At 38.2% G+C, this 141,762-nt stretch overlaps 1 protein-coding gene across 5 annotated transcripts; it reads left to right on the top strand.

Annotated features, from left to right (window-relative positions):
* Positions 1–13,069: 13,069 nt before the first annotated feature.
* On the top strand, positions 13,070–112,395 carry PIP5K1B (phosphatidylinositol-4-phosphate 5-kinase type 1 beta; the record flags this gene model as incomplete). Of its 5 annotated transcripts, none has more annotated exons than XM_079331212.1 (17): positions 13,070–13,291; positions 16,893–17,079; positions 18,846–18,929; positions 50,264–50,345; positions 51,047–51,115; positions 61,818–61,948; positions 71,945–72,062; positions 75,562–75,714; positions 77,412–77,711; positions 86,016–86,227; positions 87,865–87,948; positions 88,057–88,105; positions 88,610–88,694; positions 92,825–92,980; positions 93,709–93,853; positions 100,133–100,250; positions 111,626–112,395. In XM_079331212.1, exons 5-17 carry the CDS (start codon positions 51,047–51,049, stop codon positions 111,626–111,628), a joined length of 1,623 nt encoding a protein of 540 aa, XP_079187338.1. In that variant the 5' UTR covers positions 13,070–13,291; positions 16,893–17,079; positions 18,846–18,929; positions 50,264–50,345. The 5 variants fall into 5 exon arrangements, with proteins under 5 accessions (XP_079187338.1, XP_079187339.1, XP_079187340.1 ...); XM_079331213.1 differs by having other exon boundaries at positions 13,081–13,291; positions 18,846–18,919; XM_079331211.1 differs by lacking the exon at positions 13,070–13,291 and having other exon boundaries at positions 16,881–17,079; positions 18,846–18,950.
* Positions 112,396–141,762: the final 29,367 nt, after the last annotated feature.

Genomic DNA, 141,762 nt, shown 5'->3' on the forward strand with positions numbered 1-141,762 from the left:
CTAAAGATTCTAGCACTGTTTGCATACATTCTCAGGGTTTTCTCAATGCTAAATCCATATGTGCAAACTGTTTCATGTTCATGTATGTGGTGTTTCTTTAACATGATTATAAAAAGAGACTCTCCTCAAGATACACACATCCTTTCCATGTGGAATTCTCCTGACCTCTTCCCTCTTAACACTAATGATCAGAAATCCTGGGAATGGTACCTCATGGGTTTAGCAATGAGCATTAATTTCTTTCTGACTCAGTAGCTCAAAAGCATCCCTAAATAAATAACAGCTTTAGATTACTATGTGAATGGATGCTAGCTGTACTTGTTCTGATTCTTTCTGTTACGATGCTGAGTGACAAACTCCCAATCCTTTGTTAAGTTTAAATGATCAGTTCACTACCCAGAAGAAATAAATCCTTCAGGTTGATACCTCTGTGGCAAGGGTATATAGGTACACAGTACTCTGACTATTTAGCATGTTATTTTTACCTAACCAAACAAATAATTCTACTTCTGGCTGTGTAAAATCAGCAGGTACATTTAATTCTAGACATCAAATAATAACAATTTAGATTCACCTTTTTTTCTGAAATTGTATCAGATGAAAACTTGCTGAGAGATTAAACAACAATCTTGTAAGTTTAACTGTCAGATTTATTTGATGACTACTGTCACTCACAGAAGAGAATTGGGGATGGAAGAAAATTAATGTATAGATTACAGTAATCAATGTCCTTATTTCTGCATTGAAGACTTTCAGCTGTGAGAAATTGTAATAAGGATATATGTTGGATTTTACATTTGAGTGTCTGGTTTGCCTTACAAGGACAAAAAAAAAAAACCTTTGGACAAGACACTCAGCTACAAAAAAAAATCTAGATCAAAATGATCATAACTTATGTTTGCTATATTTATATTATAGATTTGCTATTTTCACAGAACTCCATTTTTTTTTGGGTTTGATCCACCAAAAATAATTGAGGATTTTGCTATCACTTGTAACAACAGAACTATGTCCAAATCCTTAGTGGCCTAAAAAATTGTCAAGGAGAAAAAAACTTTTCAATCCCTCCAAATCTTTATTTTTAAAGTTATTTCTGTCTTGCAGTAAATGCTGTTGCACATAAGATTGCTCCAGCCATAAACCCTTAGAAATTTGCTGAAAATCTTGAAACACACTGTTTTTTTTGAGCCAGACTCTCAATGAATTTGTAAGTATTCCAAATGGGAGCTATTAGCGAAAGCATTCTACCCACCAAACTGCTGACTCAAAAGTGTCAGATTGCACTATGGATATGACAAAGTAATGTTTTTATTTAGCATGGTGATGCAATTCAAACACAGTTTCCAGAAGGCAGTTTTACAACTTATTGCAGTAATTTCACAATCATTATGAAAATAAGATCACGTAAAGGGTAAGGCTGGAATGGACCACAGTGAGTCACCTGGTCCAGCCTCCCTGCTCAGAGTCATCCCAGAGCACATGGCACTGGATCATGTCCAGATGGTTCTTGAATGTCTTCAGTGAGGGAGACTCCACAGCCTCTCCAGGCAACCTGTTCCAGTGCTTGGTCACTGCACAGTAAAAAACTTCTCCCCCATGTTCAGGTGGAGCTTCCTGTGTGTCAGTTTGTGCTCTTTGCTTTTTATGCTGCTGCCTGGTGCTGCTGAGCAGAGCCTAGATCCATGCACTGACACTCTCCCCTCTGATACTCACAGCCTTTGATGAGGTCCCCTCTCAGCCATCTCTGCTCAGGGCTGAGCAGACCCAGCTCCCTCAGCCCTTCCTCCCAAGAGAGATGCTCCTGTGCTCTCGACACCTTTGTCCCCCTGTGCTGGACCCTCTCCAGCAGCTCTGTGTCTCTCGTGTGCTGAGGAGTCCAGGACTGGACACAGCACTCCAGAGGTGCCTCACAGGCTGAGAGGGGCAGAATCACCTCCTGGAACCTGCTGGCAATGCTTCCCCAGTCACCCCAGGACACTATTGGCCTTCTTGGCCACCAGGGCACACTGCTGGCTCATGGACAGCTTGCTGTCCACCAGTAACTAATAACTAATAACTAATAATGAGGTTAACAAAACAATCCAAAGCACTTAAGATATTGCTTACTTCAGCAATTACTTTTGAAACACAAAATGATCCTAAACCAAAAAGGTTATGCCAACATTCTGATCCTGTGTGGTTTTTAATCTTCAGTTGAGTGTTCACAGACTGTTTATTTCCTGTGCTAATGGACTATCCTTTAATTTACTAACACCAAGGAATGACTAGACTTCATCAAATTACATGATAACAAATACATTTTATATAGCTTATTTTTGATCTTTTTGTTTAATAGGAATGAATATCAAATTGTTGACTGCCAAATATGAAACCATCATAGCAACATGGGCATTGCTACCTTAAGAAACATAAACTGAAATAACAAATAATTTGACATAATCTGAAAATATCTCCTAAGAAAGTGATGATCTTAAATACACTATGGCAAATTTGTAGATGACAAGTAAGACTAGATTCCTGTTGTCTTTGGCACTACAAAACTGAGAGGAAAATGTGCCATCCCATCTCTGAAAAAAAACAAACAAACCAGACCTAGAATTTAAATGGTTAGAAATTTAAGAGGAAGAAAATTTGGAATTTCAATTTATGGAAACACTGATTTGAAAGAAGTGAGCTAACTTACAACTACAGAATCCCCCCTTACCTCCCAATTCCCCATCCTGCTTTTCACTGCCTGGAAAGTATCTTTCAGCTGACACACTGATAATCACTTAGAAACTTAAAGATTAAATTTAAAGTAATCAGTTTTCCTATGGATTTCACCTGGGACAGTTGGATATGCAAATTATTTATTACAACATCATGATAGGAAAACATCTGTTGGTATGTTAACTGCTACTGCTCTATCTAATGTTTTACATTATTAGAAGGTTAAGCAGCTCTAAAGTTCTCTACAGATCTGGGGACATGATCAACAACACTGAAGAATCTAACCTAAGGTTAAAAACTTCTAATGATCAGTTTGGATTAATTGTTCTGTCTGCATGAATGCCAAATCAGAGGAATATGTTGATCTATAACCCAAGCAAACAAACAACTGTGACATCTTATCACAATTGAGTATTATATATATGTATACATATATAATATACACGTATTTTTATATATATATGTATATATGTATATGTTATATATTACATATTATACATTATATGTTATGTGTTATATGTTATATATGTTATATGTTATGTGTTACTGTACATATTTTTATATATTTTATATCTATATCTATATATGTATATATATATGTATATATATATATATAATACTACAAAATCAGCAATCCTATGTATGGAAACCTGTGCAATGTTGAGCATTAGGTTATAATATTTCACTGCTGGGTCTCCTTGCACCTGGGGAAAACAGGCATGCTCCATCGTTGCTACTTGACTTCACAGTTGTTCTGGCAAGGAAATCCTCTTTTTACATTAATTCAGATTTTACATAGTGCCAGGCATTAGCAGCAGAAATTTTATGATAAATTTTATAAGTCTTTTTTTAAGTGGAAGCTGATAAACCCTTTTCAATAGTGAAAGTAAGAAGCATTTGGGCTTCTGGTTATTTTTATCACTTTGAGAGAGAAAGTGAAATACTAACAGGTTCTGTTTCCAAGTACAAAGTTCAAAGAAGGGAGTCACCATGAAAAAGTCCTTGGATATTTCCCATTTAGTCATTTTCACTGCTCCACCCACATAGCCAACATGGTTTATGAAGCTTAAGTGAAATAAATAAACTTCCACACCCTTAACCTAACAGAGAATGGAATATTTAAGGGAAGAAAAGTGTAGCACGTTGACCAGAGAGGCTGTAGAGTCTCCTGCACTGGAGATATTCCAAAAGTGCCTGGACACAATCCTGTGCTATGTGCTCTGGGATGCCCGTGCTTGAGTAGGGAAGTCAGACCAGAGGTCTCCCTGTGGTCTCTTGCAACATGACCCATTCTGTGGCTCTGTGAAAAGGCAGAAGGTACATAAATCCATAACACTTTACTTTGAGAGACTGTATTTCTACGAGTCAAAATGAAATCTGAAATACCTGGTAAATGTTTATGGTTAAAAACAGCATTCAAGGGAAAACTTTGGAGAACACAGGAATCTGCAGAAAAAAAATAATGAGCATTAAGGATAGAAAAAGAATCAGAACTTAAGTGATTGCAAAACCTGAAATAGTGATGATAAGAAAAAAAAACCCATTGATAAAAGTTTTTCAAAGATATTTTGAAGTATTTCTACAGATAATTAATTCTTCAGTGCTCTGTATGTGGGAGTGGTAGTGCAGTTTAGTTTTTAAAGACTTTTTTTCTGTTTGAAATTATTACAAAGATTAATCCATTTTCTATTTCATAAAAGCAGTTACAGCTTAAGAGAGAAAGCTCAAGAGTCTACAGGCATATATGATGAAAAGTCCAATATTATCTCAGACTCACTAAACACAGGTAACATATTCAAGATTTTGGTGATCTATCCAAACAAGTGATACAGCCATGAGACTTGTAGTTGAATATAACCTAGAATTCAAATGTCCTTCTCTCCATGCCTGTGCACTAAGTAATCTGACTTCACCCCAACAAAAAGGTATTTTTGGAACTAGACATGTTCAAAAGCTCTTTTATTAATTCAGAATTTAGCAAAGTGGTAGCAGCTCAGGAACAAATCTTGGATTGATCTTGATAGGCAGGATTATTACAGTTAATAATACTGGCTTTTTTTATCATAATGGCAATCATATTCATCCTAAATGATCATATGTATTGTGTGATGAATTCCTGCAGTCCCATGCCAGGGGTTAGTGCTTATTTCTGTGAGAAGTCCACAGCAAGTTAGTGGGGATGTATAAACAAATGGGAAATCAACTGCTTAGATGACTGAAAGTCATCATACGTTAGTATGAAGCAGAAAATGGACTTCTCTCTGCTAACAAACTCAGTGACAGTCACTTTATAAGAAAACAGTTTCCGTAAAAATAACCTTGCTCTGAGGTATGCATGGATATCTGAATTCTCTTTTGGCTGAGATTCTACACATACTTACAGAATGTACTGATTTGAAAGGTGAAAATCTGAGCAAAAAGACATTACTTACTACAACCAAGCCAGAAGCAAGTAAGAACACTGTTATTTTATTTCTGTCTAGCTAAAGAAAGTCTAACACCTTCAACATACCTATCGGCAAAAGAAACAGGGTTTTTGTTCCTTACAGATTTTTAAAACATCTTTTGTCTCTTACTGTCTTGGTTGCTCTTTTCTCCAGATGGTATAACTCACACCAAATGAAGACAGGTTTTCTTTTAGTGTATGAAGAACTCAAATAAAGTTTGAAAGCAAGAGCATTACCAAGGATGTGAGCATAGCATTATTTTTCAACAAATGGAGCAGATTTCTTAATAGCCAAGTCAGTTTAGAATGAAGAACATAAAATCTTTAGACATGCAGACCTCTTCACCATTAATTCTTCCTGGCTGCTTCTTCAAATTCATCTTTAATTTTGGACTACAGACAGATGAATTGTAGTCATGAGTGTAAAAGAAACAAAATTTGAATTTTTCTCTGCATTTCAATGTTTCTTTTCTCTAAAAGTTGTTCATAAATAGGATTTGAATACCAATAACATAGAAAAGCTCAGCAGAAATGTTCAGTCAAAAATGATGCCATTATCTACAGAAAAACTAACGGGTCACAGAGAAAAATTTCTTCTGACATAATCTAAACACAATCTAACATTCTAACATAATCATATTCCAGTGTTTTCAGGAGATATCCCATTCAGAAGTATGGTAAAAGCTAGCAATTACATCACATGTGCAACTCAGGAACACAGTCAAAATTTTATCCATAGTTCTTTTATGACTTTTGCATAGAGACATATTCAAGCACAGACATCACTGAATAATAGAAAAGTAGCAAAAATTTTTGAAACACCATGATAGTTGTCTCAATAAAAGGTTTTCCAGATGCTCAGTTTCAGTAGATGGAAGTCAAAAGAAGATTAAGACACCCTGAAACAAATTCTCCTGGATATGCTGGATTTTAGTCAGAAGAGGGGAAGGAATTTTACATTCTTACAAACTTATTCCATGTCCCTCTGGTTTTGTCTGTTCTTGCTATGCTTATTTTTATTCTTTTTTATTCTTTCTTTTGCAACTGGAAACAATTGCTAACACATTTTTGGGCATTTTCCACAGACTTAGAAGCAGTAGATTGCTAACTACAGAACATTAGCTTGATTGCCTACAAAGCCTAATGCAGCATCTCATGCAGTGTTAGTGAGTACAGTGTGCCTAATTATCATGACTTAGAGGTAATGCAGACAGACATTGCATTTGGAGCCCTACCTGTGTAGGATTGCCCTTTGCCTGGGCTGACTGAGCTGCCTGTGCAACTCTGCTGTACCTGGTACCAGAGTTCCCTTCAGTGTATTTGCACAGCACCAATGGTGCTGGGCACAGAGACAGGAGATAGCCTTAGCACAGAAATACAATGCACCAACATTTGCTCTCTAATATGATGATGTGATACAGAAATAGAAATATACTGCAACCCTGTTTCTGTACAGCCATAAAGGAATATGTCTGGACAAAAAAATCCATGTGGGCTTGGTGTCTGCCTCTATTCAGCAGAGGAGATGTCTGACGATTTAGAACTTCTGTTTAGCTAGGGAATAAAGCAATATTTTCTAGTCCTGGTACTGACTGATAAAGACCCACACTTTGAACATATTTCTGAAATAAGTACAATAGAACTTGTATGTAACTGCAAAAGCAATTTCATGTTTTAAAGTAGTAAGATATCATACTGGTATCTGGGCAATCCACTTCTGACTACTCTTAGAAATTGAATTTTCTTGCCCTCTGCCACATGTGTGAGCACGGCTTTACACACATGTACAGTTCAAGAGCAGGGTTTTATCAGTAAAATGGTGCCAACACCCACTGAAAATACACTGCATCTCATTGTTAAGTTCTCTGACATGAGTCCTGAGTGCATTTTTTCTCTAAAGATTAGATACTTTTAAAATAGAAATACAGAAAACAGCACTGAGAGGCTCAAAACGAATGATTCACTCTCAGAGGGGGCAGAATTCCAAGCATGGGATAAAAGTATCTCTCTACATGGAAGATGTTGCAGTGGCATTAATGAAAAACAGTCTTGCTCTGCCAAATAGCAAACTGGGAGTTTAATATTTTGTTTTTAGAGAAATACTGAGACCACCATACTTCAATTCAGTGTCTTTAAGAGAAAACACAGCTTTGAGAAGGAGAAAGCCACAAAAACCAGGCAAAGTCTGCAGGGTGCATGCTACAGGCTAATAAGTGCTTTTGGGTGCTTGGTTGTTCGGTTTGTGCCATAATATGTGTTTTAGAATTTAAAGATGCAAACATATATTCTAAATTTAATTTTCCATATTATTTCAGATATGAAGCAGAATCTTTAAACTCCAAATAATGCAACTTATTGTGAATTAATCACTATTAATAGTATAATATTGAACATATAAAGTCTTAATAAATTCAATCTCACATTAAATCTGTTAGTTTCCTAAAATGAGTTCAAATCATCCTTCTATCTAAACCAATATTTCTACAGTCATTACACTGTTATTTTAAAGAACATGAAACTAGAAGACTAGTCAATAAAACATTCAGACAACATTTACTCTAACATTTTACTTATTTCTTTCCCTTCTCTGAGCCAATTTGCATCTATATATGCTAAGCAATAAAACTAGCAGGAAATGAAAGACTGAGGAATTTAGAATTTCTCCATTGCTGCTATTCTGTGGGAAATTGTAGTGATTAGATCACTTCAGATGCATGCCCTGAGCTGGGAAGCAGAATTGATGTCATCTAGTTTTTGACAGCTAGGAGAGCTCAACACTTCTCAGTTTTCAAGTGAGCATGTGGCAAAACATAACGAATTAACTGCCAGAACTCTGTATGGTCTCTGTTTGGCAGTGCTGGAATTTCAACTTCTGTGGATACTTCTCTCTCTTTCACCTTCCAAAAGGTTTTTACGGCCTCTCTGGTCTTACATACAATTTCCTCTGCAGACCTGTCTTAGATTATGCAATTTTCTTCAAGAAAACAGGAAATAGTGCAGCTCTCAGAGTGGAAGTCCTGTCTGCAAGTTGTCAGCAGCTCTGCAGCCTCACAGTTACAAGAAAAATAAAAAAAATATATAGCTTATTGCAGAACAGCTCATTAAGTAGCACAAGCGCAGGGATATACAGGTAGCTAAGAGGACTGAGTCTTGGGTGACGAATCCAGAAATACTGAATCTATTTGGAATCTGAGTTGTACTGGAAGCTGAAGGAAGTGATTCAAGGAGGGTGGGAATTTTTCAGAAAAGCACACGTGTTCTGTTTAGAATAATAGTGCCAATGGTACAAGGATGATAGTTTTGTTCAATGGAAGAGATCACGATGATAGATTTGTCAACTTATAGACTAAACTTGTCTGAATGACTGTGGCTCATATGAGTAGCTGTATGAAAAGCTCCCTGATTTCTACAGCAGAACTGAGTGCCTAGTTCTGCTCAGTTATCTACATTGTTTGTGGAGTGAAAAAAAAAAAAGTCAATGTAAAAGAAAACTGGGGGAGGGTAGGATGACACAAGCTATCAGTTCTTAGATACCAAAAATTCATTATCATCTGAAAGCAGTCATCAGAAGTCTAGGTAATCCCTGTTAAATAAGGTGTGTTTTCTTAAAATTGTTCAGGACCATTTTAAAAGGCCTTTTGTCCTGCTTTGTTTTCAGGGGAAAAAAAAAATTTGGGGTTAGTGTTGACATTCTGATATGACATAACTCACCTCACCTTGATAGTATGTAAGAATATAAATCTGTAATTACTAGACAGAAATTCAGACAAATAGAAGAAATTAATAAATTTTAATCCCGTGTAAAATATATCCTTAATGAGCATGCTCAACATTATTTTAACATATATCTTTTATATTATATTCATAAACTGATCAAGTCAGTAGAAGTGGAAAACTGTGTGGTTCTGGTTTTTAATATAATCTTGCTTGTTTACAGTGAGTGAGGAACATAGTAAAGAAAACTGCTTATTTTAATTAAGAGAAGAAATAGAAGTCTTTGTAGTTCTATACATTTATAGGGGAAAAAAATCTCACCAAATTAACATATCACAGGACTGTCTGTCTTGAAACAGCAGGCTAAGTTTTAACTCCTGCATAAGTCATATTCTGAGAGAGACTTTTGATGCAAAAGGTTCCATTACCCACTATTACTCAGAAAACTCTAAGCAGCAGCTCTTAAAGCATTTACAGATTTCTAGAAACCTTTTCTGATTTTTTTTTTAAGGCTGAAGGAAGTAGATCTTCCTATATGTAACTTTCCTCCAAAAAAATCATCCGTGCTAACTGGATACATAAAACCAAAGGAAAGCAAAAATGAAATTACTGATGTGGGCCTAAAATATTACCTGTGCGTATGCTGGACTCTGTGCTCTGAACTTCCACAGTTAGTAGCTCAGATCAACAACATGGATTTCAAGGTAAAAAAGTTGCTTGGATTATCTGATCTCACCCCTCTGGTAGAGACAACTAGAGCTTTAGTATCCTGCAGTGACTGAGCACTCTGCACTGCCATCCTCATGCAAAAGTTTTGACAAAGTGAAGATACAAGAAAAATGTTAAATATTCTGCATTGTCAAAATGATTGAGCTGCAATTACTGATGGTTTCATCAAAATTCATCCCAGAGCTGTGCATCACTAGGTCTCCTGGTAGCATAAACTTGTTCTGGCTTGGACATGACATACAGTTAGGCTACTCCCCACACCATCAAGAATGTAAGTTGTGCACGTAAAAAAGGTAAAAAATTCATCAGCATAAAGCTAATTCCTATAAATTGTCTGAAAGAGTCTTAACCAGAAAAACGTGTTTATACCAGATCATCACTCTGCCACAGTGTGTTTGATCTGGAACTATGAGTCTTAAAACTGACTTCAGTATATTGTTAATATATGCCTTCCGACACACACACATAAAAGTAAATAATAGTACTTTTCCCATCTCAGATATTTTGTGGAATAAAAACATTGCTATGGGATGTCATAAATGTCCTCTATATAAACATCATCATCAAACCCATCAAAATGTGATTATATAAAGAAGAAAAATGTCTTTGACTACTCCCAAAGCTTCAATTTTTCTGCAATTACCTCACTAGCTCCTATGTTATAAGCAGCATAACATGGAATTCAGTATGGAATTTTGGCTGGAGGAGGGTTAATGCTCTTTAAAGTAGTTAGATTTGTGCTGGAAACAAGTCGGGGATGTTTTTGTTACTGCTGAGCAGCACTTAGACAGCATCAAGGCCTCTGCTGCTCCGCACAGGACCCCATCAACAAGATGCAGAAGCTGGGAGGGGAAACAGTTGGGACTACTGAGCCATGGGATTCGATATACCATGGTGTCACACTTGGTCTGTAAAGCTGTGGGAAGAAGGGGGAAGGACCTGGGATGTGAGTGTGATGGTGTTTGTCTTCCCAAGTTAATGCTACACCGGTTGGAGCCCTGTTTTTCTGGGATGGTTTAACACTCACCTGCCCATGGGAAATGAGTGCATTTCTTGTCTTGCTTTGCTTGCATGCATAGCTTTTGTTTTATGTATTAAACTGACCTTATCTCAGCTCGTGAGTTTTCTTACTTTTACTTTTCTGGTTCCATCCTCCCTCCCACTCCAAGGGGCAGTGAGTGAGTGGTGCTTGGTTGCCAGCTGGAGATAAACCATGACAAGAGCAATCTACTAAAATGATAATTGCAGAAAATTAGATTGCAGCAAGCCATCTACTATCATAACCAGTGGCAACTCCTGTCCTCTCTGTGCAGTTTTCATACATTGGCACATAGCTGGCAGATCCCAGAGTGAGGAGACCCTGGGAGTGTGAGGAGAAAAACATGCTCATTGAGATTCATGATTGGTCATTTACTGAGAGTTTACTCATACCACTGTTTACTTATAGCACTGTTACAGACTATATGCAAGAGTGGAAGAAAAATGTTTGGGTACCCCTTTGGTTCAGCACAAAGAAGAAAGAAGAAACTTTCTCTTAATTTAGGATGCTTTTTCGAAAGTAGAGTAGTTAGGAGTTCTGCCCATTCTTGGAAGAGGGCCTGGGACTTGGTACTGCTTGTTCATCATATATAACCAGTGTCACCACTATCTGCAGTTCTTAGAAGTTCTTTTGCAAGAGTTCTGTAAAACAGTTTAGTCTTGCCCATTGAGGTGAAAGCAGTTCACTTTAAAAATCTGAAAGGGGATTTTGAGACGCCTGATAGTATTAGATCATTCTCATCTTCCATTTTTCTATCTCAAAAATACTCATATAACTAGAAGCTAGCTAAAGCTGCAGATTCTGAATACATTAAAAAAATGCCATCCACTCTAAAGATTCAGACATGAGCCAGATGGCACATCTGACTGCAGTGTATATGAGCCACTGTACTCCTACTGCTGTGAAAAGCAGAAACTGAAGCATCAGAGGATGAAGCTAGTTTACCAGGAATCTCTCTTGTGGCTCTGACCTAGCGCAGCCACTGTCTCTAAGTGATGTGACTAGAGCACGTGTGTTTGAGTAAACTGGTGATTAAGTTATCTTATAAATACCATGGGAGATAAAAATCCAGAGTGAAGTGAGGACCTTGAACAAAACAGAAGAAAAAATGTAAGCATAACATTGAAATGCTGTGTTATTTCTTCTCTTTAACACACATGGGTACACAATAGCTCCTACTGCACTTGGAATTCAATGTGCATGAGTCAGCCTGTCTGATATCAGCAATTACAGCTATAAATGCAGAGCTATTATGCGCTCATGTTGTGTAGCTTGGGAGTAGTCTATTCTACCAGGAACAAAAAGGTCTTGATCAGCTTAGGGTTCTTAACTATTCTCAAGCAGTGAGCAGGCAGTCAACTGTGCAGCCTTGCTTCACACAGCAGGAATTCAGCCCCAGCACTCTGCTCTCTGAGAAGAGCCCAGGAGACTCATTCTCTTGAACACAGCAGTGTTGCACATGAAGTCCCAGTAACCTCCCATTTTCATCAGCAGGAAATCTTTGCACATTTTTTTTCTCACAGCTTCCTTTCCAGAGTCACTCATTTACACTGATTTATAGCCTTCTTCACTGTCCTCCTCCTCAGTTCTTCCCCCTCAATTTTTTCCTGAGGCCTGAAAAACTTAAACATGGAAATTTAATGCTGGTGGAATTTACAATCTGGATTTTTTTGCCCTCTCAGCATGGATGGGAATGACCAGGTGGATGCTACCAGTGGCTATTCTTTTGTGGTCCTGCTCAAGGTGCATGTCTGCTGGTGGCTGGCCCAAAAGCACTTTTATGGAAAAAAACAGAATTTGGAGTTTATATGTGAACAAATGAGAAGCAAAATGAGAGGCAAGTAAGGTGACTCTCTGGTCCAGGCTGAGCAGAGGTTGAGAACAGGAGCTAAGACTGGCTGAGAAAGCTAGAGCTGTTCAGGCTGCAGCAGAGAAGGTTGCATGGAGATCTCGTAGCAACCTTCCAGTATCTGAAGGGGGCCTACAGAGAAGCCGGAGAGGAACCCTTGGTCAGGAAGAGAGATAAGACGAAGAGTACTGGGCACGAATTGAAGGAGAGGAAATGTAGTTAGGAAGACGTTTGTCAGTGTGAACAGTGAAGCCAGAGCCCCTCTGTCACAGCAGGTGCCGTACCAGCATGCGTGCAGCACCACGGCACGCAGCCCCGCACAGCCCCTCGCACCGGGTCTCCTGCGGACCCGGGAGCACCGAGCCCCGCTGCCCGCCCGGCCCGTGCCCAAACGAGCTCCCGGAGCGCCCCCATCCGAGGGCGAGGGGAGCGGCCGGGGCCAGCGGGGAGCGCCCGCCCGACGCCCACCGAGAGCGGCGCCGCGCCTCGCCTCGCCCCCGGGACGGGCGGGACGGAGGGAGGAGCGGCGGGCGGGAGGAGCGGTGCCGGCACCGCCTCCGCCGTCATCTGCCGCTGGAGGCGGAGGAGCTCGGCAGTGCCGGCCGGGTGGCGGGTCCCCGCCGCTCTCCGTCCTCTGTGTGCGGCGCCGGCGGCGAGGGCACGCCCGCAAGAGCGCTCCCGCTGCCGGTCCGGCCGCAGGCAGCGCGGAGCTTGCCTTGCCCTGCCCTGCCCTGCCCTGCCCTGCCCGCCGGTGTCGCCTGCTGCTGGCGCGGCGAGCCCAGGGACTGCGGCGGGGATTCTCCGGGTTTGTGCGATTATATTCTTACGTGTTCAGCTCGGCTCCGGAGATAAGGGCTGGGGGAAGGCGGGCGGCGCGGGGCGGAGGCCGGCGGGGCCCCGGGCTGGGCTGTGGCGGGTGCCTGTCCCCGCCGGAGCCCCGCCGGCACTGGGGACTGAAGGACCGGCGGAAAACGTGTCTCGTTCCTGTGCTTTGTGTGTCTGTCGGTCTGTCTGTCTTCGCTTTGGGAGCGGGGAGATTTTTCTGTGAACTTCCACGGACTTTTAAGTCGCTTAGTTGTGGGGTTGCAACACTTTAAGATAAAAGAGGACCCAGCAGCATTAGGGGAGCGGTGCGAGGTAGGTTCCTGCATGCCTGAGGCGCTGGCCGTTCGGGATTGATCTGTGCTGCAGCTGAACGGGCTCTTCCAGGTGTCCGCAGCCCATCCCTGTAGAGGTCCGGCTGGGCGCTGCAGGGAGAGTGAGGCTGGACTGAAGCGTTTCTGCCCAAAACGCTGATTTTGCTGAATAGAGCCCGATAGCGGGAAAATCTTTAAATAGTAAACTTACCTGTTAATACATAAAGTGACTTCTGTAAACTAGCAATCTCTCCAATACCTTGCTTAGGTGATCAGAGGTTTTTGGGTTATCCTCTGCCCCCCTCTTTTCTCTTTAAAGCTGTTGCCTCTTAAAAGCTAAGCTATGGTACGTGGTGTTGCTTTAGGAAAACTTATCTCTCCCTAAGGGAATGTAAATATTCTTGTTTCATGTTGTTTTGGAAAGGATATTGCTTAAGGTGAAGAAACAGAGGGTTTTGTTCCATCTATTCTGTTAGAGAGTCGTGTTTATGTAGATGATTTGACTCTAACATTTGTTAGATAATGTAAGGTGAAGAGAACTTACTTAGATCAATGTTAAAACCACAGAAATTCTTCTTAAAATGCACCTAACATAAGTAACATTGGCAGTTCTGAAATTTATGAATATATATTGTTGCACCCACTGGGCTTTTTAATGTAGCAATGTAAATTTACAGGATCTTTATCTCATGGTTTATTATGCTGGAGATGGTTTGTAATGAAGTTCATTAAATTCTCCTCCTCCTAAAAAGTCCATTGAAGCAGAGAATACACATTCTAATGAATGCCTAATGCAGTTGTGACTTGGACTCTTCCAAGACATAAATAATACCTAATTTGTCACGTCTTTCTCCAATCAAATAGTTTCCTTCCCATAACCTATTGGGATTTTTCCTTATAGCTATTTCAAAACTGATTCAGAAAAACCAAAATTGAACACAATTATTCAAACTTCTTTTGCTCTTAAGGATCAGTGTCTAACAATTTATTGGGGGAAAATAAAACAGTAAAAATGTTCCTCTTAATTATTCTTATTTTACTGTATTTTATCTCTTCCCTTGATTCTTCTCTTCCTGCAAATAGATAAAACCGGGAGGTGAAAATCATATTCTAAGTTAAGGAATTGATCCTTAAACCATTAAAAGCAGCAGGAGGTTTCTTTTCCCAAGTTCATTGGATGCTAGGTAAAGGCTGTCTTTAGTCGTGTTTGAATGTTCTTGATATTGTAAGAATTTAAACATGTGCCTAAGAATAAGCATTTGCTCACGTTTTAGGATGGATTTGTGGAATTTGTTGATTTCTCCCTTACTTATCTAGCCTGTAGGATCCTAAAGGGATTCTCTTTTTACTTTTTACACCAGTAGAATGGGCTAGAAACTATAAAAACTACTTTTTCATGTGGTCATGTTGAGAATGTGCTTACCAATTCTTCCAGTCCTGAACGTACTGTACCTAATCAGTATGTTTATATTCCATGTAACCAAGGCACATTAGGTGTGTTGGCATTCTTGGCTACTTTAGAGTAGAGACTGGCAACAACCTTTCCTCAGGCAGCTGGTTACAGGGCACTGCCTCCAGCTCAAGTTTGGTTTAAGGGTAGATAAGAGCTGGCACAGCTTCCATGCTCTTTTCAGCACCCTGTACAATACAGTGCTGTGCTAGCAATTGCTGAGAGCCTGCCTAAAGATTTGTCTCACACAGTGATTGAAGAGTCTATACTTGTTGGTGTTGCAGTGTGACTGCTTTGGTTATATGATCACCTCCTGTGAGAAGGTGACCTGGAAAAGGCTGTGGATGTAGCTGCCTGGACTTCACTGAAAGCTTTGATACTGTCTCACATAGCATTCTCCTGAAGAAGCTGGCTGCCCATGGCTTGTCCAGCTGCTCTCTCTGCTGGTTAAAACAGCTGTATCAATGGCCAGGCTCATACAGTGGTGGTAAATGGAATTACATCCAGCTGGTGACTGGTCACAAGAGACGTTTCCCAGGGCTAAGTAAATCTTTAAGATTTTTATTAATGATCTGGATGAGAGGATTGAGTATACCCTCAGTATGTTTGCAGGCAACACCAAGCTGGCAGGAGTGTTGATCTGCTTGAGGCTCTGCAGAAGGCTCTGGACAGGCTGGATTGATGGTCAAGGACAGGGGTATGAGGTTTAACATGCTGTACCAGGTCCTGCACTTCAATAGCTCCATCGAGTGCCACAGGCTCGTTCAGAGTGGCTGGAAAGGGGTCCAACAGAGAAGGGCCTGGGGTTGCTGGTTAACAGCAGCTGAACATGAGCCAGCAGTACCCAGGTGGCCAAGGCCAATGGCATCCTGGCCTGTTCCAGCAATAGTGTGGCCAGCAGGGCCAGGGCACAGCACTGGGGAGGCCACCCCTCCAATCCTCTCCTCAGTTCTGGGCCCTCACTGCAGGACAGACACTGAGTTGCTGGGGCATGTCCAGAGAGGGGGAACAGAGGTGGTGAAGGGTCTGGGGCACACATCCTGTGAGGAGTGGCTGAGGGAGCTGGAGTTATTTAACCTGGAGAAAAGGAGGCTCAGGGCAGTGCAAAGGAGGCTGAAATGAGGGTGTAGCCAAATGGGGGTCATTCTGTTCTCCCAGGTAACAAGAAATTGGGCAAGAGGAAAAGGCCTTAAGCTGCACTAAGGGAGGTTTAGATAACGTATTAGGAAAAATTTCTATTCTGGAAGGGTGGCCAGACGTTGGAGAAGAACACCCAGGGGAGTAGTTGAGTCATCATGCCTGGATGCATTCAAAAGACATGGATCAGTGGTGGACCTGGCACAGTCAGGTTAACAGCTGGACTTGGTGACCTTAAGTGTCTTTTCCTGAATGATTCTGTGATTCTGCTGCTTGTAGATACCATATTTAAAATTTATATATTGTAGAAGCCAAAAGGCAAACTGATCAGGCAAAATAAAGTGCTCATTTAGGAGCCTATCAATGAGTATGCTTTACTGATTAAAACCCCATTTTGCTTAATAGCAAGATCTATATAAGTTGACTGCAGTGGGATGCTCTTTAAGTTAAGTCTTTGCTGGCAGTAGCAAGGAGGAATTGGGAACCTGATCTTCATGTCTTCTCTGCTGGACGTTCTGCCATTCAGTGCTAGGTACAGTTTGGATCATTCCTTCTCTAAGTATAATTTGTATTTGAATCAGTTTTGTATTGTCACTACTTGTTATGGGCTCACTGATTCAGAGTACTGATACTCTGAATTTTATTTTCTCGATGTAGATCACGTGTCTGATTTGTCATTGCAGATTCCTGCTGCTGTTATGTGGTGGTGCATGTTGTCTTAATTCTTCACGATTGTAAAGTCCAGAAAAAGCCTTTTTCCTTGTAAGTACGCAAGAACTTAAGTCCTTCAGTAAGCTGGAAATTCCACTTTTTTACGTTCCCTCTTCATTCTCCAGTTGTGACTAGAAAATTGTATCAACCTGTTGCAAGGTACAGTTTACTATTTTATTGTTATTTCCTCCTTGCAGTAAAGCTGGACTCTTTTATTTGTCATCAGTGAAATAGGAGGAAGTTGCAAGTGTTGCAAGTACCTTGTTTATTTTCACTATTCTCTAGATGTGTATGTGTCACGGTGTGACTTGGGTTTGCCAATTTTAATATATTTAATTTCTTTTAGAGACAGGACCCAGGAGTAGCGACAAGGCAGGCTTAAAACTTAAAAAGGTACAAGAAGAAATTAATTAATAACACAAAAAAAGAATTCAGAATAAGATTTCTAGATTATTCTCTCCTCCCTTCATTCCACATTTCTTACCAACAACATACAGAGAACACTTCAGTCAGTTATCCACCCAAATAATCAGTTCATTTAAGAGAGAAAAGTTCCTTTTTTAGTTATGGCTTGGGGGGTGTCTTCACCTTCACAGTTTGTATCTGCCCGGGACCTACAGAACCATGAATTTTCCTCTCATTCCCACAGTCCTTCCAGAGCCATGGGTTACGATGCACACATGGGGTGCTACTTTTAAAGGCAGGCTGCTGAAAAACAAAATTCTCTTCATCTCCTTCTCTATCAAATGTCTTTGTTCATATTCCAGTCCCAAAACAGAAAGCTCAATTTCCTCGAAGCAAAAAGTCATCTTCTCAAGCACACTAAACCTCCCCAAGTATATTTCACAGTTTAAAGGAATTTTAGTGAAGTCATAATCCCCTCATAGCCCCACAAAAAAGGTTTTCAGCTACTTATCAGTTGCATCTTTTCAATTTCTTCGCATAAGGAACTTTATCTTCATTCCACTGACTTCTGTGGACTCCATGCTTTATTCTTTTTCATTCAGGGGAGCTCAGGAGATCAAGAATCTTATCCAGGCATTAAAAGAGTTAAAGTTGTATCCAGATCTCGAAGAAGCCACATGGAAAGCCGAGCTGGCAGGGCTGGGGCCATGTGGCCGGTGCTGAAGCCATGTGGTCGGGAGGGTCCGGGGGCCGGGAGTATGCGGCGGGCCGGGTCCCCCGCAGAGCCGGGGTCGGGATCCTGAGACAAGCTCTCCCACGCAGGGCCAGGGCCGGGGCCGGGGCCGGGATGGTGGGCCGAGCTCCCCCGCCGAGCCCGGGGCCGGTGCCCCGGCCAGAGCCACCTCACCTCCCCGGCAGCCGGAAGCCGAAAAAGAGCAGTTAATTTGATCCACTGTGATTTGTGAAAGCGAAATAACTTTTTATTGGTTTCCCGAGCTGTCCATCACCAAGCCAGCTCTCTGATTGGTGCCAGCAGCTCACGGGGGAGGCTCCCAAAGATGGGAGCGTCTCTCCCACTCCCCAGCCTCATGGAGTCCTCTCTGAGGGGAATCCACCCCTCCCCCCGAGCATGTGAAACCAGCACAGAGTGTGTTTTGTATTTTGAAATATGAAATTTTTAGAAACTAAAAGAGCAAGCTCGCAGTAGTTTTCTTCAGTGTGTCACAGCTATGATCTGCATCACAATCAAAAACTAAGTTACTTGAAAATTTTTTTGTAGTGCTGTGCATTTGCACAGTCATAGGATGCTTCTGTCTAGTAAAGCAGGTGCTGGATGATGGCCTTGTTATAACTGTGCTCATTTTTCTTTGCTCTTTTAGCTCAAGATTCATGTGTTTTGTGGTTGTGTGTCACCTGGCCAGCCTCCTGTTTGGTACCCTTTGGTTTTTTATGTGATCCATGTTACTGCAGTACTTTAAGTTCTGTGGATAGTGATGTACCTTTTTAAATGTCTCTTTAAGGCCGGAGAATACATGTTACACACCCTGGAGCTGAGGAGCAGAAGCTGAAAGATTCGTTCAGTGCTGTATAAGAAGTGTCTGAGTGTAGATCAAGACCCAGTGTTGGTAAGATGATTTTTATTCTCTTCTAAAGGAGACCAGTTCACTGTGAATCGTAAACTCATCCTATGAAAAAAAGTATCAGACTTCTGGGATCAGGTTCCACTTGGCTCCCTTTATCTTTGTGCAAACTTGGGAATTAGCAGTATTTTGTCAAGCAAAAATATAAATTGAAAAGTCTGTCTTGATGTCCTTTTGTGGAGCTTTTAGTTTATGATCACAATTGTATTATACATTATGAACACAAATACAAGGATCCTTTGATTGCACAAATACTTAAAATTAATACCCTGCAACAGTAGAAGTCTCTGTGTAATTTGCAGCAGTTGACAGTTATCAAGCCTTTAATAACTCCAGAAACTTAACTATGCCATTTGAACTGGAGAAAACTGCTGCCGTGTAAGATTGCAGCTTGGTGAGCACTGCAGTTAAATGAGATATTGCTTCAGCACCAAACAAAGCTGACTAAAACTGCTACAAGTGTTACGGCAGTTTGCCACTTTTTTGGCTGTGGTTGCAGAACTGTTGGTAAGGCTTTGTGATAATATCAGATCACTGAACGGATCTGAATTAAAAATAACTTTGTAACAACAAGAGAAAACAATGTGAAGGGCAGCTGTCTTTCAACTGGCTCTTTAGCTGGGACAATTTGCAAGTTCAGCCTAGATTTTGTGGGGCTGTGTTGTGCTGGAGGGGGTGTAAATAGCAGGGAACAGGTATAAGAGAAGTTGAATTTCTAGGCTGAGACCTGATAGTTTCTTTTCCTCTTGAGAAGCTGATTATGTGAGATTGCTGTCAGTGTTCATTTAATCTAGAAGAAAGTTGTGGCTTGGTTTTAACAGCTTGGTGTTGCCTTGTCCCCAGCCCGAGTCCCACTTTCTGTGCCCATCAGGGTATTTTCTTTTTGTTGCTGCTACTTTTTAGCAAAATCAGCTACTTTGACAACTCTATGGCAGAGCTCCTCATCAGATCAGCGCCTGCCAAGGGTGTGAATGGACTGGATTCTCTGCACACTGTACACAGAGATTTTTATACCCTTCACTATCTGGGAAAGTAATTTGCTTTTTTTTCTCCTGGTGAGCTTCTTGGCATGAGTACCAGTGTGAATCAACTAAATGCCAGAGGATACATCCATGCAACTAGATGATAGTGTAACTACAGGGGAGCTACAGGCCAATCAGTCTCACCTCGGTGACCAGCAAAATCAGGGCATGGATCCTCTTGGGCATGTGCTCGGGTGCATGGAAAATAAGGATGTGCTTGGTGCCAGCCAACATGGGTTCATTAAGGGCAAACTGTGTCTGAAAAATTTGATTGTCTTTTCTGTAACAGGGTTATAGAAATGATAGTTAAGAGACTACCTGACACCACCTACCTGGACTTACACAAAACACTGCCACTGTTCCTTGTCTCTGGAGAAATGTGGATTTGGCAGGTGGACCTCTTGCTGGATAAGGACTTGGCTGGATGGTCACACTCAAAGTGTTGTGGTCAGTGGGTCAATGTCCAAGTGGAGAGCAGTGGTGAGTGGTGTCCCCAGGGGCTGGTATTGGGACCAGAGCTGTTTAACAGCTTTGTTGGTGACAGGAACAGTGGGATGGAGTGCAGCCTCAGCAGCTGTGCTGACAACACCAGGCTGTGTGGTGTCAACATGCTGGAGGGCAGGGATAGCACCCAGTGGGACTGGGATAGGCCTGAGAACATCATGTGACTCTTATGAAGGTCAACAAGCCCAAGCTCAAGGTCCTGCATGGGGATTGTGGCAATTCCAAGCACAAACACAGGCTGGGAGGAGAAGGGATTGAGAGCAGCCCTGGGGAGAAGGACTTGGAGCTGCTGGTTAATGAGAGGCTGGACATTACTGGGCAATGTGTGTTTGCAGCTGGAGACCCAACCACATCCTGGGCTGCGTCCAAAGCAGCTTGGACAACAGGGGAGGGAGGGGATTTCTGCCCCTCTGCTTTGCTCAGTGAGACCCCACCTGCAGTGCTGCATCCAGCTCTGGGGTCCCTGCACAGGGAGGGACAAGGGCCTGTTGGAGAGAGTCAGGAGGAAGGCCATGAACATAATGTGGGAGCTGGGACAACTGTCTTATGAAGACAAGCTGAGCAAGCTGAGGATGTTCAGCCTGAAAGAGAGAAAGTTCAGGGGAGACCTTAGAACAGCCTTCCAGTGCCTAAAGGGGGCCTGAAAGAGTTGGTGAGGGACTCTTGATGAGGTCATTTAGTGATATGACAGTGGGGAATGGCTTTAAACTGAAAGAGGGTAGGTTTAGATTAGATATTACAAATAAATTCTTTACTCTGAGAGTGGTAAGGCACTGGAGCAGGTTTTTCAGAGAAATAAAGGATGCTCTGTCCCTGAAAGTATTCAAGGCCAGGTTGGATGGGGCATTGAGTAACGTGGTCTGTCTGTGGCTAGTGGAGTTGGAACTAGATAATGTTTAAGAATGCTTTCAATGCAAACCATTCTATGATTCTGTGGTTAACTGTAGGAGGGATGTGCCTGTCACTCTACAGGTCTCAGTGTAATTATTCCCAACAGTAGGAGCGGGGGAGCAGGGAGATACCAGCAGCAGTAACCTGATGGTAGTTCCAGGTCTGTACTGAGGCTGGCAGCCTGTTCTGGCCTCTGATCTGTGTCTGTCTGCAGCTCTTGCTGGCTGGCATGTGTAGAAAAGTTTCCCAGTGCTGGAATGGCATTGCCATTTAGTTATGAAAAATCTTGTGAAGTCTCTTGCCATTAGCCACTGGTCCGTGAGAGCCAGCAAATGCTCTTGTATTCATTACAAGCTCTTGTTTCTTCCCCAAATCTAAGGCTGATTTTTTTTTTCTTTTTTTTAAAATTTATTTATTTTTTTTTAATACTTGAAAGAGGCATAACTGAGTGAAATAACTCATCTCCAACTGTGGTTTGCTCATTACGAATGACAGTAATAGGCTCACAGGCTGTATGCCAAATGGCCTTTTTTTTTGGTTTTCTGAAGATTTCTGCTGATCTCTGATTGTTTTGGAGGGAAGTTTGTAACCTGCTGGCTTACACAATTTGGGAAATGTTGGGAACACTCATGAGCCAGAAAATTTGGAAGGAGCCAGGTTTTTATTTGGGTAGTGTAAAAATCCATTGCAGCTACCACTTCTGTCTAGTTCCAATTAGAAGATTAATAAAAATATTTATTTTGGGTCAAAAGAACAGTCTTCTTGGCTATGTACCTTCCCTAACCGAAGCTGTAAGGTTAAATTTTTAAAAGGGAGATGAGAAATTTTTGTGGCTCCTATTAGAGCTATATTGAAAATCTTCAAAAGATGATTGAGCTAAATGATAAGATTCTGGGCTTTCCTGGTTACTACTAAGATAACTTTCTGGTGTCTGCAGATGTTCTCCCCTTTTATACTAATGAAAGTCTTGGTCTTAATGTGTTGTGAGTCAGAGCTTTTTGTCAAGAGCAACATAGAACTCTGTCAAGGGATGAGTCAGCTGTGTCATGATCCTTTGTCTTTAGCGTCTGTTTCTCTTCCTCTAGGGTTTTACAAATTTAAGAAGATTTGCTAATGTTTTGTCTGAATATGCAAATATTTTTGATTGCCTAACAAAACATTGCTAAGAAAATATGTAGTCCTATTCAGCCTTTTCTCTCCAGTATGTTTGCTGACCATATTAAAAGAGATTTATCTGAGGATGGTGGGGTGAAAATTGGCTTCTAGGTTGTTAGAGGGGTTGCCATGCAGTATAGATCACTATACATTTACTCTCTTCCCTGTGCAATGCATAATCAGCAGATCCACACCTGCAGGTGCTGATTGAGACCTCTGTATTTCTTTGTGATGTGTTTTATGTGAGATTCTTCATTGAGCAGGGGGGATGGTGTGGAGATTGCCTCTTACTCAGGTAACCCAGCTCCTGGTCACTGGGCTGTAGACATTCCGTGGTGCTTCTGTGATTAAACAAGTAGCCTGTGAAGAAGTAGGCTCATGTGTCTTACCTTGCATGAGGGAACACACCCTTATGACAAAATTGACTTCCCAGCTTCTGCCAAAACTTGTGTCTTTGCTTGATTTTGAGTGATGAGGAAGTCAGTGTGGTTAACTGTACAAGGTATGTGACAGTACATGAAGGCTGGCACACAGAGAAGCCTTTAAGGGACTGGTACTTGTGCTCTTTACACCCCACTCAACTTAGAGGAAAAGAAACTTTCACATTCTGAATGGTAATAGAAGCTCTTGGAAGACAAGAGAGATATCCACTAAGTTTAGTCACTTTGTTCAACATGAAAACAAAGGAAGTATTGTGAGGAGCTTTCTGGCTAGAAAACAGTAAATCTTCTCATGGGAGTCCACAGTTTCTGGTTTTGTTTTTAGTACAAACATGATGATGTAACAAAGTAATCTTGTTAAATAATGATACTTGTATGTTTAATGTTATCAGGTTTTGTTTATACTATAAACTTTTTTTGCCAGCTATTCATAGATTGCTGTAGTAGGGCTCTTAAGTCGTACTTAATGGAAAGAGCATTATTTATTTCTTAGGGGTAGTAGAAATCTAGATTGGAAACTTACCTTTTTTAGAGGCTTTGCTGGCTTTCCACTAGAAGTAGTTTTGAGCTACTGGGAATGTGAATGAGTAAGGGTGGTAGTCTTTCTGATCAGTTTTTCTGTGATTGTTAGACTTCTGCTGAAATTTGTGGTGCTGCTTGCATGCAGAGATACGGTACAATCTTCAGGCCTGTCAGTGTAATGATTCTTAGTGTATGCAGAAAGCAGAGATGGCATTCTTAAAGCTGTGTCTGTTTTCTAGGCAGAAGAACACACATGGGGTGTTACTACATGGAGTGCAAATAAAGGAATCTAAGTATAAGATATTAAAAGTACCTAAAATTGAAGCAAAAATACCTGCATAATTTTAAGAGATATTCTAATATTCTGATATAACTAGACAAAATAATGCAAATTTTTGTGTTGATAATGAGCAGTTTGAGGCCTCTTCAATAAAACAATTCATCCAATCAGATGAAGGTCTTAATTGACAATGTGAATGGCAAATTGCTTTGGTATCATTTGTATAGGAATACCTGCTAAATTTTTTTTTTTATATAGAAATATATTTTCAGAGCCAGGTCTAAGGAATCAGTACTTTATAACGGTAAATATTTAGGTTAAGGTGGTTCCCATACTGCTTCTCATCTGAAAATGCATTTCTTATATGAAGTCTTATGCTTAAGTTTTTGGGGGGGAAAAAAAAGGAAATTCCAGCAGTAAGAGGAGTGTCCTACTTGTTGGCCTGCAAAGCTTTAATTAAGTCTTGGAGTATTGTAAACTGTCATCTCTGCTCAGTCCCAAGCTCTCAGTCGGGAATTATGTAGAACATGAGCAACTAATTTTGACCTGTCGATGCAGAAATATTTTAATTGTCTGCACATGAAAGAGCAGATTCAGTGCACTGTGGTGTTCTCATGCAAAATAGCCAAGAAACATACACAGGACTGAGTGTTTTGTATGGCTGCCCCAGGCCTTTGTTTAGTGCTTACAAGGTTGCTTTCCTTTCTCTAGGTTTCCCTACCCTGCCAGAGAACATACCAGGTTTTCTTGTGTGTTGGTGTCTATCTAGGTGTGACTTCAGTTGGTTTTTTGTACACTTAAGTTGGAGTCTGAAGTGCTACTGCTTACAGAAAGACTCCGTCTGGGACAGTCTGTGTTATTTTACTGCCTCTCTTTAGCAGAGTAGCAAAACTGGAAGCTTTGAGCAGAAAATGAATACTTTGAGTCACATACAGCCTGCAATGAGGGCAGTGTTTCCTTCATTTTTTCCTTCTTACCTCAGCAGACCAGGTTGTTATTATTGTTATAATTATGTGAGCACAGACCTTCCTGTTATGCTGTTATTAACAAAAGTGAGCCCACAAAGCTTCAGCATAGAAGAAGAAAAACATATATGAAACTACTCTTCAGAGTTACTGCTTCCCAGCTTGAGATCATTGCATTCTGCTAGCAGCTGAACTGATCAATTCACTTTCTCTTTGCAGCAGCAACCCAGTAAGTCACGAAATTATTGCTTTGCTGATTAGTATTCTGACTTTTCTTTATAGGCTTGTTTCTAAAGGGGAATCTGTGGCATGCACTTGTCTCACTCCTAACTTTAAAAGATACTCTGCTTGCAGTGGGAAAGCTAATAGGGCAAATGTACAATGTAGCTCCAGATAAGGAGATTGCTATCTCTGTGTTTCAGCAATGGACATTTGCAGTACTATATAAATAATTTTAAATGTTGTTTAAAACAGAAACAAGAGCCATCATATGCTCTGTCTCTGGGAGCTCCAGTATCTAGATTTAGCAATATTTCTTTGGGATCTGAAGTCCGTTGTAAAGCCCAAACAGAACATGTTTTGCACTTCACTGACTTCTGAGTTTATAAGTAATTTCCTGCTTTTGATAAGTGTTTGAACTTACCCAGTTTCTGTTTTGTGTGCTTTGTCACAGAAGTAACAGAAGGAGCTCTACATGGTGAAAGATTGACATATCAAACTGATCATCTGAGAGCAGTACTCTGTTTACCATTAGTTTTTCCAGCGGAAATGTTTTGTAAGGATTCTTATAGTAATTGTGTTCTGTGGAACACTTCTTTGAACTTGCTCAAGGAAGACTGCTGTAGTTTAAGTGCATTTGTGATCAAACTCAAACCATGACTTTGGTGCAGCCCCAAAGCAGTTGTGCATCATAGGGATATCCTACCTCCTATTTTTTAAATTTGTTTACCTGTGATGTAATAATGACCATTTTTTAACAGCTGTTTGACCATATGTGGAGGTCAATTATTAACCAGTAAGCAGCCGTGAACATATGCATGAGCTATTACTTAGAGCAGTTACCTTTGTAACTCATCTGGACTCCTTACACTTTGTGCATATACACTGCACAAACTATCTGTAATTCAAAATTGCCCTTTGCATCTTACCACTGATGCCAGAAAGATTTTTGCTTTTTATACTTTTTCCATATATTTGTAGCTCTGTAGACTATTACAGGGTTATATAGCTCCTTAACTAACTGTAGTACTGTCCTACCCCTTCATTTAGATTTTAGAACAACAAGCTAACCTTCCTGGAATCTTATTTAGTCTTGCTCCTGTAGTGAACTAAGGACATCTCATTTTGTGTTATAGACATAATAAATGTGATTAGGAGCTAGGGATGTGGAGGGGGCTTAAGTAGGGGCAGAACCAAAAGTGAGGGGATTACTTAATTAACTATTCCTCTAATTGGATGATTTCTGTTAAGTATGCTAATTTTTTAAAAAACTTATAGAATTGTCAAGGTCCTGTATTACATGTGTATTTCACCCTACTTGCACTGTAAAGGACCTTCATTGAATGTAACCACTTTTTGTCATCTTAAAATTGTTTGGCTTGTGATTTTATGATTTTAGGCATCACTACTTGGATCACAGTTCCAAGTTTGGTATGAAGTGACAATCTGTGGCGACAGAAATTTGAAACCTGTTGATGACCATTTTGTGTGATCCTGCTGTTGGTGTTCCCTTTGTTAGTTTGCTGTACAGGCTCATTCTCATCTGCACTCTGACCCTCTGGGATGTGTAGGACTGAAGTGGTGAGATCTAAATCCTGATGTTCTTTGGACAATCAAGGAGAACCCTACTGGGTGCAGGTGTGTGCCCTGATACAAAGGTTGAAATGGGTCTTCTACCTGGCCATGGCTTTTCCATACTTGTCTGTACTTCTGCTGTGTGGGCAAGGACCCATCACCAGAAGTTTTCCCAATGGCAGTCTTGCCAGTGCCCTAAATCAGCCTTGTGCACAGTGGTGTGGGCAGATGTGCCCCAGGCACAGCTGGCAGAGGCAGGCATCATTGCAGTATTGGTGGAGGTGGCTGATGGTGAGGCGCTTGTGTCTGGGGGACATGTTGTATGGTGCCATAGAGAACTGACGCACATCCATAGTCTATGCCTGGTTTGGGTCTATGTTAAATTAAAAAAAGAGCAGTGGAAGTCATCTGTGATTCAAGGACTGTCTGATCTCTTGGGTTGTGATGTGACACTATAAAAAGGAGTGTAGCTTTGTATGTTTTGTTCTTCTCACATCAGGTACTTAGAAGCGTAATTAGAAGTTCCTCTTTGAACAAAAAGGTTACTAGGAAGCAAATATCTTTTTTATTAAATTAAAGCAGTGTGAATTGTAGGACAAAAAACCCCATCTGTACTAATTGGTATTGGTAGCTAATTTGTTTCACTTGATTTTTAAAAAATAATAGCATATATTGCCAAGTCATAATCCAATTTAGATTGTACATTTGCCTTTTAAAAGCAAGACGCTTATGTTTTGTTTGGTTTTATGTTGGTTTTTTCCGTCACCCTGAGACAGGCTACGAGGAACAATGGAGTGATTGATTGCAGAAATATAAGCCATCATAATTGAGATAAGACCTCTTTTAATTTTTTTCCATGCATGACATTATTGCAGCTCTTACTGGAGCTTCAGTAATTTTACCTGTTTATGACTACATCCCTGTGCCAGGCTGATTTTGTGGTCAGAAAGACGCCAGCAGTCACGGGGACACAGCAATGTCAAGCTGTATAGTTTTTTCCAAAACTCAGGGGGACTTTCCTGTGGTTGGTGAGGGTTCAAGGAAGAGCTTAAATTTAAAATAACCATATTCAGTTCATTTTCTTCTGAAATTATCAGGTCTATTCATATGTTATTATAGAACTTTGAGTTGAATTTCTGTAGTTTACAAATAAAATCTGAAATTCCCTTAGTCTTGATGTTCAGTATATTTCTGACTTAATGTGGAGTATCAGGATACCATCATTACCTATAGTAAGTATGAAATCACACAAGTACATCCTCTGTTTAGTGTGGTTAAATTGGAGGTTAAATGCCAGTAACAATTTTAGCTGAAGTTAGATGTATAATATCAGAAGGAAGTAAGGTAGGAAGTAAGTTATAAGATTTTTTGCTTGGCTTCAAGTTGTTTTTTTTGGGATTTTGGGAGTTTTTTGGCTGTGAGGTGTTCTGTTTTGTTTGGGGTTTTTTTTGTTTTTTACTTTTTGTTTGTTTGGGGGCTTTCTGGTGGGGTTTTTTTGGGTGTTTTTTGTTTGGTGGATTGGTTTGTTTTGGTTTTTTTTTGTCACAGTATTACGTTAGCAGAAGAATGTAGTGAATAAATGGTAAAATTTATGATGAGAAGTCATGGTTTATGAATGTTGAATTAATAACAAAAGATGCTTTTGGATATTTTTGTTGGCTGCTATTGAACAATTTATTGATTCTTACATAGATCTTCAAAGCAGAAAGAGTTTAACTTCAAACTTGCGGTGTAATTACAGGGACATAAATTTCTTTCAGAGCTTTAACTTGTTTGTTGAAATGTAAACGTTTTTGTCAGTGGTAGCAATATTGTGCTAAAGTATCACAAATTATATGAAATCTGCTAGAAATATGTGTTTTTATGACATACTTTGACAGAGTAAGTAACTAGGTTTAGTAAAAATGAGACTTAATTTTTACATTTGCAGTAATTTCTAGGGATCCTAATGACAAATGTCTGGCTGGAATTTAAACTTGCTTGGGTTTAAACTTTTAGTAGCAACCACATGAAATACTTGGGTGTTTGCTTGCAGTTCTTGTAGTATATTTATCTTCTTATGCAGAGTGCATGTGACAGAGGGGATTATTGCATTTAAGAGCAGCAAAAGTTCAGCTGTAAAGGTCAGAAGCAAACAGAGTTTGACTTAGGTGTTGTGGCTAATTGAAATGAGCAGCAGCATGGATACAGGGAGATGGATGACAGGGAAATGGATGTTCAGAGTCTTTCTGCGGGACCTCAGAAATACTCAGTATAAACATTGTTCCTGTGAATTTGTTACTTCCACCTGTCAGCTGTGAGTGATATTTAGAATGGGTTTTGCAAACTCTGAGAAATACTATGTAGTATGAATCTACAAAGTGAGAATGATAGTATGTCTTTAATATACCGAAGGTTGGGATTTGCAGGAACATCCCCAAACTTGGAAGGATGAGGAATAAAATAAAATCAGTGGTTTTCTTAAAGCTTTTATGAGTTTTGTTGGACACAGTGTTTTTAGCATTAAAATTAAATGTAAATTTTCAAACACAATTTTTACAGGCAGCAACTTGCATTTTGTTGAAGAATTGAAGCTGGTCATTGTACTCTCAGGTGTGGTTGTGTAACTTTGTTGTATAAGGCATTGGAGGGTAAAAACATTTCATGTAGTACCAGTATATAAGGCCTGGGCTATACAAGTTTTTGCTTTTTATTAAAAACTTGCACTTAGATTGTTTATCCGCTGCAACAAGCTGTCCCTTAAACCTTGGATATGAGGAGAAAATCGGAGCTAACTTCATAAGACCCATTGAGCTGCTGCAGCTCCTTCTGGCAGAAGTGAGGGTACCAAAAGTCCAGCCTTTCATGTGAGAAACTCGTAAGGGCTAAATAAACAAGTTGTAGGAGCTAACAGAAGAACAGAAACACAGTGTAGTAAGTGCAGGGAGGGGTAAGATCCCATGATAAGGCCTATGTCCATCTGTGTATTTCCTGTGGTTTGTCACTGTGTTGCAAGAGAGCAGAGCCTGTTGCCTGTCTCTGTGAGGATAAGCAAATACAGGCTGTGAACCTGCTTATGCTGTAGGGTTTGTCAGAGACTACAGCTGCACACAGTTGATTTCACTTGTAAAATATCTGTGTTATATACTGGGCTTTGTGTTTCCTGCCATATATTCTATTAGGTGACTTTTTATTTCTACCTATGAAATGTAGGAATATATTCTGTTCTGCCACTCATGTTCTCTTGACACACAACACTCTGTAAGTGAGAATCAGACCTGGTATTCAGGGAATAATTGGCAAAGCCAGCAGTGATGCTGGGAAGTTACAAGGTTGTTCGTGATATTTCCATCCGTTCATTTTCCTTGTCTTTGAGAGAATAAGGCTCTCTGCAGGGAAAGCAAATACTTTAGTGAACTTAATGCTCAGACAGTGAACTTTCATTTTAGGTGTATGCAGTGAGTATTAAATGTAGAGTGAGAAAAAGAATATAATTTGTTCCAGTTTAGCAAAGGTCAATGACAACAGTAGCAAAAGCAACTTCCAAGGAATAATACTCATAGGTATCCTGAGAATTGTATGTATGAGATAAAGTAATCACAATTGTGTTGTGTTCTGCTGAATTAACACCAAAAAGCATCACGTGGTCGTCTTTAAAAATGCAATGTCAAACTGTATCCCTACATACCTGTCTTTCACTGGGAAGAGAAATTCTCATTCCTGCTTGGCCAGAATTGGATTGGTTTGGATGTGGCTCATGAAACATGGCTGGAACTGCAGCTCCTGTACCTCCTATTTTAAAGATTTTTTTTCTTTTTGTGTAGCAATACATCTTAAGAATGCCAGTAATTGTCAGCAATTTTGGCTAATCAAGGTCTTAAAAAAATGCAATGAAAAGGAGTTTGTCTGTTTAGTTGATATGATATAGAGACTTGAAAGTCAGGAGGTCTAATACTCTTGCAGTGCTGCACAATAAAATTTAAATTTATTTGTATACAATATTAGACTTAAGTTAAAATCAATTTCTCTTAATGAAAATTCAGCAGTTTCCAACATCAACTAAACATTGGAGAGGCTGCCTGTTACTCACTGATTCATATTTCATATTATGCCATGATTTAAAGAAATGCAGTATTAGATTTGCTTTGATATGTTTTGTATTTCACATACTGTAAGAACATATATGTAAGAATATATCTTTATTATGCTGTTATTTTATAGTGTCCTATTGCTTTTGATGCTGCTCTTTAATAAAAATGTCTTTTTTATTCTAAGAGTTACATGGGAGCAAATTACTTGTCCATTTCACAGTTCTGATATTATGTTCAGTTGAGAATTCTTTTCAGTTTACCCCTGCATGTTAGCAACATATTATATTTTTTAACCTTTATCTCTGTGTGTGTATATATGTACAGTATACATATGTGTGTCATCAGTCCAGTGAAAGGTGTTCCTGACCTTGACAGGGAATTAGAAACTGCTGAACTTCAAGGTCCCTTCCAACCCAAACCATTCTATAATCATCATAATGGTGTAGTATGTAACATATAATATAGACAGAATATGTAATATACATGTGTAGAAATTGTATATGCATGTATAAAAGCATTCTTCAGCGTGCCTACGAAGGGCTTTTCTGAACTCAAATTTACATTTTATTGTATTTTCTTTCATCCCAGTATGCCTGCCTAATGGCTTAAAAATGGGCTTTTACAGGGATGAAGATCATATGGTGTTTTAAAAAGTCTGCTCTAAACGGTAGTGTTTTTAAATCCTTGGTTTTTTCTATTAAAATTTAAGATTGACCACAATTTAAAACTACTTACCACATAGGTTTTTTTCTGTCTTGAGTTACGTTATTGGGGGAAAATGACTGGTGAGGAGGTAGTTTTTTTGGAAAATGTGTGAATTAGGGTGACTTTCCTCCCACACCAGTTTTATTTCAATCCTATAATAACTCAAACACATCTTGCATGGTTCTGTGGTATCGAATGTATAAACTTTACAGGTTGCTTGGCCTATAAAAGTCTGTGCTTCAACTATAGCAATGATTCTATCTCTTGATAGTTGTCCCACTGTTGCAAGCAAATCTAGATGTTTTTGGTAAGGTGCTTAGTGCCTCCTTAACATTATAGCTCAAGAAAGCTTCTTGTGAACATGTAAGAATTCCTAACGTACTTTTTGAGCAACTCGGACACCAAAATTGAAAAATACTCTTTCCAGTTGCACTGTTGAGGCATTGATAGAGCTTTGCTGTGTAGTCATGAAACCAATAAACCCTCCCTTTTCAGATTTCCTTAGTTATCCAGAAAGGTGGGCAAAGCTATACTCCAGATCTTTGCAAGAGCTGATGATTAAGCCTGAACAACCAGACTAAGGAAAATAAAGATTCCTATCTGTCATGGTGCTTCAAGAAGCATGCTCTGATCCTGAAGCAATTGTAAAAAGTGCCATTAAAACTTCAAAACATACTGTTTTCATATGGGATTGTAAGAAACTGAGCTGCTTTTGTGACATATTTGTAAAATCTGTCTCCTCTGTGCTTATTACTGGCCTCTCATAAAATGGGGTACAGGTACTCCTGTCTGGAGTTTCAGCATATCGCAGATGCAGCCTCTGGGGCCTTCTCCTTTTTCAAATCCACGATTTCTTAAATTCAGGACTTTTTTTTGAGTCTATGCTAAATGCAGTTTCTGAAACTACTATTTCAAGACAAAAATAGTTTTTAAAAAGTTTCATGTGATATTGCTCTAGCTTTCTTTCTCAAGGAGTTTCCTTAAATGCCAATCAGAGATGAAGTGCTTGTTGTAGAGTTGTGCTCTACTGGTAACTCATACATGTAATTTGACAATTAAAAGTTTTGACAGTGTAAAATCTTAGAGAAAAGAGAGAGTATCAGTTTGAGGATGGTGGATGAAAAACCTTCCATTTTCTAGTCTGTTGCAGAACCACACATCTCTTTTTTCGCCTGGCTCTTCTGCACTGCATAAAGATGAAGCAATAACTCACTTGCCTGTACTTTGTCTAGCAAGGTCATTTTCTGGAATGATGAACCCACCTCTCCTACTTCTTGATTTTGTCTTTGTGTTTTCCTTATTCCCTTGAGATTTGGATAATATACTTCTTTGGGGTGACATTTTCAGAGATATGTGTGAGATGTGAAATATTTTTTGCTTTCGTTATGCTTTAATAGGAGAGGCTTCGTGTATATGAGAATAAATACTGCTTTTATTTAAGTATATATAAACATATAATAAAAGTATTTTACAAATAATAATGAGGGCTGAATTTTGTAAGGCTAGAAGACTCTGGATTTGTACTTATGTTATTGTGTTCCTAATAAGTAACGCAATAAAACTAAGATGTTCATTTAATAACAAAGTGGTATGCTATTGTTTCCTCAGGGTTAGTTTTTTGCTATTCCTATTCCATGAGATTACTTCTGAAGCTACTGCAGTAGAGGTGGGAGTTTTGTCCAATTTGTGACACAAGTACTTCCACCTTTCTTTTTAATTAATAAAAACCAAAACAAACAGGACCAGGTTCTGCAAGCAGCGAAGCATCAAAATAATCTTACTAAGGTTGTAGTAATGAAGAAAGTAAGGGAAACACATTTCTTCAGAAACCCCTTGCTTCTTTTATTTTTGAGCCATTTCTTGTGATACAGAAAGTTGTTCCTAATTATTTTATAAATGTTGTCCAGAAACACACCTCAGGGGTGTAGATGTTGACCTTAGTAATTCCTGGCATTATCTTTGCATTTTTGAAAATATTACAGGCCACTGGAAATACTGGTGCATGGTGCCAAGTGATAGCAGGAAGCTATATTGGGAGAAGTGCACAGCAACAAGTGCAAGAATGTAGTGGTGAAGCCTTCTCATATAGGAGCACACATACTGCAGCATATTGTCAAAATAGCATTGATTTTATGGGCTGCAAAGGCAGCCCTTCGACTTGTATCTCAAATTTTGCACTGATAAAATGGTGTGTTCTGCAAAAAGCCTACTTGGAATGTATTTATGGAATGTCTTCATGTTCAAAAATATTAATAAATTTCTTTTGACACAGCGTGTTGGCGTGGGGGGAAAGCATGCTGTATTTTTTCCCTTTTTAATAAATATGTATATTCCTGGTAAGAATTATATAACAACAAGCTGCAAAATGGGAAAAACAAATGTGTTTCAAGTCATCCTGAGAGCATTAGTGGTGAAATTTGAGATTAAGCTAGAATATGTCTAACAGAACTGTAGATCATTTGAAATCACAAAGATAATCCAGATGTTAAAAAATAATTTTTTACCAATTCCACTGAGGTTACAAAGGAGCAGACCTGATGAATGGCATATTTGCAGAGTTCTGGAGCACCTCTCCTGTAAAGACAGGCTGACAGAGTTTGGATTTTTCAGCCTGGAGAAGGCTCCAGGGAGACCTTATTGCATCTTCCAGTACCTAAAGGGGGCCTAGAAGAAGGCTGGCAAGGGACTTTTGACAAGGGCAAAGGCTAATGGCTTTAAACTGGGAGAAGATAGATTAGATGTTAGGAAGAAATTCTTTACTATGTGGGTGATGGAACTGGTTGCCCAGAGAATTTGTGAATGTTACATTCCTGTCAGTGTTCAAGGTCAGGTTGGGTGGGGCTCTGAGCAACTTGGCCTACTGGAAGCTGCCATGCTAGTGAAGTTGGAACAACATGATCTTTGAGGTCTCTTCCAACCCATGCTCCTATAAATGGCTGTACTAAAATTCACACATGAATATTCTTTGCTGAAATTGTGGCCATGAGATGTAAATCACAGTAGTGATAGCCTCTGTTTATATCTCAGGGCCTTTAGTTAAGCTTGTATTTGAGTTGAAAGAAAAACCTATGCATACAGCATTTACATTTTCTGATTTCTTTAATCTATGATCTCTTTTGTGTGATATAGTTGACAGAGGAAAAGAAAGGATGCATGAGCAGTAAGTGCCCATGGTAAAGACTCTGTTGTAAGCATAAAAAATGATATTGCAGACGTAACTTCACACTCAAACCTTTTCTGCTTTATTATGATTGGGCTTCTCATCTCCTTGAGGTAAATTTTGGACCCAGATAACAGAGGTTGGAAAGAAATTCAAACTTATGCCTTGGTTCAATTTGCAAGAATAGTGTAACATAGAACTTTTGCCAAGTGGAGCTTCACGTCTTGCTCCTTTGACTTCTTCCCTTAGTTCAGAGGTTCCTTTTGTAACCATGACATTATCCAAACAGAGAATATGCAAATGTAACTTTTTGCTATAGATCAGTAAGAACATAGACTTCTAGCTGTGTCTCTTTTTCTTGGAAAAACACCATTTGGAGGTTCATCACAAATGTGAACAGTAATTCAATCTTAATTCCCTGACTGGTCAGACTTCTGAGCTTTCTATTCTGAGTTTTGCTCACACAGCTTCTGAGAGTTTTCTACCTTTTCTATTTCCCATAACCATCATCTCTACTGAAGATCAATGCATTTGAAATAACCATTCAGGAGGAAGTTTCCCAATATTGACAGCACGTACTGTAGTAGATGCATTGTTTAATATCTTACTGAGTTTTTCAATGTGTACTGTTGCCTTTTTTTTAGTCAAAGATAAGCATAAATAGTTCAGCTTGATCCATCTGCAAATATTGCTGTATTTGATATATGCCTCAAGAGAAATATTAAAATATAAGATATTTAAATATGCCTGGGGGGTTTTACTTTTTTTTTTCCTTAATTAAAGAGAGGGGAAAAGTTTGTTTTCTTTGCTTTCTTTCTTATGATATGACTATCAGCTCTTTATTGACTTTAAAATGTATTTTTCTCTTCTCCTCAGTATCCTTTTGACCATTCAAATTTAATAGCACTGAGGGCCTGTTTTTAGCAGACCAAAGCAGAAATCATTTCCTATGCGCATGTTTCCTGTTAACATGCATTTTCCTTCTACTTTGTTCCCTTGCTCTTTCTTCATCCACTACTGCTTCCCATTCCTCCTTTCTTCCCATTCAAATTTGCACAATCTCGTGTCTCTCCCTTCCCTTCTTGCATTTTTTGCTCTTTATTTTTACTTTGTTTCTCATCCCAAATTGCTCCCTGTGTTCACTCACACCCTTCCTGGCTATTTTATGCATGAAAGTCTTCAAAGTGAAGGAAAGCATGCTTTTTAGCTAGATTTAGTTTTCTTGTTGCTGTGAGAACATAAACAGTGCAAAGAAAATGAACAAAGTGAGAGACAGAGAGAGACTTTCAGGAGCCTTGGCTAATTTCTGAGCAAAGAAAGGTACACACCCTCACAGAGATGCATGCCATGCAGGCATGAAATGCCCCATGAGATTCCTTTTCTGTCCTCCCAGCCTGATACATGTCAGTTCTTGGGAGCTGTAGTTGTTATGCAGAGTACCTGTGCTAACTCAGTGGTATGCAAGGAGATCCTCCAAACCCATTTAAGCTTGTGATCTTGGGCCCACCCATTGATGCAAGAGGTTTTTCAGAGACAGGTGCATGAAAACAGTTGCCTACTTTAAATTTCTACCAACATTTTTTGGTAGACCAAGATACCAAGGATTAGTTATAAAATAATTTTTCTAATAAGTTAATTAGAAAACTTCATCATCTTTGCTATGATTTGGAGAAGCTCCCAAGAGAAGCATCTACTAAAAAAACATTGCTTGACTACTGCCTTACCTGTATGAGGGGAGATGGATTTGCCATCTGCTGCTGTGTTCAGTCCGTGCATCTTCTTTCTCTCATAGCCTCACTTCATCATCACCTAGCAACTCCTTCATTCTCTTGAAAAAAACTGCAAGCTCAGACCTGTATCTCCAAACCAATGCTCTGGAAACCTTTTGCTTTGAAGGGAGATATGGATAACATCCTGTTCTTTCAGCTTTATGCCAGACCAGTGTTAGTCACTGCTTGTTAACAGCAGCTTTTTAAAATGTGCTTACACCTCTTCAGACTGGCCTTGTGAGGTTTCTTAGTGTCTAGCCTTCCTCTCTGTCACTCTTGCGTGTGCACATACTAACTCACACACAGACACACAAACACACCAGCCAGAGCTGGTGAACCTCAGTAAAGGGTTTTTTTAGCTGGTTTTTAGCAAGGTTTTCTTAAGCTAACAGCTGCCGTTTACAAGCATTTGAGTAATACTGTGCTCTGCAATAAATTTGCTCAGGCCACCATCACTGTTTCTGTGATGACCTGCTGCACCTGTTCCTGCAGTGAAGGGACCATCTGTCTGTTCTCTGGCCATCCTTGTTAGTAGAATGAGAATGAGGGATAAGCAGGCAGGATTGTCTGGCTGGCTCTTGTCTCAAAGTATTCTTGCCCTTTATTTGGCAGCCCTTAGTTACTAATGCTGGGCTACAGCTCAGTGCTCTTATAATGCTGTGATCTTGCAAGCAAAACTGAAGATTGGTTTATTTCTATAGCATAGCCAGCTAGAATGAAATTTTAATGAATATTACTTTCTCTTACATAGCTAATCATCAGACTCCCTATTCCCAGGAACAAGATAGAAAACGTAGAGGTTCAAGGGCTACACACTGTTAATAACAACTCTTGAAAGGCAATTTTCTGTAAATACATTTAAAATATGTGCTATTGAGCACACTGATCTTTTTTCATCTGAGACTAAAAGCCCCCAATTCAGTAACCGGTGAAATCATAGGCTGAAAAAGCATATTTAATTTATTTAATCGGATGTTCCAGCAGATTAATGCCAGGTAAGGAATATAATCATATAGGCTATTTCATTGTACACCTTAAATTGTGAGAACACTCTGTTCCTGGGGAGAACATGTTGACTGAATTGCTGGGGTGTTTTCACTTCAGTCTATGGAATCTTTGTGATATTCATAGCAATGTTCCATCTTGACAGAATTTTGTTGTTTTTCTAGTTAGCAATTCATGAAACAGTGTACATTGAAGAAAAACTGTGATTAGTTGTGTGGGTTTTTTTTCTTTCTAAATGCTGAAAGCTGTATTTTTACCTTTTGAAAACTATGATGTGGGCTGTTAACTGACTTACAGATAATACTGGAGGCCTTTTCTAACCTACTTATAATAATGCAGTTATAATGATGCAGTGAGAGGTAGAAATATTGTTTCAAAGGGCTTTTGTGTAAAGGAAGGAGGTTCTTATTTAAATCTCTCAAGAATTCAGAGACCTTCTAATTTGTGGAAAAACTTATACTTGTTTTCTTGGAAGAGCTCACAGGTTCTGGTGTGAGGTTGTGTATGGCTCTTCTACAAAGTTATCACCCACTGCTTACTCTTGTTGCTGGTGGTAAACTTGTGGACTCTGCTGAAGGCCTAGGCACATTTTAGCCAGGCCTTTTTTATGCCAGGAAATTTTCTCAACCTCAGCTAGGATTTTTCCCAAGCTAGAGACTCCTCCTTTACTGTAAAAACAAGGAATTAAACAGGAGATAAACACCTGCTGGATCCCTGAGAAAGCCAGGGAGAAGAGGTGTCTCCTTCTCTGACCAATGATTTGTCTGTATTTTGTTTTGCATGAACTGCTTTATTTAAGGCAATGGCTTCCTTCAATAAATTGCTCTTTCTTGCTCTTTCCTGCACCAAGCAAGAGAGTGTCATGTTGCTGTTTTTTACGCCACTCCGTAACCCTTTCACAGCAACATAAATTGTCTTCTTTTTGTTTTAAGTCCTGTTCATGTGTACATGGACACTTCTAAATTGAAAAGGCTAATTTTATGTGAAGATGTGTTCTTGACTTACAGTGATAGCTTAAGATTTTGAATTTTCTTGTAATATTTCTAGCTAGGTTATATAAAGAAATTCAACTAGTTCTTTGTGAAGAAGTTCCTGGAGAGAGACTGTGGTGATGCTTCTATATTGTTTGTTAACTTGCATTTTTTTAATACAAAAATGTTCAAAGTGGTGCAACTATATGTGGAGTATCAACAATCTCTGAATAATAATAGAGTGTTTCAGAATTGGCAAAAACATCTAGTAATGACTTCATTTTGCTCTCTTGCTGCCAAAACTGTTCAGGGACAGGTTTTTCAATTTAGTTTGGCAAGTGAAAAACTGTTGGAAAACAATTTGTTTATGTAATTTGGCTGGAAATAATTACTTTTAAAGGTTTATTTGAAAGCATTTATATTGCCTTTTAAAAATTCTGTGGCTCGGTGTCCCTACCTTAAAATGACTGTACATGTTTCTTACCACGTTGCTTGAAGTCAGTAGGGTAGTTGATGTGGTTTGGATCTGTATATTGCAGTGCAGATATGCTCATAATTCACCTGAGTGCCAAAGCATACTGTTGGGAAAAAAAAGTTGTCACTTGTCCATTCTGATCGGTTCATTCAAGACAGGGCTTGGAGAACAGTGATGCCTTATCCTGATCTTAAAAAACTGAGAGCCAGACATAGTTAAGGGATAAGGGGTTTTTACTTCAGTGTTTTAATAAGGATCCTTACTGGTGCATCACTTTAATAAGGTGGAATGCACACGATAGACTTTGTATACAATTTGTAGACCTTCAAAATTGGCATATCTAACAAGGATGCCCCAATGGGAGGCCTGGAACAATAGTGTGATAACCTCCCATCCCAGGGAATTCCCTCCTGGATGAGCCAAATCTCTAGTTTATAGGATATGTTCTAGAGAGGACCTTGATTTCTCAAGGCAGTGTAGGGTTTTCTGGCCTCCTTCTACAAGGCTTTTAGGATGTTTGGTCTCCTGGTCTAACAAAATGTTAGGACTATGCTAAATTATCAGACTTAAGGAATTACAAGTATGTATGCTAAGAAATACTGAGGATACGTAAAAGTTGTATAAAATGTATACAAAAGAAAAGGCAAAAGATCATCTTGGCATCAACAGAAATATATGGCAGTATAAGGGCAGTAGTAAACTTTACTTTTAAGCAGCCACATTCCAGTCAGTGAATTGAATAACTATAAAAATTCTTACAATTCTTTTGGCTCCCATGTTGCAGTTCTACTCTAGTGGCTGTAAAATATGTCATCTTTTGATGACGGGAGCTATGTCAAATAGCACTATTTCCTTACACACTGAGCACTTCTTTACTGAATTAATTTCAGAAATCCTTGTTAGTGTATTAATAATGTCTTTTTGAGTTTTTTGTCCTATGCAGCTTCTGAAATTGTTTTTTTTTTTCTCCCTTGAGGCTTTGTCTGTGGTTTAAAATGTTATAGAGCTCCTTTAAACCAAGAAGACTACAGCTTTGTGTTTTATAGGGCATTTAATAAAATGGGATAATAGTTTCCTTTTCTATATTTTTGTGAGGGATTTTGAAAATGTGTCTGAGGAACTTCTTCTCTGTAGGAAACTGAGAGCTTTTAATTTAATCAAAGGAATTATGGTGATGTGGGATTTGTTCTCTGCTGAGGCAGGTACAAGACATTATTTTCAAATTCTTTTCAAGAGTTAAGTGAGCTTTCTATTAAATGCTAACCAAAATTAAGTTGTAGGGGGCCAAGGAAAACTTCTACTAATTGTGGTTTTAGCTTTCCTAAAGGAAAATAGTATGTGGGGGGTTAATTGGTGGTAATAGATTTTGTTACTCAATAGAGTAAATTACAGTATCTCTCATCTTGAATTTATACACAACTTTTGAATTTGGTGCTTACATCCTTCTTCTATACCCATTCTTGAGTGACTTTATTTTTCATACCAGCTAGGCACCTGGAAACCAAATTGCAGTATGAATATACATTTGGGAATCTAATCTCAGCTGTGCATTTCTATTTCCTTCAAGCTAGTGTTGAACTCAGTTCAGGTCCTGTTGCCTAGCCTGTCAGGCGCTGCTAACTCTTCTTTCTCTCTCAGTCTTGTTTCCTGATATCATCACCAGTGGACTGGGGACTCTGAGGTTTTGTGAAAGTATGCAAGTGATTGAAACAACTGAGACAATTGGTGTCCCCTCCATCATGGATCAAGCATCTAACAGGTTTCAGTACCTTCCTCGTTCCCTCACAGGTTTCTTTTTCATTTTAGGGGGACCATAAAGCTGTTGTAAGGAGCTCCATTACAGTTAATATTCTTTGGTAGGTTACTTTTTGTTAGTTTAATTGTCTAGATGAGTTCTCTTGGGACAGGAGTATGGCAGTTGCGTAATAACAATGCTATCAAATGCTTGGAAGGCAGGACTGCAGTGGCACCAGCATGGACCAGCTGAAATTGTTGCAGATATCCAGTCTGAGTGATACATAGTGATTCAATGGAAACCAGGAGTCATGCAATAACTAGATATTTTCCTTCCTTCAAGGTAGAATCAACTACTTTTTAAACAGTCTAATCAATCAAAATTACCTGTCACATCTTCCAGGGTAATGTCTTCTACTCTTCAACTATCTGTTTGCAGCTGTATGGAATGGCCTTCAATTTGAGACAAAAATGGGATTTTGAAATACTTGAATTTCTTAGATAGCCTGACTGAGGAACAGCTTTACTGAACCAGCATTCATTAAAAGTTATATGTACAAAAGTTATACTCACATATATACTGGGGAAGAAAGCAAGAGAACTTAAAGATCATAACAATCCACTCATGCATTCATTGAGTTCAGTGTTTCCATGACATATCCTTCTGCAACATTTGTTGTGATTAGTTGCATGCTAATATGGAAATGGCCTAAAAATTTCCAATAGTGTATCATTTATGAGTTACCTGTGCAGAAGTGATGCACAAATTATGCCATCTGTTTTAGTGCATACAATTTATTTTAACCACTGCTTTTTTGTTGTCCACCCAAAAGTCTCAATGTTCTTTAAAGCAAATAATTCCTATTACCACTTTTTATTTCCACCTCTGTTGTAAAGTTATGTTTGCCTAGCAGTTTGAGTGTGGTTGACCTCCTTTTAAGATTTCAAACTACAGCCATGCAACTATTGTGAAGTTCTTATTATTGCAAACATAACAAATATTTCTCATCAAAGTAACTTGTCCCATGCTTTTCTGCTTTTTATCTTCCATGTTCAGTCTATTCTTTTTATACTTAATCTTCTCCAAGTGCATTTGATGTAGTTTTCTTGTCTCTAATGACTATTTCTAGAGCTTTAGATTACTAAAGTTTTTGGATTGGCCAAATTCTTCTTTTATATCTATTCCCCACCCAGGGATTATTTTCATCTGTTTATATCATTCCTTTAGAAATCAACACTTTTACTGATCTCCTTTTTGAGATTTCATGAGATTTCTTTCCCCATGGATCTTACCTGCTGCTTATATGAGTGAAGCAGCTTGCCATGCTTTCCTTTTAAAAAATCATGACCTCAGTATTATGTGATCCCTGTCACTCTATTTTGCATGTACCACCAAAGACAAATGTAGCAGAATTTTTCCTTTCCTTGTGCCTTTTGCTTTCCTTGTCAATCATTTGTCTTAGCATGCTGCAATATTTTATTGGACAGCATCCATTATGTGGGTGGTTTTATCTCAAAAGTGCAGTGTCTGGTATGTGTTAGTAACAATAGTCCATTACTATATTAAAGTTGCCAAAGTAAAGGAGCAGAACTCTGATTCTGGACTCTGCCAAGTCTTCTACCTGCGCCCTTCACTGTGGTACTACCCTAACTTATATGGCATACTGTTGTATATATCATGCAGATGTTTCCTTCTTTCAGTTATTTCAAAGAAAACCCCATCTTGCCAATTTTAATTAATTTTTAAGTCCAGATGGCTTTAGAGAAAGCTTGCTAGTCTTCTGAAAATGCTCTTATTGGCACAGGAAATCAGAATTGTGAAAACATAAGTAGCAATTGAAAAGTCTCCTTTGGCTACATACAAATACGCCTTTTTGCTTAGTATGCTTTCAGACTGTTACAAAATAATGAGAAGTTAATGAGGCCATTTCACTTTGTAAAAGGAGGGCCTGTTAACAGTTTCTGCAAGATACACAGTGTGACGTCAGTTATGTCATAGATCAAATGTTTGCTCTTTCTGATTGCTGATCTGAGCTCACTGGTTTGGAAAAGTCCCTTAGTTATTAAGACATCAACACTGTCTAGTACACAGTAGAGAGTTTACTCTCCTTTTACAAATGCTGTTTAGCAAGACGTAAGAGATCCTTAGGTGCTTCTGGGGAGAGGAGAAGACGCAATATTTGACAGTAAATGTTAAGTAGGCTAAAGGAAGTAGAGCAGTGAGATAGATTTAAGACCCTTGGAATGAAGCCATGAATTTTGAAATTTATGGAGGAGGAACAAAGGCTAACCCACCTCTTCCTTGCAAGTGATCTGTCACATGCAGAATTCACAAAATACAGAAGTTATAAATGAAAATCGGTGTACTTCGTTGAAGGAGCGCAGTATGCTGTGTTTCCAAGGACTTCAGTTCCTTCAATCAATTTTCTGCTTCATTTGGATAGTTGTAAAAAAGTTTCCATCTGAAAGAATCCCAGCAGATTATTTTTAAACAAAGGATATGATTTGTAGCTATAGTTGTGATGTTGTAGCTGTGTTCCTGTCATATTACAATGGTAGTCTGTGATCCTGGGTATTACGATGATAATGTGTTTCACCTTGAAGAACAGGTTAGTGCACCACTTTAAATGGAAGAGGAAGAGACTCTTGTAGGTTGTCAAATCTTCTGGGTAATCAGATATATTCTGAGTATTTGTAAACTTTGATGGAGGCATTATTTTCTGATGTTCTACATTTTAATTTTTTCTATTCTGAAAGCTAAAGGAGGAAGATAGATGATCTGACCTTTACAGTAAATCAAAGCATTACAATATGAACATATGTTTTTTATAGTATGAACAGTATGATAAGTTACTTCTCAAATCCAGCCACCAAATTAAGAAAAAAATCCTACTCCTATTATGACATTTTTAAAATACTGTGCTATATTCCTGAAACTGGGGGAAGGAAGGAAGGAGAGGAGGGCAACTGTAGAAATCAAACAGTATCAGAATCTTAGTGTTGTGCTCAGATTAGTTGCTGAGAGACTAGGAGATCTGTCAGGGCATTGAAAGTAATGTGTGTTATTAAAGCTAGGTAAATAAAGGTGATGTGAACAGCTGACACGACTTAGAGCAGATGAACAGTCTAAATGTCAGTTTTGTGTTGGTTTTTGCTTGCTGCTTTCACTGTAGCATTTGTGCTGGCCTGATGGTATTACAAAGACCATGAGAAGAAATTTTTTCCCCTTTTACTTTATTTGTGAATTCCATCAGTTTTCTACTTCTGATTTTCATCTTATTATTTTTGGGCAAAATAAAAAAGAAATCAGGTAGATTAATCAGGGCTTTCTTTGTTTTGATTTTTTGTTGTTTGGTTGTTTTTTCTTGTCAAGCACTGCAGGCTACACAATTTCTAATCTGCTTTTTTTAGCTGTTCACTCTGAAATTGTTCATCCTAGCACCAATTAGCAGGAACAGCATTTTCCAGTTTTTGCAAGTGTAACAATAGTACTACCACAGATTTTACACAGAAGATTTTTCTTTGTCACCCTTAAAACCTTCATAGTCAATTGTGAATTGGAAGCTCTTGACAAGGTTTCAGACATAATTGTTTGGGGTTTTTTTCTATTTTCCCTCCTTCTTTAAATTCATATGATACTTTTTTTCCCCCTGCCAGATAATTTTTTAATCACTTTTTAATAATTGTTGAGTCCATTTGAACATGTAAATATTTGCTTCATTCTCAGGATACGTGAGTTTCAAAATATATAATATCTTTTGTTCCTCAGATATTTCAGATATGAGAGCATACAGGTTTAATCTTAGATGTGTATCTGTGTGGTACAAAGTGAATCTATTCCACAAACTAGTGTTTGAAGTATTATTTTATAAAAAAAATAGAGAACTGAGTTGTATATATATTTTTTCTCCTAACTGAGTGGCTACATACATTACCTCAATTTTTATTTGAAGGCTATACAAATGCCCAAGCACTCATGTAGAAAAAAATGTTCTCTGACATTAAAAGACAAGGTTTTTGGAGAGGGGGTTAACTTGTGATGACTCTTGAGAAAGCTGTTGTATATCTTTGATGTATTGTTACTTTCACCACTCTGTGCATTAAATTACACTTCTTTCACTTCTTTAGATCTGTGTTTTGGCAGTCTGCCTAGCAATGCTTGCAGGTTCCTAAACACCACTCTTCATTGTCTGGTAAACTCAGAAGGAAGGCAATTAAACCATGAAAATTATAGTCAGCATTGTTTTAAAGCATGGAGAAAAGCTCCTTTAAGAAGCTAAAATGTGATGAAACCAATGTAAGTCCCTCTATTCATCTGAAGCTAACACATTTTCCTCTTAAGCCTTCTGAAAACAGTGCTGATAGTATACTGATATCTTTGGTTGGATTTTGTGTGGGAACAAGATTTATGTAGCCAATTTTTATGTGTGTCGGAGGATTTTTTTTTTGTCCCAAACAGCTTCATTTACAAATAATCTGATAAATAATCCTACTGTTCAAATTTTACTGGAGGGGGTAGGAAAAAAAATTATTGACAGTTTTGATTGACCTAAGTTTGTGAACTGAATTTCACAGTGGTCCAGAGGACCAGCAAGTTTTATGGAATAATAAACAAGATGAGATTTAATTTAGAAATCCAGTGCGGTTATGCAAATTGTATTAGTTGGCAGAGAATCTAGACAGGAGGGAGACTTTATAAATGCATCATCTGCAAAAGAAGTTTGTTCAGTGCCTAAGAACTCAAGTCTTTATAATTTCAAAGAAGTAGGTGAGTTAGCTTTAATAGTGCCTTTTGATCATGGAGCTGCCTTCAGGTAGCTCCAAGAATACCATTAATGATTTTTGGGTATTTGAGCTTGGAGTGGGGGAAACAAGAGAACAAGTATGGAAAGAGTAGCTTTTTTATTAATGAATATATATTCATGGATTTCTTACATTGTAGAGCATTTTTGTCTTAGAAGATTTACCCCTTCTGGAAAATTTTTTTGTAACAAAGGTCTCCAGCTTCACACTAGAGCTGAAATCTGGCAGTGTATGGCTGTCCGTAATGTGGTTGGTTTGGTGAAAGAATGCTGCCTTTTAAAACTGCAAGTCCTTTTAGTGAATTGAAGATCTGATTTTAAAACCTACTCTCACAGCTTTCATAAGGCAAATATGTCTGGACAAATATCACCAGTAAAAGTGAGTTTTGCAGTAATTAAATGACCGGGGTTTTCATAGTTGTGTTAGAAGATGCTGTGTCAAAATAGTAAGAGAGGGGAGACAGGAGCTATGACAGAATTTGACCTGATTCCTCTTTTTAATGGAATTCACTATAAATGCTGTTTGTAGGACTAGAAATTTTTGTCATCATCCTTACAAGTTGTGCTGACAAATTGATGCAATCAAGAAAGAGTGCAGTCTTGGTGTGTAAATTCCCACTTACCTATGACAGATGAAATTACTATTCTGATAATCTTTTTTTTTTTTGTCTGGTTCTGAGTTAGTATAATTGGTATAAATTTAATATAAGATTCTTTGTGCTTTTCTGAGAAGTCACCTGTCACATACTGAGGATTTTGTGTCCTCCTAGCAAAAGAGAACTGTTCAAGGATTAAGGAACAGCTAAATAAATAGGTAATCTGAACTATGAGAATGAAGTTTCTAGATCAAGTCCAAAATTGTGTGTTCCATCCCAATGCATCCACTTGCAAAAAAAAAAAAAAACAAATAAAAACCCCAAAGTGTTTCTTGAAAATGCATTTGTGTGTTTCAGACTGAAAAATCTTCACTATACCATCTATTTTATTTGTATATTATTAATCTTAAACATGCATAATTGTTTCTTGTATTCTTTAATTTCTAGTGTTCTCCCTCTGCCCACTGGAAAATTTAAAGCTTCATTTAATCTTGTTTTTTCTTGTGTTTTTACTCTTCATACTTAAAATTAAAGATTACACCTGTTAGAAGTTATAAATATGTTTTGTTTTATGAGGTTTCTAACTCATTGCAGAAGTCTGACAGCAGTATACCCAAGGATTTGAAAAGCTAGGAAGAATATTTCGATTTTAACTATCAATCACAACAAGGCCATACATATAGTGGAAAGTCACATTGCTTTTACTTGGAGCGTGATTCCTCAACAGCATGTTTTATTAGTGCTTTTTAAAAAGGATTTGTTTAAGAAAGTTATCTAAATTTGCTAAGAAAAGCATTCTCAAAAAAAAAAAAAAGCTTTCATGATAATGGAAAGAAAGCAGAACTGATTCTTGGTTGAATAAATTAATGCACGAGCCTGTAGGAATCTAGCAATAGCATTTTTCTTGGAAGTTGGTTTTCACTGAAGATATAGGGAATTCTATATTAACTTGAAATTAAGCTGAGAGGCCGTTCAAGTGTAAATACCAATACCTGTTCATGTGAGCTGGGCCTCAGCAACTGAGGTTGTGTAAAAACAGATAGTTATTTATAATCTGGAAAAATGAATACCTTATGCTGTTAGTAAAAGATACATTTCAGCTATATAAGGAACATGGAATTAAAAATTCAAGAACAAGGAATCAAAGTTGGGTAGGAAGCTCACATTTGCTGTCTGTCATTTCAGTTCTTAAAATGCCAGCTATGTGGTGGGCAGGGTGGTGTTTACATTGTGGGCTTCTGGCTGATCAGAAAAATTTAAAAGGTGTCCCTGTAGTTCTAGAGTGGAAATTGCAATTTTTGTTAGTTAAGAAGCATGTGGTTCTGTGATTCCAGTGCGAGAAACTAAACTGTGAAACACTTCTTTTTTTCTTTTTTTTCCCTGAAGTGTACCATGAATACATATGGTATTTTTAAAGCCTGCATTTAAGATTAAGAGGTGTTGGGAGCAGAAGGGTGGAACTGAAGGCTGCAAACTTGTGTTTCAAAAACTGTACACATCACAGAGGTTTTTGCTGGACCTAAGATTTATGACCAAAAGGTTGACTCTTCAAGAGTATTTGGGAAAAAATTCTTTAACTCCTACTGTACTTTAATACTTCTCTTTGTCATCAGGTAGGATAGCATCTAGGAAGCCAGAGAGGAGATCTTTACTGCCATCTTTCTCTCATGGATTAAGCCCAGCCAGCCACTGAGCCACACATATTGGCTCGCTCACTACCCCTGATGGAATGGGGGAGAGACTCAATAGGGTAAAAGTGAGAAAACTCAGGGGTTGAGACAAAGACTGTTTGTTTAATAGGTGAATCAATCTAAATGTAACCCCACATTAGCTACTGTGAAAAAAATAACATTTACCCAGCCAAAGTCTGCACACTACAGTATTTTTGAAATGAAATGTTTTCCTCCTCTACCTGCCATGTCTTTATTGTGAGCTTTTTCTTTGCCAGGTACATTCAGAGATTCAGTGCTTTAGTTGCAGTAGTTTCCTGCCATGGTAACAAAAAACCAAATATTTGTAGCTTAGCCTGGACTAAGACTGTAAGTTGTGACCTGTCTTTGAACTGTTAAACTTCATCAGAACTGAGAGAGTAGCTGTTGCTCTGCACATTATAAAGCATTTGAGAAGGCACCATGTACCACTTCAGCAGCTCTAGGGCAAGAAGAAAGTACACAAAATAATACTTGCTTTGCAAAAAGAATCATTAAATGAAACAAGAGATGGTTGTCACAGCACAAATTTTGAAAGTTGTTTAACACAACCACAGTTAAGATAGAGCTGTGTGTTCTGTTTCTCAAAACATTAGAACAAAAATAATTCTGTTTGAGATGCCTTTAGGAAATTAACTGACACATACAGGAAAAAAATACCTACTTTATGGTGTATGAGTTTTTATACTTGGTAGTTACTGAACTTGGTCTCTCATTATCTATTTTCTTATCATGGTCAGCATTACAGGGGTATATTTTCACTTGAGTGAAGTATTCTTGAATAATTTGTCTGTCTGCGCTGGGAAAAAAAATCAGGCTTTTCTCCCATGCCTAGAATGAGTGCTTTCTTCAGGTAATTTACTGAAAGAAAGGTTCTGTGGGAGTCCAGGGTTTTTCCCTGGCTCCTCTGGGGATGCAAAAACCCCCCTGGCAGACCCCTCAGAGACCCCCGAGTGCTGCCCAGGAGCTGCAGGGGCTGGATTTGGCTCCTTGGGAGAATCTGCCCACATTGAGAGAAGAGACACAGAAAATAATAATGAGTAGAGTGTAAATTAGAATATTAGAATGTAGTATAAGTAGATTTCTAGATTGTTTATATTAAGGGCCATGTGGCCAAGGCGGAGGATCCTGGGTGTGATGGACTTCTTCCTCCTTCTTCTTCATGTCATCCATTCTGAAGTTGCACCCTGGGAATCACAGATTGGACGGGGAAAGAACTGGACATTGTAAAGAGGTTGCATGGCATTGGGGAGAATTTGTAAATATTGTATACGTAGTTTAGGGTATAAAGGCCTTGGCACAGCCCTCCCAGGGGACCTTTCTGCGATGGTTGACCTGCAGAGCGGACCTGTGCCGGGCTGCCAGAAACATTTTTAAGATAAGATAAATAAACAGCCCCAAAACAACACAAGGTCATCTCAAGCTGCTTTCCTGCCGGCGCCTCCGAGAGAACCAGACTTTTTACCACCTTCATGCCCTCTCTGGGGAGGTCTCACGCCTGAAGAGACCCTCAGAGACGGGACAAGGTTCCGTGTTGCATTTGTTTGGGTTTTGCTGAGTATGTGGGTTCCTAATTTAAGAAGTCTAGTGTGCAATGGAACATCATATTGTTTCAATAGTCTTAGGAGGTATGTGAAGGGTGGGGAAGGGACATGTTTTAACCCAGTTTAGGTGGGAATAGGTATTTTAATGTAGTTATCAGTTATTTAAAATGTCTTCTACTAGTAATCAAAATTACATTTATTTTTCTACAAAAGTTGCTTTAGCAAGTTCTTAATGCCTTTGTATGTGTCCTGATAGAATTTCAAGCATGGGTGAATACTAATATTGAATATGTGAATATAGGTGAGTCAGACATAAAATTTTACAAATTATAAAAACTAAGTTGTTGCCTTTAAGTAGGAGTTCAATGGATAGGAGAGTGCTGATGCACATCCAAATGAAGGAATTACTGATTAAGGCATATTACTTAAGAGGCTACAATGAAGAATGTAGTTAGCTGCAAAAGAAAATATTGATGCGTAATGTAAGAAGTGGTTTTTTTTCTAAGGAGGCACTGTTTTCTCCTCAGAAACTCCAAATTTCTGTTTATTGTCTCCCTTCACATTTTTTTGTTAAGCATACTCTTGAGACTAGTGAAAAATTGGAATCACTGAATGAGGCCTGAGAATATTTTTAAAAAACCAACTTTTAGTTATGTACAAGATGCTATTTGTAGTGCTTAAAGATAGAATGAGATTTTCTTCTCATTTGAGGTATCCTGAGATTTTTATTTGTTACCTGTGACTTTTCAATGTGCTGTCTTCCAAACCACCACAGCTATTTCTTATAAATGATTGGAGATTATAAAGCAATAAGATTAATAACACATATAATTACATAATAATCCAGAGCATGTATGTGTACTGCTTTATATGAATGTTTTATTGCAGAATTGCATGTGCCACAGCTCTAGATGAAATATCTAGGGCAAAAAGGAATTACTCTGCACTGATTTCCTCCTCCATAATACTGCTAGTTTCTAAGTATATTAACCAAGTTATAATATGTTCTAAGTATAGTAAGTTCTAAGTATAGTAACACTGTTATTTGAGATGATTCTTGGAAAGCATCACTTGTAGCTGAATGCTTGCTTGGGCTGAAGAATAGTAGCAAAACGAAATCTACAGCTGTTATTCAAGATGGAAATATGTTAAAGGCATAGTGATGACAGATTTTTCTAATAATAGGTTGTGGAAAACATTAACACCACCAATGAATGGCTTGATCTTCACTCTCAGCTCCAGATGACCTGTCCTGTTGTTCGTAAGGGTAAGTATAATTCTGTTGTGAAAGCGTTGGTAAAACCTAGAATGAACACTGTCATTGTGCCTTTTTGTTTTCTTTACTTTGGCAGACAGAGTGTCTGACCAAGGTGATCTCTGTCATAGTGGTTTATTCTTGGTCTAGAATGGGTTTACAGCTGTGATATGATGCAATGTCAAATAGTTAGAGCATGATGCTGATAATGCTGAGGCTGTGGCTTCGATCCTGTATGGGCCATTCACCTAAGAATTGGACTCAGTGATCTTTGTGAGTCCCTTCAACTCAGAATATTCTGTAATTCTGTGTGAATCTGTGATCTCCTTTAAGGAGATATAGCATATTCATGTAGCTAAGGGCCTTACTCTGCTGAGACATGCCACTGAGTATCTGGCTCACAAGCTTCATAGTTTTCCACTTTCAAGAACATCTCATGCAGTAGGCTGAGGAGCAAGATTTCATTCCATACTGGCGTGGGGAAAAGAAGCAGAGTCATATGTCATATGCAGGACATATTCCTGGCTCAGTGCTGTCCTTTTAGTCTGAATGGAAAATACAAGAATATCCTAGGTATGTCACTGATCTTGGTAGTGTGCTGTCCTCTGAAGAGTTTGAGTTTAGCAAAAGTTTAAAATATATTATATTATTTTTCTGAACAATTACTTTTGTAAAGCAAATGCCTTCTTTATAACTTAAGCTTCTGTTGTTAGATGTCATCTGTTACTGAAAATGGAGATGTTACTGCTGGAAAGCCAAATGAAGAGAAAACTTATAAAAAGGTAAACAAAACCTTCAACCTTTTTATTTCTTGTGTTTGCCTTCATGTTGGTAATTCAAATCTGCTGTATGTGAATATAATTCAGAACTGACTAAAACCAAGAAAAAAAAAACATGCTCTACAGGGTTTTTGAAATTACTTTATCCTGTCTGTGAAATCATAAGTTATTTCTATCCACTGCAGAGCTGACTATTTAAAATTTGTTCAGTCCGGCTTTAAAGTATACTATCTTGCTAGATTGATAGAAATTCTTTGCTCTTAGCAGCAGATACATCTCTGGGCTGAAACACCACTTTAAGAAATTTACTGAGCTTCGAAATGATTTGAATGTTTATATGATGTGTTTAGACTACAAACCTGAAAAGCAAAGCAGCTTTCTAGCACTTTGCCAAACAGACCACTATTTGTTTGCCAAGTGGTTTTGTTTTTTTTTAAAGAGATGTTCAAGAGAGGACATATTTAATATAGGAGCATGCATCAATGGTTCATTTAGATATTACTGATAGTGGTTGGAGGTTTGTTTTTATGATACTGATTGTCTGTCACCAGAATTATTTAGTTCCATTAGCAATTTTGATAACTAAGCTGAGCTCTAAATGCAAATTTTACTTTATATATTTACATGACCAAATTGTTAGCTACTGAATTTGATCATTATTTTGACAATAATTGCTGTATCTTATGCCAATTTATTTCCTTTCCATATGATTACACCTTCAGTTGTTCTATGTTCAAGATCTGTGCTGCATATGTCCCAAATAGTTTAGCATTATTACCAATTATTATCATCATGCTCCTTCTTTTTGTGATAAGTTTGATAAAACATAAATAAATTTTGATCTCAAAATTTATCCATGCAGAGCTAACTGGTAGCATGTATTTGCCTGATGCCTCACTTTTAGCAATGTCTCTCTTTAGCCAAATTCCTTTGAAACTTTGCACATTCTGTTAAATCTTGAAGACTCTACTTGAGCAGGGATCTTGGTCTAGATGACCCCACTGGTGGTCTCTTCTAACCTAAACCACTCTATGATTGAATGATCCTCACCTCTTTCAGATATTCCATATATTGTTTCTTTTTTTTTTTTAAATGTATGTTCAGAGTCATGTATCAATAGTATATGTCTGGAGTATAGGGCAAGCCAGGTAGGACTTGTGTTCATGAAGCATATAATTTATCATTTAATTCCATGGTTTTAGGTAAATTACAGAGAGATCTTGCTCTGTAGAAGGGTTGTTTGCAGTCAGAAGCTACCTGTCTTAAATTGTCCACAAGTGCTGCATTTACAGTTTTCCAGTCAGGTATTGTTACACTTGCTTGATTGAAAAAGGACTTCCTTTGCCACTTTCTTCAGAGATCTGGGCTGGGGAAGGGCTTGTTTCCTCATCTGGTGCTTTTCAGCTTTTGGGCAGTTTCTGCTCCAACCTACTTCACCACAGTGGAAGCACTTGGGCAAGACACTGATTCAATGCTGAAGTCAGATTGTACTTGCAAACCTCATTGCTTAGAGGCTACCACTTCTTTTTTTTTAACATAATAGAAGTGTAGAAGCTTGTGTCTCTCAACTTACAAAAGCAGAGATCAGTACCTTGGCTTATGCAGTGGCCTGTAGTTCTTTAGCATATTTGGCCTTGGCAGAGCTTCCAAACAGATTACGTCTCTCTGCATTGTGGCGAAAAAACATGAATTTTGTTTATAGTGGAAAATTTTTTTTCTGAGCTCTAGAATTTTTGCAGTGCAATATATTCCATATGTTCCTCAATCTGTTCAGTTAGTTATAACTACTATCCATATATTACAAATTCTGTAGTAATGACTGTTTCTCACTGCTTTAAGTTAATCTGAGTTAGGTGAAAACAAACTATCTCCAGGAGAGCGCGTCTGACTTCATCCATTCTAAAACTTCCCAGAAATAGAAGTAGTCTGTAAGGCTATCAGGTTTTTTTCTGGAATTTTCAATTATTGAAATTTTTAAAAATTATTTTTATCATCTCAGCTAAAATAATGGTAGGTAACATCTTTATCTGAATTAATTAAACCTCCAGCTCATCAATTTCCTACAATAGTCAGCTGACCTGCCATCTGCATGAATGTAAACATGTTGAAGTTCCAAGAAATTTCTTTCATTTCTACAGCCTTGTGAAAGCGCTTGCATGAGCATTGCTACCCTATCCTTTCAGACTCTGAAATGCATAGCTGGTCCAAGACAGAGCATGATTTCTATTATGAATCATGCTGCTTCTTTCCACTGTTTTCTTTTTAGCTTTCAGTTTTTCTGATGCTGCAGTCTGACATAAGTGTCTTCTGGCTTTTAATTCTCTGTTATTACCTCGTCAAAGTCATGAGAGAAGAGGGAACACAACTTGCTGTTTATTGGTTTTGGGGTTTTTAAATTTTTGTTGTTTCTGTTGTTGTTTTTTTCCTCCCTTCTGAAAAGCAGGGTGTTTCTCTTTTAAATGATGTTATTAAAGGTGGGGCTGCTAAGCTGTTCAGCTGCATGCATTTGTTACAAACATTATAATCTGAAACTACTTATGAGTTTTCTGTCTATTTGTAAATGTAGAGAAGTTGTTAAATCTATAGTGTGAATATGAGCAATAAAGTGTTTCAGGCACCCAGATCAAAGAACTTAGTTAATGAAAGAGACACTTCACAGATATATGTTCCATGCAGCTTTTGAGGCAGAGAATTAAAATAACTCTGAGATCAAAGAAATTGCAAATAGTGCAGACTGTGGTCAGTTCTTTCGAGGGGAAGTTTATTTGATTATTAGCTTGCGTTAGTCTTGTGTTTCCTTTGGTTTTGGTTTTTGTTTGGTTGGGTTTGTGGGTTTTTTTTGTTGTGAGATTTTTTGTCAAAGAGAAACAGAGTAAGAGAGACTGGTATTTGTTCCATTGCATGCTTTCAAAAATCAGGTCACTAGACTGTTCTTTCTTTCTCTGGGATATTCATATCCAATCATAGACATATGGAGTATGCAGTTTTTTATTTTCTCCCTCTGTCCTGGTTTAGGGCAAATTTGGGAGGAAAACTTCAAATGAGGGCCCTCAAATAGTTCAGGGAAAAAATATTCCCTCAGAATGAAGTGAGAATAAAGCTGTTTATTTAACTGACAAAGCACTTTGCAGCACAAAAATGAACAACACCAAACAGCAAAACCTCTTGCTACTCCAAAGGAGTTAAGAAACTCAGAGGAGTCCCCTCTGTGGGTCCCAGCCCAGCTCACTCAGGCTGTTCTCAGTCCCCTCTGTGGGTCCCAGCCCAGCTCACTCAGGCTGTTCTCAGTCCCCTCTGTGGGTCCCAGCCCAGCTCACTCAAGCTGTTCTCAGTCCCCTCTGTGGGTCCCAGCCCAGCTCACTCAAGCTGTTCTCAGTCCCTCCAGTGCTGGGAAATGCTGCAGCCCAAGCGAGGCCTGATGGGCCACTGTGAGGTCTCAGTGCTCTTCTGGGTTTTCAGTCCAGAGCAGGTTCAAACAATTCCAAGAAAAAAGGAAATGAACAGTCCAGGGGACTCCTTTGCCTCAGCTAGCCAGAAAACTAACTAAAGGCAAAAAGAAGTGCTTTCCTGCGGTCCACTGCAGACAACACGGTCTGTGTGAAGAATGCAGGGGAGCAAGTGCAGTCTCTGATAACAGCTTTGCACCTATTTTTCTCCCCTCTCACTCGTGGAACCAGTCTTAAAACTGCAGAATTCAGTATTGGACACCAACAGATGATTTGGGGATACATGCATCATAAAGTCACCCCAAGACACCCTCTTTTGCAGACTTTGTTGTGAGAAGTTGCTGACATACATGCAGTTTTTGCATTGCAATGTCATCAATCATGCAAGCCCTGAGTCCACTCCCTGTCAAATCAGATTTCAGTAGTATCCTGGTTCTTAGTAATGGGATGGTGGCAAGAATGAGGCACAGACAGGTCTGTCAAGGCACATTAGAGATCTAGAAGAAAAATCACACCAGAAAATAAAATAGATGTAAATGTGTACTTGTGAAAATCTGTTAATGGATTCCCACAATCTCTTTGTTTATTCTGAATGCTGCCATGCAAGTGTATAATTAGAGTTTGTTTCTTTTCATTACATACCTTGCAGCTCTTTTGTTAAGTGTGTTACCAGCACTTTATGTAACCTGTTCAAAACTGTGTATCATGAGTCACTTTGCCTGGAGCAAGAGAAATTTGCCTGGATAAAGGAAAGCAACTACCTATTGCTAGAGTTTGCAAATGTGTGCAAGCAGCATTGCTCCATCACTTTTAGCATTGACTTATACCCTGCATCTAATGCCTGCAGATAGGGTAGTTTTTCTTGTAGACATGACAATTTCACTACTGGAGGTTTTGTTGCACTGGGACCTCAATGATAGATTGCACACATCTACAAAGATACTAAAATTACTGTTTTTAGTGACTTTTCCTGGGGCTATGGTTACATCCAAACTCAGAGGTCTCAAATTCTTTTTCTCAAGGATAGAACAACCAGAGTAATTGAGTTCATGGCTACTACTGAAGCTTAAGCATAAATGTTTGAACTCAAGGAAAATTATTTGAAAGCCATGGAGTCACCTGAATCCAGTTTTGGAAAATGAAGGGAGATGGGATTCAGCTTGGATAAGAAAATCATTCAGATTGCAGTTGAACTGACCTGTAACATTCTCACAGATACACACTTGATGGGCAGGAGTCCACCTTCATGAAGTGTGACCTGCAGAAGACGGGCAATCATTTGCTAGAGAGAAGTGTGTGCTGAACAAAGATTGGAGGGCTACTGTGGCCATAGTTGACCCATGGTTACAAGTAGTGGAGAAATAGTAAGATTAGTTATTTTAATGGATTTTCTTAAAATCTGTAACTCTCTTTTTATGTCCCTATTTGTGATTTATTATGTGTCATCAGCAGAAAGCATGCTGAGATTGGGGCAGCCACCTCCATCCAGAAGTTTCAGTGGAAGCAGTGTCAAAAAGTGTTGTTTCAATGAGACTGTAAGCACAGCAGGTACTTAAAGACAAGACAGATCTAGTGCAGGAGCAATGGACTAGGCAATAATGACATGTATGTCTTGAATCTAATTGAACTTTCCTGATATTCTGAGTGAGCTCTTTTCAAATGTTGCTTGAAGAAGATGTATTGTTTTTCAACAGGCATTGTTCTTAGATGGTTTGGCTTAAGAGTTTACACAATTTGTGGCACATTATATCTTCTCAGAAGTCTGGAAAAGATAAACTATGTTTGCATGTGATAGTGCAGGTGGATTCCTGGTACTTACTGTAACTAGTAAAACTGAAGAACAAATCCCTACTTGTAGCAGAAAATTCAGATCTGGCATAAGCCATGTGGCTTCAACAATTTTGATAAAATGAGATCTATGAATATTTTTCTTCCTTTAAAAAAAAAAAAATTATTTATTTCACTGAGACTTTTCCTGCAGGGTAGTAGCTGTTCTATGCCAATTCACTTCATTGTCCCACAGGGGTGAAGGGTGGGATAGTGAGGGAGATGAAAACAGATTTCTCCATATATAGTAGCTGAGGGAAATGAACACGTGGCACATACTTTGTGGGATGCAGGGTTGCAAAGCAGTGTTACCCAGTGAAGGCTTCTGTTCAGATGGCTGTTTCTCCCCATCTCTTACAAAGAACTGTGGTAGCTAGGTATCTGTTCCATTTCATTTGGCGGATTTTAAAACCTGTTTGAATGACAGTAGTAGAGGAAGTGAAAGAAAGCAACCATCTTTTAGTCTTTCACAGTGATAATGAGGTAGAATTTCCAAGGCAGAGTTAATTTCTCTTCAACAGTTTATGGCACCTGCAATAAACCAGCTGTCTTCTGGAAAAAAATCACCATCTTGCTATAGAAAGTTCATAGGTCAAACTTCAGCTGCAATAAAATGTTATAAAAGGGGAGAACACAAAAACAAGGACAAAGTTCACATTTATTAAGCCCTAAAGAGTTTCCCTAGGATGTCTACTTTTGAAGAAGCCTAGAATGTTAGAGTTACATTTCATGAGCATGTTGTGGGAAATGCATATAGATTTAGCAAAGAGCAATTGAGACCTGAAAAGTGAGTGGAAAAATAACTGTGAATGGCACTAGAGAGGAACTTCTGTTAAATTCGATGAAGCTTATGTCCTCTTGCTCAGCTCCAATCTGCTCATGGTTTGTTAAATGATTTATGCCATTACTACTCCTGTACAATTACTAGTAAATTATAAGGAAACTTGTTTAAAAGAATAAATACATTTATCATACTTAAAATCTTTGTGTACAATGTAGTCTGTAAATTTACTGACACTTTAGTAGTTTTTCTGGACTGCCAGTAATTAACCTTCACACTCTAACAGAAACAATTATTGGCCAATTTATCATAAAATTTCTGGAACTAAAGTGTCCATATTTTTTCCATTCTTTAATTTTTTTTCATTTACTTTAGGGGACAGTCTTCTTCAATCCTTTCAATAGCCTTGTTCAGTTGTTAGACAGTTTCAGTTAGATTTTTTTTTCTTGTTATCTGGATGCGTGCTGCCTTTAAACTCATTATTGTGTCTGATTAACACCTTTATTTTATGAAAATGGCAAATTTAAGTTTTAGAAAGCCACCTGAAAGTGAGTATTTGCATGAAAAACAATGTCTAAATCCTGCTTAGTATATTTGTGGGATCATGTGTAAACTTAAGACCTGATTTGAGGGGATTTAAGTTCTCATTCATTTTGCTGCTCTGGAAAAGGATTTCAGCTTAGAGTAATGTAGAGAAAGTGGAAGATCAATCTGCAGAGAAAGTAATTTAAGAGAACAGTGCATTGAGTGATAGAATATTTATCAGTGATGCAAATATTCTGTATACCTGTGTTTTATCTTATATATTGCTGTTATACTTTGAGTCTGCATATAATTTTTCATATCTATGAGCTGTTTTAGGAAAGCCATATGACAAATACAGAAAAAATTATATAGTTACATTTCACAAAATGAGGCAAAGTATGTTTCATCATAATGAGGACAGTTTCAGTTTATTATTCAGGGATAAACTCATCAAAACACTTATGCAGTAGACAGTAATATCCTAAACAGCAAAAGGAGAATGAGTGAAGTTTTACTTTGTGCCTCTTTATGTAACAAAGATGGCTATCACAGTATACACCATTTGCTACATATTCAATCACTTTCATAAGCTGAAATGTATTGCCATGTTTCTCCTAATGGTTATTCTCATCCCGTAATATTTCTTTAGCTTCAGAAGGTTGATAACAGGTTAAATTATCTGAGAGTTACTGTACTGTCACTGTGCACTGTAAGCTTTGTGGTTACAGCTAATAAGAGATCTCAGGGCCATTTTATATACCTCTTCATGAGGCTAATACAAACAAAAATTTATTTCAATCTCTAAGAGACTGAAAAAACCCATAGCACAGAAGGTTGATGAATTTTATTGTTTGCCTTGCAGCAGGAGAGTATTCAAGACAAATTGAAATAAATAAGGAGTTTAGTTTTTAAACTAGATTTTGCTGCCTTCATGGACATTAAAAGAGGGGCCCAAATAAGGAAAAATTCTCAAGACTTTAATTTTTCCAGTTGCATTTGCAGTTTCCAATATATATATATATATATATGTATATATATATATATTTTTTTTTTTTTTTGTATCAATAAAATGGATGTTTCAAGGACATTTCCCCTAAGGCTTAAGAAGCAACTTCTTTATCTTTTCCTTGGATTTGATCATTATAATAACATTAATAATAATAATAATATAAAAATATGACAAGTAATATTTTACAAACTAATTCCAAGGCTTGTTTTGTTTTTATTTTATGGATTGTGAAAACAAGTACTTGTCTGTTACTAAGGGCATACTGGATTACCAGCCTTTGGTGTTAGTTGTGATTGACAAAGAGTGGACTTTGGGCCAGCAGTTGCCTTCAGCATTCTGTAGCGGCTCTCAATTTGTTTGAAAGCACTTGTTAAATCTTTCTGAATGATTTTATACCATTACTTTTCTGCTAAACCAACTTCTGTGGTTGCTGCAGAAATGATGGGTGGTTACTAATGACACTCTTGAATACAAGTGGAAATTAACAAGAAAGTAACCTCTTGGGAAAGATCTGTGTCATTGTAGTAGAAAACCTTACATTCTGCCTTTTGGAGACTGCAAGTCTGTAGGTTTTTTAATTAAATAAAAAAATACTGCAGATATTTTTATGAGCTGAGGAAAGATGATTGAAAGATGATCCAGAGATTTCCTTTTGAAATCACATTTCCAGGTTACTTATCTTGGGTGTTTCTGAAGTTTGGTGGGTTTTGTCAGGGTTTATTTGGAATAGCATGCCCTCTGTTGTACTGCACTATGTGCTGTTCTTTCAGAAATACTCGCTGTAGTAGTGAACAAGATGGGCATCCGGCAATGAAGCAGAAACTATTTGTATGTGTATTGGTTTGATCAAAGTTATGTAATTACAGCTTTTGTTGAGCATTAATCATTCATGAATAGAAACCTTTCAAGTAAAGAAAAATGTGACTCTTCTTATGACACAACGCCAAATCTTTTTACATTTTCAGAATGGAGTGTTGTTTGTTCCCACCAAATCGCTGGTTCTAAACTCTTATGCAAGTATAAGTTCTACTTGGTGTGCAGCCTTAATTATTTAAGAGCTACACATCTCTGTCTTTTCTAAAATTAAGGAGCCACTCTAGTATATGCTGTTCCAAGAACTCTAACAAGAGTAGCTTTGTGTAGTTGAACCACTTCTTATGTAATTTTCATTCCTGAAATGGTTCTGTTCAAGTGCTGAAGTGGTTCTGATCATGAAACCTCTGATGATCTTTGTTTCTTCTGTTAGTCTCTTGCTTGTTTGGTAGATAGGAAGTAAAACCTGAAAAAAGGGTCCAAACATGTTGTCTTCAAACTGGTGATCATGCATCTGCTACTGACCTCCAAACCAAGATGAAAAGGGCAAAGAAACACTTAATCAGGGTTGCTTAAGGAACCTTTGGATAAGATTCTGTGACTTAACTATCCAGACATTCTTGGTAGAGCAATACACCAGGTCACAACATTCACCAAGTTCCTGGAATGCATACAGGATTCCTTCCTCATTTAAATGTTAGATGTGCTAACCAGGAAAGAGGCACAGCTCGACATGCTGCTCACTAACCAAGGGAGCCAGCTTTGTAATATCTCTCTTAGTGATGACTTTGGCTGCAGTGGTCACAGTATTGTGGAGTTTGGGTCCAGTTGTGTACTCTGAAGGTTAATACTAAGGCAAAGGAAAATGTTATGGAAAGGATTCTCCTAGGAGCCATCACAAGCCAGATGAACCAGGTGACTGGGAAATGCCAGCACGGGTTCACCCAGGACAAATTGTGCTTGACAAAGCCTCTACAGCAAAGTAACCTGCTTGGCTGATGTGAGACAAGCCATGGACAATGTCTGCCTGTGTTTCTCCAAGGGTTTCTCTATGGTCTCCCACAGCCTCCTGATGAAGCTGGTGTGGAGCAGTCTGGGCAAGCTGCCCATGCAGAGGGTGGGGAACTGACCACAGGCAGCCCCCAGAGTGGGGTAAATGGCTGCTTTTCCAACTGGCAACCTGCCACAAGTGGGGTCCTCCAGGGTTTGGTGTCAGTCCCAAGGCTGTTTCATGTCTTCATAAGTGGTCATCCAGGGCACTCATAGTCACTCAGGGATCAAGTGAACACTTTGGAAGGGAGAGCCATGCTGCAGGAAAACCTGTGCAGGCTGGAAGAGTGGCCAAAGAAGAACCTTATGAAGTCCAGCAAGGACAAGTGTAAGGTCTTATACCTGAGAAAACAAATCCAGGAGCGCAGCACAGGCAGGGAAGGGACCAGGGAGTCCCAGTGAGCAACGAGCTCAATATGAGTGAGCAGTGTGCTGCTGGAGCAAAGGAGCCCAGGGAGATCTTGGGCTGCATCAGCAGGGGCATCAGCAGCAGAGATTATCCCATTCTTGTTGGTGTTTGTCAGGCCACATGGAATACTGCTGGTAGTGTTGGTCTCTGCTATCCAAAAAAGATATGGACAGGCTGGAGAGGGTAGAAAGAAGGGCTGCAGAGATGATCAAAGGGCTAGGAAGCCCTGTATGAGGGAAGGCTGAGAGAGTTGGGTTTGTTCAACCTTGGGAAATGAAGGTTGAGGGGAAACTTATCACCATGTTACAGTATTTGAAAGGTGGTTACAAAGAAGATAGAGACTATTTTCACAAGGAGTCACATGGAAAATATGAGGGATAATGGGTTAAAGTTACTCCTGGGGGTATTCCTCTTGAAAACGAGTGGAAATATTTCACAGTGAAAACAGTCAACCAGTGGAATAATCTTCCTAAACTGGTGGATTCCCCAACATGGGGCATTTTTGAGGCTTGGCTTGGATGCTTGGCTGTTTTGTCTAGATCATACTTTTGTCAAGAAAGGTTGAACCTCTTAAGGTCCCTTCCAACCAGCTATTCAGTGATTCTGTGCTGAGTTAAAACTCCATGTCTTAATTATCTGGGCAACTTGAAAAGTTTCATTTTGTGTATAGTGATTCTTTTAAATATTTTAATTTAAATTCAGTTATTTCACTGAGGCCTGAGATGTAAAGATGACAGGTTGTTGCTATTATAAAAATGAGCAAAGCATTTAGCAATAACATTACTGATGAAGAACAGAAATCTGGTTTTAGCAAACTGATATTTGAATTCTTACTTTCTACACAGACTGCATCCTCGGCTATTAAAGGTGCTATCCAGTTGGGAATAGGATACACGGTAGGAAGTCTTACTTCAAAACCAGACAGAGATGTTCTTATGCAAGACTTCTATGTAGTGGAAAGTGTCTTTCTACCAAGGTAAGAGCAAGCATATTGGATTTTTCTTCAATAACATTTCATAACTAAACTCTTAACTAGGTATTTTGAGCCAGGTTTGTTTTCCAGTTAAAAAAAATTTGTGTTAACATATGATGTATGAAACTTGAAGTTATCTGATCTTCATGTTGTCATTGAAAATGAAGATAGGGAGAGAATTGGAAAGATCACAGTTCATCTGAAGATTTGAGACTTACCATTTATAGAGAGGCAAAGTAATATTGACACTTTCAATTAAAGGAGCTGTCAATTTTATTTTGAAGTGATTTGTGGAACTGACATTCACATTTGATTAGTTGTATATTAGTTTCTGAAAATAATACTTGATATTTTGTCGAAGATTTTAAAAATTGGTGAAAATTCAAGTCCTGCCATTTTAAATATAATATAAAAATTTATACTACAGCATTGCCTTATATTTACACTATAGAATTCTATCGAGGGCTCTAGTCTGTGGCAACACTCAGCTTCTACAAGCTATGCTGATTGAAAGTTGTGCACCTTTACTGCTTTTCCACCTCAGCTTGTTTCACTGACAAGTTGATGGTGTAGAAATTGTAACAGTACAGTTATGCTGATAAGGGAAGTCAAGGTCTTACTGATTTTTGATGTTCAGAAGATGAAGTACAGTGCCATGCACCCTTTCCAAGTTACATTTGCTAACAAGAGAAGAAGGTGGCTTAGGAGACATGTACTTCAAAATCAGGATGACTTACTCTGTTCAGTGTTTTCTGGGTTTTCAACAGTGCTAAATACAGTCATTTCAATAAGGACACACTATCTGTGTAATGTTTCCTGGATTTGGGATTGATTTCTATTAGATTTTCAAAGTTTTGTTCATGTGCAGTTGGAATGCTACTTCATAAACTGTTTAGAATAATTTATAATCCTTAGTATTTACTGGTGTCACTAAACAGAGTTAAATTAACAGTCCACAGAAGTGCATATGCTTGAAATTTTAGTATTTTCTCATGTTAATTTCCTTGATTTTCATTGAAGTGATATATCCTTAAGGAAAAAGTAATCTTATGTGCAATAAAACCTTTACATCAGTTCCTAGTAGTTGAGGTTATTCATATACATTTTTTGGTTTTAATGAAAGGGTTTGTGCACAGGTTAGTAATCTTTCTCTTGTAAATTAGGTAGATATAGAGAAGCTAACCATATGCATGTGTTTTCATACACTATAATCACAAAATGTTGTTTAAAACATCCGACTTATAGGTGAGAAATTTACATATTATGTAACAAAGCTTTTATTGGTGAGAAAAATCTCTGCCTATGACAGTGATAGAGGTTTCTGTGGTATATCAGCATTGCTCATGGAAACTAAATGGAAAAACCTGCATACTAAAACCATTTTATTACATTGGTTACATGTAAAATAATAAATAAATAAATAAATAATTATAAATAAATATGTAAATAAATTACATTTATTTACACGGTTTGAGAAAGAAAACTACTTTTTTTTTTTTTTTTTTTTTTTTTTTTTTTTTTTTTTTAATAAATGAATAAGTAAAATAAAATGGCTTGTAGTCCATAGCATTGCATGTGCCTTCTTTACTGTGGGACTTACATGCATATACACACAGGAATGAGATTTCCTTGTTTTTTATTGGCATTAAGAAAGAGCTAGTAGACATTCCTTCTGGCTAAAATCAAAAGACAGAAGGATGAGACTGATTTCACTAATATAAAATTTAGTAGAAAAGCTTCAGTAGTACCTTTCCAGACAGTTTTCTGTAAAAATAATTATTTTGAGGAAAATTAGACAAATTAAAGTAATGACCAAAGCAGTGTAGTTTTGGGTTTGGGTTTTTTTCTTTTGTATAGCTAGGTAGTAAGCAATATATAGCATAGTGAGACATCTTGACTCTAACAACGAGGCGCTCCATAAAGAGCACTTGTTGACAACATTGTCTATGGAACTAAAAGTTGGCTGTCTGCTGCAATCTCTTCTAACAACACTTGATTTCTTATGCTGATGCACAGAAATGTTGAATTTCAAATCATTGCTGTGTCTCAGTGTAACCTTTTATTTATCTAAAAAAATTCAACCAGAAATGTATTACTCTCCATAAATTTTAATACTTTGGGATTGCACAAAATTAATATGGAATTCTTTCTTGCTGGTTCAGAGTAGTGGGATGTTGCTTCATGATGGTATTATGTGGATTGGTCCTGAGTCATGTCAATAGGTAACTTCATTACCCGTGTTTGAAGTAAAAAGCAAAAGTTGCACAATCTTTACAGCTGGGGCTGCACTCCCAAAGTGCACCTCAGGTACTCTTCACTTTTTCCTAGAGGGGTATCTACCTGTGATGGTAGCATTGTTAAAAGTAATTACTGTAATGACTTTTTTTTTTGTCCCCTTTGGATTGTTCTGGTTGAAGCAATTAGTGGAAATTAGTTACACCAGCAGGTGAAGTGGGTTGACCTCTACCTGGAAGTACCCTGGAGCAAGCTGAGGTTGAGTAAACTTTTTGCAGAAGTTTGCAGCTGAAGGAGAACCTAACAGTGCAGCAAGAGTAGTGCTGAAATGTGCTTACCCAGCAAGGCACAGTACTTTTCCACTTGCTTTAGATACAAATAACTCATCTGCAACTTCAAACAGGCTGTCAGCTGAACTTCCCCTTCATTTTGGTAACTTCACAGCAATCTGCCTCTTTGCATGGTGCCTGCTCCACCTTCCTCCTGTGTTTTCCCTGCCTTACCTGTGTCTAGCAACGAGGTGAGAAGACTGCTTTTCAGTCATAGGTACACCTGCTTCTTTGACAGCAACAGGGACACTGCTAGGGTAGCAGGGGTAAGATAGACCTGAGCTAGTAGAAATGCAATGCAGCCTGTGCACCAGTGAGCAGAAGAGTGTTGTATCTGCTCTTCTATATTTAGGGAAAATACTTAACAATTGTTTATGAATTTTATTCATTGAAGAGAATAGTCTCTGCATATCTCTCAGATCCTGAAATAACCCTCAACTTGTATCTCTGCTTCAGTAGTCATACTGAAGCATTCAGGATTCATTAAGAAGGGAGAAAAATGCCAGGTAAAAAAGTGATTAGGTCAGATCTGAACATAACTTCTCTGCATATTGTGGGAACTACTGATCTAAATCAGAAGTAATTCACTGGATTGCAGGTTATTCCTGGTCCAGAGTTACTCTGTAACTGTGTTAAATTGGTCAGAGTTTAGCCCAGATTAATTAATGTGTTTATTTCTGGAAGTGACTTTGAGTGAAGTACAGGTGTCTCTGTACGGTGGGTGGATTTGAATTGCAAAGGTGCTTGCCTTCATCTGCACATTGTAATGGTGGAGGGCCTTTCACCCCTTTTTATTCAAGCTCCCCAAGAGTTTGTATAACGTGCTGTTTTTGGAAAATGAGGTACTACTGGAAACTGTTATAATGGTGCTCATTGAGAACCATCATCCAAATAAATTTAAAATGTTACTATGCAAATTTGCTTCTAGGATGGAGAAACAAAATGCACCCTACACTGACCTACTTGATTCTGAAGATAGGTCTGAAGTCTGCACCCTACACACTGAACAGAGTGAAACCACAAGGGAAACCATTCCAAGTAACCTCTTTTCTGGCTTTTCAACTCTGCTTTGGAAATCCAGCAACAGAGATGCTTAGCTGGTGCTGGTACTGCTGCAACAGTGGCTGGAGGGTTCAGTGGAAAGATTGTTCATCCTGCACATGCTCTCTGTGCTGGGACTAGCTGTGTGGGATGTGTTTGTCTGTCTTCCTTGGCTGGAAGCAGTTCCTGGTGGCACAATTTGCTTCCAGTTAGTTGTTTGTACAACATGGCTTCAGCAATACTTTTTCAGCCCTTTGACGTGGCTGTGGTACTGACTCCCAGTGAGATGGCCTTGGTTAGAACAGCTTGTTGCTCATCTCCAAGCTTAGCTCTGGCAGGCAGTGGTGGCTCCAACTGGTCACTGGGCCATGGGGCTGTGCAGCTGCTTGTTAGTTGGCAGTGAAGGCAGCTTATTAAGCTCTTCTAACAGACAGAGAAGGAGGTGCATTTTTCAGGTGACTGAGAAGCCAGACAGAAGCTGCTCCATCATATCAGCTAATTTTGGCTATGAAGCTTCAGAAATACAGAATGCTTCAAACAAGATGGTAGTTTCAGCCTGCATTCTTTTGTTTTTGTTAGATGGAGGCTGCTTCTAAGTACAGCTGTTGAGTTGGACCTTTTTTGCAGCAAGTTGTTAGTCAGTCTTATGCACTTCCTTTGCTAATACACTTTATGCAGGTCTAGACCCTGCATATTGAGAACAGTTGCTATGGTTTCTAATTGATCTGGGAAGTGTGTTGGATGCTGATGACATGCATGCACTCTGCAGCTACAGTCAATATACTGAACTAGCTAATTTACAAATTTCCTTCTTATGATGCTAATGAAAGTTTATTCATTAATAATCTTTCTGCTTTTTAATGTCAGAAGCTTACCATTGTATTGGGACAGCGTTTGGATAACAGCCCAAATAAGTAGTCAAAAGTACTAAGAAAGTAAAAACTTTTCTTGGCCAATCTGGATTCTACCCTACGTCTCAAATTGAAGTGTACTGCTTTCTAGTATGTTTTTAAGGACTGATTGAGAAAACTGATACTTACCCTTGGAAATAACTTTGTACCAAACCTGTATCATAGGTTAGCTGGTGAGCTAAGTACAGTATTTGTAGTATAGAATGCTCTACAGGTTCAGTGTGACTAGTATTTGAATGTTCACACTAACAATGATTTGTTGGGTAACTTACACCATGATATGTGTTTCTAGTGGGCAGTTTCACAAGGAAGGTAAAGGGACCTGAATACTTTGATAAAGTGCAGCTGCTCTTCCTTGGTGCTTTAGTGGAAAAGATGCACAGAATTAGTCAAGTTCTGACAGGGTTTTTATGGTTTGTGAGCTGAGTGATAACACAGAGAGGAGGATGCAAAACAAATATTAGCAATGGGGATACTTCAGCGATAAGAGCAAAATGTGGTATGAACTACTGGACTCAGCTACTTCTGTTACCAACAGATTATTTGTAAACCTCTGATAACCCAGATAGCTGCATTGTTCTGTAGACTGCTTACATACTTTTCAAGTACTCTGAGATCCTGTATTTTAATAGAATTTCCAGTTGGTTATGAAATAGTCATATCTTCATAATTGTAAGTAAATGCTTCTATGTTCAGTTGTTACGTAGATATGATTGACTTGACTTTAAGTTACGTACTATTCCTAGCTGTATTTAAAAGCTGACTTGAAGGGAACCACTTAGGACAGCATTTGGTAACTGAAAGTTTAGGAGAATGTGAGAAAAAAACAGTATTATCACTGGACTTTAACACACAGTATAAAAAAAACCATAGTCACACCTGTTTTTTCAGATAAACATGATACCTGCTTAATTCATGTGGGAAATGAAGGAATGCTTTTCTGAAATTACATATGGGAAAGGAGCATACCAAAGCACTACCTGACCTGCAGCATGTATTTGTTTGATACATTTTTTAGAGCTTAAACACATTTTGATGAATTTTTTAAAAGCAGCATTCAAGAGCAATGAAACTGCAATTAGATAATCTTAGATTTTAATGTTTGGAGCATTTAGCTTTTCACATTTTATTTTGATTTAACAATCTGAAAAAGAATTGCTTTTACTGAGAGAGCTGAGGTGTTCCTCTTCTTCAGGTTTTTTTACAATACACACAAAAAAGTTATACATGGGGTCACAACTACAGACTAATTCTTTTGTTAACAGCTCCATCACAGCCTTTGAACAATCCTCAGTGAAAAAGGCTTGCTACCAAGATATGCAGCTGGCTTTCTCTGCCCTTTCAGATAGATATGGTATCTCCTGAGCACATCCTACCAGGGTGAGGCCATAGCAATGAAAAGCTGCCAAGAAATGTATCTGGGTGTCTTGTTAAGCAAATTTTTACAGCTATGGGCTTAGCCATTAAAAATGTAATTAGTTTTACTTCACTTTTAGTTTGATATTGCACCATCTATGCTTTTTAATACCCTCTTAGCATTTACAAAGAGACAGGATAAGATGCACTTACTGTCATTTTTAGGTGTGCTTGATTTAAAAAAGCCTACACAGTTTAAGTGTTAAACTAAACTGCATTTTAAGATTAGTCTCTCTTCTTTAATCTGCCTACAAATCTTTTTTTTTTTTTTTTTTGTGTGGTATAACAGCTAAGGTTATTCAAATATCTCATAAGTTACAATTGCTTCCTTGTTTTTCCAAAGCCTGTATTTTGTTGTCATATGGAAAGACTTGAATTCCTCAAGATTACCAGAATCAGAGCTAATTTTACAAGTCTTTTTCTTCATTTTTCTGGTAGACCTGTGCTTAAACTAGCTGAAAGGGAAATTACATGGTTACCCCCTTTCTTATTATGTCCAAAGCACCCTTTTGAAGATTTGACTTTTTGTCAATAGTTATTGGGCATTTTTCTTATACAATTTCAAAGACATAATCACCCCCTTGAAACTCCCTAGACTGCTTTAAAATCATTATATGTAGTGCTTTGCACATACACTTTAATCTCATGAGAGTGAAACTGTAAAATGCATCAAGAAAATCTGGAGAGAAACCACAGAATACATTCTTTCAATAACTAATAGAGTGGAATGTGAACAATTCTAAATAGGGTAGGGATGTACTTACATCAAGCATTCTGTACAGTGGAATTTGTCCTTTTCCAGCAAGAGCAAGGCCATACTCAATTCATACTTGTCATATGAGCTTTAAATTGACAAGAAATTTGAAAGGTTTCCATTACTGGAAGAACTTACTGGAAGTGGGAGTGCTTTTTCTGTTAAAAGTACCATTTAGAAAATATTAAAAACTATTTTCCAGAGTACTAACAAGAAAGCTTACATTCGTGTCAGGCTTGCTTCATGAATTACCAAAGAGCATACTGTTGGTATCAGTAAACTATTCTGCTAGGAAGTGAAGCTGAAACTAAATAATATAATTAACAGAAACAGTAAAATACTCTGTAGACCTTAAACAGAAGGTGTTTTTTAAAGAAGATTTCATAAAGAATAAGAAAAATTGTCTGCATAGAGAAATTGACTCATATCTGTAATAAAATATCTGATGTGCTCTAATTGCATGGAATTACCCTCTGTGTAGAAGCTGTTCTAAAATATTTGCTCTGTTTTCTAATAAATCTCCACTTGTTATGCATTGCTGTGCACCTGCTGACCCAGTGTTGGTCATTTTACATATGGAATTATGAAATGGCTCAGAACTGTCCTGTTGTCATAGCAGATTTATAAAAGTATTTAGTACTGAAATGTAGAATTTCATTAAAAAGTTTGGATGCTTCCTATTTCCTGACAATTACATAATGCTTCAGTAGAGAACACTGTTCTATTAGGTTCTACATCTTATGATAATTAAATGCATTTGCAAGTATGACTCCAGGTTTCCAGGGAAAACTGTATGGATTTCTATGTGGCCACTGGAGCATCCTCATATTGGACAAAATTTCAGTGAATCACAACCAGCTATTTAGAACTTGGTGTCTGACAAATCTGGCAGTGTTCTGAGCAACTGAAATGCCTTGTAAAAGACCCTTTTTCTATCTTAACTGTAAAGAAACACTACCATCTTTAGCTTGTATCCTACTGATTTTCATTTTTAGCTCTATAATGGAACAATGAAACAGATTTGGATTTGATTTTGATTTTTTGGAATCATACTGCAGTAAATACAAAGTGAACAGAGGAGTTCATTAGGACCAGGCAGCCTTCACTGTTACCTGTAGGGTTTAGCACTCCAAGGAGCAGCAATATTCTATAGCCTTTGCATGTATCATTGATCATCCACAAACGTCTTTTTATGTGTGAATTCCAGACAGAAATCTTTGGTTTTTTTCCCCCTCACATCTCCTGTTCAAGAGTCTGAACTGTTATTCATTTCTGGAGCCTGCTGTCACTGAAACAGTTCGTTTAGGTGGGGGTTTGGCAGCACTCATTCAGGGGCATCCAGGTAGGATGAGTAGGCTTGTGTCCTCAAACTGTTGTTAATGAAAGGTGGCAAGTTCATATGACAAGTACTAATTGTACAGGATGAAAGCTCTTAAATTCTTTCATTGTATTTAATTTTTATTCTCTTTTCCAGGAATGTTGCTTAATGTTTATTGCTTTTCATATCTGTGTGAATTTGTTGCCTTTTAAAATTTTTGGTGTCCTTTGGATATTCTTTTTGCCCAACATAATGGTACATTCTGCATTACTGAATAATTTGGTTATGATAAATGAGTAAAGAAGTGCTGCAAAAGCTGATTTCAGCAACTGTGTCAAGTCCTGGATTTTGTATTTCTCTGAATATCAAACCATTCAGACACTGGCCAAACTGATAAGAACAGTAAAACAGAACAGTATTTTACTCTTATCAAGGAGTAAACCACAACAGCCCAACCTTGGATAAATAGATAAAGGATGTAATCTAGGCAAACAGAAGTCATGCAAAATACAAGCAGGATGCCAGCTCAGCTGTGTAAGGCTGGCAAAGCAGAAGTTGTGCAAAACAATGATACTGTGCTTACTCTAAAGCAGAGGTCAAGGAAAGCCACAGGAGACTGGACATTGAAGAGAGACCTGAAGAATCATATAAGGACTTCTGATAAGGGATATGATTATGTCAAATGAAGTCAAGTAAGCAGGGATAGCTAATGAATATATAGTCTGTGAGTATGATAAAAACTCTGTTCACAAGGCTCTTGAGGCCCTTGATTAGAGGAAAGATCCCCAGAGTGACCAACATTCTGTAATAAAGGTCTGACTTCTAATACTCAAAATGTGTTAGAAAGTTTCTATCGGGCCCATTTCAGTACCAAAACTTTGTTTAAAAGTATTCCTGTTTGTTTTGAAATCACAGCATAAAATTTACACCTGCTTAAAAGACCTGTTTCCATCATAAATGAATCCATGAGCATAAAAATATCGGGTTGTTTATTTTTTTAAGTCTAACGGTGTTGTGCTGCTGATCTTTACCTTATATCTAGCATTCATCTCAAGACTTTTGTAACTCAGGCTAAAAATACAGCGAGATGATAAATGTAAAACAAGGAGAAGAGTTAAGGAGTACAGGTTACCAACAGAAGCCATAGAGTAGCAGGAAAGCCATGACATAGTCACCCCTGCAGGAGCATGGTGGTATGGCTGGAGTGCTGCACTGAAGGCTACAAGCTCTTCAGAAGGAGCAAGCAAGGAAAGAGAGGTGGCTCTGTACATTAGGAAGTGTTTGGACTTTACAGAGCTCAAGGATAGTGATGAGAAGGCTCAGTGCCTATGGGTGACAATCAGGGAGAAGGCTGAAAAGGCAGGTATCCTGGTGGGAGTCTGTTATAGACCACCCAACCAGGATGAGGAGGTGGCTGAACTATTCTACAATCAGAGGGCTGATGTTTCATGATTGTCATGAAATCCTGGCAAATTTTAACCAGTCAGATGTCTTCTGGAAATTTAACACAGCAGAGAGAAGGCAGTCTAGGAAATTCCTGGAGTGTCTGAAGATCTTTCCAACACAGCTGGGAAGTGAGTCCACCAAGGGAGCTGCCCTGCTGGAACTGCTGCTTACAGAGAAGGGCTGGTGGGAGATGCTGTGGTTGGAGCAATCTTGAGCACAGCGACCGTGACACTAGAGTTTCAATACTCAGTGGAGTCAGTCTCTACCTCGGACTTCTGGAGTGCAGATTTTGTCCTGTTCGTGTTTAAATGTGATCTTTATGCAAATGCATACAGGTGGTGAAAACAGTAATTTCCTGTCAGGTGAGAAAAAGGAATTTGCTGGCAATGTCTCTTGCAGACATTTCTATTAATGGTTAATGTGATAGAGAGGTTTATCTAAATTTATGCTCTTTCCTGAGGAGGCAAACAGTCAAGTTAGGCAGCTTTATGGTGAAACTAGCTGCTAATAATTGCTCAGTGATTTGGTTTGTTTTGTTTTTGTTTTCAGTGAAGGGAGCAATCTTACCCCTGCTCATCATTACCCTGACTTCAGATTTAAGACATATGCACCTCTTGCCTTCCGCTATTTCAGAGAACTTTTTGGTATCAAGCCTGATGACTATTTGGTAAGAGCCTGCAGTTTTCCTTTGAGTTGCAAATTGTTATAAAGCTTGCTAGTTTTGTTGTGGCAGAAAAGGATTCTTAAAGGGTGCCCTTTAATCAGTAAGAAATTTTGTGTGTGGAGGGGTATATAACTAGTGACTATTTCTAATGTTTACAAAAATTTTAATTCTTTATCTTGGAGACCATTTGTATAAAAAAACTGCTTTGTTAATTGACAAGAGTAACATCCATGTAATTCAGATAATTTTTCTAGAGAAGTTATCAGTAGTTGTGTGACTTTTCAGTTCAGTTCTTGTTAGGTACTTTCATGTGATTTGTGTTACACAGTTCATTACAAAGTGAGATCTGCAAATGTTCCTGTCTAACTTTGAGGAACATGGATGGCACACTAAAAATGAAGCATTTTAGAATGCCTGCTTTGTTATATTTCATAAATTGAAGACTTATTCTTTCACAGTGTTCAGTTTACATGAGGAAAAAAAGTTGCAAATTTGCAGACATTGTAAAAGCAAGCTTTACTTGGTGGTACCACTTGGTACACTGGTAGGGAAAATATCCACAATTTTCTTTTTCCTGTAGTTCTGCTTTTGGAAGGATAGAGTAAGTGCTGAGCAGGATTCTCTTTTAGATGTTTGCCCAATGTTCAGTTTGTTTCATGGTGGGCCACCCAAGAAACCAGAGTCCTGAAACAAATTAGCAACTTTATATGTCAGAGTCTGTTGTGTACTTTTTGGGATGAGTTTTAAAATCCTTTTGTTTCATTATTCATCCCATTCATTATTGATAACAGCTTATTTAAAACAAAAAGAATTTTAAAGGGCTTGGGTGAATAAGAAAATAATTGATTAAATGGTTCCGAAATATTAACATACTACTATGTTACTAAATTTTTTCTCTTGTATTCAAGTGTGCTATAATGGGGTTTTCTTCCTATCTGGACAATAAGCCTGAAAGCAAAACTTAGCTGGTTTTGCTTTTATTAAGTTGAATGTTGGTGTCTTAATGTAGGTGTCTTATTTTAATTCTTTAGTGCTATGTATGGATTTTGTGTTAGTAGTCCTCATGACCACAGTTATATATTAAAAAATATAATTAATTTGAATTATAAATGGTAGTAGCAAGGAAATAAAATTGTTTGGGAATTTTATAAATCATAGTAATAGAATATTTTAGATTTGAAGGGGCATAAAGATGATTTATCCCAGCTTTAAGGCAGGGACATCTTCCCCTAGATCAGGTTGCTCAAAGCAACCAGCCTGGTTTTGAACACTTCTAGAGATGGGGCATCTACTACTTCTCTAGACCGCATACTTCCAGCACCACTCCATCCTTGGAGTGAAGAATTTCTTTCTCCCATTGACCACAACTCTTGGAATGTGACCAGTTCTTTATCCACTGAGTGACCCATCCATCAAATCTATGCCTCTCCAGCTTAGAGACAAGGTCATAATGGGTGACAGTAGTGTCATTATGTAATGTGTTATTTATCTGTCTCTTTTTACGGACTTGGAAAAGCTGAAGTATGTGGGCTGTGTTGCCAGCTGCTAAAAAGACTGTGCTTCCTAGAGTAAAGTTATCACCTGCAACTCTTTTCCATCTAAGGAAACCTTCACAGTAGCAGAAATTAACATTTATACAAAGACTGTATGCTGTAAATAAGATTTGTGACAATCTGTTTAACTACAAAAAGGCTATTCCCTGAGGGAAGTTCCCAACAAAGACAACTTGTCGCAGATTCTTTTTTTCCTCTTGGCACAGGAAAACACACAAGTGGTATGTGGTAAGTAGTAAATGATTGTCCAGCTGTAGCTGAAGGGCATGTGAAGTAAAATAAGACTAGAAATTACAGCAAGCATATGTGAGTTTACACTGTTAATTTGAGGTGGCAAAGCTCAAGATTTAAAGCATCACCTTTTCCAAGGAGGATGAGCAGTAACACGCTGTAGGAGTCAGGCAAGATAACAAGCATAAATGCATTTGAACAGCTGGCAGAATTAAATTGTCACTGGAAACCTCATGGAGTACTGTCATTTTGCAGGGAAACTTCTTGATCATAAATACTCAGTTGTCAGGCTCTTGGGGATTTTCTTACATCTTGGTTTTGATTTGCCTTTCAGAGATGTCCAGTCAAAACTAGCTGGGCCCTTTGTATAGCAGCATTTGGTGGGTGGACTTTTTTACAGAAGTGCATACCACTGGAAAATGACCAACACAGAGTGTAGGTCAATGTCTTGTGCTTATGTTCTATTTAGCTTTAATGTTTAGGATAATTGCATTCAAATGTTTATTACAGTGACAGTTACTCATGAAGATTTAAATATTTTGTGAAGAAAAATGCAGTTGCTGCACTACAGCTGCTGATTTGGTCCAGAGGTTTGTAGTGTTATAGGCTGGCATGGCCATTCTGTCTGTAGAAGATTACAGCTATAGGATTAACAAGAAAGGTATTTTGGATTAATTGAAATTGAGTAGAAGCAGGGAGAGGAAATATTTATATATCATGCAAAATTCTCTTTAAAATTTGTAAGCCTTAGCTGGAGCTAGGATAAGAAGATGCATTAAGGCAATGGCATGAGTCCATAGGAAACATGCTTCTTTAGTTCAAGGCCTCATAAAAGAACACATTTATTAGATATTCAGCTATCCTGTTTTGAAGTTCAATATAAACAGATTTTTCTATGGTTTTTGAGCTTAATATCTACTCTCCGTGTAATTTGAATGAGGTTTGGAATAGTGGACACCTAATAAATGTACATTAGTCTCTATATGAGTATGGTTCTACTAAGTAAGGTGTAGTCTTTGGTGTCTCTTTCCTCCTAAATGTGATTGTAATTCTTAATGCGTCCCATGGAAGAGGAAGCCTGTCTAAATATGCAATATAGTGGTCCTTCAAATTGCAGTTTTTCTTGCTTACTGGTATTGAAGTTTTTTTTCTGTTTCAAGTGGTTTTCAATCATAAAACTAGTAAAAGATTTTTAAAACTAGTAACTATATTAAAATTAGTAGCTATAGCTATACCAAGTTTATCAATCCAATAGTTTCAATTCCAGCTTCACAGAATAGGATTTGCCTATTTATCTATAGTGAGAAACCTCTCCTCCCAGTTTATTTTCTACTGTCTTGTATCTGTTTCTTTTAAAAAATGAATGTGAAAAGAAAACAGTTCAAGTGAAAATATCTTCTCAACGTTTTTGACTCAGAATTTGCTATGCTGACAGCATGGAGATTGGCTCCTTCAAACTCAACCCCTGGGTTCACTCCAAAGTAACATTCACCTGTTGTTTTGGGACATGAAGAGGGACCACATGCATGGCTGCCAGCTGCTCTTCCATATTTGTGCAGCATGGCCTGGGCAGAATGACCTTCCAAACCTCAGCCAGCAGCAGTAGTGTTGCTACCTTGTTCTCTTGTGCCTACTTGAACCTGCAATTCTTCATATTAAACTTGTGTTTGGGAAATGCATGCATTTGCAGTGAAAAAAAAAAATTTTGTCTCTTCCAGTACTCAATCTGCAGTGAACCTTTAATTGAATTATCCAACCCAGGTGCCAGTGGGTCCTTATTTTTTGTAACTAGTGGTGATGAATTCATCATCAAAACAGTTCAACACAAAGAGGCTGAGTTTCTTCAGAAGCTTCTGCCAGGTTATTATATGGTAAGTAATTGAAGGATGTATTTTACCTCTATTTCTCCTGTTTTGTGTCACACTTCTGAAGATTCAGTATCATTTGTCTTGAAATATTTCACTGGGTTTATCTGTACTTTTTATAATATTTTTTGCATTTTTACCTGCCTTTCTACTTAATGCCCTACACACCCAACAGAAAGAATAGATATAAACCAATAATACATTTAAGATAAGAATTGGTACTTTTTTAGCATTCACACTGAATGTCATAATCTAATTTGATACCAAACTTTGTTTCTAATAAGCTAGTAACAAAATAAAGTTCCTAAATTTCTAATTCAGTTTTTTTTCTCCATTTTGTGTTTGTCTACCCTCTGCATTTCACTCAGAGTGGACAAAGAAACTAGACCGGTCAGTTTCACTTTTGTTTCCAACTACTTCTAATTTCCATTTCTCATGTATTAAAACAATGATGTAAAAGATATTTTAATCCATGTAATTTGCTCAATACTTAATTTTTAAATTGAGCTTTTTGAGGGCTAATTCTAAGTCCATTGTGTTGGGTTTTGTGTGTCATCTAAAGGGAAAAACATTGATTAAACAGAAGAATTTAATTTTTTTGAATAATAGCCACTCATACATACAAACAGACATTCTTCTGGGTGGTATATGGGACTTTCTGTTATTAGACCTGTGACTGACTTTCTTTTCTTGCTTTTGTCTTCTGAAGTAAATACTTGAAAAATTACCCTCTCACTTATAGTAAAAATGAGGAATGTTGTCATTATTGCACTAAAGTAACATGGATTCACTGTGTGTAAAAGAAAAAAAAAAAAAGAAAAAAATTAAAAAAGAAAAACAATGGTAGCAGGTACTTTTTTGTTGTTCCAAATCATGATAATCCACTCAGCATAAGTTTGAATTATTGGAAGTACATATAAGGCCAGTATGTATTGTTTCTGGGAACTTTCTCACTGCTATGCAATGGCTTCCAAAGTATAAAACTTCAATCAGTATGATTATTTCTGTGAAAGTACTTTCTTGTCATAGTTGTATGTTGTGACTTAGTAAGATCTAAAATGGTCTTTCCCCTTCTTTCTTTTTCCTGCCCAAGACTGAGAACAGCTGTATTCAGAAGGAAGATTTTTTTCACTTCTGTTATCTTCTGCTGAATTTATTTTGCCTGTTGTGGAATTTTGAGTATTTCACACTTTTCTGTTCTGATGGTCAGTTGTGGTCCTGACCTCACACTCCTGTGGAAATAACTTTCATTTGGCACTAACTCTGGGTGTCTAAAGTCTCATGCAGAGAGGGATTCTTTTCAGAATTCAAGTCAAGATAATGAGAACTGCATTTGACCCAAACTCCTTCCAGCAGGTAAAATGCAAAGGTTGTTCAGGTCAGAAAAAAAAGAATTTAAGTCTTTGGGATGCTTTTAGGTTTGGCCTAGTCTTTCCTGTGAGTTGGAGAAACCTGACATAAATGTAGTTACTGCTCTGCTCTTGGCCCTTGTAAGTTCCTGGCAAAAAGACAGTGCCTGTGCTAGCTTTCTGGACTAGAAACCCACAAAGATGATCAACTGGTTAAACAAACTATGCTGAATAAGAAAACATCCACATTTTTCTTCATGTTTGTTAATATCCTTTGCTGTTAAAAACCCCCCTTTCTTAAGCATGGAAGCTCATTGCAAATACATACATTTAAAAACATCTCTTTTGTTTTAGAATCTGAACCAGAATCCCAGGACTCTTCTTCCCAAGTTTTATGGGCTGTACTGTGTTCAGTCAGGAGGCATTAATATTAGGATTGTTGTCATGAACAATGTTTTGCCACGAGCCTTGAAAATGCATTTCACATACGACTTGAAAGGATCTACATACAAACGGAGGGCATCAAGAAAAGAGAGGGAGAAGTCCAACCCTACATTCAAAGACCTCGATTTCCTGCAAGATATGCATGAAGGGTTGTATTTTGACTCTGAAACACACAGTGCACTAATGAAGACACTACAGCGGGATTGTCGAGTGAGTATATGTTTAAACTTCTGTGTTCATCCCTGCTCTAAATTTACTCAGTACAGATTATTAACCTCCGTTTGTTTTCCACGCTGTTTAAGGAGAGATAATTATGGATGTCAGAGCACCTTTATTTAAGATTTTGTGATCTGAGATCATAGTCATAGAATAGAATGTCCATTTTGAGCACAAACAGACTGAGAACCATGAGCTCTTCCCTCACTGCAGATCTAGTTCTAGTGCTTGACCACCATCTTTCTGAGGAATTTTTCTTCTATCTACTCTGAATTTCCCCAATGCAGCTTTAAGCTTTTCCTTTGCATCCTATCACCAGGCACCAGAGATGAGCACCACCCTTTCTCCTCTGCACCTCACAAATCATGCCTTGTAGTCCTTTCACCACCTTTGTTGCCTTCCTTTGGACACATTCTAATATTTTATATCCTCCTTACACTGTAGAGCCCAGAACTGCATGCAGTTCTTGAGGTGAGGCTGAATGTAGTGGGACAACCACCTCTTTCAGACCTGGTGGTTGTACTGTGCTCAGTGTACCCCAGGATACAGATGGACATTCCCCGGGCACATTGCTGACTCCTTAAATTTATCATTTAGCACAATCCTAATTTCAGGGCTATCCCTCTGTTTCTCTGTATATCCAGGATTACACGGATCTATCTGTGGCAGTACAGATTAGTACAGGAATGAAGTCCAGTGGATTTGATGATTTTATGACAATTTTCATTAATTTGGAGATGTTAATTACTTTTTTCCTCAGGGCATAATTAGCGCAGTGGAACCCTTATTATATGTGATAAACCGTATGCAGGACTGCTGTGAATTTCTCTCTTGGTTAGCTAGGAATGGGAAGGCAGGCCTAGTGGCAGCAGTCTTATTTTTAGAGAAAGGTAATATCTTCCTCAGCTGAAAAGTCCAGCATAAAAGCTTTCCTATCATTGCTCTTTGAGAGGACCTTGGTGAATGTAATCAGTTCCTATTATGGACAGAGAATCATTGTAATTTTTTTCTCCCCCTGTAGCATGGGTAAGAAAATAAAAAGTAAGAAAGGGGATAGTCCAGATCTCTCAGAGCTTCTCATGATTCTTGGGGTTTTGGAGAGAAAAAATTTGCGTTGTCTGAGGGAAATCTTAAGAATTTCATAATAAAAAAGCAAAATGGATAGTCTGAACTCACCCCATAGAAGAGATGCCTTGAATATCAGAGTTTGTTGTTCACTGCCACCTGTGGTACAAGACGGATACATTGTTTTTGCCCATGAATAGAATTTTTTGTTTAACTATCACAGAAGTCTGCAATGCCTTGTGATTGGTTTGTAAAGCTGTGTGACGTAATGTTCAGCTGCATATTCAGCATGAAGCATTCATCTAACACAACACATTGTTCTCTCTGTAGCCTCTTGCAGGGAGTATTTCCTGAGATCCTAGCATGTCTGATGACACAGAATGCATCAGTATGTCACATCTGGGGCTCTGGATGCCTTTCTGTGCATCCCCCACTTGTCCAAGGTTACTTATCCAGTCAAAGCCTGGGGGAATCCATTGTATTGGAAATAACAGAGGGAATCTAAAAGATCTAATGAACTGAAAAGTTAAAACAAGAAACAATCAATTGTTACATATAAAGGGACTCTTACTGATCTTTCAAAGTCTGGAAAAATTCCTGCTACATGTTATTTGAGTGCTAATATAATCCTTTTCAGTGTGTACCTTAAATTAACAACTCTAAAGTTGTTAATTAAAGTTGTATTTAGAGTAGTTGTTAGAGTTCTTAAAGACGCAGGAAAGTTTTAAAATTTTAAAAGAAGAAAATTATCCTATAGTAATCAGTGTATTTACATAAATACTCATATATACAATAAAGTATATGTCTGTGTGTCTCTCTAGCTATGTGTATATACACACACTGAAAGTTATATGTATGTAAAAAAATTAACTGACTTCTTTTTCTATTCGAACAAGTCTTACTCTGTTATGAAACAGAAGGAGCAGACACTTTATCTTTCATATAGCTGAATTTGCTCAGCTAATGAGGTTGGATCTGACTACCTGCCTTTTACTTCTGCCTTTAAAAAGGCTAAAAATATTCCCTCCATTTTGTGAAAAGGACTTGAGTTTTGCCTCTGCTTTTTTCTGTCCGTGAGGTATTTGGATGAGTAGTGTGAGTGATAACTGACCAGCTTTTTAGGATTGGAAACTTGTAATCTCTTTTTACTACTCCAAAGTGAGAAAGTTAGTGTAGGCACTTGAAAATAATTCATTATTTTTAAATAACAATAATTTATTATAGAACAATGTAATAAATAAAATTGAGAATTAAGAAAGGAAATGTTTCATCTTTCTAGTATTCCAGAGCAAAGAAATTCGCTTCTGTGTTACTTAAATTTGGATTGTGTTTCCATTGCTTATATTTTCAATCAGAATTAGGAAGGCCTTTTCTTCTACTTCTTAAATATAAAGGTCCCTGGATGCTAACCCTTCTCCTCCTTAAGATCTATTGCTAATTTCAGAGCCCTGGCAGAATTTCCTGGTAATGAAGGACAGTGGTGTTGGGGACGTGCCATGGTCTGTGACTGGTGCCACTGAATCTCCTGCCCTATTCAGCAATGCACCCATGTTTTCCTTGGTCAGCTTTTCCCTGTGTCAATATTCATTGCCAGTCTCAATTCTCTCTGGCCTTTGACTTTCTTGACCACAGCTGCCATCCCTAGATGCCCAGACAATGTTTCTCTATTCCTGATTTCTAGTCTCTGTCCTCACCTGTCTTGTATGCTAGCTTTTCGCATTCAAGCTGTGCTGTGGCTTCCTTGCTTAGCTGAATTGTCCTCCTGATACATCTCCTCAGCCAACACAGACTGTCTTGACTACTGACACAGAGCTCCTTCCTGAGGGAATGCAGTGCTGCAGTGGTGGACCACTGCTGGAGTATCAGTTCTGGCCTGTCACACCTCCTGGTAGTGCTGGTGAGGAGATGCATCACCTGCCAGTTAGAGAATAGAGCTCAGTTTCTTGTGGTGATCCCTCATGGGCTGGTGCCTCCAGATTATCTCTGCTGGGACAAATACAAGTTGATAGCATTGTTCAGCTCTTGCATCCCCTGCTTGTTTTGTTCACACTTGAGGTGACTGGGTCCGGGTCTGAAAACTTTGCTCACAATTAATTTGCAGTATTTGCACCTTAACGGAACCAAGGAGTGTTACATATTACAGTGTTCCTAAAGATAGAACATTCATGAGTTTATCATATATACAATGTACACAATTGAAAATTTGAACTAGATTTTAAATTCCAGGCTATTGCTGAGACTTACTATAGCTATCCTCTCTTTGCCTTGTTAGAGATGCAGTAGCAATTAATCAAATTCTGGTCACATAGTTTTTAAGAGCAAAAAAAAAAAAAAATTTGAAGATTTTTTTACTATTAAGAAATGAATGGATTTCAAGAGTCTGAATTTTTCATTTCTGGCAAAGAACACTGGACCTTTTTCAGGAAATTACATTTTACAAGTAACTAGCAAAGGCTGTACAAGACTAACAAAGAAGTCTGTAAAGACAAGTAAATTTAAAGAGTGTCACGTCTCCTAAATTTGAGATTTGGGCATTATTTTCATTGCTGCCGTTTTAGCCAATTGCTACAACAGTTTTGTGGTGTGGATGCACATCTGTTTGGTGCTGTAGCAGTTGTGATGGAGACCTCGTATGACAAAATTTATCCACAGAACTTTTTAAATCCCTTAATAGTGTGTGCAGCGTGGGTTTTGCCTTTTTTCCTACCTCAAGGGTAGAAAGCTTATTTAAGCCAAATAAATTCAGTGACTCATTCTACAGCGTGTCCTTATAAACAGTAGTGTCGGCATAACTTAATGAAATATTAATCTGCAGCATAGGACAGAAATAAAAGATGGCATGATGCAGCATGGAGATGGAGAACATACTAATCTTAGATGAAAGGCCTCTTTGCCAGAAATGGTAGTTTGAAGGAAATGACCATAGCATGATGCTGTAGATCTCTTGTATCTTTATATATTATCACTCTCATAGTATCAATTGACATTAGGAATTTCTCATTGCTTTTACTTTTAAAATCAGAATCCAGATTGTTAGTTTTGGAGTGTTAGTTAACAATATATTTTGAGAATTCTGTTGAAATAGGAAGTGATTTCATATATGTTTTGGTGTGAATGTGGTGATTCATTTTCTTGGGATAGATTTTTTCTAAACTAGGCCCATTTTTAGGCACTGCCATTTGTGAACTTGTTCCTGAAAAATGCTTATTTTGTGAGACAGCCCTTTAATTTGTATTTATTTCATATAGCTCATTATGTTGAAGAGTTATTATTGATTTGTTGTAAAATCAGTCTTCTTTCCACTGTGTTAATTCGTATGCCGCTTTTCCAAAATGCTTGTAGGAGAGGAAATGCTTCCTTGCATAGTTACCTGTTTAGTACTTGTATTAAATAAGCTCATAATTATTTTTTTTTTTGAGTCGTATTTTTCTTGACTCTTTTATGAAAATTATCTGATGACATTTTTGCATGCTGTTTTGCATGGATAGCAAATGTAAATGCAGATTTCTCTGTCAGTGCATAATTTGGGCTGGCTGCATATAAAATAAAAATGACATTTCATGGCAGAAATACTTGTTTTGGTATTAGTCATTGCCTGAGATAGTGGAGCATAACCATGTCTAAGATGATTCATAGAATACTGTAACATCTGATTAGCTCTGAGAAAAGAGAATCTGATTCAGAGAGTGAATTTTTCGTGTTCTGAAATAACATATTTTGTGATGCTATTTTACTGTGGGTTTTAATATGGTATGAAACAAAATAGTGCTTAAGGCTACAAGGGGTGAGTGTCGCTTGCCATCTGAGAGTTTTCAGAGCAGCTGAAGTCAGCCTTGACAGCAGTACTTGATGACCAAGTGACAATACTGTGTTGACAGAATCTGTGTAGCTAGTGAATTAACACCTATATAAATACTACCAAGAAGAACAGTTTAATGTTAAATTAATAAACTGAAGGTTTACTTGTTATTATTAAATATGCCACTTGTTAGTGCATGGCATGTTTAAGACAATTCTTGCTGAAACCCCACAGTGCCATTTTGCTAGCAAGGTACAGGTCAGAATGGTTATACCACCAAATATTGGGTTTTTCCTCCCTTTAGCCACACAAGTAGTGCATTTCTATTTCTAGGAGTTTATGTCAATTTCTAGTGATCTCATGTGGATAGAGTAGGGTGTTTTGCAAAGCTTTCTCCTTTTCTATGAATATAGCCATGTAACACTGTAATTTATTTGAGTGTATTTTTTACTAGATTATGTTATCCTTTTTGGTGCCTTTGTAGCAAAAACTTGCTGCTGCATCTCAAAAGCAGTCCTAAAATCATCAAAAGCATCTGCAAACAAACATCAGCACAGGAAAATATTTGTGCCTTTTTATATTCTCAGAGAATGTAATATGTGCAGAAATGTCTTGATGTTCTGTATTTTGTAACTTGTCCTTGTTGAAACAGATTATTTTGTACAACTGTGTATACAAAATGTTACTTACATATTTTTAAATTGTCACAGTATGTGAAATATTAATGAAGACAAGCATGTGAAAACCCTTCAGATATATTCACCTGTAAATACAACTGATTTATCAATAAGTAAAATGGCTGTCTTAATACAGAGTGAGGAGTTTGAAACAAGATTTTGTTGCGTGCTGATTTATGAGATTCTTCCTTGTTATTCTGGTTAATAATTTCTTACCAGAAGTTTCATTAGAAACAAATGGGGAGCAAAACATGCTTAGATACAGTCACAAAGGTTATTTGCATAAGGAGTGGTTGGTTTGGTTATCACATTTCTAAGGGGAAGTAATCAGAACTGTACATCAAAGCTGTAGGCAGACAGAGCCAGATCATGTCATGATATCCTGAAGACACTTTGTGGACAGTACAATGCCACCTCTGAGTAGGGCCATGAAAGGAGTGTCTGAGGGATAAGGGTTCTTATGCTGTGTGCTGTTTATAAGAATTTGTGCTGCAGTTAATCCATTGGATATGAAGGTGTTTCCGTCTGTCTATAATGTTCAGTCTATAATGAACTGCAGTAACAAAACAGCTACTTGCTTTAATGACATTTTTCAGTAATCCTGCACTAAAATCATAAATTGTCAAGGCATAGTCTATATTACTCTACAAGTAGTATCAGTTTAAGTGGCAGCGATGAATTGATGTAGTCAGAAGAATTAATTTTATCACATAAGAGTCCCTGTGGAAAAAGGAGTAGCACATTACAGCAGAACCTCCCATGAGATTATGTCCAATTCTAGACATAGGTTACGTAATTAGTGCAGTAAAATCATGTGTCTAATGTGATCTAATTCAGAATGCAGTAAAGAATATGTTGAAGGCAGAGCTGTCAGCAGTAATTCATAACTGTAAAATAATGTGGCAATGCTTTTCTCAAGCCTGACTAGCTGCTCTTCTGGTTTTGCGTGAACAGTGTTGCTTACTGTACTACTAAAGTGTTATTTTTCAGCCTATCCAGAATTTACTTTCAGCATTGGATGGCAAACATTCAATTACATATTTTTAATGAATTCATGATATTGTAATTTCTTTTTGAGAAAGTATGAGTAAAGGGGAGCAATAAGTAAGCAGTAAAGAAAATTTTAGAAGGTTTTGGCACCAAGTGCCTTTGTACCTGTTAGCCATGCTGTTTTTGCAATTTAGGATTATAAATCACAAGACACAATAAATTTTCAGAATCTTGTTGCTAGAATACACCTTTTTGTTGTGTATGAAATTCTTTGGGAGTTCTGTCATCAGAAGATGCTGAGGACTGCTAAGGGCATACATTAGCAGATTTTTTCTTGTTCCATTTGAACTAAGGCATTGCTGTGTAGGATTCCTCTGTGTAAGAGCAAACCCATGGTGTCTTAAAGTCATTCTTTGGGTCTGAAAATCAGGTTGGATTTTATGCCTTTCTACATTTAGATTACAGTGTATTATGCTTTGTTTCATCACTTCTCTGGTTATCTGAGCAATGAGTGTTTTTCCAGCAATTAGGATAAGTGGTATAAAACCTTGTGATTAGACATACAGATCTATACAAAGTTACTGATTTACTGCCATGAAGTTTTTAAACCTATGCAGGTGCTGAAATTGCATTTTACTTTTTTTTTTCATTAAGAGAAGGGATGTTTCTACTTAACCAAAAATACTCTTGTTTGGATAATATTCATCAAAAAACAACTTGGAATCTGCTCTTACCTCCCTAAAATCACTTTTTTTCTTGTTCGTGTAAAAAGATGTACTCTTGCCTCTTAATTCCGTGACAAAAATTACACCATTATCTTTGGGTACTATGTGCCAAAGCATATCATGAATCACTACTGAGCTGCATGAGGGAGAGGTGAGTGGCACAGCATACCCCTCCTGGCTGTTACTGATGTTTTTCACTCCACTTAGTAGTGCCTTTTGTAAGACATTCAACACAGTTGCTGTCTGACATTAAACTGTTGCTGTGAACAGTTTGGTTATATTACTAGATATGATCACAGCTTGCTTTAGTTCATGTCAGTTCATTGACTTAAGATGCCTTTCATTGACAGTATGCCAGACTTCGTAATGGTGTAGCTGACTAAAAGCAAATTAAAGTACTTCTGTGTGAGAGAAGACATGCTGCCAGAGACAGAAATGGTTGGTAGAGCTAGAAGAGAAGGCTGATTTATTAAGTCATGCTTCAGAAGTAAAATTTGTCTTCTGAGTTTAAATAGGCTAGTGCCTACTAGGCTAGAGAGGTGCATGATTTTTGTACTCCAATCCCATCAGCTGCTAATAAGAGGGTGTCAATAACAAAATGCTTTTGTTGACATTTGAAAGTTCTCCAAGAGTATGGTCTCTGTTATAAATAGGAGGTGCAGAGGAGATAAGAGGAGTACAGGCAAAAACACATTGGGAAGTCTGGAATATGGACTAGAGATAATTTTAAAAATGTGTTGTTCGTAAGTATATGATGGAACTATTAATTGATTATTTGCTATAAAGGTAAAGGTGCTGCCTGGAATTATCTTCCTGGACTACAAAATAACACCAGGTGACATTTCAAATATGCATCTTTCCTTCCCACTTAAAAGAGCATTCAGCTAATCAGATAACTAGCACTTTGACTTGTTTGGGATAGTAAAAGATTTTTGTTTAATTGTAATTTCACACACTTTCTGATAAGCTTGTGCCTTGAGAGCCTGTTTTCACTCAGGTTGCAAAACAGTGCTCTGTAATTCTTTTGTGGTTTCTTTGGTAGGTTCTAGAAAGTTTTAAGATCATGGATTACAGTCTGCTTCTGGGGATCCACATATTGAACAGTAACATGAAGGAGAAAGGCGGAGAGTGTTCCAGGAGTGCATCAGATGCAAAACGTCATGGAGGGCAGAAAGTTCTCTATTCCACAGCAATGGAGTCTATACAGGGTCCTGGGAAGTCTGGAGACTCTGTCACCGCAGAAGCAACAAACACGTAAGTGCTGTAACCTGCTCTTAAGATTGCTATTAGAAGTATTAACAGGCAAAACATTAATGAGTACACTGCATTCCAGAAATTGAAAACGTGAACCTTTTTTTTCCAAAAAGTTGCATCATTGAGATTTGCCACAGAGCATGAAATTGGAATGTTGGTCAGTAGATTGATTGTCTTTAAATACACAATAGTTGAGAGTGCCTTACATCTGCACACGTGCATTCTTTTATAAAACAGGTGTTATTAGATGGCTGTTACAAAAGTCCCAACTATAATCTCATTTTATCTGAGGCAGTCTGGTGAGACCAAAGCAAAAACTATAAATTAACATTGAAATAGATATTCCTACAGGGGTTGTTTTCATATTGATGTATTATACACAATGTACATAGAATTATATCATCAGCCACTGAAGTGCGAGTCATATATTTCCTTAAATTAAGAACTGATGTTTTTCTCCTAATTTTCTGTCTAGCAAAAACTTTAAAAGACATTTGACTATATAGACAATCATTATTCTGCTGTTTCCGTCATAATATATTAAGTATTATGAGAGAATTATGAGAGTATTATGACAGAATTATGAATCACCATTCAGCACTGCATATAATCAGTCCTTTATCGTAATGAAGATTGAATTTAAAATTAAGGATTTACTATTCTCCTGGTTCTCAAAGGAGCTGTATAGGTAAATGCAATTAATGATATAGAAATCTGTGCTTAAGCCTACAGTAAACAAGTGAGAGAATTATGATACTTAGCATTCAGAGAAAATTTCCAGACGCTGAGGGCTCTAGACTATAATTAGACAGAGCTTTACTTCACTTGGTTTTTACAACTCACCTTCACACAGAAGATGGCCAGTGCTTTTATATGATGGCAGAGCTGTTGCACTATCTGGGCTCCCACACCACCTGAGCTAATATAGCGCTACTCAGGTCCTGACAAGTGTAGTTCTTCCTTGGCTCCTTTGCACTGTCTCATATTGACATAATGGTAGTGGAGCAAAAAACATTGCTGAGGTTGTAAAATGGACAATTTTTCTAGGTGGTGGAGTAGAAAGACAGGGTCTTAGAATGAAGGTTCGTGCCCTATACCAACTGGAGACCCATGCAATCAGGATTCTCAGCTTGATACTGTGGCTTTATCTGTCATCATTCTGTAAAGAAATTTTGGAAAAGCACATAATAATACATAATTTTTAGTGTAAAATATATTAAACAACCTTTTCAGACTTTGATTAATGTGCAGACTCTCTGTAATTTGTTACCTATAATCAATAAAGTGAGAAAATTCTCCCTTATCTGAAGTTACTTGTTTTCCTTAGCAAGAAACTGATGTATACCTTCTTCCAATTTCAGATCATCTGAATATTTCCAATTCTATCTAAAACATATCTTAAAATATTTCTCCTTTATTAAATTATGGATATTTACCACTGAATCCCAGATGCTTCAAATTTTCTATTTAAAATCTGTTTGTTGCATGCTAGGTGACTCACATTTGACTGACTTTGCACTGTGGCATTTGGCTTAAATATTGTCTTTTCCTTTGGGTTTACAAGTGGGTACAGTATAGCTGGTAACTGGTGATCAGAGATGTTTTAAAAGATATTCTAACTATGTTGTTTCTCTTAGAATGGGAGGTATTCCAGCAAAGAGCCATAAAGGTGAAAAGTTGCTTTTATTTATGGGTATTATTGATATCCTCCAGTCTTACAGGTAAGCTGAACTTCAATTTTCACTGAGAAAAATATTTGAAATTACTTATAAAAATGGAATTTTTATAAAGTTCTGATTTTTTTTTTTTTTTTTTTTTTGCACATTTAGGTTAATGAAGAAGCTGGAGCATTCTTGGAAAGCTCTTGTTTATGATGGGGTAAGCAGATCTTATTATTTTTTTTAAATGGCTGATATTTTAGCTGGTGGACCTTTAACTCATGTTGACCAGGAAAAAACTAGTTCTTGTAGATTTGCAGTCTGACTTCATCATGTGGTTTGAGCTGCTACTGAAATCTTCCCAATACATGCTCTGATTTTATTTTTTGAGCTTTCAAATAACAACAAATAATATTAGTTTGTCCTTATAACTTACACAAGTCTAGCCGTCTAGCAGAACATTGATGAATCTGTAACTGAAAAATATAGATAATTTGAAAAAAATAATTTCAAATGCTTGAAAGATTTTGCAGAATATAGCTGTATAATTCATAACTCATAATTTTATAAATGAAATACCTAAAAATTTCTTGAAGAATTAAAAATTTAATTTTGATTATGCCTTAAATGCATAACATTGTTCACCTGAGGTATCCAGCTTTTTTCTTGAAAACTTCTGATTTACTTGTGAAAAACGTGACTGAGGTATTTTTCAATCTTGTAGGATACTGTTTCAGTTCACCGACCAAATTTTTATGCAGACAGATTTTTAAAGTTTATGAATGCAAGAGTTTTCAAAAAAGTTCAAGGTAAGAACGTAGTGACTTCTACTTTTTAAAATACTTTTTATAATCGTAATTTTATAATACCCCTGTCTTGGCAATAAAGCAAGCCTTTCTTCATGTACATCATGTAGCACTTTCGTAGCTCCAATCAAGTAACTAAATTTATAGCTATTGGGATTTTACTGTATTAGTAAAATTACAGACAATTATGTACTATGTATTTTTTCACATCAGGACTGTCTAAAGTTGGCTTCAAGTGACCATGAAGACACTTGATCACTCCTGCTCTTCAACTAGACAGGGGAAAAGTTGTAACAAATGGCGGGGTGGGTCCAAATAAGGACAGGGAGAGATCACTTACCAATTTCTATCCCAAGCAAAACTGACTCATCTCAGGGAAATTAATTTAGCGTCTTGCCAATTAAAAAAAAAGTTTAGAGACACCTGCTTACAGTTTTTTTCCATCAAAAGTTCAGATTAAATTTTATTTTTCCTACCTTTTCTACCACTGGAAGTCATGCTGGCCCTTGTTGCTCTGCATGTTATCTAAAGATGATACCATTTTTCTAAAGACCAACTGAGCCTGTGAACTCTGAGCCTGCCCATGAAAACCAGCCTAAAAGTCCTGGCAGATCAGAACAACAAACATGATTATGCTTAAAGGCATGGAAGAAGAGGGAAAATTGATAATGCAACAAGAAGGCATAAGTGAAGGTGATAAGTATTTTGTGAAATTCTAAATAAGAAAAATAATAGGATAGACAGATGAAAGGAAAAGGCTGAGAATAACTACACTAAAACAATCAAGATATTTTAAGTAGAATGAAGGAACCTTTACAAAAAAAAAAATTTGAATTAACCCAAAGTAGTGATTCCCTGATATGTTATGTTATGAGAGTTTTTCAGGAAAATAAGACTTTTTTGTGAGTCTTATAAATATTAATGAATTGATGGATGATTTCTCTATAAATTGACCATCCTACTGAAAGAAAACTCAATCTGAAGTTGTACGTACAGAGAAGGATGGTGATGGGAGACAGAAGAGACTGGACAAGCTCAAGAAGTGGACCCATGGGAGCCTGACCAGGTTGAAGAAAGCCAAGAGCAAAGTGTTACATCTGGGTTGGGGGCAACCTCAGATAAAAACAACCTGGGGGTTGAACAGACACAGGGCAGCCCTGGGGAGAAGGATGTAGGGTACTGGTAGAAGAGAAGCTGGACATGACCCAGCCATGGGCACTTGCAGCCCAGAGAGCCAAACATGTCCTGGGCTGCATCCAAAGCAGTGTGGGCAGCAGGGGAGGGAGGGAATTCTGCCTCTCTGCTCTGCTCTGTGAGCAGTGCAGTGCTGCATCCAGCTCTGGGGTCCCTGCACATGGAACTGTTGAAGACAGTCCAGAGGAGGGTCACTAACATGATCAGAGGGATGGATCTCCTCTCCTATGAAGTCAAACTAGGAAAGCTGGGGATATTCAACCCAGAGAAGAGAAGTCTCTGGAGAAATCTTGTAGCAGTCTTCCAGTATCTAAAGGGGACTTAAAAGAATGCTGGAGATGGACTTTTTAAACGGGCATATAGTGATAGGACAAGAGGGAATGACTTTAAGCTGAAGAAGGGTAAATTTAGGTTAGATGTTAGGAAGAAGCTCCTTGCAAATGAGGGTGATTAGGCACTGGAATAGGTTGCCCAGAGAAATTGTAGAGGCCCCAACCTGGGAGTGTTCAAGGCTAGTTTACTGGTTCTGAGCAACCTGCTCCAGTGGTAGGTGTTACTGGGATCAGCAGGGTTTGGAACTAGATTATTTTTAAGATCCTTTCCAATGCAGAGATGTGCTCAATGTGTGTGCAGTAAGGAAGTCTCTAATAAATAGACTGGCAAGGCAAAGATGAGTGCTTAGGGTTTGATGAGGTCCAGGCAGTTCTTTGGGGAAAAGCTGCTCTGATTATATGAGCAATGAGGTTTTTTTTCCAAAAATTATCACAAGTGGTATAAAACCTTATACAGATTAGGCGTTTTAAATAGTGTGAATATGTGCTAATTTGCTGCTTTACTATCAGAATATTTTTTTAAGCCCATAGAGGTGATGCTGATATGCATGAGGGGTTTTTGTGTTTCTTTCTAGTAAGAGAAGGGCTTTTTTTGATTACCCTCTAGAAGTGTTGTTTGAGTTAAGTTTTTTTGGGTTTTTTTTATGACGCAGTGTTCTTGACAAATAAGTATTAACTGATTGGTTAGAATTATCTACTTTGTAGAGAAACTCGTACTTTAAAATGGTCTGAGTTAGCTGTTTCATAATCCTGCTCATGGAAGTGTATTCACTTCAGAGTTTGAGTGTCAAAATGTGGAATGAGTACTCAGCTCAAATACTACAGGAGGAGTGTTGAGCCATCTCAAACTGATAGAAGGTGTTTTGCAAATACATTTTGACCAGTATTATGCTGGTCTCTTAACATTTTCATTAGTTATCAGGAGTGATAAGTCTGTGTGGATGGAGAGAGAACAAAATACAAGCAAACACTAAAAGTAAATAAGATATAAATAAACCAAAAAAATACTCCAAATACTAGAATAAATTAACAATTCAAAGTGTGGAAAGTTAAATCCTCTGGAAAAGATTGATTAATAAGAAAATAGAAGAATCCGATATTATGTGACAAAATGTGAAACAAAATTCACTTTAAAGGAGAAAGGAGCCTCCTGCGACTCAGTTCTCTTTAAATCTTAGAATAATTTTGCCAAAGAACTTTGAGGGAGTTCTGCTGTCTGAGACAATTATCAAAGGAACTCTTCTGCATTGGTAAAGAATAGAATGTCTGCTCCTTACTATTTGATACTCCTGTTTAACAAAATTAATGCCATATATTTTACCTCAACATCTTTTTTTTCCCCATTTTTTTCTAATTTGACTGCTAGATTTGTTCCAGGACAAGACACAACACATTCTGTTTTTGAAGCCTATGATGTACAATTAAAGGATATCATGCCTAATTTTCTCTTTGATCTTAATTAATCTGTATAATTTTTCCAGACTATAAGCCTACTCCTGTTGATTTCCTCTGTGTACAGGGCTGTTAATGTACTTTTTTACAGGTTAATGGTTCAAATGCATTATTATTTTTTCATTAAAAAATGGGAGTATTCCTGCCTTCAGGAACATTATTTCTAAGCTTTGAGTCAAACATTTCAGTTTAAACATTCAAGCCCTGTCTCAATCTGTTTTTTCCCCTAGTGCACAGAACAACCATGCATAATTAACAACAAAAACTTAATAAGTGGATTTAGCCTTGGGCAGAGGCTAGTTCAGCATCTACTATGTTCTTTTTAAAAAATACCCTGTAACTATGTATCTGAGTATTTTTCTCAGTCTTTAGCAAAGTGACATGATGTGTTTAATTTGAACTTTGTAGTAAAGCAGTGAAAGAAGTGTTACAGTGCATCTGAAGTAACTTTGCAGCCAATGCATGTAGATCAGCAGCCAGCAGCTGAAAAACACTAAATGGAATAGCTGACATCCTTCTGGAGAGGAACTACAAATGGGGGACATGGTTCAGTAGTAGTGGCAATGATCAGTTCTAGAGTTTGATTCAAAATACTTTTTAAATAGGTAGGCCCTGCTAAGAGTTATAAAAGAGGTGCTGATACCTAAATGTGTAGGTATCAAAAATCAATCAAAATCAAGAATTTTGGAAGTGTTTATTGTACCCAAAGGAAATGTTTGACATGAGTGTGAAGTGGAAATTCTGCAGTATCATTGCATAGAAGCAGTAACAGCTCGAAAACCTCTCAGAATACTCCAAATGTCTTTTCCATTTTCCTATCTTCTGGGGGTGTTTTTCTGTATTATTCTGTCTCTGATTACATGGGTTGGTACTCCATAGAAGCTTTTTAACTTAGTGGTACCAGTGACTTGACTTATTGTCCTATAATAAGTGGTAAGAAACTGAAAAAGACAAAAGTACTTCTCTTGTAGATGAAATAACAATATCTTTTGCTGTAGTTTTAATGTAATGTTTGTTAAGTAGGTTTCTGGATATATTCTTCATCTATATTCAAAACCTAGATTTTCTATATGACTTAATTTTTCATATGCTGTTAAAGATGTGTAGGGAGATAAGACAGCATCATTCAATAACTTTTTTCATTTGGTAATGCAGCTTTAAAGCCTTCACCTTCAAAGAAACGGTGCAATTCTATCACAGCCCTAAAGGCAGCATCACAAGAAATAGTGTCTGCAGTTAGCCAGGAATGGAAGGATGAAAAGCACGGCATTCTTGCTGAAGGACAAAGTTATGCCAGCCTTGATGAAGAAGGTATTGTCAACCTAAATGATGCTTTTAAAAATTCTGTATAAGCTCTAGAAGTTCTGTAACTAGAATACCACCAGTATGGCTGATCTCTCAAAATCAGAGTCAGGTTATTCTTATGGAGAGAGTAGTTATGTGGTTAAATGGACCTTCAGGAGCAAGACAAAGTCAGAATCAAAGTTTGTAATATGATGTTAAACTTTCAGATTTCAGGACATCCTTAAAAAAACATATTCAGCCCAAGTAGTAAATTAAGACCAGAGCCAATGTTATCCTTTTCACTGACCTCTAAACAAGTGTGTCACATGAAGTGTTTTGAAGCTGTTCATTCTTCCTAGGATCTTTTGGGATACAACTTTGCCCCTTTCACAACTTGCCTGCAGCCATGATGAAAGCAAAACCAATTACTTAATCCAATCTGATAAGTAAGCCCTTGTAGTATGAGAATAGTCCCAGGACTGAGAAGAATTCATAACTCATGCCTCTGCTTAATATTTGACCTTGGGGTTAGTCTGTATTCTGCTGAATATACTTGTTAGCAGCTGAAATTCATTCTATAATACAAAAAGTTGTGTGTATGGGCATATGAATACTACCATCTCATCAATTCAAATATTAGGAAACTTCAAGGAGATGATGAGGGCACTATGAGACTCGATATATTTACCTGAAGTTTCCTGGGCTCAATTTACAATGAAATTTGTTAGCATTGTTCTTTATTTCTGCATGTGCAGCACTAGGTTCACACCACCGGCCGGATCTAGTGCCAAGCACTCCATCTCTTTTTGAAGCAGCTTCCTTGGCAACCACACTTTCTTCTTCTTCCCTGAATGTGGATGAGCACTGTCAATGTGATCAATCTACACTCTATTCTAGCAGGTAAAGACAATATATGTTAGAGGATTCCCCACTGTTCTGCTAGAAGTTTAACGTTGTGCTCAACAAAAGGGGGCTCTGCAAATTAAGAAGCAGAAGGGGCAAGTGTCTCTGTAACTCAGTTTTTAACCTTCCCAGTGAAGGAGGGAGTGCCCAAAGCCTGCAGGATATCATGTATTTGTTTGTAATTATAAGCATTGTAATTGGGGATCATGAAATAGAAAGCATAAACATAGCAAAAAATGTTATATGAATTTTTCTTCATGTTCCAAAATTAAATTGAATATCTAAACTTTGCTTGGGCCTTAGTCTACCATAAAACAAAATACATTAAGGTGAGGGTAGAAAGTACTTCTTTTAACTTGGATATTGCCTAAAACAGCTGCAGAAAATGATGGTATGCTAGGAAAAGGAAAAATTGTACTTTATTCTGAATGTACAGTGCTGAATGGTCTCCTTTAAATTCTTCTATAACAACCATTTTTTGAAGTAAATTTCTATGAAACTTCATCCATAGGTGTGATTAGAGCCTGTCTGATTTTAATCCAGGAAGTATAAAAACAGTGATGTCTTAAGTTGTGCACATGATAGAGCTAGGCTGAATGTGATTTGAGTTGTTTGAATATATTTCAGCTGTGTCTGTCCCATACCATGGTTAAGCCAGTAAGTACTACTGGGAGGTCATCTCTGTATGCTCCCTTGTACATCTGAAGGGTGCTGTGTTATGTCACCTTGCCTGCTTGCAGACCTCTTTACTGTGTATTGAGCTATTTCTGTGCCTGTTTTCATCAAGAAGGGTAGCCACTCAAACATCTTGAATATTGTTTGGAATAACTCAGAGCCCTGAGCTGCTCAATGTGTAAATTTGACAAATGCACTAATGTGCCAAAACATAGTTCTTTCCTGTAAACTGCATGTTGCCCAAAAAATAAAGTTATTTTAAAAGCAATTTTGAGGCAGTAGGATTTTACCTCCTGTTAAATATTTGACAACTGTATTTACATAAAAAGTACAACTACTTGCAGCATTACTTGATGAAAGTGATATAAGTCCAAGTGCTGAGTTCTGCATTTTGTCCACAATAACCCCCTGGGCTGGGGTTGGTGTGGCTGGACAGTGGGACAGAGAAGGACCTGGGGGTTCTGGCCAACAATAGCAATTGAACCTGAGCCAGCAGTGTGCCCTGGTGGCCAAGGAGGCCAATGAACCCTGGCCTGTATCAGGGATAGTGTGGCCAGCAGGAGCAGGGAGGTCATTCTTCCCCTGTACTCAGCACTGGTGAGGTCACACCTTGAGTGCTGTGTCCAGTTCTGTCCCCTCAGTTTAGGAAGGACATTGAGACCCTTGAGTGGGTCCAGAGGAGGGAAGGAGGCTGGTGAGGGGCTGGAACACAAACCCTGTGAGGAACAGCTGAGGGAGCTGGGGGTGTTTAGCCTGGAGAGAAGGAGACTCAGGGGTGACCCTATCACTCTCTTCAACTCACTGAAAGGTGGCTGTAGGCAGGTGAGGGCTGGATTCTTTTACCAGGCAACAACTGACAGAATGAGATGACACAGTCTTAAGCAGTGCCAAGGGAAATATAGGTTGGATATTAGGAAAAAGTTTTTTATGGAAAGAGTGATAAAGTATTGGAATGATCTGCCTGGGGAGGTGGTGGAGTCACCATCCCTGGATGTGTTTTAAAATAAAAAGATTGGATGTAGCACTCTGTGCCATGGTTTAGTTGAGGTGTTGGGCTTGGTTTGACTCGATGATCTTAAGGGTCTCTTTCAACCTTGTGATTCTGTGTGTGATTTTGTGTGTGATATTTACAGCTTTGGACTTCCATTAAGTTGAAATAAATCTCACTGATCTGGCATCTTCCATATGTCTGATGGTTTGCTATAAAAATTTGAATTAGGCATGTTTTGTAGTGTAATGAAGATGAAGTTTTAATTGCAGAACAAAAATGTTTCTACACAAACTTTAGGAAATAAAACTACTGATGAATACGCATTAGTAGAAATGGAGGTCACTCACTTTAACTTGTGTCAAATTATCTATAGAACTTCAATATTCATGATCTTTCACAAAGCTTTTTATTTGATAGAAATAAAGGTTACAGAGTACTGGAAAGTTTTGTTTGCTTTAAGCATCAAATAAAACTACACAATTGCTTTGTATCAGTCTGGAAAAGAGAATGGTAGAATTGTCTGAATGAAGAGTTCAGATTTAAAACATTCAAATTATGTGATGTAGGACTCATCATTTTACCAGTTCTCTCTGATAAACAGAAAGCTTGGAGCAGTCTTTGAAACAAAGCCTTAATTAAAGATTTCTTTACAAATGTGAATCTGCTTTCAATCTTTAAATACGTAATTGGCTATGACATTCTGTTTTGTTATTTAAAGAATTGCAGATTGGCAGCTTCTTCATCAGCTTTTTCCTTGTCTATCAAAGTAACATTGCACAAAGTAGAGAGTTTGCTTGTAACCTGTCAGAAATTTCTGGCTTAAGGTAATAAAGGAGGAGTGTCCTGTGTGCGTAGTAATAACGTGATACTTGTTCAGCATCTTGACTCCTACTAATGAGCAGTATGTGCCCATACCACTTAGAAAAAAGAATTAAACAGAGAACGGTAATACTTTTGCATACCTTGAAGCACACTCTGTATTTTCTGTTTGGGTTAGGTTTTTTCTTCAAAATTATCCTCTGTTTCTGTTATCCAGTCTTCCCCAAGAGAATGTTATTATGTTATCCCATCTTCCCCAAGAAGAGGCAAATGGCTTATAACATAAGAAAGGCGATCAGCACCATCTCTCCTTGAGAGTGCTCAGCATTTGTGATAGAGAGGGAGAAACTTCTCCTGCTGAGGTTAAACAGACAGAGGTGACCTGCTGAGGTGCAGCAAGCTCCTGAAGCTGGCTTGGTACAGATTAGAACTAGCATAACTAATTAGTAGAAAATGCAAAGCTTTTGGAGACTTGTGATTAAAGTGATGAAAAAGAGACTGAGCAGCAGTCATAAACATACAGCTTATTAGGAGTGTTTTTCCAGGCTGCAAGCTTATTATTTTCACCAAGTTATTACTCGGTTGTTGAAAAAGTAGAGGAAACCCCAGGTGCTATCCAGACAGCATGAAGAGGAATTAGTACAAATGAAAGAGCGGAGGAGAGGGGGAAATGGCTGTATTTTTCAGTGCAAAAAGCACTGGACCTAGAAAACAGAAGGAAAAAGAAAAAAACCCCAATCATGGCATATGCTATTCAATAAATGTAGGCTTTCTTGTTTGTCAGAAGACAGCTGGTTTCTTTTCCATGAAGCTGTTTCTCAGTCAAGTGGTTTTGACATAAGCAGTGTCAAGTTTCCTTTAGTAAAATAACAGACTTGACAATTTATTGCTTATATAAAAAATTTCCAATATTCTCCATTCCTCAAGTAGGTTTATATTTGTTGCAGAGATATTTTAGTATCTAAAGGAGCTGTTTTCCACTCTTCTTTGAGAGGGTTTATTTGTTTTATCTTAGGAAATTTAATACTTACATATTATACTAGGGATTGTTTTTACAGAAGTGATAATAGATTTTTTTCCCCCTTCCAGGAAAATCTTTCCTATTAAGTACTGACAAATTAAATTGAAGATGACAAATCTGAATGAGATCTAAGCACTATGATTCTTGTCTTGTCACATGATAGTGCTTTTAGAATTGTGAAGAGCTGAAGGAGATCAATGAGGCTTCCGGAAATGTTTGAAACTTGCTTTAAAATACTTCAAAACGTTTCAAACTGTAGATGTTTTGAAATTCATGTTTTAAGGATTTCAAGAATACAGAAAATCTTTTTTCAATGATTTTTCAGCAGGTCTCATGGGACGCTCCAGTCCCAAACCCAAACAAAATCCCATGGTGCATAAAGGGGTGCTTCACCTCTCTTTTTAGAGAGATGCCAATATACTGTGAGCTGTATAAGGAGGACTTTTGTATTCTTCTGATACACCTGAGCCTAAGGGAAAAAATCTATATGAAATCTAATTCTTCTTTCTCTTTATGCATTCTCAGCCTCTTTTCTGTAAGATGTATATGTAGTCTGGACTTCTGCCTTCTCTTTCTTCTTCCTTCTCATCTGTATTATTTTCCAATTTTTTGTTGTTTGTGTTGCTGTTTCTCAGTGGAGACCACTTGAAATTTTGGAAGGCTTTGAGGGATTGTGGGTTTTTTCTCTAATACAGTAAAGCTTCCTGAAGCATCCAGATTTTGAAATGCTGTTCTGCTGTTTTTTCCAGTGACAGGGATTTACAAATACTGGCTTTTCTCTTGTAAGGAATATTAAGCACCCCTTTTGCCAGTGGGTGTTCTACGTAAACAAACTTTTGTGTTAAGTTTCAGTGTTCTATCTGTCCACACACTACGGTTTGCTTTTGAAGCTTAAACAACTTTATTTGAATCTGATTCAAAGTGGATTAAATTCACATATGCTTCTTGATAATAAGCAGTTGGGTGAAAGAAAAAGAATGCTTAAATGCTATGAACAGATGCACTGAGACACTGGGGGTATCCCCATGGGAAAGAAAATTTGACCATGATTGAAGTAACATGTAATTGTGGCTTAAAATAAAACAAAGCTTTCCCAGTTCTCTAATGATGGAATTATTTTTGCTTCTTTTTTTCTTTTCCTAATTAAAAACCAAGATAAAATAGAATTTTTTAGTCAGAGGAGGGCAACAGTATAGTTGCTCCTTGTGGCTGGTCATTACTGAATAAGAGAAAGTAAAAGTGTTTTGTTATTTTTGGCTTGGTTTTTCTTTTTCAGCCTAAGAATTAATGATGAGAACTCAGTGCACTGTAGAAACTGTATTAAAACTCTGTTCCTCTGACTTGTTCTTTCTGAAGCACTGTGGAGGGGGATTTCACTTGTTATCTCCTGTGCCATCCCGATATGTCTTTGCCTTACCAGTCTCATTAAAAGCAATCTGCATTAAAACTGTCAATAATTGCAGTTATGGTGATGCTATTGAAGAAATTTGAACTTCAGTTACCAACTGCTGATAGCATGTATAACACTGTTAAGAGATTTATTACAAGATTTTTGTTTTCATTCTTTTACACTGTTCAATAGAAGTCAAGTTACACATATGAGAATCATGCTACGTCAGTGGGACCTGGGTCATCCTACTGCAAGATAAATAGTCTTGCTTTTGAAAAAAATGTCCAGTGCATTATATGATAAAAGGAACATTGTAATGTGGTGAATGTAAAGCTCTGTTGCAGTATGACATTGATTCATTATTTTGTTGAGCATTAGAATCTCAACTTTACATGCTAGTTTCTGCATGTTGAACTTTGCATGCTAGTTTTGCCCTTTCTGAAGTTCTATCCCATCTGAAATAGACTTAAAATAGTGCAAAGGGAGGGGAAAATTAATCATATCTGGATTGACAGCTGTAACCATGTTTCCATACCAAGTTATAATTCAGAATTTTTGTTTTTCACCTTAGAAATAGAAATGTTTTTCACCTGCAAATAGATAAGAACTTCTAAAATATGCCTCTGCTCAACTGACAGTTAAGTTTTCAAGGCAGCTGGGAGCCTAATTTCTGGCAGGTAGTCAACACATACAGTAGGGGACATCTGATTCCATTAAAACAGCTTTGAGAGTTTCAGCTTTGTTGACCAGCTGTGTTACAAAATGAGGTTTCTGTGGAATTGCATTTGCAATTTTGCTTTATTTCTTTAAGGCAGAGAAGAAGAAATCAGTCAACGAATAAAGTAATAGAGTGCATCTGCTCTGTAAACATCACTTTCTTGCACAGGAGTACTAATTAAAATACACTTTTGTTCTCCCACTTTGCCTTCTGAACTTAGGGCTGTTAGTGATTTGTGTCTGCATGGAAAAGTCCAATGCTACTAATGTTACGATGTGCTTAATTGCTTACTCTTTTTTTCCATTTTTGGAATTATAAAATGCTGCCAAAAATTACACCATGTGTAATGTGGAAGTAATGTATCTTGAAATTAATGAAATTTTGTGACATTTACTGTGACATAATTTCATTCATTAAATAAATATTGAAGTTCAGGAATAGCATTAATTTCTGATAAAATTTTAGATGAATAAGCTGAGGTTTCTGTGCAATTAGTCAGATACGAGCTTCCAGTTATCTAGCCATTGTCAGCATATCTATATTTGTTTTTTCCAAATATTTGAAGATTTTTATGTTTAATAGAGAAAGTTTTAAATTTTCATTTATGACTGATCTTTGCAACTTGGCCTTTTGGTTGATTGTACTCTCCCTTCTCTTTGCAGTAAAGGGTTACCTTCAAGTTCAACATTCACTTTGGGAGATAGTGCCATCTTTTTGACTTCAGAACAGAGCACATTGGAAATGGAAAATGATAATGCTTCGGTTTTGGATGTCTACTTAGTAAGTTGTCAGATTGTTTCTGATGGGCTTTTTCACCTGTAATTGCTTTGACTCAGGTTCAGTAAGTGACTAGAATACCTACTTAACTTCAAAATCCAGAGGTTTATTGAAGTGTTTTCTGTATGAAACATGCATAAGTTTGCATAGGTATGATTTGCCAAAGCAAATCCTTCAAGAATTTATATGCCTATTATCTGTTGCATTAATAATGAAGTATGCCAAAGCATTCTTTAGTTTTTCTCTAATGGTAGGTGTTTTCTGTTGGAGGGAAAAAGCCAAAACCCCAAAACAACAATAACAGCAAAATCTTTCCTTTTCATGTAGCATACTTCACAATGTAGAAATTAAATTGTCTCAGATTGAAAAGTCCTGTGTTTATGTCACTGATTTTGAAGCCACTAGAGCTCAGTTGAAGTACATTAATGGCCCCTTTCCTGCTTTGAAGGGTCGTCCAGTTGTGATGGCTGATTAAAAATGTATCTTTTCTTTGCTGTTTCAGTTCCTAGTGAGTAATTTCACTTACTACTGAAAGATAAGGTCATGTCTATCTTTTTTTTTTTGTCTTCATATCACATGTGTTTCAAAAGTTTTCTAGATACCCACAGTTCACATTCCACAGACACAAAGGCAGTAGGCACTCAATTCAAGTTTCAGTTGAGTGAGTTTTGTGCATCTCATTTTTTTTAGGCTGTTCTGAAATTGTCAGTGTAGATGCAGGAGGCAGGTATGTTAAGCTTAGCATTTTTTTCCCAAAGGCATATTTTCATAAATCATGAACAATTCTAACATTATTCTAGTAATATTTCCCTTTGACTCTCATGGCAAGAATTGTACCAGAGACAAAGAATCAAAAGAGGGAAGTTTGTTCATGTTTCTAATAAATGTTTTGCATGGTTGTCATCTTTCTAGAAAGAAGTTATTGCATTCTTAACTTCTCTTATCCCTAGAGTTACCTGATCTTTGTCTTAAGAAATCCATACTATCTTAGAATCATAAAACAGCTCAGGTTGATGGGGCCTCAAGAGATCATCCAATCCAACTTTTTGTGGAAAAGGGAGCCTGCATAAGATTATCTAACAACCTTTTCCATAGCAGCTTAAAAACCTCCAGCAATGAGAACTCTGCCACATCCCTGCAGAAGTTGTTCCAGTGACTGATTATCTGTCCAGAAAAAAAAATTCTTTGTGAAACATGTGAAACATGTTTGTATGTGATCTTACATCAAGATGAAATATGTTTGTCACATTCTTCTTTTCTGTAGGCTGTGCCAGTGATGGTTTTTTTCCTTCCTATTAGCCAGCAAAGCTTGAGAATGTATAGTGCAGTTAATAGCTATAAATTTAATAGTCCAGCACACTTAGGGAAGTTGTTGTCTGTCCTGCCTCCACTGACACAAGACAGTGGCCAATTAGATATAGAATTGACTTAGTTAATTGTGACCTCAAAGTAGCCCATTAAATCAATCTACTCCTGTAGGACTTGTGTTAATTTCACTCATTGCTAGTACAATGTGGACCTGAAACATCTGTTCAACAAAAAGGGACTCAGAAATCCTGAAATGTTTTGAAGTGGACAAACAACTAATCACACACAACCTAACTTTGCTAGCAGATTAGTTGATTAATGAATTATGCTTTTAACTAAATAACTTTAGAGGAGAATTCAGAGCAGTGACACCTGAATGCTCATAAGCAAAGTATGGATGAGCATGTAGGTGCTCTAGAGTAGAGGGGAGTGCTTCAGGATACTTTGCAAAGGAAGAATCCTAAGTCCAACCACCTCAAATATGTGCATACTAAACCATGAATTCCAAATAAGAAGAGGAACTGCAGATTCATGCCTAGTTTGGGAGTTACGATATGAAATGAGTCACAGAAACTTGGTGGGAAGACTCACATGACTGGAAGATCACAATAGATGTTCTACAAATGCTTTTGCAAAGATAGGAAAAGGAGGTAGAGCTGTACTTCACAAAAACAAAATCTGGGTGTATGAAGGTAACCTATAAAGACCAAAAAATGTCTATCACATGGTCATCACAAAGGAGGATTTTTTTATGTGGATGTTTGTAGCCATTAAGGCAGGATCATGAGGCTGACAAAAACTTACTTTGGCTCTTCAAGTAAGTATTAAGCCAAAAGAACCTGGTCATCACGGGTGACATCGTCTACCCAGGCATTTGTTGGGAGAACAGTACAGCAATGCACAAGTTGTCCATGAGATTCTTGGAATACATGAGGACTTGCATCCTGCTAAATGTGATGGTCATTTTGACTAGCAACAATGCATTACAAGATTTACTGCTGACAAACTGAAAAGACAACTTCAAATGATAGCCTTGGGTGCAGCAATCACAACAACGGTGTGGGTTTAAGATCCTGCTGAATATACCAAAGACCAGTATTAGGAAAAAGGCTCTGGATTGTAGATAAGATGGCTTTGGTATAATCAGAGCCCAAATGTGAGTGATTTAACAGGAAGTGTGTTGTGAAAGCAAAGCAGCATGGGAGTGCTAAGAGTTTTCGAATAATATCCTGCTGGAAGCAAAATAACAGTTTGCTGCCTACAAAATGAAAAGAAGAAGACAACAAGTGACTACCTAGGCTTAACAATGAGGTTTTGAGTGTTGTAAAAAGCAAAAAGGGAGCATACCCTCTACAGAAGAGTGATCAGGTATCCACTGGGGATTACAAGACCCTTGCTAGGGCATGTGGAGTTCACACATGAAGTTCAAGGTTCAGCTGGAACTGGAAATGGCCAAAGATAACAAGAAGAAATGATCAGATACAGATCAGATACAAAAGCAGTTGTACTAGTTTGAAAGCAAACCAGTGGGGAATCCCAAATCAGAAATTTAATTTAAAAGGAAAATGAAAATAAATGCAATATTACAGAAACATTGACAGAGTCAGAATGCAACCTGATACCTTGTTGGTCAGCGTGTTGGTAGTATCCTGATTAAATGGTGGCTGCAGTCTTCTTGAAGTCGTAGATGTAGTTCTGTTGAAGTAGATTCTGTAGAAGAGTCTGATCTTCCTCTGAAGGTCCAGTGGTGGTCATGGAGCTCTTGTCCTGTAGGAATCCAATGGATAAAGCTGCTTGTGGTGTTCCAAACCTCAGATTATATCCAGATAGGAATGCTTGTTTCTTCCCCCTGGGCAGAGCATCTCACAGTGGGATGATGTAATTTTTGAGTCATGCCCTGAGACCTGATGGCCAATTAACAGAAGATATGCCCCACAGAAGGGAGTTATAAGGGATGAGTCATGGAAGAGCTGAAGAGCACACCCCCACCTGTTTTTTCTATGTAGTAGAATACATCTTACTTTGTAACATAAGACAGCAGTTAAGCAAAAACTCAGGGAAGACACAGGCCCATTACTAGACTGGGCAGGGGAAAAGGTTACAGACAATTCTGGCACTACAGAGGTTCTCAATAACTTCTTTCCTCCCTCCTCACCAGTATGGCCAGACCATAGCTCCCAGGATCAAGTAGCTACAACCAGTGGTGGCCTACAAGTGCTCAACCACATAAATGCAAGTCCAGGAGGGAATATACCCCAGGATGTCAGCAGAAGTAGCTGATATTGTTGCAGGGACGCAGCCTTATTATTTTTGAAAATTCATGAAGATCAGGGGGCATCTTTGATGACTGGAAGAGGGAAGATCTCACACCTGTCTATAAGAATGGCCCAAAAGAGGACAAAGGACTCCTTTCCTGGGAAAGTAGCAGAACAAGTCTCCTAGGAACTATTACCAACCAAATGAAGCAAGTGACTGGGAAAATCTAGCACAGGTTTATCACTGATCACCTTTCTAAAATGAATTACCATCTTCAGTCAATATGGAGAAAGCAGTGGATGTTGCTTGCCTGAACTTTAGTAAAGCATTTGACTTGTGTCATGTCTCCCACAGCTTCCTCCTAGACAAATGTTAAATACAGACTGGGTGGGGGTGATCTGTGATATGGGCAGGAATCATCTCCTGGGTGATCAATGTGTTTTACTGAGGCTGGCAGCCTGTCACAGGCAAGGCCCCCCGGTGATCAGTACTGAGCTCCGCATTTTAACATCTCCATGAATGATCTGGATGATGGGACCAAAAGCACCCTCACCACATTTGCTGTGTCACTAAACTGGGTATTGAGGGACACACTGGCAGGGAGAGCCACCTAGGAGACAGGGCCACAAGAGCTGTGTGAAGTTCAACCAAGGGAAGTGCAGAGTCCTGCACCTGGGAGCACAAAAGCAAAGAGGCCAGCCAGGCTCAGAGCCATGAGCTGTGAAACAGCCTTTCCAAGAGGAGCCCGGGGATCCCAGCAGACGGTACACAGACACCAGGTCAGCAGTGCACTGCTGCAGCTACTGAGGCAAAGTGGATTCTGAGCTGCACTCGTGGGGGCACTGCTGACAGAGAGATGTGATCATCCCACTTCACCAACGCTTGTCAGACTGCACATGGAGTAGTGTGTCCAGTTCTGGCCCCCACAGTTCCAAAACAGATGTGGATAGTCTGAAGAGGAGCCAAAAGAGTGTCATAAGGATGGTCAAGGATGGGGAAAGGATTTGAGGAAAGACTGTAAAAATTAGGTTTCTTCTGTCCACAGAATTTTCAGGGTTAACACAGTTTGCCAAAACTTAAAGCATGACTACAAATAGTATTGAGACCCTCTTTTTCTCAAGGGGCAGTGGATACAAGTTGTAGTGGGGCAGGTTTCCTCTCTATGTAAGAAAGAATTGTTTTTACAATGAGAATGTTTGGAAGAGAATGACTTACAATGTGCATGATTTTATAATGATGAATGGATCACTGGAACAATGTCCAGGGATGTGGTAAAGTTCTCATGAGAGGAAGTTTGCAGCTGGACAGTGATGATCAATAATCTAACCCAGACTCTCTTTCCTGCAAAAGGTTGAATTAAATGGCCTCTTATGGTCCCTTCAGCCTGGGCTGATCTATGGTTCTTTTGGCCCGCTTTAAAAAGGGAAACCATTTCTTCTTGATAGCTTTTGAATTTAGTTTATAAAGCAACAGTCTTATTTAACAATAATACTGCTTAGCACTGTGAAGTAAGTTTGAAATCTGTAGGGTAGATGGTAGAATGGTCTGAAAAATCTAGTGACAGGCACAGGTAACAGCTTTTGTTAAGCTGTCTATATGAGTTGCATGTGTGATAATCATGTCTTTAGTTAGTGTTCACCTTGTAGAACATTCATTACTATTATATCTTGGAGAATGCAGTAAGTATGTATAGTATATGTAAGTATATTCCACTGAGGAGTATCAACAGAAGAATAATTAAAGCCCAACTTTGGATGTCATACAAATACCCAGTGTTTATTCCCCTGAGCAAAGGTCTGGAAGAATAAATAGGTTTTAAATGGAGAGAATCATAGATGCTTTTTGGAACTAGCAGCACCCTTTCTCTGCTTACTGAAGAAAAACAAATTCAAAAGTCAATAATCAAGGAAATGGCACACACCTGAACCATCTGGGTATGCCACAGCTGACAGCTTCAAGGAAATTGGATACCATAGCTAAGCACATTACCTCTTAAGCAAACTCATATTGAGAAGTTACTTATCCCTGCCTTCTTTCATGTCTCACACCCTGTATTGATGCCTACTTAACTGTTGAGATGGTTATGGAAGTGAGCTGTAACTTAATCACATATACCCTGTATGCATCCTGAGGTATTTGTGGAAGAAACAGGAATAGGATGCTGTTCCGTCTACTGATCTGTTACTGCCTGTGCCCTGCAATGTCTTTCATTGGACCTGGAATCAACAATTAGCCTGTGGCTGGCAAAACCTGATGATACTAAAGTATAAGCATGGAGCAGAAGGAAATTCTGCTTTTATAGAAGGATGATTAAATGCACATTAGAAGAAAAAGATGCATATTTTTGAGAACACTAGGAGTTATTCTAATGTACATCTCAAAAATAAAGCAAATCAATGTAATCTGCATTAGCTGATCTGACCTTCAGTTGGAAAGATTATAAGATGTACTTTTAAAAGGGTAAAATGCAAACAGGAAAAAGTAGTTTTAAATGGCATTCTCAGATTTTCCTTTAACCCTGTGATTAATAATATTTGTGCTTCTACCACAAGGCAAGCTGCTGTAGTCTTACCCACTATATATTTTAATGAAAAATACCTTAATTTGCTTAATTTTGGGCACCATTAATCCTTTGATGTCTTTGCCTTCTGCTTTGAAATGCTAAAATGCTAAACCTTTTGCACAAACTTTAGTCCACTAGTAAATTAAGAACTATGATTTTTCAATCCCATGTATGGAAAAAAAATTGTCATAAAACGGCATTGTATTATTCTACTATAAAGAGCAACTTTAAAATGGCATTTTCTAAATAGTTTTGAGTGGAAATTCCAATAGTCAAGTAAGATGAGGTGGAACAGAGGTTGTAAAAAACCCACTTCTTACAGGTATTGGGTTTGAGGTGTTAGATTAAAGGAACTCCATGCAAACTCACACTGTGCTGCTGATATCAAAACTGAGAATGTACCTGGTAACAGCAAGAATTTTTGTTTCAGGACAGAAATAGAGATACATCTTGGGATCACAACTGAATGCTGGTCTAGGCCTATAATTTCTTAATTCTGAAAAAAGACCAAGTTCAAACTAGCATTTTGTTCACCTGCTACTCTGAGAAGCACTGTTAGGTGCATTCTCAAATCAAGTTTACTTCTAAGTTATATTGGTGTATTTTCCTAAAAACCTTTTAACCCAGATAATAGCTTAAGAAATCTAGCTTTTATGACTAGCATCATCTGCAATGAGCAGTAGGTATAAGACAATCTAAATGATTTCCAATTATTCTAGTAACATAGTTACAACACTGATTAATTAATACAACTCTTTTTAATTATCAGTTAAATAGAAGGAATAAATAATAAATAAAATTAATAATAATAAATAATAAACTATAGAAGGAGATATAGAAAAAACTTCTAAATTTGAAATGTTTCTCTGCATAACTTGAAGCATTAAAGGCTTCTTGCATTTATGATTATGTAACACAATGATAGATCAGAGAGTTTGAAACAAATGATTGTGTCTGAGATAAACAGGTTTCTTGGATATAAGCCAGAAACAGAGAAGGTAACACACTCCCATTTAACACTTTAATGTAGAAATCCACAAAACAAGGTTTTCTTCTTCCTCGTCTGTGAATAAATTTGATCTTTTTAAAATTCCCTTGCAGCTCTATATATTGGTTTCAGTTCAGTTCAGTTGTCAGCAAATGCTGTTGAACACAACAGTGTCTCAACATTCTATGGAATTTAATTAGTGAAGGATATAAGTCCAGTCTTACAAAAGTTCTTAACAGTGATCTATGATCAAAAAGTGCAACCGGTCCTGAAGGTCTTAGCCCAGGATCACTATGGAATGCCTTAAAAGTGGAAATTCCACTTAAAAAGTAAGGAATAACTTAAAAGTCACCTTACTGTTCTGCAGCTAAGTCTCAAATTGTTTGAGTTTTCTGTAGGTAAAAAAGCAACGTGTGCTATTATAAACTATCCTACTGTGTTTTCTTAGCCTTGCCATGAAATTATTTATAAAGATAGCTGACACATACTGTATTACAATATCAGTAAAATCAGAGTAGTCAGGCTTAGATAATTAATTTATTTACTTCAAGTAGGTTTGATTTCCCTCACACTTCCAGCAGAAAAAGAGCATGCATGTAAATAGCAGTGAAAAGCTTTCAAATTTGTTCCATTGTGATGCTATATATGTTAAGTCATCTGCTGGTGAATGTAGGATTTAAATAAATATATGTCTTGTCTATAGGATCTTAAATAAACATATGTCCTGTCTACAGGATTTCATTAATGAATTATTTTTTCCTTACAGAATACTTCTGTATATTTAGCTACAATGCAAAATTCTTGGGTAGTACAGATGTTTTCACATGGAAATACAGCATTGCCTCCCATTGTTAAAGGAAAGGCTAATAAATTTTATATATAATTTAGATATCACTGCTACTGAAGATATGGAGTTATAAGAGCTTCAGTAAAGTAAAATAATGGAAAAACTGTAGTGATAAGCAAGTCCAGTGGTTAGATACTGGTTAGTATAGCTGTGATTTGTGTCAGATGAATGGCATAGATTTTAATATTTTACTGTTACATTTAAAATTGCTTAATGGTGTGGTTTATTTCCAAATAAAAATTTTATTATAGGATTTTGAAGTCTTAGATTAATTTTATATTTCAAATCTGCTGTAGATGCAGAGGTAAGCAGATTTACAAATATTGGTCTGTAAAATAAATGTGTAGAAACTGTCAAAACTTCCTGACTCTTCTTACTCTTCAGTACTCCTTTTCTTCTGTACTCTCTCCCATAATTTCAATTAAATTCTAATAATAGAGTAGTTTTCTTCAGGGTGCTGTTGTGGAATAGTAACAAGTGCAGCTGACATTAAAGCAATTCCCAGATAGAATATGTGTAAAATAAGCTAGAAGTTACGCAGTCACACTGCACAGCATACCTCAAATTTTGATGTTTCTCTTTTTATGGAAACTTCAGTTTCTCTGCCTCACCATTTCCTCTGAAGATACTGGTGGAAAAACACAGTAGACTGAACCTGAATTATGGGATTATGAGAAAGAAATTAAGATGTTCTCACTTACAAGTATCCTTCCTTTCCCCTGAGAGCATAATAATCTTTAAAATGTTATGAGCGCATGGTAGAGCCAATCAAGCACTCCCCTCAAAGCAGAAATTGTTTAAGGCTGAAAGGGGCAAACCAACTTGTTTAATGCAGTATGGTTAACTGCTCCTTTCCTCCCTTGTTATCAGTATTTTCCCTGTATCCATCCATGCATGATCCCAAAAAGGAGAGACAAGAAAGAGGCCTGTGTGTCCCATAAAACTGAAACCTGGTCAGAGATGGAAAACAAACAAGCACTTGAATGTAGTTTGGCAGAGGTGTTCTTGCAGAAGAAACATTATGTAAGAAGGAACATTTTAGTCACCCTTTCATGAAAATCAGAACAGGAATTAGATGCTTTATTAGATTAAAAAGTACCAATTCAGACCACAAGCAATACGTTGCCTGAGGAAGTCAAGTGCTAAAATGCCAGCATGTATTATCACAGAACAACATGTTCTCATGCCTGGGGCTTTTAAAACACCATAAGAGGAAATCAATCAGCTCAAAAACAGATCCATGGAAAGAGAACTGGAGCACAAAAATGCTCCAAGAAAAAAAGCCTCAAGTAGGCAAATTCATTGTAGACACAGTATGAGACATCTCAGGCAGTGATTACAGGAGTGATTCCTGTTATGCCATTTGTGTATTATTTATTATTTTGGACCAAATTGCTACAGCCAAACTCAGTTTTTATTAAAAAAACCCCAAAACATAGTTTTCCTTATCTGTAATCAGTGTAACCCCAAAAGTTGTGTAGTGGATGCAATGCCTAGAGGATCATGTCCTTCACCTTGAAATAGATGGATTTCTTTCCAGAATAGTACTGGACTGTACCTGACATAAATATCAACATCTGAAAATCTAATCTTCTCAAAATGGCATTAGTACCATCAACAGTATTTCTGTGATTTACTCATGCAGTTAGTAGTTGCTACAAGTTACTGTAAGGTCTCTTTTCTTCAACTCTGTTATGCAACTTTTATTGGAATTTTTCACTGAAATGCTTTGGAAGGGTCAGAGGAAAGGGAACAAGAGCAAGAATTAGCTAGTTCATGGTTCCATTGCATAATTAGTGGAATACCAAAATCCAGCCTCAGCAATACTGATAGCAGCCTTAGTAAAAGCAGTAAGAAGTCTAGAGCTCAGAAGCTGTGCTGAGTGATGACTATATTTGTCAGAAATAGATCTGCAGTCATCCATGGCTGAGCTTTCAGACAGAAACAAGATGATGCTAATGAAAATTTTCATTCATTTGTCTTGTTTCATGTAACATTATTTTGCTTATTTGTACTAGCATTTTTCAACTTTTTTTTCCAAATTTATTCTAAAAAAAAATAATTACAAGTCTTCATTGGCGTTACATCACATTGATTTTAGAATACCACTTCCTTTAATTTTACTCACTTGTCCAACAATTTCACTTCACATATGAAATGGCTCTGTATTTTTTAAGTACTTTACTGCTTTAGCACATTCAGATGCTAATACATCAGTCAACTTCACTTGCCAGACCACAGCTCCAGCACCTGAGAAATTGGCACTGTGCTCAGTGATATCAGTGATTATGAACACCCTAACACTGGTGCACAATACAGTGGGAAGTTTGAAGTTTTCATAGAACAATATTGAAATATCGTTTCTTAAGGTTCAAGGGCTAGTGCTAGAAGTTACAACAAAAATAATGATTTAAATTTGTTGGTTACTTTTCTCCAAGATAAGCTTAAGAAATGCCTTCAGAGATTTTTTTGTTCATAATTAAGATTAGACTGTTGTCAGACTATTTAAAGGTTAGTTAAGTGCTTATATCAACAAGCACAATGTAAAGGTGACCTTAAAAACCTGTTAAATAAATGGAACCTTACAACTTTGAAATGTTTTTTAAAAAGGTTTTAGAGAAAGTTCATTACAGATCCCTTTGTTTTGATTTTGCATCTTGCTCCATTTTGGTTATATCAGCTGAGATGCATTCAATTTACTGAAATATATTCTTCAGCTGACAGTTTATCCTTAGTTTGAGTTGTCATAATAAGATGTTCAGTAAAGAACAGTTTATTTTCAATTCATCTCTAACTATAGGAATGCCAAGAAGTGATCAACTATTTCTATTACATGAGGGTAGTGTAGAAAACACTAATCCATTAAGATTATTAACAACTTTTTTTTTTTTTTTTTTTTTTTTTTTTTTTTTTTTTTTTTTTTTTGTGAAATGGAATGATTGCTACAACATTGACTAGAACATTAACTGTGCCTGAAAGTTTTTTGACAGGTATGATTTTTCATCTGGGGAAAGAGCACCATGTGGAAGCTGACAACAGTTACATTCATGACATATGAAGACTGACACATTTAAGTAGTAAATGCCAAAGTTCTGCAAGATAAAAATAAGCTGTTGTGAACTGCTGAGTGCTCTCAGATTGTTCTGTCTTCTCTGACATCCAGAGTGTTCAGCATTTTGCAGCAGCAAGTAGTTCTAGTTCGCATAATACAAGTGTACTGCAATGCCTGCAAAACCCATAGGGGTTAACTGTACAAGAAAAGAGACCCAATGTTTTTTATTAGGGGTCAAAGTCATAAGAGAATGACTGCCAAATTATACAGCTGTCTGTTTAGGGTAAGAAAGATGTTACCTGTTTATAATGCTGTAAGAAAACAAGTACATACAACTCTTAACTTGTCATTTCTGTATTTCCAGTAACAAAGAATACATTAAGAGTAAAACTAAGAGAAGTGACCATGGTTAATGAAGAGCACTTTCTTCACTCCTCATTCAAGAAGGAGGAATTTGCTGAGCCTAATAGACAAAGAGTAATAATCAACAGAACTAATGCTAAGAAGTGTCAGGATCTTTGAACCATAGAAAGGATCAGTGCACTTGACAAAAATGACATGAAACATTCCACACTCTTCTGTCATCTGCTGTTGCTTGCTCAACTGTGAAGAACTGTGTATTCAGGCTGCTTTCTACAATATTGCCAATCACCTTTTTTGCATTTTGAAGTGATATTTTCTTACCAGCTCTCTAGTGTTTCATTTGCATGCACTGTGTAACTATGCACAAGCAAAATGTATTACCTACTTCACCTATTTAAAAATAAACACAGTGGTGAATAAAATCAATTTCATTTTTTTACTCCCTCAGTTCTAATTGCTTAGGTCCACACTAGTGGAAATTGGAACTGATGTTTTACAAGGGTTAAGGCAAATCTCTGCACATACAGTATGAAAATGAGCCTCTAAAGATAATTTCTATTGGTAAAAAGGAGATAAAAGGAGATAAAAGGAGATAAAAGGAGATAAAAATGTTATTTATAACAAGGCCTTATGTTGTGTATATATATTGTCCTTGAAATATTTTTGATTTTGCTTTATTTCTTGTAAAAGAGAAATTCTATAATTTATTTAGAAAATACTACTGTAAACTATAGTTTTATTGATGAATAAAATATTTTATTCTAAAGTCTATCACTGCTGTCTTCCTACTGTTGATCTATACTGGACTTAATTGTTCTTGCATTTCTCTGCCTTCATGAGACAGTCTTAAGAGGCCTCTTGAGATATGAGAAACATGGCATCTGTCTTTACTACTGGTATAATGAAAAGGGGCATCTTGATATTAGGGCAGGGAAGACAAGTAACATACTCAACAGGCATTGTTTTATGAAACCATTTCAGGTTTTTTAGTATGGGCAATAATTTCAGTATAACTACAGAAACTTTTTTAGTTCCCTAATTTCCCAAGGAACAGGGAGATAATCCTAAATGCCAGTGATCATCAGTCCAAGATATCATGCTTTGATGCAGTGGTGTATTTAAAAATTTGTACAAGTGTCATTTAGAAAGCTGCCAAAGTTATTGGTAGTAACACGTCTTCTAGGAGTAAACGTATTAAACCTGCTAAATTGACAAAATCCAGAACTTCGTATTTTAAGTCCTAGAATTATCCTTTGTACCTGTATAGATGTTTTTTTTTTAAGGATTTGGTGTGATGGATTTTTTTGTTTTGGCTTGGTGGGGGATTGTGGTGGTGGGTTTTTTTTTATTTTACTTTGATATAATCCCATAATCCTGACAAGTAAAAAGAGTAATTCCTTAATTATGGACAATATAGAGAAATTTGAAGTGGTTTTGGGTGTTTTGCTTTCTAACTATGCAGAGTATAAGGCTTCACTTGGAGCCTCTATCTCATGATTACCACTTCTCTAGGCTTTAAAATTAGACTGCTTAATCTCAGCAAGGTAATTTTTCTGCAGCATTCCTCTGTGAACAGCAAAATCAGTCTGCATGTCCTGTTAGTAAAAACATTTTGTACATCTCTGTCAAGTGTCTGCTCCTTCATGGACAGTGTACAGGATATTTAAGATAGGTCTCTGTGCAAAGCAGATATTTGTCATTAGTATTATTTGGGGAAAAACCTGATTAACCTTCATAAAGAACACCCATGACAATTTTTCCCCAATTACCCAGTAACTATGGCATCTGAAACATTTGTTCTTAGGACGAACCCAAACGATTCACAACTTAACAATTCTGCCCAAAACCAGAATGTCTATACCAAATGATTCTGAGACATCTTTTGTGTACACTCCCTTGAACTCAGTCATTTCTAAATCAAAACAGTCATTTAACACATGAAAAAGGAAATCCTGTATGACTATGGAGCCTGCTGAGGAAACCTTCTGCAAAGCATGTGCACTTAAAAGGAGTTTTTGTGCATGTGTGTGTGGGGGTGTGGTTAATGATCAACAACTTGTAACCTATTTTGCTCTCTAGGGCATAAAATGGTATAAATTTTCAAATATCAGAGAGCACAGGGGTTTGTAGGAATGTACAAGTTTTGTGTTTTAAGTATTTTGGTTCTCTTCATCTTGCATTGGTGTTTCTCATTGGAAGCACTTCATGAAAATATAAAGACTTATAAATACAATTGTAGAGCTGATAAGGCAGGTCATGTCAAGTAAAAATAATATAGAGAAGGTACAATCAACTCCTGGGAGTCCTAAAGTATTGGTCTGTTTCTCCAGATCAAATTTGCCATGGGGAGCAAAGAAGAATTAGGTCACAAACATGGTCTATCTGGCCCTGCAAGATGCTCAAAATGAAAAAGCACAGGTTGATGCCATCTTAGAGAAAGGTATGGAATAATTCCAAAGTTTAGTTATCTGAACTTGGGACTTAGTCATATGGAATTAAGAAGTGAAATTCTGCCTTTCGTGGTAGTACCACCAAAGAGTTGCCCTCAGTTAATAAAAAATTTTAAAAAATCTTCCAAACGAACAAAACCCCAGCCAAACAAACAAACAAACAAACAAACAAACCCACATAGTGTCCTTGTACTACTACAATTCACTGATTTGAAAACACACATATCCCAGCATCTATTTTCTTGTTGACTTTGCTTAAACTTCAGTCAATTTATTTTCATATAACTCAATGGTATTTTCCCAACCCTTTCATTAGACAGTGACAGAAGAGCAATCAGTAGCACACTCCCCCTGTTCTTCATAGAAGCCATTTGCTGAAACATTTCCAGTGATGCATGCATTGGCCTAGAGCAAAAAAACTATCAGCTCTTTCCAGACTGAATGTGTGGGATTCACCGCTTCTGTAATGTCTATTTAGAGGAGGTGTTTGGCACTCAAAGAACAACCAGGCTTCTAAGTGGTGGCATCTTTAGTCTGCAAGAAATCCTGATCCATAGAGAAATTTAACAGGCAGAAACCCAGTCGCAGGCACAGACCCTGGACACAAACAGGGGCCCTTTACCCTTTGAAAAGAAACACACCCTCCCAGTTTCCTAATAAATTTTGGAGGAAGTGTTTGTGAGTCCACTTGTAACCAGGGTTCTCAGTGGTGGCATCTTTAATCTGGGGGAAATCCTGAACCATAGGGAAATTTAGCAGGCAGAAGCCAAATCTCTGTTCCAGAGCCTTGGACAAAAAACAGGGGCTGGTTTCACTGTACAATAAAGCTCACTTCATCACATTTGTAATGTCTATTTAGAGGTGGCTTTTTGCACTCAAAGAATAACCAGGACTCTAAGTAGTGGCGTCTATAGTTTGGAATCAATCCTGATCCATATGGAAATTTAACAGGCAGAAGCTCAGTCGCAGGCATAGGAACCTGGACAAAAAGGAGGGGCCTGTTTGTATGTAAAATAAAGCTCACTTCATCACTTTTGTAATGTCTATTTAGAGGAGGTGTTTGGCACTCAAAGAACAACCAGGCTTCTAAGTGGTGGCTTCTTTAGTCTGGGAGAAATCCTGAACCATAGGGAAATTTAACAGGCAGAAGTCAAATCTCTGTCCCAGGGCCTTGGACAAAGAACAGTGGCTGGTTTCACTGTACAATAAAGCTCACTTCATCACTTTTGTAATGTCTATTTAGAGGAGGCTTTTTGCACTCAAAGAACAACCAGGCTTCTGAGTGGTGGCATCTTTAGTCTGGAAGAAATCCTGATCCATAGGGAAATTTAACAGGGGGAAGCCCAGTCGCAGTCCCAGGGCCCTGGACACAAACTGAGTTTTATTTCTCAGTGAAATGAAGCTGAATTCACCACTTATGTAATTTCAATTTAGAGGAGGTGTTTGGCACTCAAAGCACAGCCAGACTTCTAAGTGGTGGCATTTTTAGTCTGGGAGAAAAGCAGTTCAATATTGAAATTTAGCAGGGAGAAGCCCAATCTCAATCCCAGGGCCCTGGACCCAAACTCAGGTTTATTTCTCAGTGAAATAAAGCTCAATTCACCAGTTTTGTAATATCTGTTTAGAGGAGGCTTTTGGTACTCAAAGAACAACCAGGCTTCTCACTGGTGGCATCTTTAGTCTGCAAGAAATCCCTATCCATAGAGAAATTTAACAGGCAGAAACCCAGTCACAGGCACAGGCCCTGGACACAAACAAAGCTTTATTTCCCAGTGAAATGAAGTTCAGTTCACCACTTCTGTAATGTCTATTTAGAGGAGGTGTTGGGCACTCAAAGAACAACCAGGCTTCTAAGTGGTGGCATCTTTAGTCTGGGAGAAAACCAGTTCAATATGGAATTTCAGCAGGGAGAAACCCAGTCACAGGCACAGGCCATGGACAAAAACAGGGGCCCTTTACCCTTTGAAAAGAAACACACCCTCCCAGTTTCCTAATAAATTTTGGAGGAAGTGTTTGTGAGTCCACTTGTAATCACGGTTCTCAGTGGTGGCATCCTTAGTCTGGGAGAAATCCTGAACCATAAGGAAATTTACCAGGCAGAAGCCAAATCTCTGTTCCAGAGCCCTGGACAAAAAACAGAGGCTGTACAATAAAGCTCACTCCATCACATTTGTAATGTCTATTTAGAGGTGGCTTTTTGCACTCAAAGAATAACTAGGCTTCTAAGTAGTGGCATCTATAGTTTGGAATCTATTCCGATCCATATGGAAATTTTGGTACTTCCAGATGAAAAGGAGCTGTTGCCGTGGAGAAAGATTATGGAGCGGTGAAAAAACAGCAATAAGACACTCTCTTGCTTGGTTCAGAAAAGAGCAAGAAAGAGCAATTTATTGAAAGAAATCATTACCTTAAATAAGACAGTTCATGGAAAACAAAATACAGACAGATCATTAGTCAGAGAAAGAGACAACTCTCCTCCCTGACTTTCACATGGACCTTGCAGGTGATTATCTCTGTTATGATTCCTTGTCTTATGTTAACAATAGAGAAAACATCTCCAGTCTGGGAAAAATCCTGGCTGGAGCTGGGAAAGTTTCATGGCCTGAGGAAAATACTTAGAACTTGAGAAAAAAACCTAGCTAAAATGTACCTAGGCCTTCAGCAGTGTCCTCAAGGAGTGTGTAGCTAGAGCTGAATTCTGAGGGCATTGTGCGCGTCATAAAGGAAAGAGAGCTGCCCCTGGAATGTGTTGCTAACAGAAGTTTCTTCACACTGGGGGCAAGCTCCAGGTAAATGGTTTTTGGCCTGGTGTGTTGCATTTCACTAAAGAGTTTGTTTTGTATATTGCACTTTATGGTTTGTTCTATACTACCCCAAGCTGTGATGTTGGTTCAGTTCTCCCTTCACTCTTCTCTGTTGGCTGTATCCCATTTGTGGGAGCCCAGGGCATACCCCTGGCCTCCTTGGGGGTCTCAAAACCCCCCTGGCAAGGGTCTCAAAGACCTCTGAGTGAGACCCTGGTGTCACAGGTGCTGAATTCTAACCCCTGGAGGAAGTTTTCAGCACAAGGAGAATGGAAACAAGCTACCAAAATTAGTGAAGTGTAAATTAGATTGTTAGAATGTAGATAAATAGACTTTTGGGAATGTTTATGATAAGGGACACGTGGCCAAGATGGAGAATTTGGGGGGTGGACACCTTTTCCTCCTTCTTCTCCATGTCATCCCTGTTGGGTGACATGTTGGCACTCTTGGATTGGATGGGGTCAGGGCTGGACCATTTAATAAAATTGTATTGTATTGGGAAAATTTTGTAAATGTAATTTTGTAATTTTGTAATTTTGTAATTTTGTAATACGTAGTACAAACTATATAAGATAAGCCCTGCCTACACCAGGCAGATTCCACCATGGATGCCAGGCTGAGCAGACCGCTGCTGGCCAGGCAAAAAGTCCCAGAGATAAGAAATAATAAACAATCCTTGGGAAAAGAAAAAACCGTCTCCAGCAATCTCTCTTCGGCTGCTTTGGAGAAAACCAGGGTTTGAACCACCTTCGTGTCCCTCTGGGGTGATCTTGGGGCAAAGGAGAAACCTCAGACTGGGACACCCATTGGTTATGATTCTGTTCCTTACCTCCCCTTCCCCTGATTTAAAAATTCCCCACCACCCTCTGCCCACCCTCTTTTTCTCTTGAAAGCTGTTTGGGAATATACCAATATACATGGATCTGTCTCCTGGGATAAAGAGCCTCCTTGTGTTTTACCTTTGTCTTTGTTGGGTCTCCTCATCTCCCTCTGTCTTGAGCTAGCCAGAGAGAAGAAACCAAGAACTGGTGCCAATGTGGGGCTTCTGCGAGGTCAGATACCCCATGCCACTGCTGAAGATCCGCGTGTGGACAGTACAAGCCTTTGGACTATCAGTTGCTTTGGTGGCAGCGAGCTGCTTTCTGTGCAGCAGAGCTTACAAAGACAGGACTGGTGGCCTGTCTAAACCCAAGACAGGTTGGTCTGGACAAAATACATTCTTTGAGGTAGTTTTAGACTGCTGAGGTCTCCAGGAGGGGAGTGAGTAGCTTTTGTGAATGCCAGCAGGGACCCTGAAGCGGCCCCTGGTCGCAGTAAGGGTTGGTACCAGCAGCGGACAGGGGCACCATGTGCACTATTCTGGCGTGGGGGTTGTGTGTGAGTGGCAAGCTGCCAGCAGCATTGAGGGGTGTGTAGTAGCGAGCACTGTTGGCTGCAATTTCAAAGCAGCATGATTTGCCAACACACAGTTTCTCCTCCTACCCCATAATTAGGGGGAGGGAAAAACAGCTGGCTGTAGACATTTTTCAACACGCTCAGTTTTTGTTTGCGTTTTACTGCAAAGAAAGGTAGATTCGATTGCGTAATCTGCTTTTGACATCAGGATGGATGCACAGCTCTTTATGCAACAAAGGAACATACATTCCTGAGTTTGGGATACCCTAAGTGGTGGGAAAGTTACAATTTCTAAGAAATGGTTAAAGCAGTTTGTTTCCTGACTATCTCTACATTTCCCTTGGTTCACTCTGCAGAATATGGCCATGTGGCAAACCCTCCCCCTTTCTTCTTTCCACAATCCCTTTTACACACACTTTCCCTCCCCCAACCCTTTCCCATCCCATAACCCCTTCTTCCCTCAGACACCCCTCCCCCTTCCTCCATGTTCCTGCCCTGCATGATGCCATCCTTCAACCCCAGCTCCATGTGTTGCAATCCTAGTTCCCACCGTTGCTTGTCCTTCCCAACTCCACCCTCTTTCCCCTTCCTGGTTCCCATGGAGGGGTGGGGGGTGGCCCACCCTCCAGTTCTCATGGAGGAGGGGGTGGCCTGCCTCCCATTTCCCATGGGGGAGGGGGCAGGGAGGGGAACCCCAGAGATCAAGACTGTGGAGAACAGGACTAAGAAGGACTACCCTCAGCCACTCCTGCTATATATTCTGGTAGGAGAAATAGAACTACGCACAATCAGCCTTTCTCCTACCTAAACAAAAAAAAAGATTTTCAAAACCCAAAGGAAGTTTGGCCGAGACAGTGACATCTATAAAGGAATTATGAAAATCACCTTAACATCACATTAATTAGTTCTGGCCGATCTCCGATGTCTTCTAACCCTCTCAGAGTTTGATCTGTAGGAAAGCACATGGAAGAGATATATGAAAGGACTCTTAAAGGAGCTTAAGCAAAGCACCCAGGATGCAACAGATGCAGATGGGAACGATATCACCTATGAACATCTATGCAGTGAGAGGGAGTGGACTAATCCTGAGGACCAAGCTGGAGTGTTATCAAAATTCATTCTAGATAAAATCTGTGGTGCTGCAATAAAGGTTTTTAACCAGTTACCTCCACCAACACTAGCACAGATGATAGAAGCATGTGCCAAGAAAACAGAGCTGTTCAGTGCTCAAGAGAGAAAAAGGTAGGACTGGCAAACCCAAAAACTGCAGCAGCTCTAACACCAGGAGTAAAGAGGCAACAGATGTCACCAGTACAGCTTCAACATGACATCTGCTTCCAGTGTAAAAAGCAGGATGCTTCACCAGAGACTGTCTTCAAAGCCAGCAGCAGGAGAAGAAAAGTCAAAAAGAAGGAGCAACCAACAAACAAAAAATCTAGGGCCAGAGCATGAACCCACCCTGCCATGATATAAATGCAGCAGGCTCCACTGTAGGGAAAGCCTCTCTCTTAACAAAAAAGGGGGAGGAAGGGAAATGAAATGCAGGACAGCAGAAAAATAAAATGAATATTGTAGTAGAGATGCAAAACCCTGAAGGAAATGAGAAACATTTGCCTAACAAAGTTTGGCAGCCTCACAGTCATTTCAGTCTTGTGACTACCAAACCCTTTCTTTTCAGGTCTACTGGTTGGACAGTCTTTGGAGTGGACCTGTGGGAGAGAGACACCATGTCCCGGGCGGGGGTGGGGTCGAATTAGTATCCCTAAGACTCCCTAGGATTTTTAGAGACGGCCACTGTAGAGTGCCCTACACACAAGTTAATGTGGCTGGATGACACTCCAGTCTGGGTAAGTCAGTGGCCATTTAGTAAGGAAAAGCCTGAGGCACTTGAGGACCTTGTGGAGGAGCCATTGGCCAAAGGTCACATAGAAGAGACAACCAGCCCTTGAAATTAATTGGTCTTTGTAATAAGGAAGCCAGGGAAGGATAAGTGGCGACTCCTCCATGACTTCCAGGAAATAAAGTAATTGAGGACATGGGGTCACTCCAACCTGGGATGCCTTCCCCCATGATGCTCCCCCAAAACTGGCAATTGGCTGTTCTGGACATCAAGGACTGTTTCTTCCAATTTCTCCTACACCTAGAAGATGCCCCAAAGTTTACCTTCTCAGTTCCTTCTATCAGTTGAGAAGCCCCAATGAAGCACTACTACTGGAAAGTACTTCCACAAGGTATGAATGCAGTCCTTCCATCTGCCAGTGGTATGTGGCCTCATTGCTGTCCCCCGTATGTGCCCAAAAAAGGGAAGCCATCATCCTCCACTACATGGATGACATGCTTGTATGCTCCCCCAATTACTCTATACTACAACACTTAACCGAGTGGCTGAAGTTTTAACCTTTGCTGGATTCCAACTGCAGGAAGACTAAGTCCAAAGGCTGCCACCTTGGAAGTGCCTAGGTTTGGAGATCACTGCACAGACCATTGTTCCACAAAAATTGGAAATCCATAGTGGTCCCAAAACCGCTAGCAGATCGCCATTCCTCCTATGGGTCTTTGAAGTAGGTCAGGCCCTGGCTAGGCCCCACCAATGAGGAACTAGATGCCCTCCTCAATTTATTGAACAGGGAGTGAGAGCTGGTTTCTCCCAGGGAACTGACCCCAGAGGCAAAAGCTGCAATCAAAAAAGCACAGAACACTTCGGCCAAGAGGCAAGCTTATTGTTAACAGCCTGAGCTGCCATTCTTGCATGCTTTGATATTCCAAAGGATCAAAATGCAGAAAGATTCACTCTTAATCATAGAGTGGGTTTTCCTCTCCCACCAACGATCCAAGACCATCACCAAGCCACAAGAGCTGATGGCTCAGCTGATTCAGGAAGCCAGGATGAGAATGAATGAGCTGTCTGGTTGTGACTTTGTGTGTATTCACCTCCTGGTCAAACTTTCTAAGGAGGGAAAGAGCCAAGAGGTTGACCAAAGAGATGTTCAAGCATCTACTCCATGGCAATGCCAACTTTCTATTATCTCTGGACAGTTACAGTAGACTAATAACAGTCCATGCCCTGTCACACAAATTGTTTAATGAGGAATTCCACCTCATTCCTCTTGAGAAAAGGAACTGTAGACTGCTGAAAGCTCTCACAGTGTTCACTGATGCATCTGAAATGTTCCACAAGTCGGTGATGACTTGGAAAGTTCCCCAGCCTCAGCACTGGGAAGCTGATGTTGGGTATGTGGATTGGTCACCCCAGGTCACTGAACTGGCTGCAGTCTTGAGAGCCTTTGAGAAGTTCTCAGAGCCAATTATGTGGCTAGGGTAGTGTCCAGGTGGAGCAGGTAGTTCTCAAAAATGTCAAGAACAAGCATCTCTTCAGGTTGCTCTCAAAACTAATTTATTTAGTTTCACATCAAGAGCATCCGTTCTGTGTAACGCATGTAAGGCCACATACCAATTTGCCAGGTGAAATCACAGAAGGGAATTGTAAAGCAGACTCCCTTGCTGCCCCAGCTGAAAAGTTATGCCACCCAGACATCTTCCAACAGGGGAAGCTGAGACATCACCAATACCATCAGAATGTGCCAACTCTGATCCGTCAGTTCCAACTAGCACGGAGTTAAGGCTTCAGCCATTGTAGCTACCTGTCCCAGCTGCCAGCTCCAGGCCATGCCATCGCTGGGTGTTGGGGTTAACCTTGGAGGCCTTGGGAGCTGCAAAGTGCGGCAAACAGGTATTACACACATTACCAGTTTTGGTTGCCTTAAGTTTATACATGTAAGCATTGACACACATTCAGGTGTGATTTATGCCTCTGCCAACGCAGGAGAAAGAGCTGTACATGCCAAACAACACCTAGTGCAAGCCTTTTCAGTGTTGGGGATCCCTAGAGAAATTAAGACTGACAACAGCCCAGTGTATGCATCCAAGGTGTTCCTAGAGTTTGTCCAGCAGTGGGGAGTGGAACATAAAACTGGCATCCCCCACTCCCTGACAAGTCAAGCTGTGACTGAGTGTGCCCAACAGACACTCAAGCAAGTCCTGGCTAGACAGAGTGATTCAACAGTGTGGAAGTCACCACAACAAAAGCTCTGCAAAGACATGTTTACAATTAACTTTCTAAATTGTTTGTATGAAAATATGAGTCCTCTGGTGGTACATCACTTTAACAGCAGTAATTGGTTTAAGTTGCCTCAGTGTCCACCAGTCCTAATTAAGGACCAAGAAACTTGGGAGACCAAGGGCCCTTATGAACTCATTGCCTGGGGCTGTGGCTACATGTGCCCATCCACCCCTTCAGGTCCCCGATGGATACCTCAAAAAAAGGTAAAACCTTTCATCTTCAAAAATCCAGCTCCAGCAGAAGGGGATGAAAAACAAGCGGTTGTCGCTTTGAAAAGAAGATGCCACTAGAAAAAAAGGAAAAAAACCTACCTAAGATCTGCCTACATTCCAGCAGACACACTGACTTTTAATATGCTTTAGAAATGTTTAGTTTACTTTTTAGATAGAAAAACCCTTCTTCCCACTCAACTTTTCAATGAGTCCTATCCAAGTTATCATCCTGTTCATGCTGAGCAATCTGACAGCCGCATGGATCGTCCCTCAGCCACGCCAAAGCATCTAGGTGACCCTGGCACAGATGGTCCAACAAGAAAATACATGCCTGTCCACTGCAGCAGCTAGAGACCCTATGTCTACCTGTCTGGTAGGAATTGCATTGCAAGCTCGAGAATATGCCACCAGCTTTGATACACCTATGCCTAACCCAGGTCCTGAGTCATACAACATCTGACAACACAAAAATTGCTGTTGGTGGGCTGTGATGATTAAGAGCCCTGTGGAAGAGTGTCTATCAAATTTCCCCAAAGCAGCCCAGGTACCCTAAGAATTAGAGCTATTGGGTTCCTCCTCAGCACCACACTGCGTTCACTTTATCTTCAGCTCATTATCTAGCACTGAAGTCTTTAACAATATACTTCAATATCGAGAAGAATTCACTGCCAAAAGGTGATGTAATATTCTGAGCCATGTTGCAGCAGACAGTCCCTACCATTCAAGTCTCAAAAACCTCCCTAGAGGTCTGTTCCAAATTTGCGGAGATTGGGCATGGGCAGGAATCCCTTTTCAGCTATAAGGAGGACCATGTATCATCAAGGGGCTGTCCCTGTTAGCACCCAGCCAAAACTTAATTGGCAAATGGATTCGTAAAATCAACAAAATTCAAAAGAGAAGTGCTAACAATCTGGAAGCAAATTGTAATTCTGAAATTTTTCATTGGGCTGAGTCAAAAAGAGTTGCTGTGTCCCTCTTCCTTCCATGGGTCACAGCAGCCAAAGCCCTGGGTGAATTGGGCCTCCTAGAGTGCTAGGTGATCAAACAGGTGAAACTTAACATCCACTGCCATCAGCTCCCTCCTAGAAGATGAGGAGACTACCCAGCCAATCACACTCCAAAATTGTGCAGCCATAGACTTCCTTCCATTGCTGCATGGACACAAGCGCCAGGAATTTGAAGGACTTTGTTGCCTGAACTTAAGCTCAAAAGCTCCCAACATTCACGCAGCCCTCCAAGAAATGAAAAGCTTGATTGAACAAGTAAAGCAAGAATCCCAAGACTGGTTCAGTGGACTGTTGTCCACTGTCAAAAGAGTCCACAAAAGAGTCAAAAGACTCGGGACTCATGGGGCGGTGGACTTCAGTACTTAAAATAATTCTGTCATTTTTTGTTGTCCTTTTTCTAATAGTACTGGTGTTTGGAGTTCTATATTGCTTAATTTTTAAAGCCATTAATGGTTTAATCCCTACTACCTCAGAAGTCAACCACACAGAGTTGGCAAACCAAAATCAATCTAACTTGCCCCCAAATCATAAGTGGTGGATAAATTCATGTTCTGACTCAGAATAAGTTGAATGCCATCTTCTAACCTTATTTAACAAACAAAGGGGAAGTGTTGTATTTCACTACATAGTTTATTTTGTATATTGCACTTCATGGTTTGTTCTATATTACCCCAAGTTGTGATATTGGTTCAGTCCTCCCTTTGCCCCTCCCAGTCGGCTGTATCCCATTGGTAAAGATTCTGCTTCTACCCTCCCCTTCCCCTGAGTTTTAAATTCCCTGCCACTGTCTGCTTGCCGTCTTTTTCACCTGGAAGCTCTTTGGGAATGAACTGTAGGACTGTGTCCCAGGAGAAAGAGCCTCCTTGTCTTTTACCTCTTTCCTTCTTGTCTCTCTTCATCTCCTGTGGTCCAGAGCTAGCCAGAGGACTGGAGAGAGAAGAAATCAACACTGGCCCAGTTCTCGCTGCAGGCCGTAGACAAAATCTTTCCTTTTAGATTCCCACTGCAAGAGAGGCAGAAGATTGAACAGCACTGAGAAGAAACTTGGAATCATTGACACAGAGGGAAGTCTAGGTTGCAGGGATCTCATGTCCTCGATTACTTCATTGATATCCTTCAGGTTTTGAAGCAATCTCCAGAGTTAAAAGTCTTCTTGTGGATGACAAACACTGGTGATTTTTTGGGAGTGTTGGTTGGTGCGATTTTATGGCAATTTCTCCTTCACAAATTTTTAAAAAATCTTTTTTTCCTCCGATATAGGCCGTTTGTCAATCCATACATGGGTATCTGTTTTCCATGTGTTTGGGGTTGGGTTTTTGTTCTTTTAGAAGTTCTTTTACTATGTGAGTGTAAGGAATATTTCCCATTATCATGCGAACGGAGCCTACCAGCTACAGCCCAAGATCTTCTGATGATTCTAAACAAAGGGGTAGGTGGGATCTGACTTCGGACTATGGGGACTCGTGTTTCCAGTGAACTTGGTGGAAGAGAACCCCCTGTCTACAACACACGTGGTGAGAATGCAGGGGAGCCAGACCCTCTGCAATCCGCCCCGCTCCAGCCTCCTACCTCTGAGGACACAGCAAATCACCGGGACACAAACGGTGAGCGAGGAGCCCGCTCCCAGCCTGCTCCCACCTGAGACACAGCGCGGCCACTGCCGCCCCCACCTCTCCTGCTCCCGCCTGCTCTCCACAGCCGTGTGCTCTGCCCTGTCTGAGTGCAGAGAGAGTGTGCCTGCGGCTAAAGAAAGGACTGGAACTGAGTTATCTGTTCTGTTTTGTTGGTAATTTTAATAATGGCTGTTGCTTCTGCTTGTACAGTTAGATGTATTAGTAAAAGAGCTGTTACTCCTACCCCCTTATCTCTGCCTTAGAGTCCTTGATTCAAACAATTATAATACTTGGAGGGAGTGAAATTAAATTCTCTATTTCAAAAAGAAGCTTCTGCCTTTATTGGCAGGCACATGTCCTTCAAATCAGGACACCATGTCAGCTACAGAGTGGTGGGTATTGACAAAGTCCCCATCAAAGGCCTATTTCTAATTTGATTCCCCACTGGGACAGTACGTCTCTCCCCCATACAGTGAAGGATATCTGCACCATGAAGGGATGAACGACAGTTGTCTGCCCTTCAGGACCTGTAAAGGTAATCATGGATTCAGTTTGCAGACGCACAATTCCTCTAAGAACACCCATAGGTGACACCAGCTTCCAATTACTCAGCCAAGAACTATAAGAAATCAAAGAGACAAAGCTGCTGCAACTCCAAGCACTCAAATCCAAGTAGAAATGAGGCTGAACTTGCATCATAAATAGGCACTTGAACACATGCAGATACACACACATGTATCTCCCTGCCTAGTATCCATGGTATGTTGGCATTGGCTGGTTGCCAGACATCAATGCAGCTGCTATCTCATTCTTCCTCAATAAGACAGGAGGAGAAAATAAATTGGATATTTGTCATAAGTTAAGGACAGGGAGACCTCTGATCAATTACATTCATAGGCAAAAGAGATTCAATTTGGCAAAAATTTCTTTCATTTATTATTTCTTAAAACTTAAGTTGCACTGTGAGAAACAAATTAACAACAAACAAATGAACAGTTCACTGTCTTTCTTAGGCTGAAATTCTTACTATTCTGCCCTCTTCACTGTTCAGCACGAAGATTGGAACTGTGTTCAGTACATAACACTGTCTCTGCTGCGCCTTCCTCCTCACAATTCTCTCCTCTATTTTGGGATCCTTTCCTTAGGATAAAGTCTTTCAAATCTGCTTCAACATTGGCACTTCCCACAACTTGCTGTCCTTCAAGATCTGCCCCTGCACAGATTCTTTCCATGGTTTTCAGTCCATAAGGAGCAGCCTGCTCCAGCATGGGTGCTTATGGGTCACAGGCCCTTCCAGAACATTTAGCCTGCATAGGCTCCTCTTCTTGAGCTTCAACCCCTGCCAGGAACCTGCTCCAGTAGGAGTTCTCCATGTGCTTCAGCTTCCTTCATGGCATGCCCACTTGCAGTGGCATAGGGTCCATCACAGGCTTCAGTGTTGAGGTATGCTCTGGCATCCATGGGGTACAGGGAAATATTTGCTTCACCATGTTCTTCTCCATGGACCCCAGAAGAAATGTTATTGTAGCATTTGGAGCTTGCCAAATGCTCATCGTCTTCTCCTTGTCTAACCTTGGTTACACAGAGCTGCTTCTTATGCATGTTTTTCACTGGTCTCTCTCACAGTCTGCTGCACAGTGTTTCTTATGCTTTCTTAAACAAGTTCTTCAGAGGCACAACCATTATGGCTGTGGGCCTCAGCTGTGCCTGTTTTGAGTCTTTTGGAGGCAGCTGGATCAGCCATGTCTGGCATGGGTCATTTCTAGCCTTTTGTCACAGAGGCTGCCCCTGCAATCCCCCCCCTACCAACACATTTGCACATAAACTGATGTCTTTAGACAATTAAATGATCCCCTAAAGGACCATCCCTGTCCTCACAGCTTTAAGCCTTAAAGATATTTTTGGGACAACCTGTAGCAGGACATACCCCCAGCACAGAAAAGCATATATGTTCTATCCATCAACTGGTGCTATAGCTCTGGGCATCTTGCCCCTCACATGTACTAGTGAGGTTACCCAGGTCAGACATCTGTCTTGGGTGGTGTTATCTCCAGATAGAATAAATTAACTAGTCAGAGATAACTTTCTCTCTCTCTTTCTCTCTCTCTGGCACGAGAGGCAGAACTCCTAGCTGACAATATCTCATCTTGCAAACAAATTATAGGAAGGTAAGATGCTGGAATTTATGACTAACAGACATTTCACTTTACAAACCATAAAAGCTACACAAACTTCCATGGAGGCGGAAGTCTGTGGCACATACCTTGAAGATGTGTAGAACTTCTCTCTTAAATTTGGGTGCATTTTCGTGGGTAATTTTCCAGAAACTGAGAGAAACTACTTAATGCGTATTCCATCATAATTTTCATGGTAAGTCACATTGACTTTTAATTTATACTATTTCTTTGCTAGCTATAATACAGCTATTTCACTATCTGCTAAAGCTGATGCTTGATTGAGTGAGGGAATGAAAGTATGTTTTTATCCAGTTTCTGACTTGGCATCGTGTAAGTACTTACAAAAAAATGTTGAGTCATTTAGGGAAGAGGCTAAATACCAGGAATAGACTAAATAGAGTGATAATCTATTTTAATTTCTTAAAATTATGAAAACCTTTAGATGCTTGCTAGACAATTTGCATTGCTATATCATAATCTCTATGTCTCTTTTTACCGGTGTCTCATTTAAGTTGTGAGCCATTATCACAAATTATTTACCTTTTAATATTTTCTATGAATTTCAATTTTTCTTGCCATAAAATAGAATTTAAAATTACTGAATTCTAGTTAATATAGAAATTTTAATACCCTACTGGAATTCAGTATGGGTAGATTATCCTGAACTGTCAGATTCACTGGGTAGTAAAAAGAAAACATCTGTGCAATTCCCTGGGGCCTGTTCACAAATAGCTGCCCACAACTGCAGCCTTTTCTGAAAGTCCCATTCCTCTTGATACCTGCCCTGCCTGTCTTTTTAATTCTATCCAGAAATCAGTTCATCAAGTGCTTAACAAGATAATATATTACACGTGTCTCTGCCCACTCAAGTAGGGTCACCATTTCCACAGCTCTTAGTTAGAAAGCAATTAGACAGGCTGTTTAATGAGGTGCTATTTGTGTGTCTTTGTTTAAATCCTGTGAAATAATTCTTAAATGTCTGAAACCCTTGAACTTTGCATGACGCTAAAAAAATCATGCAAAAGACTTTAAGTCTTTTGAATGCTCTGTCTCTTAATCACGCAACTGAAAAGAGTAAATTTTATGCTTTATAACTGTAAACCATATCACTTTGTAGGGGTGGCTCTTTACTTTGGGATTTACTTTAATTTTCCCTCTACCAGAAAAAGCAATGCTGGAATCTTCTTTATCACTCTTTCTTAATGATGATAAGAGGGTTAATATAAATTCAAAACAATTGCAACCTGCATACATCCAGATCTCAGCATAACTAGCTCTTAAATGTGTTGCAGATTTACTGTATGTTCACTTTCTGTTATACTTTTCTTAGATGTCAAGCTTTCTCTTTCTGCTCAAAGGGATACTGAGTAAGTCTGCTCATGGCACCAAGTTGGGTGTAACTGTTGATTCCCTTAAAAGCACAGAGGCCCTGCAGAGAGACCTTGAGTAATTAGAGAGATGGGCATTCGCCAACTCTATGAAGTTTAACAAAGATAAAAATTTCAAAGACAATGAAGTTCAACAATGACAAATTCTTCACCTGGGATGGGGTACCTGAATATATGGATAGACAGGGGAATGAGATGCTGTAAAGCAGTGCTGCAGAAAAGGACCTGGTTGTGCCCATCAGTTGCAAGTTAAATGTGAGTTGGCTGTGCCCTGGCAGCCAGGAGAGCCTACCATGACCTGGGGTGAATCAGGCACAGCATCACCAGCCAGGCCAGGCAAGATCATCCTGCTCTCCTCTGCACCCATGTGGCCTCACCTCAAGTTCCAGGGGCAGTTTTGGGCAGCATAATACAAGAAAGACATTCAGCATTTAGAGAGCGTTTAAAAGAGGGCCACAAGGATCATGAATATTCTGGAGCACAAGCTGTATGAGGAGGTTGCTGGGTCTGCTCAGGCTGGAGGAGACTGAAAAGAGTCCTTGTTGCAGTTTACAGCTTCCTTGTGAGGAGAAGAAAAGAGACAGACACTAATGTCTGTGGTGCCCAGTGACAGGTCTTCAGTAACAACGTGAGTTAGGGGAGGCTAAAGTGGGATATTAGAAAAAGTTTCTTCATCCAGAGGGAGGATGTGCACTGAAGCAGGCTCCCAAGGGAAGAACTCACTGTACCAGCATTATAGAGTGTTTGAAAAATGCCCTCAGATCCATGGTGTAATTATTAGGGTGTCCTATGGAGGTCCAGGAATTACACTAGATGACCCTTATGGGTCCCTTCCAACTCAGGACATTCTATTTTTCACCACGTCAAAGAATTGATTTCACCAGTGAAATCAACCAAATAGAAAAGATTTTAGCTTGCTCATGTTCTCTGTAGACTCCTTTTGCATCTTATGTCTTCCTCATTTCCTCTTCATACAGCAAGTGTTGCTGACTGCAGTAAACACTGTGCCTCATGGAGGATTTTTTTTTTTTTCTAACTTTACATGACACTATTCAGTCCATGGATGACATCTTTGGTTTTCTCTCCTTATCCTGGTTTTCTTGTTGCCTTTGTGCTAACTGGAGCTCTGATTTAGCAGTTCAGTTGATGTAAACTGAAATCAAACCATTTTCTAATTATGATAAATACATGAAAACTGACAAGAGAACCTCCAAACACTACGATTTTAAATTTTTCTTTTTTGTTTCCATTTTATTTTTTAAACTTTATTTTTATTCGACACAGAAAACATAAAGTAGATATTTAAGTCTATTTTCAACTCTTTCAAAATGCAGACTTCAAGTAAAATGTGCACATACTTGCAGGATAAAAATGTTGAGTTAAATTCCACATGAATGAAGACTGCACTTCAATATTGAACAACTTATATGACTTTTCCAGAACTTTTTCAGATGATTTTTTGGAACATATTATAGTTCTTAGGCAATGAAAAAACTGAGCTTAATTTCACATGATACATATGGTTTGAAGTATTAATGTGCTACATCATAATTGCATGGGATTTTTCTACATTAACAAAGAAAATTACAGCCAACTTATTGGGACATTCCAAATCCACGAGTGTCCTGGGCTGACTTTATGATCCTTCTATCCCCAGTCGTTTGCTCTGCTTATGCTGGATATTGAGTTTTAAGAATAGACCCGAGACCCAAGGGAAGGGGAAGTGGTGGCATGCAGCTCTCTGCAGAAGCTCTGCTCTACTGCCTCGTGTTCCTCAGGCTGTGTTGTCTGCAGTATGGATGGCAAGAGAAAGAGGCAGTGAGTTTGTTTTTTTCTCCTGCTGATTTTCCTCATTACTTATGTCAAGGAAAGTCTCCCCAAGATTTTGTCTTTTTTCCTGGAACTGTTCAAACTTGTTCTGGGCTGAAACCCCAGAAAAATACCAAGTACTTACACTTCTGGCCTACTGGGGCCCAGGACATGGCATTTTCTAAAGCAGAAGGTAGTGATTGAGACAGAGTGAGTCGGGTACACCCCATGAAAAGGGCTGTATTGACATTTGGTAATTCTCTTCTCACAAAAAGAGGTTCAATTTTTTCCTATTATTAATTTTCTCACGTTTGTGAGTAATTTCTTGTTTAAAAAACAATCTTTTCCGTTTTTCCCCAAGGAGATTACTCTTCCGAACAGTTTGGGGAAGGGGCTGCTGAAATCTGCTTTTTCAAAGAGATCACTTCAGAAGTTTCTTTCCAAAATTTGCCCTAACCAGGACAACAAGATAAGTACAGTAAGAAAATTTCATGAATCCTGGAATTGGGTTATCTCATTCTGAACAGACAGATATTACTCTGTGCTTTAGTTCCAGGGGACAACTTATTTTAGAACTTCTTGTTCAAAAGATTTGTACGTAAGTATGAATATCAAGTGAGTTACAACTTCTTTTGCTGTGTTCATTTATAATGAAAGATTCTTGCCTGATAGTTGCAGAACAGGAAGACTAATTCTCTCATCACGGTAAGTTTTTTTCTTTTCAGAAAAATAAATTAAAATGCAAGCACAATCTAATTTTCCTTACAGCAAGTTGTTAATAGTATTACATTTATTCAAGAAAGAATAACTTGCTTTTTATATGTGTTCTGTAACTGCTTCTTTGTTCTCAATATGGGGGATTTCAGAACTTATCACAGCAAAGTTGCCTTCATTGCAGGAACCAAAACAAATAAATCTACTTGTTTTCCTTTGGTCTAAACTTATGGCAGCACTTTTAATATCTTATTTATTCTGCTTTTCAGTATCACTGGTGAGTTATAAGAATCTATGTAGATAAATCAAACTGAATTAGACAGCCAAGATCCTAAATCTTGAGCCTATTTGTGGTCTAAATAGGATTAAATATATAGTGCCATGTACGGATTTAATAATTTTTTTCTTATATGAGGTTTTGTCCTTTTTGTTTCCTCCATTCTGCTTAGTGCTAGGACTGTAGGCTTTTTAAACTTGTTTCTGTGCTGCTTTCTATTTTCATCATTTTTGATGATAGCTGTTTTCCAAAGACTAAAAAACCAAAACAGTCAACCAAACAACCAAACAAAAAAATCTCAAACCAACATAACAAATACCCCCACAAAAAAAGACCTTGTTTTCATTCCATTTTACTCAACCTGAGCATTTTATAGGCAATTTGGCCACATCTTCTAGTTCCAACTGCAGCAGTGTTTCTATGACAATATATGCTGAAAAAATGACCCTTTCATGTGTTGCCTTGGTCTTAGAGATTTTGAGAAGAGTGAAGTCTGTGTTTTCTCAGGAAATATTTCCAGGCCAAATCAGCCTTATAGTGATGATATTTTCTGCCCTAATCTAAAAGAAAGATGTCCCACCACACATGGGCCTTTTGAAATTAATGCCTCACATGGTGGCATACAAATTATCCTTTCCATAGCAGATTCCTGTTAACATGATAATTTGTTAAAAATGTTATCAATATGTTTGACAATTTGTTTGTATCAATTTGTTTGTTGACAATGTTATCAATTTGTTAACATTTTTTATAAAGATAAAAATAATTAAAAGCAATACAGTAAAATTCTGCATTTTGTTGTTCACAGTTACGATGAACAAGTAAAAAACCATCTCCAGGCTGATTCTTTCTGTATTTTGTTCCCTCTTTCCCTTTCCCTCTTCCCCTCCCTCTTTTTCCACTTTCTCTATTTTAACTACGTATGTATGTGAAAAGTTCCGAATACAAGCCTATTGATTCTGCTTGTTTTAAAATGTGCAACTGGGGAAGATCTCTTTGTAAGGAAGGGAGACTCAATAGTTTAAGAATATTTTTCTTTATTCTTTTTCCTAGTATCCACATATTGAAAATAATGTCAATTACATAAATGTAGAAAATTCTGAAAGGGTAACCATGAATCTCAGAAGCATCTCTGAGAAAACAGAGAACCTAGTTTTTAAACTCAGTCATTTTATGGTCAATTTTTATCCTCCAATAAAGGTCTTTAAGTGTTATTTGATACCTTCTGGATGCAAATAGGTAATTTTCAGTGAGAAAATGCTACAATTTTTGCTCTACCTGGAGCTTTTATTAGTAAATGGTCTCATAGAAGTGTGAAAATATGCTGTTAAATTACATTTGACTGCTTCTTTTCAACTCTTATAGAACACTTATTTGATTTATTAAGAATAAGTAGAAGTAACACTGGAGTTCTCTGTAAAATTTTTGTTAATTTGGAGGGGTTCTACTCCTAATTTCTTAATCCATTGTAGTGTGTTAATCCAGGACAGGGACCCACAAAAGCCAGTAACTTACATTCCTCTGCAGCTAGACAGAACAGAGAAAATTTAATGAAGTTTATTGCATTGAGATAAGATCCAGATTATATTCTACGTCAAATACCATCACAGGTAAAACAGGCTCAATTTAGGGAGATGAAGTGAATTTATTAATAAAAAATCAGAGCAGGTTCATGAGAAGTAAAACAATCCCTTAAAACCACCTTTTCCCCACTCTTCCCTTCTTCTCAACTTTATCTCCTACTCCAGCAGTGCAAGGAGATAAAGAATGGGGGTTATGATCAATTCATCTCCTGCGGCTTCTTCTGCTGCTCAGGAAGAGGAGTTATTCCCCTGCTGCACCATGGGGGTCTCTCCCATAGGGGACAATTCTCCATGAACTTCTCTGACCTTGGTCCATCTCACAAGCAACAGCTCCCCGCAAATTCCTGCAGAGTGAGTCCATCCCACAGGCAGCTGTCCTCCCCAAACTGCTCCAACATGGGTCATTCTTCCACGGGGGGAAGGACAGGCTGCTCCAGCATAGAAGTAGGGCCTCTCTCTCCACAGGATTCCTACAGGATCACAGCTTCCCAGACATCCATCTACTTTGGTGGGGCCTTCCCCATGGGCTGCAGATGGATCTCTACATCCCCATGGACCTCCATGGACTGCAGGGCCACAGCTGCTTCACATGGTCTTCACCACAGCTTGCAGAGAAATCTCAGCTCCAGCACCTGGGGCGACTCTTCCCTCTCCTGTCAGCAGTCTGCATAGCTGTTCCTCTCCTATGGTCTCACCGTGCTCTCCTCTGGCTGGAATTAAAACTGTATAACAACTTTTTGTTTATCTTTCCTCTTAAATGTGTTATCACAGAGGTATTACACCATTTCTAACTGGCCCAGGCTTGGCCAGTGGCGTGTTCATCCTTGGAGACATCAGATATTTGGCTCTGCTGAACATAAGAAGAAGCTTCTGGCAGCTTCTCATAGAAAAAAACAGCTACTACCAAAACCAGACCTTGCAAGACCAAAATATCCAGATGTGCATCCTGCTTTTTTACGTTTCTTCTCTCATAAAGTTTTTCATGTGCTTCTTAATAACCTCTTCACAAGTAGGATAGATAAAACATTCATTAATGACATCTTAAAAATTTATCTTTCAGACTTCTTTTTCTAGAATTAATACCAGCAAAATGGAGAAAATTTATTTTAAACTGAAAATAACATTTATTTATATTTTCTGCTTTCCCAGTGTAGTTTTCTACTTGTTTAATTTAAATTTACAGAAATTTAGGAATAATTATTCTATTGCCTTATAATTAAAGTAATATTGAATCTGGTTAATTCAAGCAATCTATTCTGGAAAAGAGTAGTGTTCAATTTGCTTCAGAATATTTGTGGTGGAGAATGTCTATTCCTGAAACAATAAAAGGTATTTCCAAAATCACTGCCTCTGAAATATACTAAGGCTGTGTATGAATCAGTCAGTGTCTTCCACTGAGTGACTGTAGGAAATGGTACCCAAATTTAGGAAGCTAAAATCAATAACAAATAAAAAAACATTTTCAGATTTTTTTAATAATGTCTATCTTTTAATACTAAGGCATTTATTCATAGAAAATAGAATGCATTATTTGAGTATGTCCATGAAGAATAAAGCAAGTATGTAAGTCCAAAGAAAAACTACCCTTGAATTTCCTTTCTAAAAGTTGATTTTGAAACAACTAGGAATTAATTTAAAGCACTACAAGATATTTTGGTATAAATTTTTATTTTAGGATTTCTGTGTGGGAAGCACTTAGAAAAACTAAACCCAAGGATTTTAGCATAGCAGCTGCATGAAAATAATTTCCTCTTCACAGTGAATTCATAAATACTGTTTTATGTATTTAAAAAGGCCAAACTGTGTCATAATCCACTATCCTAGATGTATTAAAAATGGTTTATCCTAAGACCCCTGTAAATGTCCCATGGTTTAACCCCTCCCCTGTGTTTTTTCCTATTGGCAGAATGCCAATCCTCTCCCGCCCCTCTCCTAGAAAAGACTGCTATCCGATAACCTCTTTCTCTTTGCTCCTGGCTTACTTCAAAGAATCTTAATAACCTTCTGTCTTGAGTGGCATTAGAGCAAGCATGGTAAGCAGCCAGCAGTGGGGGTCCTTCCCCTGTGCTCTGAACTGGCTCTCCAGTATGAAAAACACAGAAGACTCTCTCTGAATGTCAGGAGACATTTTTTCTCTGTGATAGTAATTAAGCACTGGAATGGGTAACTCAGGGTTGTGGTGGAGTTTCCACTCCTGAAAACGGCTAGAAGGCTTCTGGGTATGGTCCTGAGTACCTGGATATAGGGGGCTCTCAACAAACAGCAATGGACAGCAAATGGACAAGACGACCTCTAAGTGGTTTCTGCAAACCTTAACTGTCCTGTAATTTTATAAGTTACTGCATGGACTAGCTAATTGTAATGAATATGCATTATTTTTTCTGTTTTGCTGTTTTCTTTCATAATCCATGTATATGACCAGTGAAATAACTGCAAGCAAATTTGACTTCATGTGCATCTTTAATAGTTATTCATGTCGACTAGAAGTCATTCAACTCTGTTCTTAATTTACATTGGTTTATAAGTATTTTTACCAGGGTACAGACACACAAAACCAAGGCCTATTTTTACATTGATAATAACTGCTTATATTTTTGTCCTTCAAATCAGCAGACTGAAATCCAAAACTCGTATCAGCAACACTTGTTTTCTAGGTGTTGTTACTAATACATGCAATTAGAAATTATTTTGAAAAAAAAAATTATTACTGGGAATTTTGATGGGGTTTTTTTGGGTTTTTTTACTGTAATGTATTGGTGGGATAATTTCTGCAGAGTAGTGGTGGAATGTAGGGTCTCTGTAGGTCAGACTGTTTGCCAGCATTTCAAATCCATAACCCAGTCTTATTTATACAGCTCACTTGAACCAATGTCTTATTGCCTTCACTTGGGTAATAGGCTGGCAAGCAAATGAACACATTGTGGCTGTTACATATTTTTCAGAAAATTACTGATTTCTTCTTTTCCTGTTTTAGAAAAAAGCCTAAAAAAGAGGCTGAAATTAAATTTCTGTTTTCTGGTCACCTTTAGTTACTATAATACTGAAGCCTGTAAAACCTTATCATCTACACTTTGTGCTGCACCTAGCAGCCCTAATTTTCTTTTCAAAGGAATTGTTCTAGTCAAGCTCTGAAAAAACCCCAGCGAAAATTCTTAGTAAAATACTTGTTTGTTCAATGATTTCCTAGCCTAACTGGAGAATATGTCTTACACGTGCCATTACAGAAAATAAAGGATTTAATTTACAATGGATTTGTAAGATTTTACACAATCTACTGATAATGTAAACAATAAGTTTTAATTAATTTAGAAGTTTGGTTTTTATTGCTTAGATATTCAGCTTTAATTGCTGAATATCTTTAAAAAATTCCATTTAAATTTTCTGTACTTACTCGTTTTCTTAGGAGGACTCTCGTAGTAAAGTTGTTAACAGATATAAAAAGTGTTTTAGACTTTCTAGGTCATAGTTCCTGTGTTCTGTGAACTGTTGGGTGAAAAAGGGACAGTGTCTTCATATTGCTTCTTTGTTAGGCAATTGGATCTTTCTTGGCAGTGATTTTATAATATTAAATTCTGGATACCGGCTGTTGCAATATTTCACACAAGCTTAACACAAGGAAAAAATCACTCATTCCTCTCCTTTCTTTTGCCCAAATATCAGGGAAACACTTTTGCATAAATAATGGGAAGCTGCATAAACTTGGTAATTTAGGGGAGATAAAATGAAAAGGTTAGAAATGCTTCACACAATATAGATTACTCAAAAAGCAGGTAAACTCCAGTTTTATGTGAACATTTAAATTAGAATGTGACCTGTTGGAAAACAGGAGATACGAATACATGACTAGAAAAATTATTTATGTGAAAGTTTATGAAAATAGCACTCTTAAGAGAAGCAAAGACTAATCCCTGCACGTTAGTGATTTTCAAGTACATGAAAGACTATGGTAAAGAGACAACAGAGAAACTTGTCTGCTCCCAGGTCCCTGTGTTTCAAACAAATAGGTTTAAATAACAAGATTAAACTATAGATGAAATTTAGAAATTAGAATATATTTCCATAATAGTGTAGGTAGTTCAGTGCTGCTGTTGGAAATAAAACAAATTCTAACATCAGTATTTATTCTTTTTTATTGAGAGTTGATGTTACACTGTAACAGTAAAGTGTTCTTTAACAGATCTGTCCTGGCTTATTTTTCCACGATTTTACTGTTCTTCTCTAGAAATTCTATGAAATAATTAGTTCCTTGATCTCCTGTGCTACATTTTGTCTTTTATTTCTCTTGTATTGCCTTAAAATTCAAAGCCAGCTCATTTAATTCTTGTTTTAAGTTTAGCTTTAATTCTCCTACTCTCATAAGATTCACTGGTAGACTGAATAATTTAGAAGTACAATAATATCAAAGAAGTGCTTTAATTGTTCTACAGCAAAAGTTTCCCTTGAAGAGCTGACGAAGTTTATGCTCTCTAATAGTGCATGGCCCCTACAATTTTATATTCTTTTATAGAGCATGTTCCCTCTAATTTTCATTAAAAAATCTAGAATATTTTATTCAGGAATGTCTTATTTAATTGATTCTTTATGTTTCCTTTTCTGTACCTGTTAAAGCCATCTGGATGGGGTTTTTTTCATTGAATATAGGTAAAACCTTACAAAATTATGGGCCTTGTTACCCTTGTAAAATCATGACTCAGGCCTGCTACGTCAAATAAGCAGAAGAGGACTCCAGGAAGGTGACTCAGCTGAAACAAAGGCAGAAAAACAAGTTATATAACCATTATGTGCTCAGATTGTGGTGTGTGCTGGTTGATTGGATTATGTTTGTTATTATTTAAAACTGTGTAACTGAAAAAGGCCTAACTTCATAAAAAGACCTCTTTTCTTGCAATAATGGACTCTCCTCTGCACCTGCCATGGGGCTCTGCATAGATCTGCTTTAACGGTTTTTACCTGGGAAATTGTAAATTTCTTCTCCATGACTGGTGAATCTAAATCAAAACAAACAGCTGTTCAGTATAAAACATTTACTCCACAGTATCTACTGTTACCAATATTTCACCACATATAATCCCTTAACCCTATCCAGAGACTCTTAAAATACAAATGAACATTGCATTACGGGAGTATTACACTCTAAAAGAGAATAAAACCATCAACTAACCTTGAAAATTAAAACTCACAAAATTAAAGAGCTCATTGTGTGTAGTCCTTGAAACAATTAAATTATTAAAGGTCTGTTCTTGGCCTTATAGAGTCAAAATTTTATTTACTATCCATTTAATGTGTGCTTGAATTCATCAGCTAAATTTGTCATTATATACCTGTACAGCACTTATTTGAAGGCAATAGAATTATATTCACACTCAGGGTAATGATGAGGTCAACATGGCCAGTTTTAATTCTAGTTCACCACTAAGCCTTGCAACATTGCTTAATGGTGATTTGTTAGTCTCTTAGGCAATATCCAAGCATAGTAGAAAAAATTTCCCCATCCATGTTGAACATGTCTTACGCCTAGAAAAAAAAACTAAAAAAGTCAGGTGAAATGCATAAATTAACAAAAAATCTGATAAAAACCTCTTTTTGATGTATGGAAAACTGAAAAACAGTGATAAATCTTCAGCAGGAACGTGCATTAAATCTTCAGTTTATTTTAGGAAGTAGTAGGAAGCTGTGAACACAATTCTTTCCCCTGTCAGTGCTGTCAGGCAGACACTGTTTAAAGGTTAAATTAGTAGCTTCTCTTGTCTGGTTTACTGATTTTTACACATAGAATAAATAAATTTTCCAGTACATTCAAGTCCAGCTCCAGAATGCTGGATCTATTTTATCCGAGGACTTATTAGAGAAAAATTTTTGCTGTAGCAATCAGCCTTTGTATTACCAGAGATGTAGTGAAATTTTTAAGTTTAGATTTAAGAACTTCTAGAGAGGAAGCTATTTCTTATACAGAATCACAGATGTGTTTCAGCTTATATCAGATGCAGTTCCTCACTCTATTTTCCATTTAATCGAAATACATTATCAACAAGAATGCTTCTGGTTTAAAAACTCCTGATTTTAGTTTATCCCTAAAAATACCTGCATGCAACTACTACAATAAATTATTTTATTTTTATTCCCCCCAGAACTTGGTTATTTCTTCCAGTGATTAACTACCATAATCAATGTCATGCAGAGCTGATTATCACACAAAAACAGTGAAAATAGTAGATTCAAGAAAGAACACTGTTTATTTATTGGAGCTTAATGCAGGAAATTCAAATACATGTGGACACCCTGTGTTCTGGTAAGTTCCATTTTGACTGACTAGCTTCCAGACTACTTGCAAAGTAAATTTGTTTATCTTTTTTATTCTGTTATGTGATTCATTTTTTGTTTGTTTTTTTACATGAAAAGCAAGAATAAAACATGGATGTGCTGGTCTTTGTCACTGTGAGTTTGTTACTGTGAAATAATGTTTGCTCTTTCCTTAGAGAATATCTGCCTTTGGAGGTGAACACTTGTTTAGGTACGGACACTGCAACAGAAGAGTAGTGCTACTTTCAATAAAATTTCCTCATGAGAATGATGGAAGGAATCCTTGATTGAGAAAGTTTGAAGTTATCATAGAGTCATAGAATATCCGCAGCTGGAAGAGACCCACAAATATGACCAAGCTCAACTCCTAGACCTGCACATTGCCATTCCCAAGAATCACTCTGTGGGCCTGAGAGCATTGTATAAACATTTCTTGAACTCAGACAGGGTTAGTACAGTGAGCACTTCCCCTGGGAGCCTGTTCCAGCTCAGCCACCCTCTGGGTAAAAAAACCTCTTCCTTATATCCAACCTAAACCTCCCCTGGCCCAAGTTCACAACATATACTCGAGTGCTCTCACTGGGCACCACAGAGCAGAGGTCAGTGTCTGACCCTCCTCTTTCCCTCACAAGGAAGTTGTAGGCTGCAATGAGGTCTCCTCTCAATCTCCTCTTCTCCAGCCTGAACAGACCAAGGGACCTTAGGCAGCTATATTCTTGTCAACTTGTTATTTAAAAATATAGCAGGCATTTTGTTTTCCTGTTTCAGGTAACACAAACGAACTGGACTCCAGGCAATTTGTCTCAGATTTGTTTTAACCTGATACCATCATTTTAATATCTAAAGCACTAAAGCTATAAATAGTCTTAGACAAAAAATCAGCTTTCCAGAAAGACACAATATATTTTCTTCTGGTGTTTTTCGTATATGAAAGAGTCTTTGCAAGGCAAGGTATGAGGGACTTTTATTGCCTTTGATCAGTATTTCATCACTCTTAACTATAGTCTTCAACTATGGTTATTGGCTTAGCAAAAATGTTATAGACACAAATTTTTAATAAAGAAGTATTTAGTTGCGATCTAATCAAACATGTAATATGAAAATAGTTTCACAAACTGAGCAAGTCCTTATCTCCTTTCAGTCCTGTAGTTTCAGAGGAAACTAGTCACATAAAAATCAGACTCTCCAGCATCCACTTTACTTTTTTACAAGTTCTACTGCATCATCCCAGCTTCTTTGTTTTTTATTTTTTCTAATTTTTAAAAAATTTAGTGATATAAATATCATGCAAGAAAGAAAAGATAACAAATGGTCTTTGAACTTGTTGAATTTCTAATCCTGTACAGTATAATACGTTCATGATCCTCAAAGAAAACAAGAAGCAAAAAGTATGGGAAGATTTGTGAAACTCTTGCAGGCAAACAGAAACAGGGTGATTCAGTATAACTAAATCAGTGGAATGTGAGACAAACTCTTGAAATGTTTTAAATAAAATCTCTGTCTCTCTTGTCTCTGTATCACTGTAGATGCTGAGTCACAAAAGGCTTTTTCTGTAAGGATTTTTATTTTAGCTGGCAGCTTATCTTAATCTATTCAACAGTTCTTCTGTTTTACAAGGATTTTAGAATCTTTTATTGTTGTTGTTGTATTTTGGTTTTCTCTTCCCTCCAGCCCCAAGAGACTCCTTAAAGAATGTTGTCATCAGCAGTGAAATGGTCATGCCATTGCTTCTTCCTAGGGAGTAGGTCATTTCAGCCAGTGCAGTGGAAGATGTTCCTTGACTGTCTAGCAAAATGAGGAGTAGAGGGCACATCAGGAGTATTGATGGTTATGGTGAATCCTCTTAGACCCCTTCTACGGAGCTATGTTTCTTGATTACCTGTCTAAAATGGCTGTATACAAAGTCATGCAGCATGGAGAATAAACAAGAACTGGAAGTTTACATGTGGTCACAGGGCCATAATCTCTTCGCAGTAATTGACACAGCATCCTTTTGAGCTGATTGGTTTTTTCTCTCTTTGCCTGGTCTTTTATTTTCTCTCCTCTAGTCCACTGCTACATCATAGATTCAGCATATCTTAAAGTGTTTTCTAGCCTTTGGTTTCTCAATTTTCAGATGCCATTTGGTCCAGAGTCTATAAAACAAGATGGATCATCTAAGCGCAGGTTTTCCATATGACAAATATGTTCAGGGTTAGACTCAGACATGATATCTAAGATGCCACCAAGGCACTTCAGACTGTTGGTTTTGCACTTCCTAGCAATTTAGGACAGCCAGAACCAGAGAGA

Source organism: Erithacus rubecula (genome assembly GCF_903797595.1).
Source record: "Erithacus rubecula genome assembly, contig: SUPER_Z_unloc_2, whole genome shotgun sequence".
Classification (NCBI taxonomy): Eukaryota; Metazoa; Chordata; class Aves; order Passeriformes; family Muscicapidae; genus Erithacus; species Erithacus rubecula.